Genomic DNA, 144,179 nt, shown 5'->3' with positions numbered 1-144,179 from the left:
AAACTGAAATTAGTTACAGACTCTTTTTTTATAGGAGGGGTGGAAGGGAAGACTGGAAGAGATAAGAACTACAGTCCATATTTGAATACAAAAGCTCCGATTAATCAAGGGAAAAAACATTCCCTCAACCAAAAAAAAAAAAAAAAAACTATTGGTACTAGTAGTAATCTTAAAGTCATTAAGAAATGGACTTGTTTATAAATTATAAGTAGGTGATGATAGATAATTAAGTTTTGTTGTTTGTGTATATATTTACGTTTCTATAATTCTTCGCAGCTTATATAGGCCTAAGCTGTGCAGTGAAGAGTTGACAGTTGTCACTGTTATTATTTTTGACTTAATTAAAGATTTATGATAACTAATGGGAGTTGGATTAAACTAAACCATATGCCTTAAGGTTTTTTTTTTGTTACACACACTTGAGTTTTTATAACTGAAAATGTAATTTAAAGTCATGTTTTTATTTTATAAAAATACACAATGTGTGTAACATTGTGTGAAATAAGCACCCCAAAAGGGTAAAACTTATGTAACATTCACTAAGTGTTGTATCACAAGTTCTTCAATCAAATTCAACTATCTGGTTATATGGAAAATTATTTGTTATTCCAAGAGTACAACAACATGGTACTCTATCATCTCATATGAATAGTTCATGCTATCATAATTTATTGTGCAAGACTTACTATTATGTGAGAAGATGAGGTATTACTTTGCTATTCTTCTACAATAGTGAAAATTATGTTGGTTGCATTGACTAATAAACCACATTATTAAATTTAGTTGTTTTTGGGAAAACCTAAATTATGACTTCTAAGGAATTGTATCTTAAAAAAACACGCAAAGGGTCAACATCATAGAAATGGGTAGGAAGGCTATATCAAAGCTAATCATGTTGTGAGCATCTCTTTCTTATAAGTGCTTGATTTCATTTAATTCTTATTTAGAATTGTGTTAAACGTTTGTGTTTGATTATATGTAATCTTTGTTATGTGCCTCATAAAATGAAATAAAATAAAAATTTCTGTTTGGATTTCTTTAGTTGCATCTGAAGGAAGTAAAGCGTGAATCCAAGGAAATTTTGGGGGAAGTTTTTAAGACTCATAATGCTATACAGTAAGTTATGCTTATGCTTATTTATTTATCTTGATTACCTTATGTCTTATTCTGAGCTTGGTTCAGAAGTATTCTGAATGCAACACTTAACATAGTTTGTTGAATGTAGGACATTAGACAAGACTATTTCAAGTTTAGAGATGGAATTATCTGCCGCCAGGGCAGCTCAGGAGTCTATACGAAGTGGCTCTCCATTGTCACAAGATATAGAGAAGAATGAATCACCTGGGAAAAGAAAGTATCTAATGGTCATAGGAATAAATACTGCTTTCAGCAGCCGGAAAAGACGAGATTCAGTTCGTGCAACATGGATGCCACAAGGTTCATATATTTATTTCTTGCTTTCTCCCTCTTAGATTTTTTCTGGATTATTCTTATGCTATTTTGGTTTTTTATTTGGATTTAGTTTATGATGTTCTTTGCTTTTGAAAACATGGAAAATAGGTGAAAAGAGAAAGAAGCTGGAGGAAGAGAAGGGCATTATTGTTCGGTTTGTCATTGGTCATAGGTGGGCATTTAATTTTCTTTTGATGCTAATATTCTATAAGTTGACATGATTTTGATCTTGCATAACTTTATCTTAAACTGCTGAGCCTTTTGTCTATTAATACTGCAAGCAAAGCTGACCTTTTTGGTTGTTTGGGGGGAGGGGGGGGGGGGGGGGNAGGAAGGCTATATCAAAGCTAATCATGTTTGCGTTATTTCTTAGCAAAACGTTTGAGATTTGCTAAGAGCATAATTATGCAGCGTTATTTCTTAATTAGCAAAACGTTTGAGATTTGCTAAGAGCATAATCATGCACATTATTAGGCCACATTCCCAATCCCCATCAACCTATAAACGCATATTAAATTCATCCCAGTGGCAAATTTAAGTCAACTATTTAAACTCATAACTCATGAGTCTATATAGAAATGCTTTACTCTGAGGACTTAGGAGCCAGAGCCAGGTCATGTTAAAGTCGCACTAATATGGAAAAACAAAACTTATCCTTTTCACGAGACGTGTTATACTTATATTATATGCTTGCTCACTTCCTTGTCATCTTTCTTCCACAGTCCACTGCTTCCCTGTTTTTGTCCCACTTTATAATGAAGTGCTAATTATGTAAACACGAATGCTTGTTCTTGTTTTGCCATTTGGTTTTTGTGTGGAGGAATATATTGATGCTTGTTTTTTATGATCATAAGAAGGCAAATGGCAGTTTTTGTGAAGAAACTCTATTATAACTGAAAAATAATCGAATATTGATGATTAAATTGAAATAATTAAAACACTACCTAGCCAAGAAGAAAAAAAATATTTGCTAGGTAGTGTTGCAATCATGCATGTACAATTATCCTTGTTTAGTTTTTAGGATAAAATACAAAAACCAGGTTAATACCATTTACTATCAAGATTTTTAAAAATATCATATTTGCTCTTTAAGCACAACTAACACTTAACACCGTTTAAAAGTTCCTTATAACTCCAAGTCCTCTACTTTCTTTTGGCAGCTTATCTTGATTGTACAGGTCTCATAGTGACTATATTATGACAACTATATGTAGGAATGTATATCGGTCTACTTTGGAGGGGGGAGGGGTTTCAGGCTTTTAGCCAAATAGTGGAGGTCAGTTTGCCTAGAACTGGTACCAATTTGCATCGTTGAAGGTTGAAATTTCGGTCTAAATTGGTCGATTCTTATATGGGCTCAGTTTAGCCAGTTCTCTTAGTTTGAGACAAAGAAAAAACAATGACTTAGTAGACCTTAAAAGAAGTGGCAGAACTTGATGAATTGACAATGGTAGGGTTAGTGAGTGAATTTGGGGTGAAAATGAGAGAGAGAGAGAGAGAGAGTTCACATTTTTTATTAAGGTTAGGGAAAAAACAGCGTTGCTTTGTTTATATAATTATTATATATTTTCTTAAAGAACTAAACATCGTCATTTTATTTTAATATAATTTTTAACTAATTTTATACACTATATATGTATGTGAGTGTGTGTTGACTAGTTTGGTATCGTCAAAAATCTAGTTTCACGATTGACAATTGTACCAACTAACATTAGAAAATCAAGAACTTCTCCGATAGTCACCCTAGTCACCATCAAAATCTCTCCTTAGTGATTCAATTGGTGCAGAACTTGTTCAATGGTTTAGTTTGGATCGGTTAACGATCACCCCTAATTATATGAGAGAGGGAGTATTTGGATTGTCAACGGTAGATAAATAGTAGTTAGAGATAGAGAGTGAAGCTAGAGGAGTAGGGAAATTTTCAACAATATTAAATGACGTTTCAACTTAGGAAGCAAATTTGATATTTTGAAAATTTTGATAGTACATTGCAATGGCTTATATTAGCCCAAGCCTCGAGGGTAAGTTTATTATTTTACCCTAGCTTTTAATGTCCGAACCAAAATAATTAATAGAACTTAAAGTTTGGTTGGCTCATGATTAAGCATTGAGTTGGGTAGAATGAAAAATTGAGTAAATGAAACGACCATCAACCCAATAAATGACATAAAATAAAGAAAATCATGTGCACTGCAAGTATCATGATTAAAGCCCATGATGTATATATTATCCCTGACCAGTATCCCGTAACAAGAACATGTTCCTGTAAAATTTATTCAAAAATAATAATACTTAGTAATATAATAATGAAAAGAAAAACCAGTCCTAAGGGCATTAATGTCACTGCCGTAAGAGTTTCTGGGGTCCGAGGTCATTACGAAGAAAGGAAGCTCTGACATGGACTGTTTGGTAATTGGAACATAGCGGTTAGTGAGTCCTCTCGCTTCTGTTCAACTTCAACCTCCCTTGCCTGCAAAGAAGTGTTTAGAGAGAGAGAGAGAGAGAGAGAGAGAGAGAGCAAAGCAAAGGATAAAGAAAAGAACAAACTGAGAAGTTAAAAAACAGAGCAACTTCTCTGTTCTGATACTTTCCTTCTGTCTCTCTCTCTCTCTCCAGACTCTTGCTCTGTCTCAAATCTTGTTTCAGAGCTCACTTTGAATTTCAAATTTGATTATAAGCTACTTTGGGCTTGGTCTGCTTCTGGGTCTTATTGATTTTGTTGCCACTCTCTGTATTGTATATGGGTTTTGCTTAAGAAAGTCATTGGTTTTGGAAATATAGGAGAATCTTGCAATAAAAATGTCTTGGAAAAGCAAAGGAGAGCATTCTTCTAGAAGTGTTATATCACAAAAATGGTCCCTCTTTCTTTGTTTGAGCAGTTTCTGTGCTGGAATGCTCTTCACCAATAGGTATGGATATGTTGTATTCTATTATGCTTTCTTGGAATTCTCAGTTCCTGCAACTTTTTCAAAGATAATTGTTCAATTATGCTTCTTTTTTTTCCCCCTGAAGTGGGTTCAACTTCAATCCCTTTTTATTGGTTTGTAACCGTGAAGATTAATTAATCTCTAAACTATTTTTATGAGATCTGAATTATACTTTACATGTTTTGTTAACATCTTTAGAATTTTTAAATTAATGATTTCTGTGTTCTCTTCAGCTGGGTAGTTCTGAGTTTTTATGATTTTCAATGTTTTGATGGCATTGAAAGGTACTTTTCATTTTCATTTCGTTGTTTCATGGCATATAACATCTGGGTCTTCTTTGAAATTCGTGCCAATAATATATTTACTTGACCCATTTGATTGTAAAAGTTGGATAGATCTAAATTGAGTTTATATTATGGTTGCAAGCTATATTAGTTTTCTGTTTAAGAAGCCACTCCTCCATATGTATAAATTTGTGTATTTAATACTATATAGGACTTGTCAATTCTAGACTGAACAACTCTGCACCAATTTGTGTCAATTCCATTGTCATTTATAGATGGTTCAGTTTTTGTTTCTGTTTGTATGTGGAAATTTATTTTTGGGATGAGATATAGATGCTCTGCTTGTATGTCAGTTTTGTGGTCCCTGAAGAATGCTTTCGACTTCTCCTTTTCTTCCATTTTCATTAAAGAACAGAAGGCATTTGATGTCTCCTAGTCAATACCATACTCTTAATTTTACCTCTGGCTGAGGTAACTGGAAGTTCTTGATTTTGTTGTTACTAGCCACCCAAAACCTCCCACAAGTCCACAAAACTACAAAAGTACTTTTAGAAGTCTTTTTGGTTTATCTTGTAGTTCATTGATCAATTTGCAGCTTATTAGTTGATGTTTTAATTTTATATGGTCCCCACCTGTTACTATGGTGGGTAAAATCATAACTGAACCATTGAATTGTTAACAAAGAAGATTTCATATTTGCAAAAAATTCCAGTCATCTTATTTGCTTATGTTCTTTAATGTTGTCAAATTTCTGTTTTAATTAGTATTAACAAATAGTTATATATACATTCGTATAAATAATTTTTCTCATTTTATAAACAACAATCATATAAAATATATCTGAATTTTTGACAAGAATACTTGTTTCTGAAATTTTGTAACATTTTAATGAGAAAAGTAAACTGGTACAGGATGTGGACCGTTCCTGAGCCTAAAGGTATCACACGGACAACGGCAATGGAAGCTGAAAGATTCGGGGGGGGGGGGGAGGGTGTTACGGTTTTGGTATGTCTTTAGAACAACAATTTAGTTGCAACCACTTTTGAATGCTAGGTAGCAAATCAGTGGAATCCTTAAGTCTCTAATTAAGAATCCATCATTTCCTTGTTCTATGATAGCTCCATAATTCAATCTCTTGCGGTCAAAAGTTTGATCTCCTAAATCAATCTTTTCTCAATTCTATTTCAGGCACACTGTTTCTGTATGCATTTCTTGGGTTAATTTTGAAATTCCATATTAGAATACATGTGGGCAATCCTAACTAATCTGTTGACAATTCATAGCCAACCCCAAAATTTTGGGACTAAGGCTTTGTTACTGTTGAAATCCCATATGAGGTTGCACCCAGGAACTTTCACCTGCATATTCCCTTGTCTTTCCAACAACTGATGGTCATTTTAAATTCCTGAGAATATAGACATAATGGATGATTAATTCAACATTTCTTGTCATTATTTAGTGCCACATCAGGGGGTATTCTAGACAGAGCTGTTGAAGCTGAGGACAGAAAGCATGGAGATTTGCTAAGGCTGGTAATAATTTCATATTTTGTTCTTCCATTGTTGCCTACTCTTTCCTGCTGTATGTATTATTGATTCAAAATACGTTTTCACTGTATTGATTCATTAAATAGAAAATACCATTTGAATTTACATCTGTGTTACATGTGAGCAGGATCATGTTGAAGGTTACCTGGAATTGTCTGCCAAGACAAAGATATATTTTGCTACTGCTGTTGCTTTGTGGGATGCAGATTTCTATATTAAAGTTGATGATGACGTACATGTAAATATAGGTGAGTAAAATTTTTTTCCTTTACGGTGAATACTCCATAAAACGTTATTTAGTTTTTAATTATGTATCTTTCTTATTGAGAATAATAACTCAGTATGACATTTACAATCATTAATGCAAGTCGAAGCTCTAAATTTGTCATAGAAGTTTAACCTTCTAGTTTCTTATATCGTCAAGTATTTCTTCAGTTTGTTTTTATATGTTATTCTTGTTACATTGATTCTAACTAATTTCAAATTTCTACAGCAACACTTGGAGAAACTCTAGTTAGACATCGATCAAAACCACGGGTATATATTGGATGCATGAAATCTGGTCCTGTCCTTAATCAAAAGTAAGCATTTTTTATCTCCTTCCTTTTTAAAATGATTTTATCTTTTTCTGATGAATTTTGACCAAGTAATTAACTTCTAGTTTCTTAATTGTCCATTTCATCATACAGGGGAGTGAGATACCATGAACCTGAGTACTGGAAATTCGGTGAGGCTGGGAACAAGTATTTCCGTCATGCTACAGGACAGCTCTATGCTATTTCCAAAGATCTGGCAACTTATATATCAATAAACCAGTAAGTGCACTTATTGTTACCCAAAATAAATTATGGATGCTAATGTGTGGATCTACAAGTTGTTGGCTTGTTTCTTGCACTAATGATGGTTGTTGCATAATTATTTCAGGCATGTTCTACACAAGTATGCTAATGAAGATGTCTCACTGGGATCTTGGTTTATTGGACTTGATGTGGAGCATATCGATGATCGGAGACTATGTTGTGGCACTCCACCTGGTAAAGTCCTGCTTTCCTGAGAACTTGTAAATTGTCATGACAATATGGGTTTTTTTTTTTTTTTTTTTTAAGGGAAAAGGCTGTTTGAGCAACAAATGTTTAGATACTTTGTAAAGAAAATATAATACAAATAGATTCAGTCAAATAAACTGAAAAGATCAAAATATAAATCCAGTCTATTAAATTGAAATGACTCCTACCTGAATGACAGTAGAGCATTAATTCACACGTTTTGCTCAAGTGAGGGGAAAGTCCATCATTCCAATTGTTCTTCCAGAAGAGAGATACTTCACACCAGAAATTGAATTGACTAAATGATAGCAACAATGTGATTTTTATTTTTCATCTTTCTGAAAGGTAAGAAGAACTTATCTTGTAGAGTCCTGAGAAAGTATATACTGTACAACCAATAAAGATAATTTGTGCTGGACCCCAGATGGTGAGAGTATTTAATATTGAATGGCAGATATAAAAAAACCCGTTGTTTTCTGTGATGGTTACAACCATACTGGTTACCATATTCACCATTAAGTGAGATTTACCTTGATCTTATTTAATTGACTCTCGTACTCCTTAATTTCTACCTTTTCTTGTAATGACTATAATATCTACAATGTCTTCTTATTTACAAATGGTCTGCAAGAGAGAGAAGAGGAAAAAGAGGGGGGGGGGGGGTCCTCTTATCTTATGTTCAAATAGTCTCTAACTTAGAATGTTATGCATCTTGAGTTTGAAAGTGGATTAAATGTATTGTATATAGTGATTATAAAGGTGGACACATGGCTTGTTGACTTCTTCCCCCTCACCTGGACTACCATTTTCATGTACCTTTGGTCTGTGGTATGGGGTTGCAGCAAAATGCTGAGAACACTAGCTTTTGTTTGGTTTGTTTACACACTTTGAGGATGGGTTTGTGTCGCTATATTATATATAGTTTAAATTTCTGATGTAACTTATTGATGCAGATTGTGAGTGGAAGGCTCAGGCAGGCAATGTCTGTGTAGCTTCGTTTGATTGGACCTGCAGTGGGATTTGCAGGTCTGCTGATAGGATTAAGGAAGTTCATCGGCGGTGTGGGGAAGGTGAAAATGCTTTGTGGAGTGCTTCTTTCTGAGACGCAGTGGCTTGGACTTCTTCCAAACTCAGGAGGATGATAAGCAAGAGTAGTTAAGTAACCGTGCTTTTTTTTTTGCCCTGTATTTTGTGTGAGTATAGGGAGTATATCATCTTACACTAAGAGAGAGAGAGAGAGAGAGAGAGAGAGAGAGAAGAGGGGCCTTGCTACAAGGACATTCTTTATTTTAAGAGAGGAGATTGCCCATAGTAGCAGCCAGAAAAGGAAGCAAGAGATAGTCAACACCCATTCTTTGATGCTTGGAAGGCCAATTTGTAAGTTACAGTTCCATGGCTATCAAGCTTTTAATAAAATATAAATATCTGGTGGCTTTTGGCACCCTTCCTTACTGTTTTCAAGTATTAATTTGAAGAAATGCTCTCTTGATGATCTCTTTCCTAAATTCTGTCTTGTGACTCCAATTTTTTTTTTTTTTTTGGTTGTAAATTCCATGTCTTAGATCTCCATATTTGCATTCTTTTGGATACAATAATTATATAAATAAGAGTTTGGATGGACCTCGGGAACCATATAGCATTAAAAACCCTGCAGTTTTTTGGCATTATAATAAATGAATTTCAATAGAATTGACGCCGGGTTACCAGGGAATCTGGATGTTTGATGGATTACTAATTTGGCTAAATCAATTGGTTAAATATTTACAGATTCATAATGTTAGAAAAGATGAAAGATATACAAAATATTGATGTAGATTATAGAGAGAAGCCAAGCCAAGAATAGGTTAACGTGGTTCGGTTTGCCATACACGGGAGAAAGCTTAAGTGGCTATATTTTTACTGTGTTCAATTGTTTATACAATAAAACTTAAACAAGGGTATATAGAGGAGCTAGCTAGGTTAAAATCCTAGTTGGGCATACAATATATTTAGTCACCATTACATAAATTCACAATATTTTTAACACATAACATAGATGGATTTAAGAAAAGATTGACGTCCATGACATATCTCAAGAAGCAGTATCAAACTATCAATACATTTTAATGTGAAGACCAGTTCTCCAAGCTCTCTTGGTAAACTTTGCCAAGATATTGAAAGTCATGCGCAAAGTTAAAAACAGATCAATTATATAAATATATATATATATAATATTATTAATGCAACTTGATTAATAAGTGATATCAGAACAATGATAGAAAGTTTCCTCCCACTAAGCTCTTTGCAGCTTTGCAAGATATGGTCATTTAGTGATCAGTCATTACTCTTAAGGTAGAAAAAATTGGACCTTACTTTGAAATTGACATTTTAGAATTGATAGATATGACAATTGAAAAAAAGGAAGATTGAGGACTAGGAGGATCAAATTTCCTTTCGGCGCAGTTTCGTCGTATAAAAAGTCAGCTGAAGATTATTTCTTTGCAATGGAAATCATTTTCAGGCCACGATTTTGCTGAAGATGGTTAATTTTTCCAAAAGGTTTCAAGTTCTATTTCTTCAATGGAAAATCCTTACTAAGACTACGTGTACACTGGGGATTGAGCCAGAAATTTATCTTTGGAGACTAAATTAAAATTTGATGATGATTTATTTATTTTTATACAATAATATAGAAAAAAAAAAAAAATAAAACTTTAGAGGTTGGTCTAGTAGCATTCAAGCATCATGAGATCTATGAAACCTTGGGTAGTTAGGTTTATAACTCCGAATACTTATGTAGTGAGTGTGAGAGACATGAGATCACATGCATGCACTTAAGAAAATATTTAGGTGCTCAAAAGCTTTGAAAACTCATGTTAGCCAGAACAAAAAAGTTGGTTAAAAAATAATAAACACGTTCAACATGAAAATGAAGTATTTTTTAAAGATGTACAAAAAAAAAGTGTAAATCAAACTTCATAAATAATAAATATGTTCTGAGATTAACAAAATTATCACACTTTTCTCGTGTCTTCGACCCAAAACAAAAATGTAAAAGAAAAAATGAACTAGTTTATCTTAATCTTCTAAGAATAGCATAAAAGAATAATGTGGATTTATTCAACGTTTTGGTTAAGTCGTGAGAGAATAATGCCATTTTCGTCTTCCTTTATTTTATTTTAATATTTAATTAGTTGGAAAGTTAAAAGTTAGAGCAAGTTGTGAGCTACAAACATTATAGAAGAAGGTTTATTAAAGTGATAATTTGAGATATTGTGAATTACAAATACTAAAAATTATCTTTGAACGCACACATACATATAAATTTTGAAGGATTCATGCATGAAGCTTTGGCTTTTAAGAATGCAGTTTTCATCTTCCGTCCCCAGAAAAGGTTTACTGATATCCAGCCAAATGCATATAAAGAGCTTTTTGGGTCTAAGAAGCTCTTTTTGCCTCCCAAATGGACCTTAAGAATATCATATTATTATAAAATCTTGTAATAATAAACGAGGAGCATTATGTTTCAAAAACCAGAATACTTAGTTCATATCTTAGCAAAATATGAATGTGTTTGCTGAGGTGTTCTCTTATGGCCAAACTTTAAGCCGTCGGCCAAAGTTCCTACTCTCAACGTGAGTTTTTAACCTACTAATAATAGTACTTCTTTATGCAAACTATTGTTCTTTTTTTTCTTTTTTAAACGCAAGCTGTTGTTTTAGATTCGAAAGGAAACATACATTAAAATTGTTCTTGCCGCCTCAGATTCACTACAACAAACTTCATACTTGTTAAATTTCTCTTCACTTTCCATATGCTGGCGCTAAATTTGCAGCAAAAACGATTTGCTCAGTTAATATTCAAAGAGAAATGAGCAGAAGTGTCAAATTTTAGCAATGAGTTGTGCTTGAAAGACCCATTAATGAAGCAAAAAATAGAAGCAATGGTACATGCTCTAACCTTTCTCTTACACAAAAAAAGCAAGTAAAACAAAGGAAATAAAAAAGACCATCTTACACAAAAAAAGCAAGTGAAGCAAAGAAAATAAAAAAGACTATCAAAGTTTATTTTCAACATTGCTCCATGAGTCTTCTTCTTGTGAACGAGTCTATCATAGAACCATATCATCATGACAAAGAGCTTGGGTTGAACAAACTGCACAAGGAGACTTTTAATTAATTACCTCAATTCATGAACATCAATGCAAAAAAATTAGAAAAAGAAAAGAAAAGTTAACTGTTGAGTTAAAAAGATAAAACGGAAAAAGAAAAGAAAGAATGCACCAGGACTTACCTTCCATGCCCTGGGGTTTCAGGCTATGAAAGAAAGAAATTATCTTTGATCCTTTGATGGAACAATACGAGGATTTGGGAGCAGTGGAACGTGATATTGGCACGGCTCAATCAAAAAGCAGGGCCCATAACATTTTGAACGCTGATTTCTTATTGAACCGGACCAATATCCCGTTAAACTGATCCATCTCTCCCATCACCACGTTTGATCTTAGCTTAGCTAGCAACAAATCTGCAAATAAAACAAAACCTACGTAAGAGAAAAAGCAATTCATAACACCAATAAATAAAAAATATTGAAAGAAGTAGCATATATTCACAAGAAGACATAATATATATGAAGGAAAATGCAATTATTTGGTAGAAGTGAGAGTGATGCAATTCATAGCTAGCACCTCAAACTAAATGACTTAAAAGAGTTTATTAAGAAAGGAACTGGAAGAGATAATGAGTGAGGGACAAGGCAGTGTGGGGGTTGGAGATCATGTATATACTCCTACTAAAGAGAGAAGAGACTCTCTATCTCTTAAAGTAGTGCCCAATATGCAACAAAAATAGATGGGTAGTAATGGTAGCATTGAAGAAGTTGCATTTAAATTTCCAACTACCCAACAACAAAGGAAGTTGGAATTAATATTAATTTAAGAAGGTACAGGAATCGTGAAAAAGCTCACGGACACAAATCTGGAGCTTTTAATGTAGCATTTATGGATGATGGAGTAGGGGGAGAAGGATGTTGGCTTTGTTCAATCAGCATTTATGTATCAAACGGCAAGAACCTTTGCTTTTGGATTTGGCTGGTGTTTTTGGTACTCAACCTCCGATGAGGCACTTCGTAGGTTCAGTTGTTCAATCACTTTTGCAACTAATGCATAGTATTTAACTTTCTTATTGTGTCGTCTGCCTGCAATCTTTTTGGAAAGTATTACAATATGCTAAATCGTGTGTGTATATGGTCATCTATAATAAGCATGAGAGCGAGATTATGTTTCAATAAAAGTAGGCTAAGTAGCTGAAAATTGAATTCAGATGAACCTATAAATCTATAATAGTAGCAAGTCATTTTCCATGCCAAGATTTCAAATCTTCAAGTTTATCGACCTTTCCGATTGTTCAAGCAAACTAGTTGCTATCTAGTACTGTAAAAATAGGATTACTTTGTTAGACTAATTGTCTACAGCTTACATTTGTATGGCTCCAATCGTAATCGTTGTTCCTTTTCATTCAAGCTCCTCGTTGTGGTGTACGAGACATGTCTCATCACTTTCCCCCTACTTTTTCAGAACCATTTCTCTATTATTATTCTCATCAACTGATAAAAGAGATTTTGATATCACAAAAGATGAATAGGAACATCTCAAGATCTAATTAATGGATGCAGTAGAGAATTATTATTATTCTTATTATTTTTTTTTTGCAGGCAATAAGGTAAGTAATTCAATCGTGGTAAGCATTTTAGAACTTTCAATAATGCTGATCTTCCCTATCAACAAGAAAAGCTAATTCAACCTTAAATTGATTCATAGACTTAAAGTGACGAACTTTGATAATCTAATTAATCTTCCATGAACATCGAGAAATATAAAGATTGCACATGTTAACTTTGAAACAAATTACATAGTGACAGCGCTACAAGTTTTAAGTATTGTTGGCGATCGATGGTCTTATAACTACATAAGCTATCCGAGAATTAGAATTATCCTTTAAAATAAGCGTGAGATTTTCACCGAATCACCTATAAGGCTATAACTATAAGGCCTTGTCTACTCCTCTCCTTTAAATTAATTAACAAAAAAAGAAAAAAAAAACAATTGATGAGTCTACGTGGACAAAGTCTCACATTGCCAATGAGGGGGAGATATAATGTGTGTCTAAAATGGTAAGGTTGGAATAGTAAATGACGGTAGAGAAGAGGAAAGTGGAGTTATTAGAATAGAATATCTTAAGACTTAAGAGTGTGTTTGGGGGTATCTTACAATCTTACCCTCCAAACCCCTCATTTTTGGGGAGGGGATGCAATAAGAGAGGAGTTCCATTTATATTAAAAATAAATAAATTGTTAATTTATTTCTATAATATATATCTTTTTTTTTTTTAGTAAAACATAGTCATAATTGTTAATTTATATGACTATTTTCCTTTTCTCTTCTTTCCTTACTTAATAGAAATGGCAACAAAACGGGCTTGGGACGAATATCATATTTTCCACCCCCACCCTTGCATTAGAGGGAATTTGTTGCCCCCATCCTCACCCCAATGGGCACCCATTGGACCCCACCTCATCTTGTGTTGCCACAATGGAAACCCAAAGAGAGAGAGAGAGAGAGTTGGTTCTCAAATCGACAATGGGTTTGAGACGAAGCACAATGGTCGTTGGAGAGGGAGAGATAAATATTTAATACAAATCTATATATAATCTACACAAGTATGGTGTTGGTTGGAGGATGCATCTCTAGTCCCCCATCATGGACCTGCTACTGGTGGACATCTTAATACCCTCCCCCATCCCATTGAGTACACGGGTTGGATACAAATTGTCATCTTTTTACTTAATTTTTAAAACATTTAAATAAAGGGGTATATGTATATATATATATATATATTAACATTGTATATTGTATAATTTTGCAAATAAATATACAACATTTGTCACTTTTTGTATATCTACATTTTACAATGTAAATTTATATTGCAAGTACAATGTAAAACATATAAAAATCATTTTTAAAATTTCCAAATAAGAGGAAGGGGTACCACTTCCCTATCCTCTCCTCTCCTTTCCCCTAAGTTCCTAACCCTTTACTTCCCTTTCCCTTCAAACTTTCTAACACACTATAGAGTCGTTGTTCTGCATTTGAGTTAGGCTGGGGACTTACGTAATTTTCAAGTTCATGCATGTTCACTAAATTTTGATGCTTTATATATAGTGCTCTACACTAATTAAATATTTATTTGTGAAACTAAAATAGTTTTTATGGTAAATTTGAAAGTATTTGATAGCCTAGTGCTATGTAAATATGAATTGATAAGGTGAGAATCCGAGGGTCCCAAAATTCAATTTAATACGCATAAAAGTAAGGAAATGACATGTCGAGAGATTGATGCCAGATGAATTGGCTTTGTCAAAAACCTGCATTTGATTTTACACCTTAAATTGATGTTGGCTGTCGCATTCTAGAGCGCCATTCTTGCAAGACAAGGGGAAAAATAATCTTCATTGAAACATAATGGCACCTCATGGAGACTGGATTCATGATAATAAGTTTTCGTTTGTTTCACGACACGTGCTTAGTTTATCTAGGCATAAAAACATAAATATAATATATATATATATATCATATTATATTATATTATATATAATAAAAGTTGGGCTTAGACGCCGTGATTGCGCCATGTGACTTCACCAAATTGCAGAAATTTTATTAAATTTTTAGATTTTTAAAGAACTAAAAAAGAATAGTATACTACTAGGACTTTAATGTATTCTTATCATTAAATAAAATTAGATTTACGACTACCAGTACTCTAATTTATTCTTATCATTAAATATAATTAGATTAACATTATTATTTTTATTTGTTAGGTCAATATACGGAATGGATATTAGAATGAACAAAAATGTTAAATAATGTAAATAAAAATTGATATTAACCTTTTGTTTTCTTCACTTTTTTATTCTATCTTATAACTTCTTCTCTCTTTCTTTTTTATTTTTTCTTTTTTATTTTTATGTTTTGTCACCATAGATCCCCGGATGATCTTAATTTTCCAAGTGTATAAATTCTAGATGATGTTAATCTTCTCTTTTTTTCACACAATCTTAATCTTCCGAGGAGAAAGGAAGAGGATAGATTAAGTTTGGAGTCCAAAAAAGAGAAACTACTTGATTCCCTATAAAAAGGAATTATACTTCTTCTCCACTAATTGGATAACAAATATCCAATATTTCAATCCTATACTCTACTTTAATTTGGAAGATTATAAATTGTAGTTTAGATATTCTAAACACATATTGAGCAATTCAACTAAAAAGCATTTAAAAAAAAAAAAAAAAACTACGAAACCTTAAGATCCAGCCCTAAAGACATTTTTATAGTTCAATTGTGTTTCTCCGTACCTTGAGAATTCTATATATGTTGTCTGTTGAAAGTCCTACTCCATATTATCATTAGTATTTCATCAGTTATCTTCATCCTTCTCTTTTTTCTTCCTCCCTAAACCTCATGTGTAGACTACATGATTTTTTTAATATTATTTTTAAGTAATTGTTTTGTTTTATCTGCTAATTTATTTACTTTTTTTTTTTTTTGAGAAACTGCTAATTTATTTACTTAGAATTCAATCTACTAATTTTTTTGTTTTTGTTTTTACATTATGATTACAAAAGATTGTGGAGAAAAATCATCGAATGCGATTGAGGAAGAAGACAGGCTTCCCTTACAAGCATAACATCAGCAATTTTGTAGCAATACTCACACTCAAAACAGCCTCAAACTTATCCGGTAAACAAAAACCATTAAATGGGTTTTCAAATATTAATCTCTCTTTGTCTCTATATTTAATCTCAAAATAAGTATTGAACACACCCAAGAAAATATTATTTGCACACAACAAGGTTATCAAAGTTTATACTTTATAATGCTTAAACTATCACAATTTTTTTCTCTTTCACAAGGTACAACTTTAATTTCTTTAACCTTATTAAGATAATATGATATACTTTTTTCAGGTATAGCCTAATTCTAGATTTAATCACATCATTGTGATTTTTGAATATATATATATATATATATTATTCATTTACTCAATATTTCTCAAATTAATTATATGGTATATAAGCTGATGAGTAAACGCACGGGACTTTAACTAATCATATACTATATAATAAAGTTGGGTTTAGAAGTCGTAGTTGTACTAAGTGGTCGCACAAAATTGAAGAAAAATCAAAGAATTTTTTAAAATAAAAATAAAAATTAAATATTATGTATATCACTATATCCTATTATAATTAGGATTTCTAATTAACGTGTTTGTTGTTATCCCATGAAAAAAATGGAATAAAAAAGGTCATATTTTTATGGATAGAATGAAAAAAAATGTTGATATCAACATAATGTAAAAAAAAAAAAAAAAAAAAACGTGATTGATATGTAAGGAAATAGATTATGATTTTTTTTTATTAAAACCTAATTATCAATCGTAGAAATTTAAAAAAAAAAAAAAAATACACAATGAACAAAACTAATTTATCCTAAGAAGTGATAAAACAATAGAAGAAAGGTTGATAAGAACAAATAATATGTTATATTTATCTAAAAAATCATTGTAATTAAAATACAATAAAAACCCACAAAGAAGAAGAAGTTGTTATCAACATAACTTTATCCAAAGAAGTTATAAAGCAACTAAAGAAAAGTACAACTAATTTGTAATAATCTTTTGCAAAAAAATTGTACGGGTTCTCTCTTTTAAAATTCTATACCAATCATCACAAAAGGTAGGTAAAATCTAGATACAATTTGTAACATTAAGATGGAAAGGTAAGGAAATTTGTGTTATTAATATGTACGATCTATCATCCTATCATAATCTCAGTCCAACAACAAACAACAAAGGTTAGTGATTCTCATACTTATTTTTTTTAATAGGAATTGAAAGCTAATTCTTAGTACTTTTGAAATAGTGTTTTTTTTAAATCAATATTTAACATCAAAATATATTTTTTAATTTATATATGATTTTTTACCAAACATTTAATTTACATATGATTTTTTTATTAAGCTATGCATCGCATGGACATAATACTAGTATATATATATATATATTAATACATTTCTTGTCGTAAGCCCTCATAACATCACCATGAACACTTGCTCAAAAGATATACACCCCTAAAAATTAAACATATAATAATTTTAATTGGTGTAATTATATAAAATTGGTATTACACTTGAACTTCCTGCTTAATAAATAGCTTAAAATACAAAGTACCTAACAAAATAAAATTAAAAATTAAACCATCTAATTATACTTCCCATACTTGTGCCAGCATAGTAACATGACCACACACCTTCTCAGTATGTAAAACCTTGCCTTTTGCTCCTTTGCCATGACCACAAACCTCTTTCTAAAGTTTTTTTGCTCCTCCAAATGCTGGTTTTCCACAAAATGAAACTGTGCCATGTCTTGCTCCTATTTTGCTTCTTATGTGTACAAGTCTTGGCTCTTTAACTAGGAAGTAGGAACCTCGAGAAGGAGAGCTGTGCAAAAAAATAATGAAACAAGTGGGCCTTTTTAAGGCTTAAGCAAAAAAAAAACAAGGATGTGTGACTATGGGGTCTACCAATTTTGATACTTTAATAATAGTTGCTAGAGAAAAAAGAAAATGAAAATGTAAAACGTGGAAGCTTAATGAATAGGGCCCAATGGGCCAAATGATGGGTCGCAGTTGGACAAGTGACTGAACATGAAGAAACCCACCACTTGGATTCAAAAAAGCTGAGAGTAGTTGTTTACAGGGGCTTCCCGTTTTCGCTTATGGGCCCATTGTGTTATGTTTTCTTCTTCTGGGCCCAGTGGTGCAGCGGTTGTTTTAGACTTTAGCAGTGGACAAAATTTTGAGATCAATAAAGTGACTACAAATGTGACACAGTAAAATGTACTCTTATACAGAACTGCTATTGTTTTTTTCTTTATGATTTTTGATGCTGCCGAGTCAAAATCTGTTTATTTAGTTAAAATTGAAATTTTTTTATTGAAAATATTAGAGATAAAAGTAAAAGTTAATTGAAATAGTATAATAAAATTCATAAATAATATTAAAAAGTATAATGAAATTCATAAATAATAAAATAAACTGCATTTTTAATTTGAAACCAAACACACACAATATGCACAATAGGACATCCTACAAATATGTTCAACTTCAGACTTCAGTCGACACTCGTACAAAATAAAAAAGATTTGGAATCTGGCATGACAGCTAAGTTTACAGGTTGAACCAAACACGCCTGATCGACTAGTTTAAATCAAACTTGCTGTATACGCAAACTTAAGCTCTTAATGTCTCTGACAAATTACGTTCCTTATAACAGTTGCTATTTCAGCTGCATTCTACCATTGCAATCATGCGCATGGTTAAATTACTATTTTTCAATATCTTAAATGTTGAGAGAATAACACATTAACACCCCCTAAAAGCAATTAGCATTAGGGCGTAAAAATCCCACAATTGCTATTTTAGCAACTAAGACACTAAAATAGAGCATTAAACTGGATATGGGTATGTAAATTTTTTTAGCATCTGTGAATACTAATTAAGGTTGTATATATACAATTCTACTGTTTGTGGGTTGTAAGAATAAAAAATAATATTTTAATGGGGTGAGAGAGGAAGAGAGGAAAAGAGGGAAGAGAAAGATGGCGGAGAAGAGAGAGAATTGATTTGTTTATATTATTTGTTAGTATAGTTTATATTATTTTAATGAGTTGTATGTAAAAATAGAAACTGAGATATTTGGTGAGTTGTATAATGAGATGGTAAAATAGATAAAATAGGTTTTGAAGATATATAATAGATACTTTTTGCTAATTCTCTTAGTCATTTAACATGGTCGGAGCATGAGGGCAATCTTTATCTCTTTTACTCAATCTTTTATTTAAAATCTTACGTCTTAGACCTCAACTATGAAAAGAAAATTTAAGTTCACATATGAAGGAGAGTATTAAAAATATATGATTAAATAATAAAATTTATAATTTTTCAATAACTTAATCATTTGAAAGAATTGGTAATTTAACAAACTAAACATGACTTTTTGAACAACAGTATTAACATTCTCCGACACCATTTTGTTTTTGCACACTAACTCTAATCACCCCTACTAGTCCCTTTAGCCTTTGTTTGGTAGGGTGAAAAAAAAGAAAATGAAGAAATTAATATTTTCAATTATAATAAGTGTTTGGTGGGATGACGGAATCTCTTAAGAGGACCAAAAAAAAAGTTTCACTGCTTGGATGGTCTCTCTATGAGGTTCGAGACTAGTTTTGCCGGTCGAGAGTAATTACTCTTTCAATGATGAAAGAATTTTAGAAGGGATATATGCAAGAGTTTCTCATCGACATAGAAGAAGAACACGACAATTGTGTTTGACAAAGAGATACGTGTATTGACAAAATTATTGATTCCAAAATCTTTTAACGTGTAGGCGATGGAGACTACTCTCAAAATACTGTAGAGGCCTCTACAGGAGGGAATCGACACCAAAGATTATTGTTTGGATTCACTTCCCAAAGTACAACGTTCACTTCATTGTGAGCCCAAGCTCATTTATCTTAACTCAAGCCCATCTAATCCCTTATGCCCAAAGCTTAAAGTCTGGCTCATCCTTCTTTGAGGCATAACCCAAATCCAAAGCCCAATAGCCCACGTTCTTTTACAATTAATGGTCACATTCCCATCTTACTAAAAGATTCACAGACCCTTTCTCAGTCGCTTTCTTTGTCTGGTAGGAAAACCCTCAGCCTCGATACTTTCTACACCCTCCCATCTCAAAATCCTCCTGTGAAAAATACTGTGGTTAACTTGGGTTGGACTCCTCCCCCTACGGGTTTCTTCAAACTCAACACTAATGGATTTGCCTATGGTAGCCCCGGTATGGCCTCGGCAGGAGGCTTGATTAGAGACTCCAAGGGTGCATGGGTTGCTAGCTTTAACAGGGGCATTGGCCTCACCCATGCTCTTACCGCTGAACTTTGGGGCCTTTGGGACGGCCTGGCACTTGCCAAAAATCTCAACATTAAATATCTTCTTGTTGAAATTGACGCACAAGCTGTGGTGAACATTATCAATTCCCACAGTGACACTACCACCTCATATCATCCTCACATTGCTCTCATTTCTGATTGCAGGTCCCTCCTCCAATATTTTGAAGAAGTTCGCATCTCCCACATTCACCGCGAGAGGAATCATTGCGCAAATATTTTGGCTAAAGAAGGGCTTAAATTGTCAAACATGCTTATATTACATTCTACTACACCTTCTTGTATTTTGTATCAGCTTCTAGCAGACACTTGGGGTGTTGTTTACCCTGCTCTTATATTTCCTTTTAGTTTTTGTTTAATGAAATTCTAGTTCACCAAAAAAAAAAAAAAAAAGTTTGGTATGACAAATAAAAATTTTCAAGTAAATTACCAAATTGGTGGCTTAGCCACTAAAGTCATTGGTGCCAAAGATTTGGACTGCTGGCGACCACCACCGGAGCGATGTCTTTGGTGATTGAATTGTCAACACCAATCGTTAGAACGGTAGTTCTGGCCGCCAAACAAACTATTAATAACTATCATAATTTTTTATTAATAGCTATCAAAATTATCAAATTTCATATTTAGTAAAAAATAAAAGTCTATTAATACCTAATTATAATTTATTAAACTTTCTCATGAATGCAAATTAACATTGTAGGGTCACAATTTGTAGCCCAAATCCTAAAGATATGGGATATAGGCCCAATGAGCCAAGTACAATAAATTTGTAGAGAGTGGGAGAAAGAGCTGGGCCTTTTGTGGATTGGACAACGGCTAATAGGGATTTAAAAGATGAACAAGCAAGAAATACACGTAAAACTTCATGAAATGATTGTCCAAGGAGATGGATTATGAATTAAATCAATGAGACTGAATGTTAATACAGTTTTTAGTGCTACAGTAATTCCTTTCCTCTTTTTTTCTTTTTTTTTTTCTCTTCTTTTTCTGATCCCTCCCTCATGGGACATTTTTTCCCTTATGTAGTTCTTTTCAGACCATCTTGATCCTACACCTGTTAATCATCTAGGCCTTCACTTGAGTGTATGTCCCATCAGACATCCTTTTTAGCTTTTGGTGAGTGGTGATAACTGAGACTATACTGTTCAGGGGTCTTCTCTACATAAATGCGGCCAGGAAAGTTGTTGCAATACATTTAATACGGGGGTAGAAGCTTTTCCTTTAGATATTTTTGAGTTCCTATCGCCTTTGTACGTGCCTGGATCTCATCCTTATCGTCGAAACTTTCTGGAAGGTCACCTAAATCGCTCAAATACAAAATTGATCAATATTCATCGTATTCGAGAAGGGAATCCTCCTCGAATTATATTCCTCCATTCTTTCCTCATGTAATTGTATACTTCGATGCCCTTCCCAATCATTTAATCCTCCTTGGACATATCCCTACTCTCAGATAAGGCCCAAGGCTCAATATACGAATTTGGGCCCTTACTCCCAGAATAGCCCCTCAAAATTCTGGTTTTTCCCTAGCATCCGAGGAGAAAAAGTGGGATTTTGATTTGTTTCAAAATGAAGGGATAATAGGATCAAAATTTTTGAGCTTACACATGTAGGAGTATAGTTTTGTGCGTGTCATCATTGCTACTGACGTTTTGGAATCCGCGAAGCACCATTAATTGCTCCAGGCGGCATTATGTTCCTTGCATCTAATGGTGAGGCCTTAATCTGACAGTCGATATTTTTCATTAAGGTTTGGGCGGGATAACTCCCACCCATTATTTGCCCTCTATATAAAGTCTTGCAGGAAATCGTTTTTCCCTTACTTTACAATCTCTCAAACTCTCCAGCGAACTCGAGCATTCAAATTCACAAGACTTGTTAAATCATCGAACTCTTATTTCTTTAGAGATCTTTGAGAGTTCTTCTAAAGATTTCAATGATCAACACTCACCTTTTTCTGCGTAAGTTTTGATTTCTTCGAACCCTTCTTTTTCTCCACGGCCTTTAAATTCTCATTTTCCCCAGTTGTCATTTCTAGTGTTTTTCCTTTTTATTTGTCCGAAATTGGTAGATTTAAGTATTTAGTGGACAGCCTTGCAAATATAAAGATTTTTAAGAGAGAATATCACATACTGTAGGAGGTTGCCCTGCGGTACTGTTCCCCAAAAGAAATAGCAACTAACCAAGAAATGGGAGAAGTCATAATCCCTATGATAGCTTTCATAGAAGGGGGAATGACTCTCCCCATGGGTGATATTACAAGGGACTATCTCTGTAACCATAGAATTTGTTCTCACCAGTGCGCACCCAACCTTTTTAGGATCCTAGGTAGTATCGATGCTCTGAACCAGCATTTAGGCTTGGGGCTTACTAGGCACGACGTGGTCTATATGTACGAGTGTCATAAACAAAAAGGGGCAGGATTTTACCTTAAATCTCGATCTGATATTGTCAGGCTCATCTCCTGTCTCCCCAAATCTAACAAGGGGATGAAAGACGACTACTTGATTGCTTCGGGAGCATGGCATGACAGTTTTCATTGCCCAACCTAAGCGGTAGAGCCAGGTAGGATATCTTAAATTTAGGTCTCCTAACAATAGATTTAGGCTTTTTGTCATCGACCTTGTTTTACTTCTTTTTGTCTTATTGTTTTGTTGTTTGTTTGTTTGTTGTTGTTGTTGTTTTTTAAACAGTGGACTTTAAGTTTCTGACTATGCTTAGTTCTTTTTTGGCATTAACAGTTAGAAGGCATGTAGCTCCTCAGATCAGCTTGACTAACGTTGCAGCCCTCAACTACCTGCTGAAATCCCAAATTTTTGTAAGTGAAGATGGGCAACTTTGTGCTGTCCATCTAATTTTGAACTTCAAACCTATTTCAGAAAAATTTCAAGAAGTCGGCAACGCTATAAGAGCAAGTGACCAGCGGATAACTCGAATCAACGTATCTTAGCCTAATTTTTTGGCTCCGTATGATCTTCCACCAGTAGCACATCCGGTCCCACAGGGTGTTCCCCTACTCGCCCACCCAGTTCAGTAGGTTCCCTTTGACATAGCAGCGTCTGGAGAAGGGGTTGCCTCTTCTAGTTCCTCGTTCGAAGAGGAAATTGATAAATTTCAATTCGGAGAAGAGGAAACATAGGGATTACAAGTGATTTTAGTATCAGAGGCCGAAAAATAGCCGGACAGACACTCAAGTGTTCACGCCCCAGCTCCTGTGGTCACCTATTTGGAAGGCACTTCAGACGAAGAGGAAGAAGAAATGGCCTTGAAAGCGGATAGTAAAAGTCTAAGGGACCTTATGAAGGCGAGAAACAAAGTATCTGCATCAAAAGAAATCAATAAGTCCCAGCCTTCGGCTAACCTTCCTCCTCCCCCTCTCAGCTTCCCATTAACCTCGGACTGAAGCCAATCCCCGAGCTAAAGAAGAAAAGGCCAAATGAGGTTCTCGAGGAAGGTGAGGTAGGTCCCTCAAAGGGAAATAAACAACAAAAGGTGGTCAAAGACCAGCGAGGCAGAATGTCCTCTTCTGTTGAGAGCCGAGAGGACCCTCTCGGGGCTGATGTGCGCCGACCACCGCGCACGTGGTCACCCAAGTTGGAGATAGAGAGTGCCCCTATTGCTTGGGACGCCTCAGTTCGAAATTTTCAAGGAAGGCAAGCGGGTTACATTGCTGAGGCCTTGGAGCAGCCACTTCTTCTGCCAAGAGATATGGATGCTTACAGGCGCTTCAAGCAGCCCGAGCTTTTCCTATCCCTTAAGAGGGATTTAGCTATGGTGAGTGACTTGACCCACCCCTATAAGTAAATTCTCAGTCACTCTTATTCATCCTTTTTCTTTGTCTTATGTGGAATCTTCCTATTTCTGTTATGCAGATTACTCAACAGGTTTATGTGGCCGAGGAATGGGTTAAGGATGCCCACAACGAGGCAAAGGTAGAGGCCTAATATTGGTCTGAGATTAAGAAGACTTTAGGGGCTCTTAGGAAGGATTAAGCTAAACTGTCCGAGAAGTTGAAAAAAGCTATCCAGGCTAGGGACAGTGCTGAGGCAGGCCTTAAGACTACTAAAAAGTAGGCTGAGGACTAATGCCAGAAGCTTCATCTGACCGAAATAGATTTGGCCACAGAGAGACAAATAGTGAAAGATCTTAGGGCAGAGTTGCATAGGACTAGGGAGGCAGTCCAATTGGCTAAGAAGTCTATTAAAGTAGAAAAACTAGCATCTTACAAACTCAGTGTTGAAGAAACTCAGGTGAGACTTGCCGAGGAGCTCTCTGCTGTTTACAAGGACTATTATGACATATTGTGGGGTAAGGCCCTGGACGCCACAAGAGTTCTTGCAGATTTCGAACTGAGGCAACCTGGTAGTATTTATTACCATCTTGAGATCTGTGAACTCCCAAGTTCTGACTCCTCCGCCCCTGAGCACGCCTTATAGTTATCTGAACAGCCCATTGTCAGCCAAACTGTTCTCCCTTACCCTGAAGCTTCAAAGGGATTAGGCTAGGCAGATGATCAGGTTAAGGAAACTGAAGAGGTCCAAGGCAAGGAGAAGAAGAAAGCTCCTTCTGAGGCTGAGGACAAAGAAGCTGCATCCAAAGCCAAACTTACAGAGGCTAAAGGTAACAAAGCTGACCCCAAAGCCAAGGATGCTGCTATCTCCAAACCCAACCAAAAAGACGATCACCTAGGCTCCAAGACTTAGGCCCTATTTTCTTTTTTTTATTTATTTATATTTAAGTGTCATTTTTTCATTTTGTTTACTGTACTATTCCTTTGCAATCAATGAATAGACTTCCTTTTCTGTTTCCCATATATTTTCTTTATTTGTTTTCAGACTCACTGTTATTGCAAAGAATCCTTAACTGTTGTCACTTTAGCTTTAATAAAAGTTAATAGTAGTACCAATAAGAACCAATAATAATAATACCCCGTTACCAGGGCAAGTAATTTTGACTAGATATCAATGAAGAACGGACTTAATAAAGATGAATAGTGAACTTTGTAAAGAATAAAAAAGGAATCATACTCGCCTTAAGTTCTGTGTAAACACTTACAAAGATGCCATGAAGTGTTAATTTCATCCAAGTATGTGGTCCGAGAGACCTAACATGACTTAGGGTCTGTTTAAACTTTTATAAAGTATGTCAGTGTATTAATTTCTCCAAAGCATCTGGTCTGAGGACTTCAGACATGACCAAGGTTAAGTTTAAACACTTACATAAATTGTAGTGGAGTGTTAACCAACTCATATCATCTAGTCCAAGGACTTCAAGCATGATTGAGTTTAAGTTTAAACATTTATATAAGTTGAAGTGACAGAAAATATACAACCTTTATGTAACAAATAAACATATTGATCAAGGAAAAACTCGTTAATAATAATACATTTTAAGGTTTTTTACATTCCATGGGCATGGTATTACATGATCATCTAAATCTTCTAGAAAATATGCTCTGATACCAGCCCCTGAGGTAATACGGTATGGTCCTTCCCAATTGGGTCCTAATTTTTCCCATGTTGGGTTCTTTGCAGCGCCCACAACTTTCCTTAACACTAGATGAATAGGTGTTAATGGTCTCATCTTCACGATGGCATTATAACCCTGTTTAAGCTTATGTTGGTAATATGCTAATTGGACCATTGCATTTTCCCTGCTCTCTTCAATCAGGTCCAAATTCTTCCTTAGCTGCTCATTATTATTACTCAGACTGAATGAATGAGTTCTCAACATTGGGAAACCAGTCTCCAAAGGGATAACAGCTTCAGTCCCATAAGTCATTGAAAAGGGGGTTTCCTCAATAAATCTATAAGGCGTAGTCTTATACGTCCAGAGAACATGTGGCAGTTCTTCCACCCATTTACCCTTCGCATCATCTAGCCTTTTCTTTAATCTATTTACTATAACTTTGTTAACAGCCTCCGCTTGTCCATTCCCTTGGGGATAAGTAGGGGTAGAATATTTATTCGTGATTCTCAATTCACAACAATAACTTCTAAACGCTTTGCTATTAAACTGAAGGCCATTGTCCGAGATAATGGTATGAGGAATCACAAACCAAGTGACAATGTTTCTCCAGACAAATCTCTTGGCATCCACATTTTTGATGTTTGCTAGGGGTTTAGTTTCGACCCATTTGGTGAAATAGTCTGTGCCGACCAACAGGTATCTCTTATTTCCTACTGCTTTGGGGAATGGACCCATAATGTCTAAGCCCTATTGAGCGAATGGCCACGGGCTGGATAGTAGAATAAGGATTCCCCCCAATTGGTGTATGTTTGGGGCGAACCGTTGGCACTGATCACATTTTTTCACATATTCGTGGGCCTCCCTTTGCAATTTGGCTACCAATAGCCTTGGGTGATGGCTCTATGTGCTAAGAATCTACATCCAGTATGGCTTCTGCAAATTCCTTCATGTAGCTCCTCGAGGAGTAATTCAGTTGTCTCAGGATGTACACACAACAAATATGGTCCTGAAAAGGAACGTTTGTAGAATTTCTGGTTCTCGGACAGCCAGAATCGAGTTGCCTTTCTCCGTACTTTGTCAGCTTCTTACTTTTCTTTAGGCAGAGTATCTTCCTTCAAGAATAGAACTATAAGGTCCATCCAATTAGGCACTGCTTTGATCTGGTGGACTCGAATTGTCTCTCTTCTCATCTCTGCGAGTTTGTACAAATCCTCTACTAGGATAACCCGAGGCAGATTCTGTGTCGAAGAGGTCGCAAGTGTGACTAGGGAATTAGCATATGAGTTTCCGCTTCTAGGGATGTGTAGCAAGTTGAAAGATTCGAACTCTGATTGCAGGTGTCTAACTTGACTCAAGTACCCCTGCATTCTTTCATCTTTCGCTTTGAATTCTCCTTTTACTTGGTCGACGACTAACCTTGAGTCCTAGAACATCTCCTCTGCCTTTCCGCCCATTTTTTGAACCATGGTCATTCCCATCAGTAGAGCTTCATATTCGGCCTCATTATTTGTAGCCGAGAAGTCTAGCTTCAATGACTTTTCAATGGTGATTTTCTCAGGGGATACCAACACTAACCCCACTCCGGAGCCCTTATGATTCGCTGCATCATCCACGTACACTTCCTAAGATAAGGGACCTCGTTGGGAGATCATGCCAACTGATTTTTCATCCATGATCTGTGTCGTCGTTATTTCCTCTAGATAGGGTTCAGTAAACTTGGCCACTAGATTCGCAAGGATCTGGCCCTTGATGGAAGTGTGCGGCATGTATTTGATGTCAAAAGCTCCTAAAACCGTGCCCCATTTAGCGATTCTTCCAGTGTAATTAGCACTTCGTAATATGGCTTTAAATGAAAGTTGGGTGAGGATGACGATTGTATGTGCTTGAAAATAATGGGGCAATTTTCGTGTGGCATGTACTATCGTTAAGATGGCTTTCTCTAGTGGAAGATAACGAACCTCGACCTCATGCAGCGACTTGCTCACATAATAAACTGACCGTTGCATACTACGATTAACTCATATCAATACCAAACTTACAGTATAAGGGGCCACAGTGATGTAAGTGAATAGGACTTCATCTGATTCAGGACTGGACATGATAGGTGGCCGAGTGAGATATTCTTTAAGTTATTGGAAAGCTAAGGCACATTCTTCAGTCCATTTAAACCCTTTCCACTTGTTAATCAACAAAAAGAAAAGTCTACATCTATCTGTTGACCGAGAGATAAATCGGTTTAAGGTAGCGGCCATTCCGGTCAATTTTTGAACTTCTTTAGGATTTTGAGGTGGTTGCAAACTGCTAATAGCCTTTATTTGGTCAGGGTTGACCTCAATCCCCCTGTGAGTTACCATATAGCCCAAGAATTTGCCTGATCCCACGCTGAACGAGTACTTGGAAGCATTTAGACGCAACTTATATTTTCTAAGAACTTCAAAGATGTTTCCAAGGTCCCCCACATGCTCAGAAGCTACCTTGCTTTTCACTACCATTTCATTGATGTAGACTTCAATATTCTTATCGAACTGTGGCTTAAATATCCTCGTCATCATTCTTTGGTAGGTAGATCCCGCATTTTCAAACCAAATGATATCACATTATAGTGGTAGTTTCCAATGGGGGTGACAAAAGCAGTCTTCTCCTGATCATCCAAGGCTAATGGTATTTGGTGATACCCTTAAAAGGCATCCAAGAAGCTCATCTGAGGATGGCCTATAGTTGCATCCACTAACTAATCTATTTTAGGCATAGGGAATGGATCTTTCGGGTAAGCCTTATTCAGGTCTATGAAATTTATGCACACTCGCCACTTCCCCCTCTTCTTTTTCACCACCACAGTATTAGCTAACCATTCAGGATAAAAAAAAACTTCCTTAATAGCTCTAGCTTGCTTGAGCTTCGTTACTTCCTCTCGTACTGCGTTAAAGTGTTTCTTAGATGGGCGTTGAGGAGGTTATTTCTTAGGGGTGGCCAATGGGTTGACATTCAAATGGTGACAGATGAATTCTAGATCCACCCCTGGGGCTTCGTAAGCATTCCAAGCAAACATGTCTATATTTCTCTTAAGAAATTCTAGTAACACCTCTCTCTCTTGAATGGGTAATTGAGACCCAACTTGAAATAACTTCTCAGGATCATCGCCAATAACAATTTTTACTAAATCTTCTCATTTCACCCTCTTGGCTGAGTCATCGATAGGCAACTCCGAAGATTTTAACTGCTATAAATCCTCTCCAGTAGAGGCCGAGGACTCAGTCTTAGGTTTATGTTGGATGGCGGCCACTAAGCACTATCTGGCCACAGATTAATCTCCCAAAACCTCCTTAACTTGGCATTCGGATATATATTTAACCTTCTGGTGTAGAGTAGAAAAAACAACCCCTAGTGTATGAAGTCAGGGTCTGGCTACAATCACGGTATAGGGTGAGTATGCATCCATAATAATGAAATCAACATCTACTACTTCTGGACCAGTTTGCACAGGTAATTGGATTTGGCCCTTTGGGATGACGACCTTCCTATCGAAACTCACCAAGGAAGAAATGTAGGGCGTTAAGTTATCGGGTTTTAAATTTAGCCCTTTGTATAAGTCAGGATACATTATCTCAGCCCCACTGCCTTGGTCCACCATCACCCTCTTCACATCATATCCCCCAATCCTGAGGGTAACCACTAGGGCATCATTGTGGGCCTGTATGGTTTCGATTTTATCCTCATCCGAGAAGCCTAAAACAGGTTGAATTTCCATTCTACTTCTCTTCATATCTTGGTTAGCGTCCTCTGCGGATAGCCGAGCCACAGACATTACCCTAGACGGACAGAATCCAGTTCTCCCTGGTGCAAGGAAGATGACATTTATTATTCCCGGGAGGGGGGGGGGAGGTTTGGAAGAATCATCTCTATGAGATTCTGAGCTTGCCCGGCCGCTCAGACCACTAGAATGGTGTAAAAGTTGTTTTAATTTACCTTCACGAAAAGCTGGACTAGGTGATCCCACAGACTCCTACAATCTTCTGTGGTGTGTCCATGATCTTAATGGTATTGGCAATATAGGTTGTGATTGCACCTTTCAGGGTTTCCCACCATTTTACTTGGCTGATTAAAGAATGGCTCATTCTTGATCTTCTCCAGAACTTGATGCGCCGGCTCTCGGAGCACAGCGTTGACTGCTTGAAGGTTTGCTGATCCTAATTGCCTACCAAAATTCCTACGTGGTTTGTTATTGCTGTACCGATTCGACCTGAAATCCCTTCTCTCCTGAGGGATAACCATATCCTTTCCTTTCCCTTGCCCTTGATCTTCTTCAACTCTTTTATACTCATCAATCCGATCTATGAGCTGATGCATGTTAGTAACGGGCTTACGAGTCAAGGATTTTCTTAAACCGTGTTCGACTGGAAGGTCGAGCTTAAAAGTATTGATGGCCACGTCATCGAAATTACCTTCATTCTCATTGAACATCTCCTAATATCTATCAAAGTATGTTTTAAGATTCTCCCCCTCCTGCACACTCAAGGATAGGAGGGAAGCCAACAACCAAGGAACTCTCCTACAAGTCATGAACCGAAAGCCAAATCCTTGAATGAGCTCATGAAAGGAGTTTATAGACTTTGCCTTTAGGCCATCGAACCATCTCATCGCAATAGGTCCAGACTAGATGGAAAGACTTTGCACATCAAGGTCTCGTCCTTAGAATGGACAGCCATTCTCTGGTTGAAATGGCTCACATGTTTAATAGGATTTGTTCGTTCGTTGTAAATGGTGAATGTTAGCTAATGAAAATGCCACGAAAGTCTTGCCCCTTCAATCTTACGCGTGAAGGGCGACTTGGAGATTTGGTTTAAGGCTCTGCTCATAGTATCGTTTCCTACACTTCTATGTGATGGGTTTCTAAACCGCCACTTATTATGGTATTCCTCTTCATAGGAGAAGGATTCACTGGGCGGAGTTTGAGACCTCCGCCTATAACTAACGTCTTTTTCGTCATCAGAAGAAACGTCACTGTAAGAGGAAGCTCACCTCCTCTTTGCATGGCGCAATTCCCTCTTCAACTGGTCAATCTCCAGCTGCATGCCCCTATTACTCTTCGCATGGGAGATATGGCTTCCCCCTTGAGGTTGGTTCCTGTCAGTATGTGTAGTATGCACACTTCCTTCACAGTTACCTCTCTGTTCAAGGTTGAAAAAAAGGTCTTCATGTTGGGATCCCCTCGATTCTGCTTGTCGTGGAGCTGGATCGGCCATAATTGATTGTTGCCTTCACTATAACACAAGCTCTTCCCACAGACGGTGCCAATTGTAAGGTCACAATTTGTAACCCAAGCCCTAAAGATATGGGATATAGGCCCAATGAGTCAAGTACAATAAATTTGTAGAGAGTGGGAGAAAGAGCTGGGCCTTTTGTGGATTGGACAACGGCTAATAGGGATTTAAAAGATGAACAAGCAAGAAACACACGTAAAACTTCATGAAATGATTGTCTGAGGAGATGGATTATGAATTAAATCGATAGGACTGAATGTTAATACAGTTCTTAGTGTTATAGTAATTCTTTTTTTTTTTCTTTTTTTTTTCTTTTCTTTTTCTGATCCCCCTTCATGGGACATTTTTTCCCTTATGTAGTTCTTTTCAGACTATCTTGATCCTACACTTATTAATCATCTAGGCCTTCACTTGAGTGCATGTCCCATCAGACATCCTTTTTATCTTTTGGTGAGTGGTGATAACTGAGACTACACTATTCAGGGGTCTTCTCCACATAAAACGGCCAGGAAAGTTGCTGTAGTGCATTTAATCCTCCATTCTTTCCTCATGCAATTCTATACTTCGATGCCCCTCCCAATCATTTAATACTCCTTGGACATATCCCTACCCTCAGATAAGTCCCAAGGCCTAATATACAAATTTGGGCCCTTACTCTCACAAACATCGTGATTCAAATAATTATGGTACAAGCTTGCAAAAGTTGATAAGAAGTTTAATCATTTAAAAATTAAAGAAACAACATTTTTTATTTTTTTATTTATTTATGGTTACAAATTGTAATATCAATTAGTTGTCATATTTTGATATTATCCAATGAGACATTTAAGGTTTTAAATTATCCCTCATCGATTCTCATGGCCATAGCACTGAAGGAGGGGGTTTTTCATACAAAGAAACACTGGTAGGTGAGCTACTTGGTGCCTTTGAACAAGCTTTTGACTTCAATCATGAGTTGGACTTCAATGCCACATCTGATGACGAGTTTGAGAACCTATCGCTAGGGGAAGTTGCTGTCAAGCTCTCCGGAGAAAGCAAAAATAAAATCAAAGCCTCATGGTCTAGAGCTTTGATTGTTAAAGTTTTTGGTAAGTCTGTGGGTTTTCATTTCCTGCTTTCAAGACTAACTAGCATGTGGAAACCTTCAGGGAAGATGGACGGTATCGATCTTGGATATAGTTTTTTCCTTATCAAATTCTCTGTCAAGGAGGATCATGCTAGAGTCTTTAAGGGTGGTCCTTGGTTCATGGGAGGTCACTACCTATCCATTAGAGGGTGGGAACCAAACTTTAGGCCAGAGAATGCAAATCTCTCTTCTGTTGCTATATAGGTTCATTTGCCAGGCTTGCCATTGAGTACTATTGAGTTATCGGTCTTAAGGGATATTGGGAAAGTGATTGGGCCAGTTTTGTGCATTGACACACATATCGCTTCGGAGACCAGAGGCCGTTTTGCATGGCTCTATGTTCAAGTAAATTTTGATGAACCCATAGTTAAGCTTGTTAAGGTTGGTGGTATTGATCAACCCGTGCAGTATAAGGGCATCAGTTCTCTTTGTTTTTCTTGTGGTCGAGTTGGACACAAGATAGAAGGACGTCCTTACACAACAAGAATACCAGAGAAACCTGCCACGGAGGAGAACAAGGATGAAAGTCAGACGAGCCAGGTAACACAGGGAAAAAAAAAGATGCTAAATCAAGTGCTTTTGGGCCCTGGGTATTGGTTACACGAAAAAGGAATTAGAACAGGCATGCGGTAAAAGTAAACCAATTTGAAGCGACTTTGGGACTGCCTTCCCAAAGCCCAACAAAGCCCAATAGGGCTTTGAGCCCACCAAGCCGAGTAGTGTACGCTGAAGGTGACCCTTTTGCTGTGCTTACACGCAACAACAACATGGCTAGTGGTAGTGTGATATATGCAGATTGCACTATCAACGTACCTTTAGGGTCTGATGCAAAGTCTACACAAGCTTTCTCTAAGGAGTTGAAACTGAAGTATATGCCTAAAGGAAAAAAGGTTATGGCTCAATCTGGGAAGAGTGTGACTAAAAAGGAAAAATCGTTAGAGTGGAAGATCATAAAAAATATGGAATTGGAAACCACGAAGCAGAAAAGTGATCGGGGTAGTTTTAGCTTCAACGAAGCGAGTATGGAGATTAAAGAATTCAAAGCTGGAGGTTCAGCTGAGCTTAGAGGTGCTTGTCTCAATCCCAATCCTCCTCAATTGAGTACTGATTCGGAGAAGGGAGCAGCGTTGGGAGAAGTGGTTATGATCAAGGACTCTGGGTATGGCTTTAAGGCTGACGGCAACAATAACATGGTTGTCACGCCTCAGGAGGCGGGCAGACCACCGCTTGTGGAAATTTCAACAAACAAGCACGAGGCGGGCGTCAATCATCAATCATCTTCGGATGGTGCGATGCGAAATATTTCCAAAGCAAATTTGAAGCGAATTGATCCTAAGATTCATTCTAAAAATGCAGATAGAGATGGTGAGGCTTTGCTTTTTGACATGTGTGATGCTGTGGATCCTGGGATTTCTTCCAATCATCAGGGGGTTGATCTAACCTAGTTAGATGGGGATATGCAGGTGGACAAAGAAGGTGATGTGTCTAATCATCCCCTATAATTTTTCCTTTTGTTATTAAATTATATTAATTATGAATATGCTTATTTGGAATTGTAGGGTTGCTAACAACCCCAACTTTTGTAATAATGTTAGTGATATGATTCGTAGGCATTGTCCTGCTATTATGATCATTAGTGAAACTAAGCTGTGTGGTATAAAAGCTCAACAAATTATATACAGGCTTCCTTTGGATGGAGTAATTGTTGCTAATTCTTTTGGGCAATCTAGCAGATTGTGACTTCTCTGGGATTCTAATCAAGTGGAATTATCTGAGTTGTCATCTACTGAGCAAGATTCACACACTGGTCTCGTCTATAGTAAATCCTCCCTGGCTACTCTCTGCCATATACGCTAGTCCTAGATTGGTTGAGCGAAGACTGCTTTGGGATAATTTAGAAAATGTGGCTGGCCTTCATTCCCTGCCTTGGGTCATTGCAAGTGACTTCAACGAGGTTCTAATGAGTGAAGATAAATTTGGAGGAAATGCTGTCAAAATAAGCAGAGCGCTTCGGTTCCAGGATTGTTTGAATGTGTGTAATATGATTAATATGGGTTTTGCAGGGCCTCGTTTCACCTGGTCTAATCACAGACCATTGACTCAACTTGTCAAAGAACGTATAGACAAAGTATTTGTTAACCTTTTGTGGAATAACCTTCACCCTGAAGTGGCTGTTCTTCATTTGGAGAAAACACACTATGACCACTGCCCAATTCAGTTATTGTTTAATAGGCCCCAAGACACCCGTGCTCCTAGGCCTTTTAGATTTCAACCCATGTGGCTGTCTCACCCTTCTTTCCCGGGTGTTGTCCGCGATGCTTGGAGCAGCCTTTCAACCCTGCAACAGGCAGTTCAATCCTTCTCTGAGAAAGCAAGGATTTGGAATAGATCCCATTTTGGCAATTTTTTTCAGAGAAAGAATAGAGTGCTTGCAAGGCTAAAGGGCATCCAAGCAAGTCTGGCAGCTAGTCCGAGTACTTATCTTATCAACTTAGAGAAGATGTTAAGAAGTGAATTTGCGGAGGTTGCCAAACTTGAAGAAGAATTTTGGGTGATGAAATCCCAGATCCTCTGGCTTGTGGAGGGGGACAGGAATACTTCTTTTTACCACACTACAACTCTGGTTCGAAGGAAAAGAAACTGCATTATGTGTATGAAAGACAGAATGGGAAATTGGATTAATAGGGAAAGAGAAATCTCAGAATTCATTAGAGAAGGCTTTTATGACCTCTTTACCTCTGGCCTCACTGTGTCTTCCTTGGCTGATTGGCAACCCCCCTACTGGCACACCTGTATTAAAGAGGCAGATATCACAAATATTGACAGACCGGTTACGGATGCTAAAATTAAAGCCAGTTTGTGGGCGCTTAAACCTTTTAAAGCGCCTAGTCCGAATGGTCTTCACGCGGGTTTTTTTCAAAGATTTTGGCTTCTAGTTGGAGAATCGGTTAAAAAAGAAATCAAGCTCATCTTCATAACAAGGGATGTTCCAGATTATCTTAACAAGACCCTCATCACTCTTATCCCTAAAAACAAGAACCCGGAGACTTTGAATAACTATCGCCCCATTAGCCTCTGTAACACCATTTACAAGATGGTGACCAAGATTATTGTGGCTCGGATCAGACCCTTGCTGCCAGATTTAATATCTCCTCTTCAGTCAGCTTTTGTTTTGGGGGAGGGAAGGGGTAGATAATGCAATTTTAGTCCAAGAGTTGATCCATTCCATGGAAAGGAAAAAAGGTCGAGGTGGAGTAATGACAATAAAGCTGGATTTAGAGAAAACTTATGACCGGTTGGAGTGGAGCTTCATTAGGGATACTCTGCACCTCTACAAATTCCCAAGCCGCCTTATTTCCTTGATTATGAGTTGCGTGTCTTCGTCTTCTATTTCTATCCTTGTCAATGGGGGAGCTTTAGAGCCTTTTTACCCTCCTCGAGGAATCCGACAAGGAGATCTCCTTTCCCTGTATCTCTTTATTTTATGCATGGAAGTCCTTGGGGCCCTAATAGAGGAGAAATGCAAAGCTAAACTCTAGAATACTGTCAAAGCATCTCAGGGTGGTCTGGATTTCTCTCATGTCTTCTTTGCAGATGATCTCATGCTTTTTGCCATAGCTGATAGGAAGAATTGCATGGCTATTAGGGAGGTGCTTGACTCCTTTTGTGAGCTATTGGGGCAGAAAATCAATAATGAAAAATCTCAGGTATATTTTTCTCCGAATGTTGATCCTGATAAGAGAACTGAGTTGTGTGAGATCTTGGGTTTCCGCTCCACTCCCACTCTTGGGAAATACTTGAGCTTTCCCATAAAGCATTCAAGTACTCCCCAGGATTTTTGGCATATTCTGGATCGTATTAAGAGCAAGTTGGTTGGTTGGAAAGCAAACCTTTTATCTCTTACTGGCAGAGTTGTCCTGACGCAATCGATGACTTTGACAATTCCTAATTATACTATGCAATGTGTGGCTCTCCCTTCCAAAGTTCTCCAAGGAATTGACAGGCTTAGCCGTAACTTCTTATGGGGTTCTTCAGAAAACAAGAGAAAGCTCCACCTTATTAGTTGGGAGAAGATTGCAAAGTCTAAGGAAGAAGGGGGTCTCGGAATTCAAGTGGCGAAATCGAAAAACACGGCTCTTTTAGCTAAGCCAAACTGGAGGTTTAATGCTGAAAAGTCGTCCCTTTGGGTTAGAGTCCTCTCCAAGAAATATCACAAGTAGAGACGGGTTTTTAGAACCCAAGCTAGACCTTCCTCGTGTTCCCCAACCTGGATAGCGATTAAGAAAGGAAAGGAGATTTTCAACAAAGGCCCTAAGTGGGTCCCTGGAAGGGATAGTAGCTTGTCCCTTTGGTTCGACAAATGGATGGACAAAGGTACTTTCTGAGGTCTTATATCGGGCCCTCTGAATAAGGATGAGGAGTACATAAAACTTAAGGATGTTATTGGGTATGTTGGCTGGAATTTGGAGCATATATCCTTCTCTTTCCCGACTGCCATTCTTCTGGAGATGAAGGCAACTCCTATCTCTTTCTCTTGCCAAAAAGAGGATAGACTTACCTGGCACTATTCTTCAAATGGTGAGTTCAAACTGAAAGGAGCATATCAGTTGGCAATTAATAACAATGAGGTTTGGAGTAGTAATTCTGCCTCAGGTGCTTGGGTGTGGAAAATCTTAGCCCTTCCAAAAGTCAAGCTTTTCCTTTGGCAATGTTGTCATCATAGCATTGTTGTGAAAGCAATTCTTAATGAGAGGGGGTTAGGAATTCCTCCAGATTGTCTTGTGTGTAACACTGAGCCTGAAACCATTATTCATGCCTTAAGAGATTGCCCCAAAGCCAAGTGTTTTTGGAATTCTTTGCTGCCTCCCTTTCCTCTGAATATCTTTTATGGAATGCCTCTTGTTGAGTGGCTGAAAATCAACAATAGAAGCTCTCGTATTAGTGCTTTGTCTGAGATGGAGTGGGGTACTATTTTTCCTATGGCTATGTGGATTCTTTGGCTCCACTGAAATAGAATTGCTTTTGGTAATACAGGGTTACAAAGATGCCTTTTAGATGAAACTTTGGCTAGAGCAGTAGAGATAGCCTATTTGGTTAGTAATGGGAATCAAACCACAATTAGAAACAAAATCCAAGTGAGGTGGCTGAATCCCCCAAGTAATTGGTTCAAGTTAAATTCTGATGGTTCAGCAAGGGGAAATCTAGGTTTGGCTGGCGGTGGAGGGCTAATTCGTAATGAGAAAGGTGAGTGGGTGAAAGGGTATGCTCGAGCCATTGGTATCATGACTAGTGTTGTTGCGGAGCTTTGGGCTTTACGGGATGGTATTCGTCTTTGCATTGCTCTCAAGCTTCCAGTCGTGGAGATAGAGTTGGATGCCAAGGTGGTAATTGATTTAGTGAGGAAAGAGTCCAAAAATCTAAATAACCTTGATGCACTTGTGGTTGATTGCAAAGAGGGGCTGAAGAAGATTCTGAATGTTAGACTTTTGCACTGCTTCAGAGAAGCTAATAAGTGTGCATACAACTTGGCTAGGCGAGGTACTTTGTTGGATCAAGATTTTACTGTTTTTATCCATCCTCCTTCAGAGGTGGATCTGCTTATTAGATTAGATGCCTTGAGTACTTTGTATGACCAGTTTGTAACCTCTTTTAAGGCTTTTTAGTTTGTTAATGAATTTCATTTTTACCAAAAAAAAAAATTATCCCTCGCCCAACTATGGAATTATAATAATATATAGTTCATTATTTACCGATTTGGCCAATAATAATTCGATAAAATAAAAATTAAAAATTCACTAGCCATTTGTGGCTAAAGGAAAAAAAAAAAAAAAAAAAAAAAAAAAAAACTTATATTAAAAAATCAAAACGACAAAGTTTAAGAGCCCTTCTATAAACGAACCGTATATATTTAAGGAATTCCCTTCGCTTCCAGTTCGGGTCAATTTGTCCTTTTCTCGTTTTTTTGCCCCTCTTTTTGGGATCTCAACTCAATCAATCTCTCTCTCTCTCTCTCTCTCTCTCTCTCTCCCCAATTTGGTACAAAATTATTTATTTTATTTTTTCTTTGGCTTTTTAAAATCTGATTTGATCGATTGCTTCATTGAAAATTTGATATCAAACTGACAAACCCTAATTTACAATTTTTTTTTGGTTGCAGAATTTGTCGCCATGGCCAAGAGTTCCTTTAAGATGGAACACCCACTTGGTTCGTGCTTTTTTGTATTGATTTTTTATTAGAGATAATTGCGTTTGATCATGTTGAGGAACCCTAGATTGTTAATATTTTGGGCTAGATTTTCGGCGGTAGGTTCACTGATTTAGATTCCTAGAAAATTTTCATATTTTCTCTCTCTTCCTTAAAAGGCAATTCTCAAATTTGGGTCACGCTTTGTTAGGTTCAGAATTTTTTTATTTTGATTAGCTTCTTTGCCAACCCTAACGGGGATTTTGGAATTTTCTATTTTTGGTCTAAGTTTTTTATTTTTTTTATAATTTATTTAATTTAATTTTTTTTAAATTTTTTGGTTAATATAAATGGGTTTGGTAAATATGATGTTCTATTGTACTTTTATGTAAGTTTTCTTGTATAATTGCTTATTTTGCAATTGGGAAATTATTGTATAGGTATTTAGCCGTCTAATTATGCCTACTGTAATCAATCGGTGTGTTAAGAACCTTAGGCATATACACTTAATATATATTTACACACACACGTTGTGTTTATATTTAGTTGCATTGTGTGTTTCTGTATATAGGCTTATGTAGATAATTCTACTATGGTCTATGTGTTAATGTTTGTGTTCTTCTATATGTCAGAGAGGAGGCAAGCTGAAGCTTTACGCATCAGAGAGAAGTACCCAGATAGAATTCCAGTATGATTGTTGTTTTGTGTGTGTGTGTCTCTGTTTTAGTTTTAGTTTTGATTCTAACATAAATGGTTGCCTGGTGTAGGTGATTGTAGAGAGGGCTGAAAAGAGTGATGTGCCTGACATCGATAAGAAGAAGTCAGTTCTTCTATGCCATTGTTTTACAAATTCCATATATTTGTAATGTTTTGATATGTTGTGGAATCATAAAATGCTTTCATTTTGAAATATTATGTTATGTTTGATTGCAATTTTTGCCTTTTGATATGATTCCTTTTTGGACTGTATGTAACCTATGGATTCATTTGCCGAGTTCTGTTTTGGACACTAGAAGAAATTAAAGCAATTTATTGTTATTATTATTTGTTTTAATAGAACATCTTGAAGAATCACTTTGTTATCGAAGTTGGAATTTTTGAATTAAAAACTTGTAACAGCTACTAGGTTTACAAAAACCAAGTTAAATTTGCTTTTTGTTGATGCTATTATCTGCTTGCATCTCTGAGTTTTATTAGTTGTTAAATGAGTATTTGTGTATTTGTTCTCTCTCTCTCTCTCTCTCTCTCTCTCTCTCTCTCTCTCATTTATTATATATATATATATATATCATGTACTTGTGATATGTTACACAGTGCCAATTCTTTTATCACAAATTGTCCATGATGCATTCTCAAGAAATATTGACATGTTTTTAATATGTTTTAAGAGTTTCCTAGAGTAGTCACATGTAACCATTTCATAGTTTAGGCCAATGATCTCCCCTCCTAAGAAATGGTGAAGGGTAAGGTCATGGGTTTAATTTAAAAAAAAAAAAAAAAAAAAACCATTTCCTAGTTCGCAGGTTAGTTCTCATTTATCACTGAGTGGATTTGGAAGGTTATGTTCATATATTGTGTGTTCATTCTCCAGGCTTTTCCATTCTTTTTACTGGATCTGAAATTAAATGTGCTCCGTTGGGATGAATGTAGGTATCTGGTTCCTGCTGATTTGACTGTTGGCCAGTTTGTGTATGTGGTTCGGAAGAGGATCAAGTTAAGTCCTGAGAAGGCTATATTCATTTTTGTCAAGAACATTCTACCACCCACTGGTAAGATAGTCACTATTTTTTGTTTCCAAATTTGCACTCCCTTCCTTTTCACTTTTATGATTTGGGGTATTGGTTTTTTATTGCAGCGGCTATGATGTCTGCAATTTATGAGGAAAATAAGGAAGAAGATGGTTTCCTTTATATGACCTACAGTGGCGAGAACACCTTTGGGATTTGCTGAATTGTGATTAAGTTGCATCTATGTGAATAGGAGTTGCAAATAAAACTAAGAAAATGATGGAATTAGATTAGATGTAAATTCACTGCAGTTCGTTAGATTGATGTTCTAGGCAGTACACTATGGTTTGGATCAATGACTATATTTTTTTAGTTCATCAACTTTTTAGTATTATGTTCTTTTTAAATTCCAGATGGTTTAGATCAATGTCTACTTTTGCCGAGTCTTTTGGCTAAATATTGCCAAAATTAAAACATTTTTGCATTATAGGTACTGTTTGAAGTTTTTTGGCAAAATGAGGAGAGAGGTTGAATTTCGGCAACAGTGTTGCCGAAATTCAAGAAAAAAGGAGAGAGAATGAGAAAATTGGAGGAGAGAGAAAAACTCGAATTACGGCAATGGTATTGCCGTAATTCCTTTGCCCAATCTGCCCGGGTTTGTGCGTGTGAGGAGTGCAATGTGTGAGTGCCAAAAAAAAAAAAAAAACCCACAATTTCGGCAATACCATTGCCGAAATTGTGGGGAATTTTTTTTTTTTTTTTTAATTTGTGGCAATGGTATTTCGGCAATACCATTGCCACAATTGTGGGGAAATTTTTTTTTTTTTTTTAATTTGTGGCAATGGTATTTCGGCAATACCATTGCCACAATTGTGGGGAATTTTTTTTTTTTTTTTATTAATTTGTGGCAATGGTATTTCGGCAATACCATTGCCACAATTGTGGGGAAATTTTTTTTTTTTTTAAAATTTGTGGCAATGGTATTTCGGCAATACCATTGCCACAATTGTGGGGAATTTTTTTTTTTTTTTTTTAAATTGTGGGTTTCTTTTTTTCAATTGTGGCAATCGCATTGCCGAAATTGTTTCAATTGCCACAATTGAAAAAAAAAATAAAAAATTTTTTTTTTTTCCAAACGGTATTAGGAATTTTTTTTTTTTTTTTTTTTCAAATGGAACAATGACATTGTCAAAAGAAAAACTTATCTTTTCCTATTGCCGAAATTCCGCAACACCATTGCCACAATTAGTAAAAAAAAAAAAAAAAAACCCAACCAATTTCGGAAATACCATTGACGAAATTGTGGGAAAAATTTTCCCACAATTTCGGCAATGGTATTGCCACAATTGAGGAAATTTTTGTTTTTTTGTTTTTTTTTTTTTTTCCAATTGTGGGTTTTTATTTTTTTTTTTTCCAATTGTGGGTTTTTTTTTTTTTTTTCCAATTGTGGCAATCGCATTGCCGAAATTGTTTCAATTGCAGAAATACCATTGCACAAATTAAAAAAAAAAAAAAAAATTTCCCCACAATTGTGGCAATGGTATTGCCGAAATACCATTGCCATAAATAAAATAAAATAAAATAAAAATTCCCCACAATTTCGGCAATGGTATTGCCGAAATTGTGGGATTTTTTTTTTTTGGGACACTCACACATTGCACTCCTCACACGCACAAACCCGGGCAGATTGGGCAGAGGAATTACGGCAATACCATTGCCGTAATTCGAGTTTTTCTCTCTCCTCCAATTTTCTCATTCTCTCTCCTCATTTTTCTTGAATTTCGGCAACGCTGTTGCCGAAATTCAACCTCTCTCCTCATTTTGCCAAAAAACTTCAAACAGTATCTATAATGCAAAAATATTTTAACTTTGGCAATATTTAGCCAAAAGACTCGCCAGTTTGACTACCTCCTTTATGATTTAGGGTGAATGACTTCTTTTTTTTTTTTTTTAGAGAAACATGAATGACTATTTTAAGTAAAGGAATTGTTTGTGCAGCTCTATGGATGTGTGTGCGCTTGACTTTGTATTTTAGAGTGCTGGGGTTGGCATAAGCTCAACACGTGGGAAAAAAAAGGGGAGGGCGGAGGAGGTGGTATTGAATCAATTGATAGAAGTGGAGGGTTGAAAGCAGAACAGGAATAATGGCACTTCTTGAGCGCCACGGGTAAAGGATGGCCTCCATCTAGTCGTCCAGTTTGAGATAATAGTTTTAGAAGTTGGACCTGGTGCAGAAATTGTTATTGGCGTCGTTAATAAATAATGGCACATCTAATGATAAAATTTTACAAGCTGTGGTTAGTGACTAGTCTGCCTATCGACACACCCACCTCCCAACTTCACAATACGCTTTAGTGTTATCCTGGGATTGGATTTTAAGCAATTATACATGAGACCACCGTGAGTACTTGCTGAATAAAAAAAATTAAGTACATCAATTACAACTTCACACTTAAACATGTGTTTTTGCATGTCTACTTGGAGGTGATATTAATATATGTATTAACACTTTCACGTGCGGAGAGTGTGGAGTTCACTTCCATGTGAGAGAGTAAATACATGTATTTGATACATGATAAATTTTTTTACGTATTTGAATGTGTGCCAAGACTTACTCGGTCGATAAAGGTTGGTCTTTTGCATAATTGGTTTGCGTGGGAAGTAGATAGATGTGCAAATGTATTTCTCGTGAACTAGGATGTGTCCCTAGACTTACTTGGCCGGTGAAGGCCTGATCCTTTGCATAATTGGCTTGCGTGGTAAGCAGCTTTGCGTGAGAAGCACATGTACTTGTCAAGCGTGGTTGTTTTACTATTGCAAAATTTGTCTTCACATTTGCGTGAGAAGCAAATGTAGTTGCTTGACTATTACAAAATCTGTCTTCGCAGACCCCCTGGAGGATTTGAGAACAATTCTTAGTTTAGTGATTGTATGGTGTTTTAGACATGGGCGTCTTTAGGTACAGTCTAGCCATTGAGCTGGGCTATAATTTTTTTTTTGATCTTCTTAAAATAAAATTTTAAACCCTGAACCGTTTTTTTTTTTTTTTTTTTTTTTTTTTTTTTTTTTTTTTTTTTTTTTTTTTTTTTTTTTAAGTTCAAATGAAATAAACTTGAATATGATCATTTTGACAATATCTTGGTATTTTTTAACACACAAAAAACTCATAACAAACCAATTTGATCTAAAATATGGGAGAAAAAAATAGTAAGCCTAACAACAAAAGTATAAATTTGTTCAGCTTAAATCTTGAAAAAAAAAAAAAAAACCATACAGATCTTGCTAGGAGTTCACTTAACAACAATAATTATAAGGTTTATTGTATTTAAAAATAATAGATGATTTCAAAGATTGAGCCTGTTTGATAATGTTGTTCTAGTAACGTTATTTGTATTTTTTGAAAATACGTATGGGTGAAAAGTGTGTGAAAATACGTATAATGTTATTTAAAAATTGAAAACATATGTTTAAACACATGTACCATCTAGACCCTTCTTAGTAATAATAATTAGTATGTTCATTGTATTAAAAAACAATATGTAATGAACTTATAGTTTATCTTATATGAGAAACGCTATGTTCACAATATTTTCACAACAAATTTTAAGTGACAGATTATTATTGATAGACAAAAAGTATTGTAAAAATTTTGTGAACACAACACTTCAAATCTTTTATTCTCTTGCTAATACCTACAATGGACAAATTTATGATAAGAAAATCGCATGGACCACAAGATTCATTTTTTATCCAAAATGCATCTTCTTACTGACACCCCCAAAAAAATATATCCCGGATCCATCACTGGTTTTAGAGGTGTTGTAATGTGTATTGTCTTCTATTTTTCTATGGTTTAATGGTAACCCTCACTATTAAAAACTAAAAAGTGTTTTCCTGTGAGATTATTACGAAAAGTTCAACAAATTTATAGACTCGGCTGTTATACAGACCATTCTGGAAGACAGAAATAGTCATCTGCGATTGAAATTTTGAGTCGAAACTGAGATCATAGTCTTAATGCTGCCATCGCTATCCTGTGGGAGCTATCTGCTACTATGGTAGAGCTTGCTAGCACTGCCATGGCATTATGTCACTAAAAGGATTTTACACAATCTTCTTAGTGTACATCACAAAGCACAACAATATTAATATAATATATAGAGGGTGAGGAACAGCAAAACTAAATCAAATTGTCCATCTTCGGGCTTGGGGTAAGAAAAGTGAGCAACTGACTAGTGACTACCAAGCCAACAAAGAGAGCTGTTCACATTGTCCACCTAGTATGTATAAAGTTTCATGTAAAAATGTTCTTGGTTATTTTTTTGGAAGAAATACAAGTTTTCATTCATCCAATCAAAGGAGCAAATCTTTGTTCATTTAGAGACCTTTTTCTGGTATTGAGTCTTGACCCATTTGATTCCCACCGAGGTTCCGCTCTTAACCTTTTGGGCGCTCACTGATGCAGCTGCCTTGGCCTTGCCGAGTCCTGCCGATGCTGCTGCTTTCACATCTCCCATCTTGCTGCCACTGCTGTTTCCTACCTTGTTCATGAGCCTGTCATCATCATCATTCCCACCATAACCTTCTGCGCTCCATTGCTCACCCCAGCTTGGTGCCTTACTTCCCATGGTATCTGAATTTTGTTCAAAGACACAGACCCATTTAGATTTTATATATGAAAACCATTATTCAATTAACCATGTATAGTAGGTATGAACTCTTGGATGGACGATGCCTAACCTATGGATCAGAGAGCAAGATCTTGACTAAATAATTAAAAAGAAAGCCCCCAGATCAAGCATAGAAACAAAGAATAGAGATTAATCAAATCAAGTGGGAGTCACATTCCAATCAGAGTTGGGGGTTTATAATAACAATCCATTTGAGAAACTATGTGCCTAAATCATGTACGATATACGAAATTCACCAGGCAAGCAATGCTTTGTTTTCCCACTATTTTGACAAATCAAATAATCTGTGCAGAGAATTAAATTAAAGAAATACGACTACTTTCTTATATTATTGTAACAATCAATTTCGCATAAAACGGATTTATTAGGCTCCTGATAATCAATTTCAAGATTTTCTCCCTAACACATACACAAAAACACATAAGTACCTCGTAGCTAGAGAGGAAGAGAATTGAGTACCTTGATGTTGAAGACTAGTGAGAGGGCCTAGAGAAATTTGAGACAGAGAGAGTGGGTGCTTGCAGTTGGAACTTGTGATAGTAATAACGTCCAAAGAGGATTAGAGGGAGGTTTTTATTTATATTTATATTTATTTATTATTATTGCTAAGGAGCATTGAAGTTAACTGAAGGTGGCTCAGGTGGCGTGAGCAGATGTAGCCTAGATTGGTTTCCTAGCTGTACTACTTTCCTTTTTACCTTCTTACCCTCGTACCAAAATTGACAACAAATTTTACATTGATCACAAGTTATTAACAGTATATAATAAAAAGTAGTGTTAATGATATCAAATCAATAATAGCTAACAGACGTGTAATCTGTTATGAAAATTATTGTGCCAGGTAACTTCACTCTTTTAAATTTTAACTCTGCAAGGTAACGTGAATCTGTGCTATTTTCAAATTTTCATACCATTTTAGGCATGAAGTTCTTGCACTTTCCCACATTGTAAGCCATTTATGGTACTTTTCTTCCATACCAAACTTGCATTATTATTTTATTTTATTTTATTTTTGGTTGCATGAATGATATGTTTACAGCACAAGCCGAGTAAAAATTGTCAAAGCCCATAATAATATCTCCACGTATTAGAGGAGCACCAAAGTCTGTCATCTTAAATATTTGCAACAAAGCAAACTGCGGATGAATATTATTTGTCCTATATTCCCTCGGCGTAGATGACGTAGTTGCCGTGGATACGACTCTACGAATCATATGAATGTGAATCAGGCGACTCTCTATATTCCCTTGATTACAATTTAATTATTTATATAATTTAAACAAATAAAGAAGTAACAAAGCTGGAATAGCTCAGTTGGTTAGAGCGTGTGGCTGTTAACCACAAGGTCGGAGGTTCAAGCCCTCCTTCTAGCGATATTTTTCATTGCTTTCCCTTTTATTTATATTTTGCTCTCCTGTACGTTGCTCTCTCTTTTATCTTTTCTTCCTCTTGATAACATCTAAAGTGTACATTCATTTATAACTTAGGCTTTTTTTTTTTTTTTTTTTTTTTTTCCTCGTTAGTTATTTTTAAAATGAGAACATCTAAGGTTAAAAGTGTACATTCATTCATAACTTTAATTTTTTAGAATCTCAACTTTAGCTTAAAAAAAAAAAAAAAAAAAAAACCATCTAAGCCTTCTACATTAAAGATTAAAAAAAAACATTAAAGATAAAACCTCTTTCTACTTTCTACAGTAAACTCCCTTCTTCTCCTTCCAACCCCATTTCTAAATGTTTTTAAAAATGAAAAGTGATGTTTGCCATATTTTTTAATTTTCCTTTTGCTTTTAAACATGTTTCTAAATTTTGTTAAAATTGGGAAGTTATTGTTGCTTTAGTTTTCCAATTGTGTTGTTGTTTCTTTATTTCTTCCAACCTTTTTCTTTTCAATTTAGAATTGTAGTTTTTCAAAATAAGAACATCTTTTTTTTAAGAAGCAAAATAAGAACATCTAAGAGTACATTATGGGGGGAGAGAGAGGAAGGAGGGGAAAGATGGTCTTACTTTGAATGAATAACTTGTTCAAATTTTGNTTTTTTTTTTTTTTTTTTTTTTGATTTATTCAAATATGTGTTGTGGTTCAATACATAAATACGTAGTTAGACTTGGGTCACCCTTTAGTTGTTATCAGTGTGCTTCCCCTTTAGCTACAAATTAATGTGTTTAGTAAGTAAAATAATGTAAACATGATAATATATAATTTTAGCTTTTTTTAATATCCATTTTATCTTTATATATATATATATATATATATAACCGTACACTAAAGAGGAAAAAAAAAATTCTAGAGTAATTCTTCTTCTTCTTTCAAACCCCATTTCTAAATTTTGAACATCTAAATTGTAGGGTTAGGATTTGTGGCCCAAACCCAAAACAATGAATTTGTAGAGTATGGGTGAAAGAGCTAGTTTGATTATGGGATCAACAACAACTAATCACAACCCTCAAGCACAAACCAACATGAATTTTCACGTAAAGAATGGATATCCGAAGAGCTATATTATTGATTATGTGGTGAATACAGATCTTACGGTTACAGTCAAGCTCCTATTCTTTTCTTCTCCCCTCTTTCGTTAGGAGCTTATTTCCTTTATATAACCTCCCTTCTCCTCATCTCCATTGTCCACTTGTACCTCATCCGTGAGTCTACTTGAGTATATGTCATGTCAAGCATCTCCTTTGCCTCTGTGTGAGTGGCGGTAGGTGAGGATACACTGTTCGAGGGTCTTCTCCACATAAATGCGGCCAGAAAAGTTGCTGCAGAGCATTAAATACGGTGGTAGCAGCTTTCTTTTTAGATATTTCTTCATCCTTATCGTCTCCAAGTGTACTCAGAGCTTATCTTGATCAGGAGGAGTCCTCGGAAGATCATCTTGACCTTTTATACGTTCAATTGATCCATACTATTCGCATCAGAGGAATATAACCTCTTCGGACAGAAGGCGACCTCTTCGGATCGTAATCACTTTTCTCTCTGGGGGTCCCTCTTCCAGATGGGCCTTGCCCTTACCATCTTCTTCTTCTCGGACGCACAGTAATCCTCATATGGGCTCTTGACCCACTATGTTAGATTGAACCTTTTTCCCCCCACAATAGCCCCTCAAAATTTTAATTTTTCCCTCGCATCCGAGGAGAAAAAAAATAAGATTTTGACCTGTCACGTAAGGAAAAAGAAATAAAAATAAAGAAATTTAAAAGAGGGAAATCGTAAATACCCCAGTTTACACGCGCACGAGCATAGAGACAAGCGCTTCATTATTGCCGCTGTCAGTTCCGTATTCCCAAAGCGTTGTATTAATTACTCCAGGCGGCGTTTTGTCTTTTGTATCTAACGGTGGGTTGTTGATCCAACGGACATGGTTCTTCTTCGGGATTTGGACGGGATGAATTACACCCTTTCACCTGTCCTCGTATATAAACCTTCAAATGAGGTTATTTTTCTTTACTTTACGCATCCTCAGAATACCAGAGAGCTCTTTCATTCAAAACCCTTCAAGCTTCTTCGATTTTCTGTGTTCTTTTCTTCCAGGATCCACCAAGAGTCCATTTCGAGTCCAGGGATTATCCTCCACTCTTGTCTGTGTAAGTTTCAGCGCCTTTTGGTCCTTTATTTTCTTCTCGGCTAGTATTTTCTACCTTCGAAACCCATTTCCTGTCCACTGCTTCAATCATTCTCTAAGAATGGGTAAATTCCAACATCTTGTTGATAGTCCGGTGTTGATAGAGGAATTTAAGCGAAATTATGGTATACCGCAGGGGGTGAATCTGAGATATTGCCCTCCAAAGCGGATATAACAGCCCGAAGAGAGGGAGAGGTCGTAATCCCAATGATAGCCTTCATTGAAGAGGGAATGACCCTCCCAATGGGTTCCATCACCTTGAACTACCTTCGCAACCACATGCTCTCTCCTGAGCAGTGCGCGCCCAACACCTTTAGGATACTAGAAGCTATCGATGCCTTGAACCAATAGTTAGGATTAGGGCTGACCTGGCATATACGTATGAATGTCATAGCCAAAAAGGGGCGGGATACTACCTTAAATCCCGATCCGATATCGTTAGATTATTCTCCTGCCTTCCCAAATCAAATAAAGGGATGAAAGACGACTATTTAATCGTCTCGGGCGCATGGCATGACGGTCTACACTGTCCGACCGAACCAGGAGAGCCAGGTGTGACTTCCTAGGCTTAGGATTTCTAACAATAGTCTTAAGATCTTCATTCTTCATAACCTGTTTTTTATGCCATCATATTTCAATCTTCTGACCGGATCTGTTTGTTTGTTTACAAATAAGGCATATACTGCTCCTCGGTTTAGTCTTATCAACGCCCCCGCCCTTAATTATTTACTACGCTCGGAGATATTCGTGAGTGAAGACAGATAGCTCCGGTCCATCCCACTTATACTCGGCTATACACCCAAGAAAGCAGACATCCAGCCCGCTGGCAACGCCATTACACAAGGTGATCACTGGCTTCGGCGAATAGACGTCGCTCGGTGACACTTTTTAGCGCCATACGACCTTGAGCCCGTTCCACACCCCAACCTATAGGGCATTCCATTGCTAATCCGACCAGTTCAACAAGTTCCCCTCGAGCCGGTGGTCGTAGGAGAAAGGGTCGGCTCTTCATCCTTTTCGCTAGAGGAACAGATAGACAAGTTTAGATTTGAAGGGGAAGTTTCAGGAGGGGTACAGGTAATACCCTCTACAGATTCCGAGGAGGAGGCCGACAGGCAATCCAGTGTCCGCCAACCACTTCTGCTAACTACGCTCCTTGAGGACTCTTCAGAGGAAGAAGAGATGTCTGACTTAAAACTTCTGCTGAAGAAAAGGGGTAATAAGGCTGAGTCCAAAGGGACGAGGACTTCTCGGCCAGTGGTGAATTTACCTCCACCTCCACCCCCACCTTAGGTTCCTGATCCGGCCTTGAAACTGATACCGGACCTAAAGAAAAAGAGGCCTCTCGAGCCTAAGGAGCGGGAGGTTATATAAAGGAAATAAGCTCCTAACAAAAGAGGGGAGAAGAAAAGAATAGGAGCTTGACTGTAACCCTAAGATCTGTATTCACCACATAATCAATAATATAGCTCTTCGGATATCTATTCTTTACGTGAAAATTCATGTTGGTTTGTGCTTGAGGGTTGTGATTAGTTGTTGTTGATCCCATAATCAACCTAGCTCTTTCACCCATACTCTACAAATTCATTGTTTTAGGCTTGGGTCACAAATCCTAACCCTACAATTGGCGTCGTCTGTGGGAAGAGCTTGAGTGTAAGGGAAAGCAGCAGCAGTTGGTCATGGCTGAACCAGGGCAACAACCGGCAGAATCTGGGGCATCCCAACATATAGACCCTTTTCTCAATTTGGAGCGGAGATAAGACCGTGAAGGCAGTGTGCATACTACACACATTGAACGAACTCAACCTCGTGGCGGAAGTCATGTTTCTCATGCAGAGAAGAATAACATGCAAATAGAGATTGAAAGGTTAAGAAAGGAGATGCTTGACATGACATATACTCAAGTAGACTCACGGATGAGGTACAAGTGGACGATAGAGATGAGGAGAAGGGAGGTTATATAAAGGAAATAAGCTCCTAACGAAAGAGGGGAGAAGAAAAGAATAGGAGCCTGACTGTAACCCTAAGATCTGTATTCACCACATAATCAATAATATAGCTCTTCGGATATCCATTCTTTACGTGAAAATTCATGTTGGTTTGTGCTTGAGGGTTGTGATTAGTTGTTGTTGATCCCATAATCTACTTAGCTCTTTCACCCGTACTCTACAAATTCATTGTTTTGGGCTTGGGCCACAAATCCTAACCCTACATAAACATACATTAAATTAAATAAACTCCTCCTGGTTTCAATTGTTCTTTCTTTTAAACCCGTTTCTAAATTTTGTTAAAATTGAAAAAATATTGTTACTTTAATTTTCTAATTGTGTTGTTGCTTTTGTGTCCCCACCTTTTCCTTTTTAATTTAGAATAGTCGCTTTTTCAAATAGGAACATCTAAAAGACTAAAACCATGTGTCAATGATAATTATAATTGAGTTTGTTAGAGTAGTTGAGTCCAAAATTGATGCCAATGGGTCATCCATCAATTGGTACCATTGTGCTTCCCCTTCAACAATAAATTAGTGTGATTAGTATGTAAATTAAGATAAAACATGATATAGACATGAAAATTTGCAATAGAGAGAGAAATAGTTTTCCCTTGATCATGGGGTAGGTAGATCATAGAGCATACATCAATGATAAGGATAGTTATGAGGTGCTTTAGCAGTGTCAAAAGGTATCCAACAGCACCATATATATGAGATAAGAAGTAGTTCAGAAAAGAGTATCCAACAGCGACACCGCAAGGCACGCAACAACACTGATGTTAATTAGTTGAGACATACTAAAGTGATGTCTAAGTAAAGCCAAACAACTTCTAATAGTAATACAATTACAAATGTGAAATATCCAGTGATAATTAAAGACATCTAGTGGTGATATTATGAGTTGTTTTGTAGTAATAAAAAGGTTGCAAAATAGTCTAACAATAGTGAAACTCATAGGGCAGAGATGCACAATGGTAACAAGTTAGGTCTACTAGTGTTTGCTTCTAGCAGTGCAACAATACAGGAGTGATATTCAGTGAGATCATGAAACACTCAACAAGGTTAAAATAACATGTTCGACTAAATATTATAATGCATCCAATAAAGTTAGGATAATGTGTTTTGTGAAGTCATGATTTGTGTGCATTTAGAGATATCGAAATAATATTTCAGATAGACTAAGATAAAAGCATTCAGCAATGGTAACCAAATGTGTCTAGTGAGTGAAATTGGTCTTAAGACTTGAGAGCCCAGTAATGCTAAAGTTGAGAATCCAAAAGGCTCAAGTTGACTAGATTCAGCAAGTGCAACATGTTGAAATAAACATGTGCAAAAAGACAACACAAAGGTCTAACAATTCTATACAAATGAATCCAACAAATTAGTCGGGGAGAGTTTAGCAAACTCAAGTATACATGTTCAATGATGACAAAATCAAGTATCTATCAAAATTAAATAAGAAGAGTCCGGCAAGGTGAAGCAGAAGAGTTAGCAAATTAAGTAATATAAACTTTACCAGTAAAACTCTATAAACACATGATTAATAATAAATCCAAGCTAATGAGTTCAAACAAAGTAGTAAGATAGAGAGAAAAGTGAATTAGAGATGGGGAGGACATGAGATTTGGTGGCGCATTCAACAAAAATTAAGTAGCTTTCTCTTTTGTCTTGTTGGATGTATTTTTGGTTCTGCTATACTTGTGAATGGTAACCATGGAGGCCAATTAATTAATAAAACGATTATTAGTGAACTTTGGTTGTTGTGCCTTTGCTAAATGTGAAATTCTAGTCTTACTGGAAGTTTAAGCAATGTTCTCTCACATGGGGGTTATTTAGCAAAGATGAATTTAATGAAGATGGTGGTGACAATGGTATATATGAGTGAGAAGCAATGTCTGGGATTTGGTTCATGACTAAATTCCCTTTTCATCACTTTGATAGAAGGATTTTTGGCGGTGGATAAAGGGATTTGATAATATATAATTAAAAAATTTCAAAAAAAAAAAAAAATAGTGAAAAAGTTCCAGTGAAGCCCATGAAAATAAAATGGTTAGGAGAAGAGAATAAAAAGTTTCCTATTTGAGATTTTATTTATTGGACCCAAATTAGGTTTCCTTGATTTCAAATCATGGGTGCTTTTTGCTTTTATAAAAGTGAAAATTTGGTTAAGCTGGAAGGTCAGGTTACATGTGTGAGTGGATGATCAGAATCATCAGATAACTTTGATTTTATTAGAACACTACCACCTCTTAGAAGTGTGACTCGTGTGTTTGGGTTCCTGAAAAGTTTGGTATCTCCATGAGCTGTTGGATTCAGTCAAAAGACTAAGGAGTTTGAGTGGTTTTGCTAGGAGGTTTATTTAGACCCGAAAGGCTGTGTGAATTTGGTTAGTCACAAAATATGAGTTGATTTTTTGAAAGTGGGTTGGGCTGTGTTGGAGAGGCCTAACACACTTTTACTATAGTGTATACCTAATGGGCATTTATTGTCTTAGAGGCCTGTATAGGTTACTTTTGTCCATTAAGCTAGTTGGGATTAGAGGCCCATCCACAATATAACGAAAAAAAAAAAAAAAAAATTTCTCGAAACCGTTTTAATATAAAATTGTAACTTTTTTAAAAGTAAGAAATTCTAAGAGTACATGCAAGAAAAAGCACTAATATATGTATGATTTATTTTAAAAATTGTGTAGCCTTTTCATTCCTCGCCCCCTCTTAGTAAATATAGATTCAAAAAAAACGAGCATCTAAGTGTGTTTTTGATTTTCTTACTTTCTTGAAGTTTATTTAGCTTATTTTCTTTTATATGTATACTAGCGTTGGTTGCATGTGCACGACACGTTCTGTCCCAGTAGTGAGAAAATTAATATAGATTTTGTGTGTGAAACCGTGAATTTTGGCTCACCTAATTTGATTATATTAAAAAAGAAGTCTAAGAATACAACAAAATATCACAATATTTTCACAATATCTTCATTTTTAAGATCCGAATAGATATTTTTTTATTTTATTTGAGAGAAATGCTACATTCATAATATTTTTAGAACAAATTCAAAATGACAAGTTATTATTGGTTTTAAGCTGATAACATTGTTCTAGTTATTCTCAAAACATTTATTTTCAATTGTGGTTGGTCATAGTCTTATATTTTATTATTTTATTTCGACTTGTAAGAAATTGATATTTCGATATTTGTAAAAATATTGTAAAATTTGTTGTATCGGTATAACAATATATGTGCCAACTTACACAAATATTTAAAAAAAAAAAACCGATTATTGGAAAAAAAAAACTTTAGGCACGGTAGAAATTAATGTTAAAATGTTGTGGACTTAAACATTTTTTTTATTTGATCTATAAGAAACTGAGACCTCAACAATTGTGAAAATATTATGATAATAATAAGTGTAGAGGCTGGGTTTGAGCAGCTCTACTGTTGGATGAGTGAACTCAAGCCCAACTAGCCCAATATAATGAATTTGTAGAGGATGGGTTTAAGAACTAGGCCTTAGTGAGGATTACAGCGGCTAATATGATGGTCCATACTATTATACATAGAGGAATTGAGATTTTCTAAGAAGGTTTGTCCTCGGTACAGTTCGAGGAGTTTTTTGGTCGTTCTTCCATGAGCCCCCCTCTCTTGATCTGTTTTTCCCTATTATATAGTCATTCTCTCATAATCTCTTTCTTTCACTTGTTGATCATCCATGCCCCCCTTTGATTGCCTGTCTCATCAGCCACTTTACCAGCACTCCTGTGAGTTGCAGCAACTAAGGCAGCACTGTACAGAGGTCACATCTTTATTAATGCGGCCTGAGAGTTAGGTGTGCGCACTTAATATGGAGATGACAGATTCTCCTTGAACTGTTCCCCCACCATACTTCTCTAACTGACACTTTGTATTTGCTGTTTCCCCTGGGATGCTCTGGGAGGTTACTTTCGATGGGCCGCTGCTTCCTCCTCTCATGGTCTTGATTGGCTGAGGACAGGATTGTCCTCGGCAACGTCCTTGGGCAATTTCTACTTTTCTCACTTTGTCCTCGGGCATTTCCTCCTTCTCGGCGTGGGCCTTGCGCTTAGTACGAAGTGGACTGGGGTCACCAGATTCTTAGGCCCCACAATAAGTGTTGTAACATTTTCTCAAAACATTTATTTTCAATTGTAGTTAGTCACAGTCTTATATTTTATTATTTTATTTCGACTTGTAAGAAATTGGCACGTTAATAATTGTGAAATTTGTTGTGTCAGTATAACAATATATATGCCAGCTTACATAAATATTTCAAAGAAATAAAAAACACAAACCGATTACTGGAGGAAAAAAAAAAAAAAAAACCTTTAGGCATTGTAGCTACAGTGCCAGTTGAATAAACCAAAAGCACTGTAGCTCCAGTGCTATCCATCAATAATAGCTTACCTATAATTTGTTGTGAAATTAATGTTAAAATGTTGTGAATTTAGCATTTTTTTTATTTAATATATAAAAAACTGAGATTTCAACAATTATAAAAATATTGTGATAATAATAAGTGTTGTAACAATTTTTTAAAAATATTTATTTTCAGTTGTGGTTGGCTACAGTCTCCTATTTTATTATTTCATTTCGACTGGTAAGAAATTGACACGTCAATAATTGTGAAAATATTGTGAAATTTGTTGTGTCAGTATAACAATATAAATGTCAGCTTACATCATATTTAAAAGAAAAAAAAAAAAACACAAACCGATTACCAAAAAAGAAAAAAAAAAAAAATATATATATATATATATATAACTTTTTAAAAGTCCAAACCTTCTAAGTATAACTGTATTTTTACCTATTTTCAACAAATAACCTAATAAGTCCTATAAAAAAGAAAAAGAAAATTTAAATAAGTTAATACAATCGAGAGAAAAATAATAATAATAATAATAATAGTAATAATTGTGGGTTACTTTTTTGTTGTCCTAGGGAAACTATTTGCGTACTTTTTGGGAAACTGATGGTACACTATTTCTTCGGCTCACACTTATAAAGCAGCAAGTGGAGGGAGTTGTCTTCGATGTGGGATTGCAAAAGTTTCCTAGGAGTATGCAAATAGTTTCTCTGGAACAACAAAAAAGTAGCCCACAATAATAATAATAATAAGGCCAGCTTTTTTTTTTTTTTTTGGGAGAAGCAAAATAAGGCTATCCTTTTGAGTTGATTTTGGTAAATTCATACAAAAATACAAAATAAGTTTTCCTTTCGATTTCTAAGCATTTTTAACAAATGAACAAATAGCAACGCCCATCAAAACACACTTTAAAAAAGTGTATATCTAGAAGAAGCAGTCCTCCAATCATATTCTTTATTTAATTTTTTCCCCTTACCTCATTTCTAAATTTTGTTAAAATTTAAAAGTTAGCACTCCTTCTAGCGTGTTCTTTCTTTCTTTGTTTCTTTCATTTTTTTTTTTTTTTTGTCAATTCCATGTCTAATTTTTATTAAAATATAGAAGTGTTATGATGGAAATCAAAATTAAATAATTGAGAACTTGAACTAGAATTGCCTTAGAATTAATAATTAAAGCTGGAATTACAGAGAAAAATTGGAGAAATAGATTTTCTGTCTTGGTTTGAAACTAAGTTAAAGTTACATAAAAAAAATTGATTATACTTTTACATAACAAGTCTATTATAATCTGTAACTACTAAAAAATAAACTAGCTAATAGTAACAGCTAGACATGCTATCACAACATAAGTTAAAATTGAAATTAATGAGAACAAATTACGGATCTTATAAGTCAAAATAAGGAGTTGATTGGCTGCCCTAAGATGTTAGAAAGGGTGGCAGGTTGTTTTGGCTTAAGAGTTGAGAGTGGTTGGTTATTAATCTTAAGAGTAGGGAGAGTTGGTTGGCTGGCCTAGAGGTATAGGGTGGCTACATCATGTTATTGCTTCCTCTCCTTTAATTCTTATATGGAGCTTTTTAAAAATAAAAGCAATGCATAATGTTTTCATTTTTTTAAAAAAATTTTTTTTGCCCCATCTCTTAACTTATTATAATTGTTGCTTTAATTAAACACATTTGAACATCATTTTTTTTTTAAATTTTTTAATTTTTTTTTTAGAAACAAATGTGCACACGCATAAGGGGGTGAGAATGAGTTATAACTTATAACCAAGGGAGTCAATACCGTACCGAAAACTGTACCGATTTGGCTAGCAGTACGATATATTTCGGATATTGGTCAATACCGGTGTACCGTTTCGGGTTTACCGCTATTTTTTATATTTATAAATAATATATATATATATATATTATAATAAATATAAAAGTTTATCATAAAACATTTCTTCAATTTAGAACTAATTATTCATGGTTTTAGACTTTAGTATTAATTAAAAGAAAAAAAACACAATATAAAAAATAGAAAGCTTAAAGTTACCATTGCATACTAAGAAAACAAATAATATTAATAAGTTAATGCAAATAAGTTACCATTCTGCTCTAACAAAAATTCAAAAATTACAAAACTTAAAAAAAAAAAAAACTTTTTCCTATACCGACCAATTTTACCCGAAATTGGCCAGTACGGCCGATATTTTTTCCAGTACGAAACATGGGGTTATATGTACCAGTTTGTTTGCCGGTACGGTACAGAATCAACTTCCTTGCTTATTACGCAAAGACATACTACAAACTCCACTTAAAAAACGTAGTAACTTTTAAAAAATAATGAGAAAAAGAGAGTTAATTACGTAATTTTCTCCTTTCATTTATTTTCCTTATTTTGTACGTATTTTTAATGAATTCAACTGAAAAAGAGTTGTTAAAACTAGTTAATCTACTAATTTAATGGAAAAGGAAACAATAATGATTCATTTATTGTATTCACTTTTCAAGGGAAGCTACTATAGGAAGTAAGAACCTCACTGACGCAAACTGGAAAAACTTACAAGAGAGAAGATCAAGAATGTTGAAAATTTTGGACTTAAGCAGTTGGGACTATTTATGAAGAATTGAAAAGGAAGCCGTGCTAATTGACAATTTACTAATAATACTAGTAATATCATATTTTTATAAATAAATTTTACAATTATTAAAGTTAATTATAGATACTGTTAAAAATAAACCATATTTTATTCTCTACCAACTCGAATCTTTTTCATCATCCATAAGTTTGTTTGACAGCCTATATGTTTAGGAAAAAGGCACGCTTAGTATATCTGTTTAAAAATTAAAAATTATTATTTAAAAATTTTTATAAAAATATGTATGGATGATAAAATTTGTAAAAATACATAAAATATTATTTAAAAATTAAAAATTATTGATTAAAAACACCCACCAAACACCCTTTAGCCATAAAATAAGAACAATTATTTTCATATCCTAATGACTCTATGGGCCACCCTGCACTAATACAACTTTTTCCACCGTACCATCGGTCACTACTGTACAAGACCACATCTCAAGAGTCAGTCAGGTCCAATCTCCACCGAAAAAGTAGTTCACAACACTAGGTGGTTATTAACTCTTCCTTCACACAGACACAAACATTTTCATACACAAAAGCTAGGGACAAAACAATGGCAGGGGTGGTTGAGAGCAGAGAGTGGCAGTTGGCTGCATATGCACCCGAAGGTGTTCCAACGTCTGATCATCTCAAACTCCGTACAGTCACTTTATCACTCGATGTCGATTCAATTCCGGACCACCATCTCATTGTTCAGAACATCTTCATCTCCGTCGATCCATATCAACGTACCCTGATGTCTGGCCTTGAAGATGGCCTTTACTTTCCTCAGTCCAAACTTAACGAGGTACTTCAAAAACTTTAAATAAACACCACCCCATTCCATTTTTACAACTTTTCTAGCATATACTTTGATATCAACGTATGTGTATGTTTTAGTTCTTCGGTTCTTCGTAGATTATATATATGGTTTTTTCGGGAAAAAAATACATTTTTTTTAACCGGATCTTACTTCTGTGGAATCAATTTATTCAAAGTTTCATCTCTTTTGGCAGAATGGTTTTGTGGGTTCAAGACCAATCCACATACCCAAAAAATCATCGGATCTAAATTTATAGAACTAAAATTGGGATCCATCATCCGTGTTTGTTATATGTCTGTTTTTTTTTTTTTTTTTTTTTGCTTAAAATATGTTTCTTATATCTCTATGTAATTTTTGGCAAAAGACAATATCCAATCCAAAACCTCATATAATGGTGGAGCTATCAGCCGTGTTTGGTGCGGCCATGCCCTCTTACAAACTCATTAAAATTTTAATTTTTTGAGCTTTGAGTTTGATTCTAAAAAAATATGAGCTCCCCTCTCAAAAGAATGGGAGTTATATATATTTTTTTTCAAATTCAAATATTAAAAGGTTTTTCAGTTTTTGAGCATTTAAGAAAGTAAAAATTATTTTTTAAATGAGTATAAAGTAATAAGTATTTTAGAAAATTAAGTCTTTAAAAAATTTCTCCATATTGCATGATTTTTCATTGAGATTTATACATTTATTTTTATGCAAAGATGATGTCTAATTAAAACTCATAATGTTAATAGTTCAAAAGAGAAATGAAATGAATAATTTTGGAATGTTATTAGTCTACTATTTCTCATAAAACATGAATTTTTTAATTGATATATCTTTTTCTTAAAAAAAAAAAAAAAAAGACCTCGCCCCTGTCATAGATGTATGTACTTTTTTTTGATAGAATAGATAATTCAAATGCTAAATGGTAATGTAGGTGGTAAGCGCAACTACAATTGCAAGGGTGATTCGGTCAAAGGACAGTAGTTACAGGGAAGGTGATATTATCCTCAATCCTTTTGGTCCTGTTGCCGAATATTGTGTTATACCATCCGCGTTGCATTTAAGGAAGGTTGACCCAGCATCTGAGCTTCCATTGCAAGAGTATCTCAGTTCTCTTGGTACTACTTCTTGTTCATGGAACTTTTTTTTCTTTTTCTTGGATAGGTACAATAGAATTTCAACATATATAAAGTTCATTTCAAAATAACTGTTATTTATCATTAAGCCAAAACACCAATTTGGTTTTGGTGTAAACAGGGTTCGAACCCCATTTGATGATAAAAGTTTACCAGTTGAACTAATTGAATTCATATTCTTGAGACTTTTTTCTTTTCTTTTCTCCTGGAGCTTCTTCTTTTTATACATTAATTAATTTTTTTCATAGATTTTATCCTTTAAATATAGTATATTTAAAAAAAAAAAATGAAAGATTAGATGACATATAAATGTATTGCAGGGCTACCAGGGTTTGCAGCATGGGTGGGAATAGAGGTACTAGGAGACCCAAAGCCAGGGTCAAATGTGTTTGTTTCGGCTGCGGCTGGAGGTGTTGGAATGTTTGCAGGGCAATTGGCTAAACTCAAAGGTTGCAGGGTTATTGGCAGCACTGGATCAGATGAGAAGGTATGTATAGCAACCATAAAAATATATGATAAAGGTGGTTTAGAAGCATTGTTAATATTAAATAAACTAATTAATAATATTAATAACTCAATAGCTAGGAGGGTTTAATATTTTAAACCTATTTGCACAATTTTCTTATATGCTAGACTGTGATTGATTGCTGTCACTCTTACATGAATTTGTCATTTTTTTTTCACCACTAATAGTCAGTCATGTAGAATTTTTATTAGTTTGTTGAATTGAGAGCAGGTATTCCATCTAAAGTTTAGGTGGGCTGTTCACGTAATACTTTCTTTGTTCTTCCCTTTAATGTGTAGTTGCCTAGTTGGAATGTGATTCCAATTATTCTCAAGTAATTACTTTTTTATATAAAAAAGGGGAAATGAAATCATGAAAATTTAGGATAAAAATATACTATTGGTGGATGAGGTGGTTTAGAAGTAATGATAATATTGTTTTTTGCTAAAAAGAAGTTATGATATATTAAATTAAAATAAAATTAGGTGGGCAAGTATTTAACAAAAAAGTCAGCATGTATAGTTTGTCTAATTGATATAAGTTCTTCCATCTAAATTTCAGGTTGGATGTCCTCATAATACTTTCTTTGCTTTGTTGCAATTGAAATGTGATTCCAATTCACTACTAATTATCTTTTTAAGTTTAAAAATAGAAAAGAAAAAAAAAGGTGTTTTTCATGTGTCGAATTTATTTTAGTGTTAACCTGTAACTCAATTGATTATTTTTAGCTAGAACTTTTTCACCTATTACTAATTAAGCTGTTGGTTGAAGCTAAAGCTGCTAAACGCACGTTACGCAGCCCCTTTTTTGGGTGAGTGATCAAATTTTGGTCAAGGGTGTATTCTAGGCTTAAAGGCCGCAGATTTGGGGGAAGGGTCACTTATGAGGAAGCGGTAATTTTAATTCAAAGAGGGAAAGGGCAAAGATAATTTTAAATGCAAAATTATTTTGAAAATTATTATTTTTTATTAATTAAGTATTATATATATATATATTTATATTTTCATATGTCAATTTAAGGAGAAATTATAGAGTCCTCTGGTGGACCACGTTACTTGTCCACGATTCTATTAAAAAATTTCCACTTGTTTAAAATTGCTGAGTTAGTAATTAATTTTTGTTTAAAAAATTTTTTTAATTAACAATTTTAAACAGGTGACAGTTTTTTAGTGAAATGGTGAACCACATCACTTGTCTACAATGTGGATCTTATAATTTCTCCAATTCAAGAGCAATAATGGATAAGAACATTCATAATTTTCTATTAATTAACTATTAAATATAAATATAAATATATATATATATATATATATATTTTCATATGTCATTTAAGAGCAATAATGGATAAGAACATTCACATTGGTGGTGTTAAAATTGCTAAAAAAGCTATTTTAGCATCACAAACAACACACTGCATGCTACATTGATGGTACCATATCTAAAACAAATTGACAACTTGCTATAGTGAATTGGTACTAGTACCAGTTCACTATAGCAAGTTGCTACTTGTTTATATATATATATATATATATTTATTTCTTCCATTCCTCTCTCTCTCTCTCTCTCTCTCTCTCTCTCTCTCTCCCTCCACTTTGATTGGCTTATGGCAGTTGGGTTAGGGTTTCGATTGGGCTGTGGTTTGTTTGCGTTGCGGTAGTGGTGGGTCATTGATTGGGTTGTGGTGGCTGGGTTGGTGGGTCACACTGTGGGTTGTTATGGATCGTTGATCGGTTTGTGGTGGTTCGGTTGGTGGGTCACGCCATAGGGGGTTATGGATGTGGTGGGTCACTAATCGGGTTTTGGTGTGGTTGGGTTTCGGAGGAGTTGTGGTTTGTGGGGCGGTTTTTGGCTGGTTTGGGTCTCTAGGTTGTGATGTGGTTGGTGATAGTGTGGTTTTGGTATGGTTGATGGTTGTGAAAGTGGTGGTGTGGCTGTGGAATGGTTGGTGGTTTGTTGTGAAATGGGTGTTTGGCTGTGGGTATGGCTCTTTATGGGTGTTCTATGGTTGTGGGTTTGGGTGTTTGGCCTTGGGTATGTCGGTGTTCTATGGTTGTGAAATGGTGTTTGTGGGTGTTTCTAGTTTTTGTGTGATTTTTTATTTTATTTATTTAATAGGTATAAATTGTTTATATTATTTTATTGGGTTGTCTGCTAAAATAAGAGATGAGATGTAGGGCACATTAAAAAGTGAGGTGGTAAAATAAATAAAGAAAATAGCTTTTTGAGGTGCTAAAAACAGAGAGGAATGCTACAGACACAAACTATTTTACAACATTTTTACAAACTGCTGATGTGATTTTAGTAATTTTCAAATAATCATTGATAAATATAAATGTGATGTTAGTGGTGGACCCATATTAGAACTAATCAGAATTTGCTACATCAATAGTTTGTAAAAATGTTGTAAAATAGTTTGTAGCTGTAGCATTACTCAAAAACAAAGTGATGGTAATTAAATGATAATTAATATATAAACTAAGCACTAAAAGAGTAAATTAAAGATAACTAGATAAGTATTCAACATTTAAACAAATATATAAAAAGTATAAATAAAAATCCTCACAATTTTAGGCTATCTCTCACTCTTGGGGGGATTGGATAACGATGGATATTATCGGTTTGAGTAGAAATGAAGTATTAGTGCTTTTTCGATAGGCCAACTTACATAAGGCCAATGTAGAAAGGCTTGCTATTTTCAAACTGTCTTACATGTATTTTAAATGAATTTGATTACCTAACAAAAACAAAAAAATATTTTTATAACTCTCTTTTTCCTTTGTGACCAAGGAGAAGGTATTTGGTATTAAATGATACCATTTCAGCGGTATCAAAATCTAATAAGTGTGAGACATGTCTGTAAAAAATAACTGCCTTACTAACAAATGGAATGCTTGTTAGTGGGCAGTTATTTTTGGACATATGTCTCTTGTTTATTGGATTTTAATACGGATGACGTGGTATGAGAAGAGCCATGTAACTTAGTTGGATTATGCATCTCTCCAAAAAATTATTAAAAAAAGAAGAAGAAGTTGCGTATACGCCTTTCGGACCCGTTTGCATGTCAGTCAGGAACCTTAAAAATCAATTTTATTGCCATGGGTGGGGTCTGCTGGGAACAACATTATAAACCCCATATTATTTGGTATACCACTCTGCCAATTATAGAGATGGTGGGTGAGGATTTTGGGACCCATTATAAACCCCATATTATTTGGTGTACCACTTTGTCAATTCTAGAGATGGTGGGTGGGTCTTTTGGGACCTATTATGCAAAATTCATTTGGTAGTTTCAGTTAGTGGACCTCATGATGAGCCTTTTGAAAAGTATTGACTACAAAAACTCCCTGGGAATTTCCACTATGTTGGCCTATGAATCTATCTCCCCCGTGTTGGTTTATATATAATAGATTAATAGGATCTCTAGCCCAAGCCTTGAGTGTGGTCACTTATACAGCCTTTTTTCGTTTTGGTCTATGGGCCGAAAGAGGGAACCCATCCCCTGTCTTTTATTATTATTATTCTTTTTTTGGCTTGAATGCCAAGGTAAAGCTTCTTCTAAAAAATTTCTCCAATTTGGCTTTCCAACATTGAGCTTAAGTTACATAAATAATTTGAAACATACAAATGCATCTATATATAGCTTTCGTTCTTGTTTTAAAGGAAATTGCTGCAGTTCAGCTAGTTAATTTGATTTTAAGTTTGTCTAATATAATTTCCTCAAAAAAAGAAAAAAGAAAAAAGAAAAAAAAAGAAGTGTGTCTTATATAAAGGATAGAGGCCATAAATAACATGGTGGATTAGTACCACTTATAGCAACACTTAAGTTGAAAGTAAGTACAATTATCATATCACAGAGAACTTATTCCAGTCTGCATATGATTTATATAAAGTGAAGTGCTGCCAATTTTATTATTGTTAGATACTTTGACTACTGTAACCAAATTAGGAAACAAGAGGGACTCTTATATTTGGCAGTTTGAATTAACTGTTTTTCAAGTAGTTTAGTAGTTTATATTGGTTAAACTAGGTTCTGTATCCAAGTAGCAATTGTGGATTGGAGGTTAGATACATTGCTTTCAGTGTGTGTGTGAAAACAAAGGTTATTAAAATCAAAGAATAGAAAGGTGTTTCTACCAGCATTTAAGGATGTTTCCCATATTATTGATTCTTATGGAGAAAGATATAGTAAAAAAATAAGTATAGATCGCCAAACTTTAGGAAGAAAAAAATAATTGAAGTTTGGATTAAACGATCTTGACAAGGTAAGGAAATCTAGTAAATCTGCTAGTGTAATCCAATAATAGTGTCGAACACAACAAATTATCAGAACAACAACAAATTTGTTAACAATGCGACAAAGTTCAATCATTTTTAATGTTTTTAAAGTACTTTTTATGCGCAACAATTTACAGTCATTTTTATTGTTTTTAATTTCGAAAAATACTCACGTTTGATTTCTCTATTGGAACTATTATGTTTAGTGTATTTGCAAATGTTCCTGATGTTCAGTATTTTATATTTTCAGCCTACATTATGAAGAATTGATGCATTATGCATCACCTTCCAACATATACATCAATTTTGTTATGCATGCTAAATTTAACAATACCGTTATGTTCATGTGCATTGTTACTAAGGAAGAGCTACCAATAAAAAAAAAGATGGTGGAAGACTGGGGATTAAAAGTGATATAAAATTTGGAATCTAACAATGATTGACTGGCGTGTGGTTTTAGAGGTTGGAATTGGTGGCATGTTTAGATACCAGATTGTTGAAAGTTGGGGATATAGGGTCCGTTTGGATAGCACTTATTGTTGCTGAAAGTTGCTAAAAACTGATTGTTGCTGAAAACACTGTAGCAAAATAATTTTTAAATGTGTAAATAGTGTTGTGGGACCCACTTTTAATATTAAATATTGCGTGAACAGTGCATAAACAGTGCGTGAACAGTATATGCACAGTATATGCACAGTAAATTTTGTCTCCAAAGTCAAAAAAGCCGGCAGAAAAAAAAAAAAAAAAAAAAAGCAGAAAACGTGAATCATAAAACGTGCCACAACTTTAAGTGCAATCCAAACGCAGGCATAAGAGATCAATGGATAAAGCATGATGCATATATCATATTTTTACTTTTTTGTATCAGACATTCTCACCAATTTCTCATTCTGATTTTATGTTATTTGTGATTCTTAGGTAAAGCTCATAAAGGAGGAATTTGGATATGATGATGCATTCAACTACAAAACAGAAACAGACTTAGATGCTGCATTAAGCAAGTAATTATTATTTAAGGTTTCATCTTTATGTAATTGATAATTTGTTTATAAGTTGAAATATCTCTTTATGAAGTTTAACTTGCATTTGGATATCTTATTATATGTTATGATTATCACAAGCATTTAATCTAGTGGAGGAGGCATACTTATTTGATCTTGAACGTTATAGGTATTTCCCCAATGGCATTGATATTTATTTTGACAATGTTGGTGGTGAGATGCTTGAGGCTGTCCTCAACCATGTTAACAGGCATGCACGAATCCCAGTTTGTGGCATGATATCTCAATATAAGAAGGTGACCCATATGACTACACCATTTCTGTCATCATATTCCTTTACATTTTCATTTCAGCAAACACACACACACAGCTACATAACAAGTAACAAAAATATATTTAAGTTTCCAACTTGTTTGTTTGATGCAGATCTGGACAGAGAGACAAGGGGTAAGAAATCTGCTTAATATGGTAGGTAAGGAGGTAAGGATGGAAGGGTTTTTGGTGGGTTCACATTTGAATCGTTTTGGGGATTTTGCAAAGGAAATGGAGAGCTACATAAAAGAAGGCAAGATTAGTTCCAAGCTCAAAATCTACCATGGAATTGAGAGCTACTTGGAGAGCTTAGGCTCCCTCTTCACAAGTTCTAATTTTGGAAAAGTTATAATTGAAGTTAAGAAATAATTTGGAATTACCAACTCCATGCTCTCCTGGTTTGAATAAGCAAATGCTGGGACTGCACTAGCGGTCATTGGATTTCTGACCCATGTTAAGTGATTTGTATAAGTAAAACTCTGCATATTCTTATTAAAGTAATGCAGCCTTTTTTTTTTTTGCTTTAATTTCATTAAATATGGAACTGCTTCTATTCATAGGAGCAATTGAAAGAAAAATCATTAAATAAATTTGCATATAAAAAAAAACATTTAGAATATTCTTTTTTAGAATAGGCCATCTTGTATTGTACAATGGTTAAATGAATATCTTCAATTGAATGCAATGCATGTTTAATGGAAGATTATATTGAATTGCATCTTCTTCTCAAAAAAAAATATATATATATATATATATATATTGAATTGCATTCAATTTTTAGGAGTGATATTTTGACAAGGTGATAATAAATTTCCTGCATACTAGACAGACTAAAAAATAGGTATGATGGATATTTTAGCGGGGAAAAAAAATCTATGGAAGGAAATGATTACTAACATAGAGAATGTGCAACTATATTGATTTAAGGAAGCAGAGTCTACTCTCTAGCGAGTAGGAAAAGCAATGAGGAAGTCTTTTTTGACGTGAAGGAAAACAAGACCAAAAACCATGATTTGAGAATATGAGAGGTACACAAGGTGTTTTTTGTTGGGGGGGTGGGTGTTGTTGGTATGAGGAATCAATGGCTTGAAATTGGGTAGTGTGAGGAGTACCTTGGTCAGTGCATGAAGTGCATGGACAAGTATGAATCCACCCTTGTACTCATGCCATCTCTGTGCTCCCTTCAAAAATCCCATGAGGAGACACCAACGCAAAGTGCAATTTACCCATACGTTTGGGCACCTGCCTACTTTTAAGATCTAATGAAAATCTAGGAACATAAGCTCACCATCTTATGGTATTGGGATGCATGATTATGTTATTTAGTATTCATTTCACTTCTTAGACATAAATTCAGGCTTAACCCTTACGTTACTATAGTCTATATGCATTTCACAAGCTCACTTTATTATACTCTCAATTTAAAGAGTCTATAATTTTAATTTTTTATATAATTTTATAATTTGATAATTAGAAGGAAGGATTTGAGTATTGGACATTTCAGTTGAAAATACTAGGAAATTTCAGTAGAGCTATAATGTTCTTGGCAATTTTTATATTTAAAAGGGTATATGATGTCATATTATTTAAAATTTGAATTGAGGTGGTACTAGATACGCCTTTAAATTTGTAATATTTAACTTAAAACATAATATAGATCCATTTTAAATAGAGAAGATTTTAATTTGTATAAGTTAGAAGTCTTAAGCTTATGTTTAAATTGCGGAAGATGTGGGAGGGAGTCCTACCTAAACTTAAAAGGTTATTATTTTTAATTTCAATTAACAGTGCTCACCAATCACCAAAGATGTTATTGTTTTAAAATGCCTAAACCATTGACCTCTTCTAATTCCCTTAATCGTTTTTTGCGAAACTTAATTGCCTTGATCCAAATGGTCAGAAGAAGAACAACCGACTAGTCCATTTACTATGTTTCATCGCTTTATCTTTGTTAATACAAGAAACAAAAACATTTGAGCATGTTTATAGATATTAACCCCATGCCTTGTCTCAAAAAGAGTAATTTAGTCTTATTTTGGGCATAACCCCCTATCAAATGAGGAATGAATTCAATTTTGAAAGGGCGACCCAAAGGAAAATAAATTGAAATGTTCAAGTGAATATGAATAAATCAGCTTTTTATTTAGTAAAATTTTGAGGCTTTGAAGCAAAGCGTGTGACATATAAACCTCAAGATTGGCGAATAGATTTATTTACTTTAGATTAGAGTTGTTGAACCTGAAGGGAATTGCAAAATGAGGATGGAATGAGAGAAACATGTTGTCTGAGTGACCCATAATCCAAGCAGCTCCTACCTTTGTCTCACATTTATGAATTGGAAAGAATTAGAGGAAAGTGGGCGATGATTAGGGAAAGATGGTATGCGTGATGCTTTTTCTTCTTACTTAAAATAGAGATGTTTCTTGAGTCATAAACAAGAATTAAAGCCAACCCAAGTTGAAGAAATGGCACATCAAGGCATGGGTAAACTTATCAGGTTAGCAAAGTTTTTTTTTTTAATATTTTTTTTTCCTAAAAAAAGAAGTTAGCAAGTTTTGCTGCTATATTTAGCAAGATTCCTGAATTAATATGGTGAATTTATGGCGAATTGGGTATGTCATGTCTCGTCCCTCGCTTTAGGATATTAGGATATCACATGAAAGAAAATGAGCAATCGTGTATTACAAATATAGTCAATATATATTTTTAGATAAATAAGATAGAATTTTAACTTATGGTGTTCTAAGTCTTTACTAACATTAGTAAGCATCTAAGGCCACATTTAGAACTTCAGATTCCGAAAAGTACTTTATTTCATAAAGGAGAAAAATAGGAAAAGAAAAAGAAGCTTTAGGTAATACCAAATACTTGAGGCTAATGTAAAAACTACTTCATTGACAATATATACAACAAAAACATAAGATAAGCCTTCTTTTGGTTATATGCACACGGCACTCTCATTAAACATTGAACTACAACAGAAGAAAAGGTTCATGAGGCCTAATTTAAAGCTAAACATATATTACGACAACATTAAACTCTAGTTTCTTAACCGCATGGACAATATTCTCTTCTCCTTAATCCATATGGACACAACTCTCTACTCTTTGGACCATATGGACACTACCAGACTACCCTATTACTGTTGTAGGAAACACAAACGCTTGTAAGAAGCGCTTTAGCATATGCCAGGCAAGTTCTTCCAGTAGCAAGGGCTTAGGCCCCATTCGAGCTCTGGTTCGGTAGTGTTGGTGACCGGGGCTGGTGAAGCACTTTGTTGAGTGTCAAGCCTCACATTGTCACTATCCACACTGGATGATTGCCCATTAGATAGGTGACGACCTCCACGGTACCACTCAGGTATTGGCATTGCTGATGGGAAGTTTGTGAGCAGGCTAGCTAAGTCATCATCCATGGAATTCATCTCCTCCAGTGGATCTTCAGCTGGTTTCATACCTGTGTGAAACAACATAAGACCATTGAAGATAGCAAACAATAAAAGTTGTAACGCATTAATGGCATAAGCCCATAATGTTAAATAAAAAATAAAACAAAACAGATGTGGTTTTCACATTTTTACTTATTTTCATGGTTAATGTTACAACGTATATGGCATTAATAAAAGAGTATGTCCTTAACATAGTTGAAATTTGAAACAATTCTATTAACTCAGTGAAAATTAAAAGGAATGTGATACCGCCAAGCTGAATCATAATTGATCAAAACTATTATAAGCTAAGAAAATCCAATATGAAAAATTCTTACTTAAAAATTTATCAAACATATTAAACAAGAAGGAATAGTAACTTACCAATTGATGATTGAGATTGAGATTGAGAAGATCATCCCAGTGGTTCTCAGCACTAGTCTCACCACTAGTTTTGAAAACAGAATCAACATTTATTGAATCTTCCTCCTCGGTTGATGCTTCCACCATCACGCCTTTCCCTTTATCAGAGGCGACTGCAGACAAAACTTCTTTTCCCTTGGACTTCTCACCTAGAGTTTGAGACTCCACCAATAAAGCATCCAACAATCCACTATTGTCAAGAGACTGAGACAATGGATTCTCGATTTCATAGTCATTAACACTGCTTGAAGCTCCCAGTGGGTTCTCATCACCACTGATATTGGATGAAGTACGAGTTGCGGAGTTCAGTGGTGTTTGGTTTGAAGGGGTGGCAAAATCAACCCAAACCCATTTGCCCGCCCAAACCCACCTACTTAAAATAGACCAAAACCCACCGAATTATTAGTTGGGTAAAATGGGTATTAACCCAATTAACACTAATGTTTATTGGGTTTTAATTGGTTACCCAATTACCTAACTCCAAAACTACTAAAATTACCAAAATACCCCCATCAACTTAAAAAATGACCAAAATAACACCAAAACCTACAAAATGACCAAAATACCCTCAAAACCCAAAAAATGACCAAAATGGTCTCGAAACCCAAAAAATGACCAAAATACCCACGAAACCCCAAAAAATGATCAAAATATCCCTGAAACAAAAAATATGACCAAAATACCCTCGAAACCCAAAAATGACCAAAATACCCCTGAAATCCAAAAAATGACCAAAATACCCCTGAAACCAAAAAAATGACCAAAATACCCCTAAAACCTAAAAAAGACCACAATACCCCTGAAATCCAAAAAATGACAAAAATATCTCTAAAACCTAAAAATTACCAAAATACCTCTGAAACCTAAAAAATGGCCAAAATAACCATGTAGCCTAGAAAATAACCAAAATAACCCTAAAACCTAAAAAATGACCAAAATACCCTCGAAATCTTAAAAATGAGTAAAATACCCTCAAAACCTAAAAAATGGCAAAAATAACCCCGAAGTCTAAAAATTGATCAAAATAACTCGGAAACCTAAAAATGACCAAAATAACCTTGGAACCTAAAAATGACCAAAATAACCCCGAAGTCTAAAAATTGACAAAAATAACTCCGAAATCTAAAAATGACCAAAATACCCCTTAAACCTAAAAATGACCAAAATACCCTCAAACCTCTAAAGTGACGAAAATACCCCTAAACCTTTGAAATGACCCAAATAAACCCAAAACCGCTAAAATGGACATAAACAACATGAAAACCTCTAAAATTACCAAAAATACCCTGAAACGTCTAAAACGACCAAAATACCACTAAACCTATAAAACGACCAACATACCCCTCAAAATATCTAAAATGACCAACATACAACTAATCCTATAAAAAGACCAAAATACCTCTAAAATTACCAAAATAGGGGTTTGGGGTATCTTAGTCATTTTTTAGGTTTATGGGTATTTTGGTCATTTTTTATGTTTAGGGAGTATTTTGGTCATTTTTTAGTTTTACGGGGGATTTTGGTAATTTTTTAGGTTTAGGGTGTATTTTTATCGACTTACAGGTTTAAGAGGCTTTTTTGTCATTTTATAGGTTTCGGAGAATTTTGGTCATTTTTTTGGTTTCGAGGATATTTTGGTCATTGCAAGGTTTATGGGTTATTTTTGTCATATTTAGGTTTCAATGGTATTTTGGTCAATTTTTAGGTTTCAGAGGGTATTTCAGTTAATTTTTAGGTTTCGAAAGTATATCGATCATTTTTTAGGTCTAGGGGGTATTTTGGTCATTTTTAGGTTTCTAGGTTATTTTGGTCAATTTTTAGACTTCATGGTTATTTTTGCCATTTTTGAGGTTTTGGAAGTATTTTGGTCATTTTTAGTTTTTAGGGTTATTTTGGTCAATTTTTAGGCTTTGAGGTTATTTTGGCCATTTTTTAGGTTTTGGAGGTATTTTGGACATTTTTTGGGTTTAGGGGGTATTTTGGTCATTTTTAGGTTTCGGGGGTATTTTAGTAATTTTTAGGTTTCAAGGATATTTTGGTCATTTTCTAGGTTCCAGGGGTATTTTGGTCATTTTGTAGGTTTTGAGATTATTTTGGTAATTTTTAGGTTTTGGGGGTATTTTGGTCATTTTTTATGTTTCAGGGGTATTTTGGTAATTTTTAGGTTCAGGGGTTTTTTGGTCATTTTTTGGGTTCCAGGGGTATTTTGGTCATTTTATAGGTTTCAAGATTATTTTGGTAATTTTTAAGTTTCGGGGGTATTTTGGTAATTTTCTTTATATTTCGATAGTATTTTGGTCATTTTTTGGGTTCTAGGGGTATTTTGGTCATTTTGTAGGTTTTGAGATTATTTTGGTAATTTTTAGGTTTCGGGGGTATTTTGGTTATTTTTTAGGTTCAGGGGTATTTTGGTCATTTTCTATATTTCGAGAGTATTTTGGTCATTTTTTGGGTTCCAAGAGTATTTTGGTCATTTTGTGGGTTTTGAGATTATTTTGATAATTTTTAGGTTTCGAGGGTATTTTGGTCATTTTTTGGGTTTCAAGAGTATTTTGGTCATTTTTTATGTTTCAGGTGTATTTTGGTCAATTTTTGAGTTTCGAGGGTATTTTGGTCATTTTTGGGTTTTAGGGGTATTTTGATCATTTTTTTTTTTTGGGTTTTGGAGGGTATTTTGGTAATTTTAAGGTTTTGGGGTATTTTGGTCTTTTTTGGGTTTTAAGGGTTTTTTTGGTAATTTTTAGGTTTTAGGGTATTTTGGTCATTTTGTAGGTTTCATGGTAATTTTGGTAATTTTAAGGTTTTGGGGTATTTTGGTCATTTTCGAAGATTTTAGAGTACTTTGGTCATTTACATTTTAGGGGCATTTTGATAATTGGGTAATTGGATGGATTGGGGTTTACCCATAATAATTGTATTGGGTTGGGTTTGGGTTAGAAGCAATTAGTTAAATGAGTTTTAATGGGTAAATGAGTTTTATATATCCAACCCAATTATGCCCACACCAAACCCACCCCCCTAGTTTGAAGGGAGTTCTGTTTCTATTCCTTGAACTAAACCAAATGGTTCATATGGAGCTGGGCCCATAACCACAGGGCCGCGATTGTATTGGCCACTACCAAAACTATCAGAGTTGTACTCAACAAACGGAGCTGAAAAAGGTTGGGGTGCAATGTTTTGATTAAAAATAGGGGATGGTGATGACCCAAAAGGAGAAACAGGGGATAGAGGTAGAGCACAGGCAGGATTATTGTTATTGTTTTCACTAAAAAACTTGAATTAGTTGTTGGGGTTGGAGTAAAAGCCAGGAGTGACTTGGTTCTTAATTGGATTTGTGGGTGAGGAGAAATTCATGGTGTTGAAGACGGAAAGAGAGGGATTGTAGTTGAGCTTTCGAGGCTGAGAGGAGAAGAGGAAAGCTGAGAATGGAATAGAGAAGAGTGAGGCTACTTTTGGTGGTGTTGTTGTTGTAGGAGGTGAAACACTGCAGCTTCTTGTTGAACTTCTTGAGGATAAAGAGGTAACCTGGCTCTCTGTCGTCTTTTCATTTGAGTATTCCAGTAGTTCTTTATTTCATTGTCAGTTCGCCCAGGTAACTGAAAGGAGAAAGAAGAGGAATCAAAGTTAGAACAGAGAAGGTCATTGAAACAAAAAGTCAAAAAATCATGTGGTTAGTTTCACAAAAACCATAAAATAGGGGGGTCTAAACAAAAATTGAGTGAGTGAGGGACTCAGAAACAAAAGTTGAGGTCAGCATCCTAGATGCAAATGATGCAATGTATTTGTTTATTAAGAAAATAGGAACCAGAAAGGAGATCATGGAATAAAAAATGGGAAAAAAACAGAAATGAGAAATTCAAATGGAATCCAAAAACTAAGTGAGGACCTTGTTTTAGGGGCAAATCGAACGAGGTTTATTTTAACATTTAAAGATGATGTAAGCGAAGATGGTTAAAGGAGAGTAAGACCACCAAAATGCATGTAGACCATCTTAGACATACACATAGCAAGTGAGTGAGATAAAGAGAGAGAGAGAGGGGAAACACAGGTGGGATCATAAATCTTCTTTTTTGGGCAGGGGTGGAGATGGGTCACAATCAACACCAAAGACTAAATCAGATTTGAAAAATGAGACTAGTCATAATATATATATTGTTTTACTTAAAAAGGTCCAACCTTTATGTTTGGATGAAGAGAAGTCTAAGAGAGGAGACCATAGGAGAATAGAATCTGATTGGAATATACTAAATTTTAATATATTCAGACCAATTTCTACTTTATTTTCTCTCTTTTTATTCTTTCTCCTTCTGTTCCAAACATATCATAAAAAGATGATGTTACATCGACTATCAAAGAAAAAGAAAATAATCAAAGATAAACCAACACACAAAAATTCCATAATTAAAACCAGAGAAATAAATAGAATAAAGGCCCAAAAATTGAAAACAATGAACATAAAATATATATGACCAACCTAGATCAAGAAGAATAGTTACGGATGCTTGAATGCATGTGGCATATTAGACCATGTAAATATGAACGAAATGCATACAAACCTGAGCAGCCATATGAGCCCATTTGTTGCCAAGCTTAGCATGAATTTCAATGATAATCCTCTCCTCCTCACCAGAAAATGAGCCCTTCTTTAGATTAGGCCTCTTGTGGAATCAACAAATCACCCTTTCGTTGTCCACACACCTATCCTGAAGGGCCCTCATTTGCACCATTGCCTGAAATGAAAGAACGATGGTTAGAATCAAGAGATAGAAAATATGGAGTAATAAGATTGAGGGATACATACCCTAGACAAGTCATAAAGGCCAGAAGCCCCCAAGTCCTCTGTGGTGTGCTCACCATATGCGTCCATATTTGTCTCCTTGATGATCGAGTTGACCATCTTGATAGCGTAGCCTTTGTGGGTGACCAGCCTTTAGACAGAGCCGAGGATGATGGGGCCTTTCCCCGTCATTAGACCCTTTCCAACTCCGCGATGGGGAGGCGGAGATTTTTGTTGCTGATCCCCACGGTCAGCTCCAACAGATGGGCTCGTTGCCTTCTTAAGCGGACGGTTATCCTTCACATTGTTTTTCTTTTGGGGGCCACTTTGGAGGTTACCTTGGAAGTTGGCGCTGACATCTTCTCCTGCTGCTTGCACGCAGCTGTCGAATTTCTCACCATTGCCCTCTATTGGCCAGCATCCATCTCTACAAAAGGCGATGGACAAAATTAAATAAAGAGGAACAAAATAATGGTAATTGGCCAAAAGATATACAGACGGAGAGGGATCCTACATTGGCATGAAAAAGAGTCTAGTCGTTGGGCTTCGGGTGTCAGCACTGGACCTTTGCAGAAAGTGTGGAAGGTATCAAGGGTCACAAGGTCCTTCCATTTCCTTTGATCGAGAGAGATTGCCTAAACTCATCAGAGGAAACTCTCTTGCTCGTCGGTTATCTATGGACTGACTTGAGCTGAAAAGCAAAGGGCAGAAAGTTGGATACATAAACTAATGAGGTAATAAGAGATAAATACTGACGACTTACTAGACTCCTTGACAACACCCTAAGTATTATTAAACCCGTTGGACATGCTATCCCACTCCAAGAGTCTGCACACCCAGTTTGTCTCGTTGGAAAAAAAGTACTTGTTCTTCCAATTCCTATTGGAGTAAGGCATATTAGACACCAATCTAAGAGACAAAAATCTGGCTAGGAAGTGGTAGATACCTTTCGACGAGGAAATCTGCAGAGGCTTGTAACAATAAAAAAACTCGTCGAGGGTAAGCCGATAGTTTCCACCACTTAATTGACCCCATATCATCTCAGCACCAATAAAAATTCTCCACGCGTTGGGGGCAAGTTGGTTGATGAACAAGCCTAAATAGTTGGAAAGCTGACTGTGAAGCTCCATTAGTGGCAGCCTTAGTTCCGCGGTGAATATGGCATCATACATGCCGACGTCTGTCATTTTCCTTGAGTAGCACCTCTCAAAATTCCTTGGCTACTGAAAATGGATATGTTCAGGGATTTGATAATGGCCGTGAAGGGTGTTGAATACTGTGTGCACTCGGAGTGGACTAAAAAGGCCAATTCACTCTTGGGCTCACAATATATTTGTAACGTGGGCTTTGGATTTCCTACTATGGGTGAGGTTCTTGGCACAGAAACTCAATGAAGCTCTCTCTCTCTTTCTATCTCTCGCTCTCTCACTTTCTGTTTCTTTCAGAACCTTTCAACAACCCCCTTTCTTCCCTCAACTTCTCATATTTATAGCTCTAAGTTAGTGGAGAGGCTATGATTATTTCTATGGTTAGTGCAATGAGAGGTCCAATATCATTGATCATAGGTGGGTGTTTAGGTGGGAGTGGAGTGTGGTTTGGAACTTGGTTCCCACTCTCGCAGATATTCTCAGCAGCGATGTTCCCTAAGGCGCTGTCGAGCATGTAAGGGACGGCGTGTTTGAATGTCATTCTCTCTTCACTGCTCAGGAAAGTATTGCCAAGCAAGGATGAGGTGGCAAAACTTGGGCCCGCAGCTTGTGTGGGTTCGGGATGGGCTTCTGGGTAGAAAGAGAACAGGTTTATGGGCCGTATCTTCATATTAGAGTCCCAGGCCCAAATGGGTTCGGGTACAGGGTGCCGTACAAATACCTTATGAGACATGGTAAGGTAGAAATTGTTCACTGTCCATATCAGCAGAAGGATAAACTTTCTATGGCCATTACCATTTGCCTGGGCTACATCTCCGTCGCCCTCCACGTGGCCTTCCTCACCACCATCCCCTTTTTCCTTTTCCTCTTCCTCCTCAGCAAAGGAGTGAGTGGACGGTTCCTTATCTGGGGACCAAGTTAAATCCACCAAGGGCTCACACCCTGATAGATAGATTTCGTCGTAGCCCGCACCCTCACGAACTGACGACAACTGTTCACTCGTCGCTTCTCTACCACCTGACATATATTCACCTACGAGCAACGGGGGCATTTTAAGAACTTATTCGACGGGTCTCTAAAAAGTAAAAAGAGAAGAACGACGACCAAATTGGCAAAGCAATAAAACGGAGTAAGGGAGAAGAGACTTACGGAAAGAGTCGACGGTTGCTTAAGCCGACGGGTTAATCGCTGATAAAGAGTGACAACCGACAGAATAACACAACAGCAAGGTGGCTTTGGATCACGATTCCTTAAGAAAGTGAAAATGAAATATGAGGAACTAAGAATTATTTATAGAGCATAAGGGCGCGATATACGAAGCGAAGCTTTTAATTAGAAACGAGGCCAACCAATGAGTACCACGCATCAACTAGCATTCATTCTCAAGGTGACCTATGCCATAAATGACACACTCTTCAATGGGGCATTTAATGCTTTTTAAAAAAAAACACTTAATTACTCCAAGACCTGTCCAACATAGCCGACGGGGCTACAGAGTAGGGGCAGCTGATGGGGTTTTTTTGGGTGAAAATATCAAGGCATAACAGGAAAAGCTGACGGGTTCTGTGGAATTGTCAACATTGCTAAAACTGACGGTTTCCCTATAAAACCGACGACCTTGAAGATAGACAAGCAATGAAGCTGATGGGCACGTCACCCCCACAAACTGACAAAAGACCATTAGCTGACGAAAAGCACACCGACGAACCTTATGTGGCCTTACTTGATCCTTATGCATACTCATATATGTAAACATCTTACGTACCACGCACAAAGACCCTACTACGCACCCATATCTTCATCGTATGGAAAGATACCCTAAAATCTTGGAAACCCTAATACCAAATCTTCCCTACAAGGAAAAATCCCAACTTCCAAGGGATCTTGGTTCACTACTCACCACTATATAAGCACCAGACCTTCTCTTTTCTCAGGTACGCAGAAAATCCCTAGCTATCTCATTATAGAGTTCTTAGAGATTTCTCATTCATTAACTTGACTTTTGGAGGGTCTTTGGCTGGTACTACGTCGGTGCCTTCTGTTTAGTCCTTGTGCTTTTGTTCTGTAGGTGCCCATTAGCATGATTTGGAGCCAGCAGCTCACTGATGATTTTCGTGCGTCATCAATTATTAATCCTAAGAGTAAGGGGGGTTGCTTGGCTGGCCTAAAGGTAGAGGGTGGCTACATCATGTTATTGCTTCCCCTCCTTTAATTCTTATATGGAGCTTTTTAAAAATAAAATCAATGCATAATGTTTTCATTTTTTAATTTTTGCCCCCATCTCTTAACTTATTATAATTGTTGCTTCAATAAAACACATTTGAACATCTTTCTGCTTCTTTTTTATTTATTTATTTATTTATTTATTTTTTATTTTAAACAAACACACACACACACACACATAAGGGAGTGAGAATGAGTTATAACTTATAATACAAAGACACACTACAAATTTCACTTGAAAAACATGATAACTTTTAAGAAAGGATGAAAAAAAGAGAGTTAGGGTCTGTTTGGATAGAACTTATTTTGTTGAAACTGAAAACACTGTAACAAAATAATTTTTAAATGTGTGAATAGTATCGTGGGACCCATTTTTAATGAAAAAGTTGCTGAAAAGTGAGATTTGTGGGTCTCGTGAATAGTGCACGAGACCCATTGATGTGCTGAAAAGTCAAATATTACGGTTACTGTTCATGAACAGTAGCCGTAACAGTGTTATTCGCTCTTGAAACGCATGCAAAAAAAAAAAGAGAGTAAAGTACGCAAATGCGCAAACGTGGACGCAGAAACATGTATCCAAATGGATACTTAATCACATAATTTTCTTTTCTCATCTATTTTCCTTATTTTGTACGTATTTTTAATGAATTCAATTGAAAAAGAGTTGTTAAAACTAGTTAATCTACTAATTTAATGGAAAAGGAAACAATAATGATTCATTTATTGTATTTACATTTCAAGGGAAGCTTCTATAGGAAGTAAGAACCTCATTGACGAAAACTGGAAAAACTTACAAGAGAGAAGATCAAGAAAGTTGAAAATTTTGGTCTTAAGCAGTTGGGACTATTTATGAAGAATTGAAAAGGGAGCTCTCTCCCCACTCTATTGTAGTATATTGTTTCCCTCTACCGTGAGGATGAGCTGTCCCCTCTAGTTCTGCATCTACTAGTAGGGGTGTGTAAGTCTATCATTTTGTCTTGTTTGTTGTACTGTGTTTTTGGTTGCAGGGATGGAGGACTTAACACGTAACTGGCAGAAGTTATCCCTTTCAAACAAAGAAGGGGTGAATGTGGATCTCACAGAGAACAAAAGACTGAATAGCTTTGCTCTCGCTGCAAAGTTTTTTTCTCGGAGATCCCTGAATGTTGACGCGGTGGTTAGGACTTTTAAGCCGTTGTGGCGCACCAAGGGGAGTTTTCAAGCAAGTGATGCAAAGAAGAATTTCATGGTGTTTACTTTCGATTTGGAAGAGGATGTGGATAAAGTGCTTATGGGTGAACCATGGTCTTTTGATAGACATCTGGTGGTTTTTTGCAAGTATGATGGGGCAACTTCGGTTCAAGAACTCAGTTTTGATAGGGTCACATTCTGGGTACAGATTCACCATCTTCCTTTCTCTTTGCTTACTGAGGAGGTGGCTTTCAAGTTGGGTGATACACTAGGTACTGTCATAAGGACTGGGGACTCATCGGAAATGCGAGGAGGAACGTTCATGAGAGTAAGGGTGTCATTGAATATCCTAGATCCGATCTGCCGTGGTCGTCGCATTACTCTTGGGCAGAATGCAGATGGGTGGGCTTCTTTCTCTTACGAACGCCTACCAAATATCTGTTATTGGTGTGGTAGGTTTACACATGAAGATAAGGAGTGTTCTCTGTGGTTACAAAGCAAAGGATCTTTGACAATGGAGGATCAGCAGTTCGGAGCTTGGCTTCGGGCCCCTCAATTCAACCTGGCTCGTCGATCGTTCATGGAGGTTAAGGGTTTTGAAAAGGCAGTAGAGAAGTCCGATTTGGAAGTGGTAGCACCGGTGAAGAGCTGGACGGCGAAGTTGGGAGGCAACAAGATGGGTATGGAAAACCCAAATAATCTGGAAAGTATTGATGGCACAAAATCTTCAGCGGATTTTGCGGCAACTCTCCAGGAAATTGATGATGAAATTCAGAGATTTTCAAATTCAAAATCCTCTGAAATTATGTGTATTGAAGGCACAGCTAAGTCAGTCACAGAAATCAGGGAGATTGATCGAGCATCGGAAATTCCGGAGCAAGCCATTAATGTCACGGAAATTGATAGAGAATTGATTGTGGAAGGTAAGGTTTCTGACTTTAATTCTTTGGAATTGAGGGAGATGAGTTTTGATATGGGCTGGGCCAGTAAAAGTCAAGGGAAGAAATGAGGCCCACCAAAAACTCATGTGAAGGAAAAAACCAAGTGCGATGGGCCTGGTTCACTTCCTGTCACTATTGGGCAAAAAACTAAGAGTGGTGGGCTTGGTTTATTTCCTGTCACTGTTGGGCTTGATCAGGATTTTTGCATGCAGTATGGGTCTAAACGTAAGGGAGAGGTTCTGGACGTGGTCATTATGGAATGTGGGGAGAAGGAAAAAAGGGTGAAGAGAGAGCAGGGGGTGTCTGCTACTTCTTTTTCTATGGGATCGGCGGAGGCTGCTGAGCAGCCCCGCCGGGTCCAATGAGTCTAATCAGCTGGAACTGTCGAGGGCTTGGGAACCCTCGGACAGTTAAAGCCTTGCAAAAGGTTATCCAGCGTGAAGAGCCCATATTAGTCTTTCTTATGGAGACTAAGCTGAATAAAGAGAAAACAGAGAAGGTACGGGATCAGTGTAATTTTCGGTGTAGTTGGGTGGTTCCTAGTGTGGGGAAAAGTGGAGGTTTAGCTCTTTTTTGGAAGGAGGATCTTTCAGTGGAAATTCTTGATTCAGACCAGTCACACATTGATTCGGTTGTTAAGGGAGGTGTTTTTTCGGATTGGTGGCATTTGACTGGTTTTTATGGTTCACCGGATACTTCGAGAAGGGATGAGTCCTGGGGTTTGTTAAAAAGGATCCGGGATAGGTCGGAGTTACCGTGGTTGTGTATTGGTGATTTCAATGAGATTGTTTGTGAGTCTGAGAAGGAGGGCGGGAATTCTAGAATGAGGCGTCAAATGAAGAATTTTTCTGATACCATTAATTGGTGTGGTTTGAGGGATTTGGGATATGTTGGACCGAATTTCACTTGGCTGTACCAGAGAGCTGATGGATTCCAGATTAGAGAACGACTGGACCGTGCTTTGGCTTCGTTAGACTGGGTGGGGAGATTTCAAGATGCAAAGTTATACCATCTTACCTGTTCGGCGTCTGATCATTCTTCGCTGGCATTACATTTTTTCAGGAAGCCGCGAAAACAGAGAGGTAAAAAAATTTTCAGATTTGAATCCATGTGGTTAAAGGATCCGAAGTGTGAAGAGGTAGTTAATTCGGCTTGGGTGGATGGTTGCATTGCTAGTGGGGGTTTTCCGATATCTCGGTGTTTGGAGTTGTGTCGGAGCAGGTTGGAAGCTTGGAATAAGAGTGATTTTGGGCATGTGGGACGGAAAATTTCAGAACTTCAAAGTAAGCTGGAATGGTTAGAACACCAACCAGCTTCGCCTTCCATTATTAGTGCAACTCGGGATACAAGAATAGAGCTGAATTGTTGGTTGGACAGAGAAGCAACTATGTGGTATCAACGGTCTCGACTAAATTGGTTTCAGTCGGGTGATCAGAATACAAGGTATTTCCATGCAAGAGCATCTTCCCGTCTCAAGAAAAATTTTATAACTGGTTTGTTGGATTCTCAAGGAGTATGGTGTGAAGAAGAACATGTGATTGGGGAGATTGTAGTCAGCCATTATGCTGATCTCTTTTGTTCAAACCAGCCAACGGAGTTTTCTGAGCTTCTTAATGCAGTGCAGCCAAAAGTTTCGGATGACATGAACAGAAGGCTTGATATGCCATTTCAAGATTCGGAAGTCTACTCAGCCCTCAAACAAATGTATCCTCTGAAATCCCCGGGCCCGGATGGGATGCCACCACTCTTCTTTCAGCATTTCTGGCCCACCATTGGTAATACTGTGACTAAAACGGTATTAGACTTTCTAAACTTTGGCTCTGCCCCTCCTAAGTTCAATGATACTCATGTAGTTTTGATTCCTAAAAATAAAGATCCCAAAAATATTTCTGATTATCGCCCTATTAGTTTATGTAATGTGATTTTTAAAATTGCTTCTAAAGTGATTGCTAACAGGCTCAAGAAAATTCTGCCCTCCATTATTAGTGACACCCAAAGTGCATTCGTGCATGGAAGGTTGATCACTGATAATATTCTAGTGGCGTTTGAGGCGATGCACCATATAAGTCAGAAGAAAGCAGGTAGAAAGGGGACAATGGCTCTGAAATTAGATATGAGCAAGGCGTATGATCGTGTAGAGTGGGTTTGTCTTGAAAAAATCATGGAGAAACTTGGGTTTAATCTGAGTTGGAGGAGGTTGATTATGAGATGCGTGACCACGGTTTCCTACTCCTTCAGAATTAATGGGAAGGTTTATGGGTCTGTTCAACCTTCAAGGGGAATCCGACAAGGTGATCCTTTATCACCGTACCTCTTTCTCATTGTGGCAGAAGGTCTCTCTTCCTTGATCAGAAAATCAGTGGAAGTAGGTGCTTTAGAAGGGGTAGCAGTGTGTCGTGGTGGCCCTAAACTATCTCATTTGTTCTTTGCGGACGATAGCCTCATTTTCTGCAAAGCTACCATTGCTGATTGTGAGACTTTGCAACGGATTTTTCAGGTATATGAGAATGCTTCTGGACAACAATTAAACCGTGCTAAAACCTCTTTGTTTTTTAGCACTAATACATCCAGGGAGGTTCAAGAGGAGATTCGGGAGAGGTTTGGAGCTCAGGTGATAAAACAACATGAAAAGTATTTGGGTTTGCCATCGCTTGTGGGTAGAAATAAAAGAGCTAGCTTCAGTGCTATTAAAGATAAACTATCCAAGAAGTTGGCAGGTTGGAAAGGAAAGCTACTCTCTAAAGCGGGTAAAGAGGTCTTGATTAAAGCAGTGGCGCAAGCAATACCCACCTATACCATGAGCTGCTTCAAGATACCTGATTCTTTATGTGAGGAACTCACTAGTATGATTCGACAATTTTGGTGGAGCCAAAGAGGGGTGGGATGGGTTTCAAACGCCTCCAACAATTTAATTTAGCTTTATTGGCTAAGCAAGGTTGGCGTCTTCAAACTTGTCAAAATTCCCTTCTTTATCGTGTTCTCAAAGCCAAATATTTTCCATCATGTGATTTCCTTCATGCCACTGCTGGAAATAACCCATCCTACACATGGCGTAGCATTTTGGCAGCAAAATCCATTGTAGAAAAGGGTTGTCGGTGGAGAGTCGGGAATGGTTCAAACATTAAAGTTTGGGGAGATAAATGGCTTCCAAGGGCTGCAAGTTACGAAGTTATTTCTCCGCGGCTTTTTCTTCATCAGGAAACTAAGGTTAGCGAATTTATCTGCCAAGAGAGATGTTGCTGGAAGGAGGAAATCATCCGACAGATTTTCTTTCCTGTGGATGTGGAAGTAATTTTGGGTATTCCCTTAAGTACCAGATTCCCTAAGGATCGAGTGATCTGGGCTGAGACTAGTAATGGAGGTTTTTCTGTTCGTAGTGCTTATAGAGTTGCTATGGGTCTATACCAAGCCGAGAATGTAGCTTCAGCTTCTTCAAACAGCCAACTACGGTCCTTTTGGAAGAAGTTATGGCATTTACCTGTCCCACATAAGGTACGCCATTTTGCTTGGCGTGCATGCCGTGATATTCTTCCTACAAAAGAAAACCTATGTAAACGCCATATACTGTTGGATAGTCTTTGTGAAGAGTGTGGTTTAGCTTCCGAATCTTCAGGCCATTTGTTTTGGTCTTGTCCAAGGGCTCAAAAGATTTGGGGATGCACGAAGCTACCAACTTCCTTCAGATCAGGTCAGTTTCACTCGTTCTTTGATTTACTTTGGTTTCTGTTGATGGTTGAGTCATTCGATGAAGAGAAGATTATTTTGGTTGTGACTGTTACCTGGGCATTTTGGTGCAACCGAACTGAAATCAGACATGGGGCAGAAAAGAAGAGTCCGGAAGCTATAGTTCAATGGGTTAATCGTTACTTGTTGGAATATTCAGCGACAACAGAGTCGGTACCAGCTGTGAGGGAAGAAGTGAGTGTCACGTGGAATCCTCCTCCACCTTCCATATTAAAAGTTAACGTGGACGGTGCCACTACAAAGAATCTGAATTTTGTTGGTGTGGGGGCTGTTGTCAGAGATGAGCAGGGTCGTGTGGTAGCAGCTATGAGCCGAAAAATTCCAGCGCCCTTGGGTCCGTTAGAAGTGGAGGCAAAAGCTTTTGAAGCTGGTCTTCAGTTGGCTAAGGACATGGGTTATCAAAATATTATTCTGGAAGGTGACTCACTGATCATTGTTCATGCATTATGTGGTATTTCCTCTTCTCCCTCTACAATTGATTCAATGATTGTAGGGATGCAACTCCTTTGTTCAGATTTTTGCACTGTTTATGTCTCTCATGTTAAGAGGCAGGGGAACAAACCTGCCCATGTTTTAGCTAAATATGCTCTTAGCATAAATGATTCTGTTGTATGGATTGTGGAGACTCCTTGTTGTATTCAACAAGCCCTCAACCAAGATTTTGTATCTGTTTCTGCTATTTGAATAAAACTTGACAGTTTCACATCAAAAAAAAAAGAAAAAAAAAGAAAAGGGAGCCGTGCAAATTGACAATTTACTAATAATACTAATAAATTCTACAATTGTTAAAGTTAATTATAGATGCAGTTAAAAATAACCCATATTTTTTTCTCTACCAACTCAAATCTCTTTTATCATCCAATAAGTTTGTTTGACAACCTATATATTTAGGAAAAAGTTGTGCATGCTCAAGAAAATTTAGCCATAAAATAAGAACAATTATTTTCATATCTTAATGACTCTGGACCACCCTGCATCAATACGACTTTTTCCACAGTACTATCGATCACTACTGTACAAGACCGCATCTTAAGAGTCAATCAGGTCCAATCTCCACCTAAAAAGTAGTATAGGAAGTAAGAACCTCTTTGACGCAAACTGGATAAACTTACAAGAGAGAAGATCAAGAATGTTGAAAATTTTGGTCTTTAGCAGTTGGGACTATTTATGAAGAATTGAAAAAGGAGCCGTGCTAATTGACAATTCACTAATAATACTAATAAATTCCACAATTGTTAAAGTTAATTATAGATACAGTTAAAAATAACCCATATTTTATTCTCTACCAACTCAAATCTCTTTTATCATCCAATAAGTTTGTTTGACAACATATATATTTAGGAAAAAGTTGCGTATGCTCAAGAAAATTTAGCCATAAAATAAAAAACAATTATTTTCATATCTTAATGACTCTATGGGCCACCCTGCGCCAATACAACCTTTTTTACAGTATTACTGGTCACTATTGTACAAGAGTCTAAATTTTTTGTCTCATTTTTTTTTTTCTACTCTATATTTTATCAATAAATATTTATCCTGTGTTTAGTTAATTAATTAAATATTATTATTAATTAATAATTATAATATTAATAAATTAATAATAATAATATTTAATTAATTAAATAATTATTTAATAAATATTTATTAGTGAAATATAGAATGCAACAGCAAAATTGATAAGAAGATTTGGAGTCAGACCGATTCCAAAGCTCAAGAGTCAATCAAATCTCCACCTAAAAGTAGTCAATCAGGGGGTTTATTAACTCTCCTTCACACAGCACACGGACATTTTCATACATAAAAGCTAGAGACAAAACAATGGCAGGGGTGGTTGAGAGCAGAGAATGGCACTTGGCTGCATATGCACCCGAAGGTGTTCCAACGTCTGATCATCTCAAACTCCGTACAGTCACTTTATCTCTCGATGTTGATTCAATTCCGGACCACCATCTCATTGTTCAGAACATCTTCATCTCCGTCGATCCATATCAACGTACCCTGATGTCTGGCCTTGAAGATGGCCTTTACTTTCCTCAGATCAAACTTAACGAGGTACTTCAAAAAGTTTAAATAAACACCACCCCATTCCATTTTTACAACTATTCTAGCCTATACATTGATATCAACATATGTATATGTTTTAGTTCTTCGGTTCTTCGTAGATTAAAATATGTTTCTTATATCTCTATGTAATTTTTGGCAAAAGACAATGTGCAATCCAAAACCTCATATAATGGTGGAGCTATCAGCCGTGGTTGGTGCGGCCATGGCCTCTTACATACTCATTAAAATTTTAATTTTTTGAGCTTTGAGTTTGATTCTAAAAAAAATATGAGATCCCCTCTCAAAAGCATGGTTTTCAGATCCGGACCGTTCATTGAACCGTAAAAGAGAGAGGTTCAAGGTTTTTAAGGTCGAACCGAGGTCGAACCGGGGTCGAACCGTGATGACGTCATAATTACTTTAATAATTATTTTAAATATATATAAAAACATTAAATTAATAAAAAAATAGAAAAATTAACTAAAATAATCCAAAACAAATATAGATAGTATTTTTTATAACATAACTTTCATAATACAAATAAAAATTATAAAATTCTAAAAAGCAATAGCTATTGAGTTTCTAAATTATTTTTAAGTCATGATAAAGCATAGTTTAGTACACAATAATTTTTATTTTTTATGCAACCCAATAAAATAGTTAAGAGACAAATGAGTTTATTTGCACATGGCCAAGCCCATTTGATTGCCCATCATTTTTTTTCCTAAGTCTATTTGAATAGTCATTGTTCACCATTTATTATGAATTTATTAAAAAAAAAAAAAAAAAATCAAAACCCAAGAAGGAAGTGCTTGACAGCAAGCAAGCACTTAGTAGTTGACAATGACATTAAAGCACGCAGCAACAAAGAAGTCTCTGAAAGCAGTGAAGAAGTCTATAATATTTTTAGCAATACTTTCACAACAAAATTTATGTGAAAAATTGTTACTAATTTTAATTTGAACCCACTATTAAAATTAATTTTTTTACTCACTAATATTAACTAATAACAATTTATTACTTAAAACTTATTGTAAAATATTGTAAAAATATTGTAGTAACATTTAATTGTGACTCTATTCTTTTTATTCTTTTTCCTTCCGTTGCTTGCATCCATACGTTTCTTATCCTTTTATTTTCTTTTTCTTTTTTCTTGCTTTTTTCTCCTCCACACACATATCCCCATCCCACTAGTCTAATCTCGGTTTTATTTTTCTAGAGTCTTCCTCCAGAGTCCAGAGAGCGTGTCTTGCTTTTTCTAATCTCTGTTTTTATTTTTCTTTCAGCTTTGTCTTTCTCATTCTCTTTCTCTCGTGCTCTCACCTGGTCACACACACATTACCAGCGGAGAACAAAGCCAAAATTTAAAACTTGCTTCACCCAAGAGTTTACTTCACAGTTATCACTTATCCTTCTCACATATTCACATCAGGCTTTCTCAAAAAAAAAAAAAAGAACATATTCACATCAGAGAAAAGAGAAGAAAGAGAGAGAGAGAGAAGAATCTGAAGCGGCGCTGGTGGAGATCGTGGAGATCGAAGGCCTCGTCCGCCGCCCCACCGCCGTTCGTCCTCCTCCCCACCACCAGATTGGGTCAGATCGGATTGTTCTTCCTTTTTTTTTTTTTTTCATATTTGCTTGTTCTGATTCAACTTTATTGTAAGAATTGGATTTTTTTTGTGTTTGGATTATGTGAGACAATTTTTTGAAAGTGAAGCAAAGAGATTGAATCAAAGATGAGACGTTTTCTGGGTCAGATCAGACGTTTTCTTTTTCTTTTGCTTTTCTGTTTTTTTTTTTTTTTTTTTAAGGTTCAGATTCAAAGGGAACCGTGAAAAGCGGGCTGAATCCGGTTCTCAGAACCGTGCGGTTCAACCGCGGTTTGAACGGTTTCCTGCTTTTTTGGCATAGGCCGGTTCTTATGCCTAAAAGAATCGTAATTGTGAGAGGTTCACGGTTTTTCCGGTCGGACCGTACGGTCCGGTCCGGGTTTCAAAATCATGTGTTTGAATGGAAAAAGTAATAAGGTGGGGCAAATGTGACAATTTTTAAACCACAGATAGACAATTTAAATTCATGTCAAACCACATATGAGTTAGGCCTATTAGATATATACCACTGTAAGTTTCTTTAAAATACCTTCTCCCCTCTCCTCGTGTGTATGTTAAAAATATTTAGTATTCTAAAAAAAAAAAAAAAGTAATCTGTAATTTGCCCAAAAGAAAATAATCTGACCATGTCACTCTATGTCTTAACAAATAATTTATCCTTTGTTGCATTTTTGGTACGAGTAGCTGACTTTGGACTTTAAAGCTAAAAGGAAAATAAAAGTTCATTTTGTATAATTAGGAAATTTCAGTAACCTTCTTTAAAATAATTTTAAAATTTAAATAATTTCAAACATATTATACAAGAATAGGAAAATATAAGATAATATAGTTAATCCTTAAAATACTACAAGATAAATTTTTTTTTTTTTTAATTTAAAAATATCTCTTCTTCTACTGGCGGAGCCAGGGGGAGCCATGGCCCCCTAGCTTTTTAAAATTTTCCTTAGAGTAGGTAAAAACACTTGTAGCTTTAGAAGAAAATTTGCATACTGCCCCCCTTGAAATTTTCGAATTTTGCCTCTCAGAAGGTAAAATTTAGATCAAGAGATTAATTGTCTTCTAAAAAAAAAAAAAAAATCATAAGATTACTTTAGCTCTTGAAATTTTTAATCAGTCCAGAAAACCCAAAGAACTAAGTTGGTACCAAAAAAATAAAATAAAATTAGTGCAAATAAGTACTATCCATATAATGGCCCATTCACCCTGGGCCTCTCTCTGTCTAAAACACTAACAAGTAACAAAACCTAAATTACTCCTTTAATATATTCCAAATCACCAGAGGAAAAAAAAAAAAAAACCCAAAACAAATCTGTCTAGTTACTGTGTTTGTAGTGGACCTGCTCCTTTCCGTCGCCAATCAAATAACCGTGAATCCGTGAGTCTTTGTTCTTCTGGGCTCCGGCTCCAGTGCAAGCCGGCGGCCACCATCGCCAGTACGGCGGTACATATCTCTTGCACTCTCCCTCTCTCCCTCTCTCGCTATCTCTCACTCTTGCTCTGTTTATAGTGTACTGCCTACAGACCTTTTATTATTATTTATAATCTACTGCTACAGAGCATAGACTAATGATAAAAAAGTTTATGCATTTGGAGTAACAAAAGGGATGGTATCAAAAAAAAAAAAAAAAAAAAAAGGGATGGTATCAACTATATATCAAGACTTGAATAATTCACATTGATGAAATTAGTGACGGTGTATCAGACTACATTATGCAGGCTGTGAGGCTGTTACTAGATTCTGGTGTTGATATAAATGCCAAGAATTTAATGGGTGACACGGCAGGGGACATCTTGGTAAAACGACAAGGAGTAGAGTACAGCAGAAGCAGCATGGAGATCAGTGAAATGTTACAGCGTGCTGAAGTTACTAAATGTGCACGTTACCTACGATCCATAGTGTTATCTCTCGAGGAGAGACGATTACTCCAGGTTGATAGATGGGCGAAAATATCGGACGACAGGCGCAATGTGCTTTTGGTGGTTGCTACGTTGCTTATGACAGTGACTTATCAAGGACTACTGAGCCCTCCAGGGGGACTTTGGCAAGATGACTACAATCCAGGAAGCGATCTGCCCAATGCTACAAAACCAGATTACAGACGTATCAATGAAACTGATTATCTTCAAAACATTGCAGGGACAGTCATTGGCGGTAGATGTTTATTTTTTTATGTATTCCTGATAACAAATACTTTGACGTTTATGCTCTAATACACAGTAGTTCTTCTCGTCATTCCATCCGGGTATATTATACTCTGCGCAGCCCTTGGCTCCCTCTCTCTCTGCTATATTGCTTCGATGGCAGTCATATTCCCGTCTCATTTTACACATACCTATGCTTTAATCCTTATGATTCTGTTTTCTGTTATTTGCGCACTATCTTTATCTGCAATACGATCTGCGCTGCATGTCTCTGTGCTGATTCGTTCATGGAAGAAGAATTGATGGGAAAATGAAAATAAAGCCAAGCTTGGACCTGAATGCAATTGAAAATGTGTGCGTCAAGGTTGATTTTTACTTTATAGGTGTAAAATAAAGCTTTTGTTTCTAAGGGCATAATTGAGGTACGGGTACGACCCAATGTAATCCTCGAATGTTATTTATATTTCAATAAAGTTGTCTAATTGCCATCGGATTATTTATATAAGTTATGAATTTGTTATCAAATTTTTAATCTAAATGTTGTTACATTTATGGCTTTAATTAGCATAGCAAAGTAGTCTTTTTGCACGTGATTAAATAATTCCAGTAATTGTCATTGATTGTTCTTATATTCCAAATCCCCTTTGGCCCTTTAAAGAATAAACTTTTTATTTTATTATTATTATTATTTTTTGAGAAACAAATACACATACATAAAGGTGAGGGAAAATATTTTTTTTTTTTTTTTTTTTTTTTTTTTTTTTTTTTTTTTTTTTTTTTTCAAGGTTCAGATTCAAAGGGAACCGTGAAAAGCGGTCTGAATCCGGTTCTCAGAACCGTGCGGTTCAACCGCGGTTTGAACGGTTTCCTGCTTTTTTGGCATAGGCCGGTTCTTATGCCTAAAAGAACCGTAATTGTGAGAGGTTCACGGTTTTTCCGGTCGGACCGTACGGTCCGGTCCGGGTTTCAAAACCATGCTCAAAAGAATGGGAGTTATATTTTTTTTCAAATTCAAATATTAACAGGTTTTTCAGTTTTTGAACATTTAAGAAAGTAAAAATTATTTTTTAAATGAGAATAAAGTAATAATTATTTTAGAAAGTTAAGTCTTTAAAAAATTTCTCAATATTGCATGATTTTTCATTGAGATTAATACAATTATATATGCAAAGATGATGTCTAATTAAAACTCATAATGATAAAAGTTCAAAAGAGAAATTACATGAATAATTTTGGAATGGTATTAGTCTACTATTTCTCATAAAACATGAATTTTTTAATTGATATATCTTTTTCTTAAAAAAAAATAAAAAAAATTTGACTTCGCTCCTGTCATAGGTGTATGTACTTTTTTATTTATTTATTTATTTATTTTTAATTTTTAGAATAGATAATTCAAATGCTAAATGGTAACGTAGGTGGTAAGCGCACCTACAATTGCAAGGGTGATTCGGTCAAAGGACAGTAGTTACAGGGAAGGTGATTTTATCCTCAATCCTTCTTCTGGTCCTATTGCCGAATATTGTGTTATACCATCCGCGTTGCATTTAAGGAAGGTTGACCTAGCATCTGAGCTTCCATTGCAAGAGTATCTCAGTTCTCTTGGTACTACTTCTTGTTCATGGAACTTTTTTTTTCTTTTTCTTGGATAAGTACAATAGAATTTCAAAATATATAAAGATCATTTCAAAATAACTGTCATTTATCATTAAGCTAAAACACCAATTTGGTTTTGGTGTAAACGGGGTTCAAACCCCATTTGATGATAAAAATTTACCATTGAACTAATTGAATCCATATTCTTGAGACCTTTTTCTTTTCTCTTCTCCTGGAGTTTCTTCTTTTTATACATTATTTTTTTATTTTTTATTTTTTTTTATAGATTTTATCCTTTAAATATAGTATATTTAAAAAAAAAAAATGAAAGATTAGATGACATATAAATGTATTGCAGGGCTACCAGGGTTTGCAGCATGGGTGGGAATAGAGGTACTAGGAGACCCAAAGCCAGGGTCAAATGTGTTTGTTTCGGCTGCGGCTGGAGGTGTTGGAATGTTTGCAGGGCAATTGGCTAAACTCAAAGGTTGCAGGGTTATTGGCAGCACTGGATCAGATGAGAAGGTATGTATTGCAACCATAAAAATATATGATAAAGGTGGTTTAGAGCATTGCTAATATTAAATAAACTAATTAATAATATTAATAACTCGATAGCTAGGAAGGTTTAATATTTTAAACTTATTTGCACAATTATCTTATATGCTAGATTGTGATTGATTACTGTCACTTTCACATGAATTCGTCAATTTTTTTTTCACCACTAATAGTCAGTCATGTAGAATTTTTATTAGTTTGTTGAATTGAGAGAAGGTATTCCATCTAAAGTTTAGGTGGGCTGTTCTCGTAATACTTTCTTTGTTCTTCCCTTTAATGTGTAGTTGCCTAGTTGGAATGTGATTCCAATTATTCTCAAGTAATTACTTTTTTATATAAAAAAAGGGGAAATGAAATCATGAAAATTTAGGATAAAATATACTATTGGTGGATGAGGTGGTTTGGAAGTAATGATAATATTGTTTTTTGCTAAAATGAAGTTATGATATATTAAATTAAAATAAAATTAGGTGGGCAAGTATTTAACAAAAAAAGTCAGCATGTATAGTTTGTCGAATTGATATAAGTTCTTCCATCTAAATTTCAGGTTGGATGTCCTCATAATACTTTCTTTGCTTTGTTGCGATTGAAATGTGATTCCAGTTTGCTACTAATTATCTTTTTAAGTTTAAAAATAGAAAAGAAAAAAGAAAGGTGTTTTTCATGTGTTGAATTTATTTTAGTGTTAACCTGTAACTCAATCAATTATTTTTTGGCTAGAACTTTTTCACCTATTACTAATTAAGCTGTTGGTTGAAGCTAAAGCTGCTAAACGCACGTTACGCAGCCCATTTTTTGGTTGAGTGATCAAATTTTGGTCAAGGGTGTATTCTAGGCTTAAAGGCCGCAGATTTGGGGGGAAGGGTCACTTATGAGGAAGCGGTAATTTTAATCCAAAGAGGGAAAGGGCAAAGATAATTTTAAATGCAAAATTATTTTGAAAATTATTATTTTTTATTAATTAACTATTAAATATATATATTTATATTTTCAAAAAAAAAAAAATGAAAGATTAGATGACATATAAATGTATTGCAGGGCTACCAGGGTTTGCAGCATGGGTGGGAATAGAGGTACTAGGAGACCCAAAGCCAGGGTCAAATGTGTTTGTTTCGGCTGCGGCTGGAGGTGTTGGAATGTTTGCAGGGCAATTGGCTAAACTCAAAGGTTGCAGGGTTATTGGCAGCACTGGATCAGATGAGAAGGTATGTATTGCAACCATAAAAATATATGATAAAGGTGGTTTAGAGCATTGCTAATATTAAATAAACTAATTAATAATATTAATAACTCGATAGCTAGGAAGGTTTAATATTTTAAACTTATTTGCACAATTATCTTATATGCTAGATTGTGATTGATTACTGTCACTTTCACATGAATTCGTCAATTTTTTTTTCACCACTAATAGTCAGTCATGTAGAATTTTTATTAGTTTGTTGAATTGAGAGAAGGTATTCCATCTAAAGTTTAGGTGGGCTGTTCTCGTAATACTTTCTTTGTTCTTCCCTTTAATGTGTAGTTGCCTAGTTGGAATGTGATTCCAATTATTCTCAAGTAATTACTTTTTTATATAAAAAAAGGGGAAATGAAATCATGAAAATTTAGGATAAAATATACTATTGGTGGATGAGGTGGTTTGGAAGTAATGATAATATTGTTTTTTGCTAAAATGAAGTTATGATATATTAAATTAAAATAAAATTAGGTGGGCAAGTATTTAACAAAAAAAGTCAGCATGTATAGTTTGTCGAATTGATATAAGTTCTTCCATCTAAATTTCAGGTTGGATGTCCTCATAATACTTTCTTTGCTTTGTTGCGATTGAAATGTGATTCCAGTTTGCTACTAATTATCTTTTTAAGTTTAAAAATAGAAAAGAAAAAAGAAAGGTGTTTTTCATGTGTTGAATTTATTTTAGTGTTAACCTGTAACTCAATCAATTATTTTTTGGCTAGAACTTTTTCACCTATTACTAATTAAGCTGTTGGTTGAAGCTAAAGCTGCTAAACGCACGTTACGCAGCCCATTTTTTGGTTGAGTGATCAAATTTTGGTCAAGGGTGTATTCTAGGCTTAAAGGCCGCAGATTTGGGGGGAAGGGTCACTTATGAGGAAGCGGTAATTTTAATCCAAAGAGGGAAAGGGCAAAGATAATTTTAAATGCAAAATTATTTTGAAAATTATTATTTTTTATTAATTAACTATTAAATATATATATTTATATTTTCATATGTCAATTTAAGAGCAATAATGGATAGAACATTCACATTGGTGGTGTTAAAATTGCTAAAAAAGCTATTTTAGCATCACAAACAACAAAATACATGCTACATTGGTGGTACCATATCTAAAAAAAATTGACAACTTGCGAATTGGTACTAGTACCAGTTCACTGTAGCAAGTTGCTACTTGTTTATATATATATATATATATATTTTATTCCACTTCTCACTCATTCAATCCCTCTCTCTCTCTCTCTCTCTCTCTCTCCACTTTGATTGGCTTATGGCAGTTGGGTTAGGGTTTCGATTGGGCTGTGGGTTGTTGCGGTAGTGGTGGGTCATTGATTGGGTTGTAGTGGCGGGTTGGTGGGTCACGCTGTGGGTTGTTATGGATTGTTGATTGGGTTGTGGTGGTTCGGTTGGTAGGTCACGCCGTGGGGGGTCACTAATCGGGTTTTGGTGTGGTTGGGTTTCTGTGGAGTTGTGGTTTGTGGGGCGGTTTTTGGCTGGTTTGGGTCTCTAGGTTGTGATGTGGTTGGTGATAGTGTGGTTGTGATATGGTTGGTGGTTGTGAAAGTGGTGGTGTGGCTGTGGAATGGTTGGTGGTTTGTTGTGAAATGGGTGTTTGGCTGTGGGTATGGCTCTTTATGGGTGTTCTGTGGTTGTGGGTTTGGGTGTTTGGCCTTGGGTATGTTGGTGATCTATGGTTGTGAAAAATGGTGTTTGTGGGTGTTTCTAGTTTTTTTGTGATTTTTTTATTTTATTTATTTAATGGGTATAAATTGTTTATATTATTTTATTGGGTTTTATGCTAAAATAAGAGATGAGATGTAGGGTATATTAAAAAGTGAGGTGGTAAAATAAATAAAGAAAATAGTTTTTTGAGGTGCTAAAAACAAAGAGAAATGCTATAAATACAAACTATTTTACAACATTTTTACAAACTGTTAATGTGGTTTTAGTAATTTTCAAATAATCATTGATAAACATAAATGTGATTTTAGTGGTGGACCCATATTAGAACTAATCAGAATTTGCCACATCAATAGTTTGTAAAAATGTTGTAAAATAGTTTGTGACTGTAGTATTACTAAAAAAACAAAATGTTTTAGTACTACTGATGTGAATGCTCTAATAAAGTGAATTCATGGTAATTAAATGATAATTAATATATAAACTAAGCACTAAAAGAGTAAATTAAAGATAACTAGATTAGTATTCAACATTTAAACAAATATATAAAAAGTATAAATAAAAATCCTCACAATTTTAGGCTATCTCTCACTCTTGGGGGGATTGGATAACGATGGATATTATCGGTTTGCACAGAAATGAAGTATTAGTGCTTTTTCGATAGGCCAACTTACATAAGGCCAATGTAGAAAGGCTTGCTATTTTCGAACGGTCTTACATGTATTTTAAATGAATTTGATTACCTAACAAAAACAAAAAGATATTTTTATAACTCTCTTTTTCTTTTGTGACCAAAGAGAAGGTATTTGGTATCAAATGATACATGTCAGCAGTATCAAAATCTAATAAGTGTAAAACATGTCCGCAAAAAATAACTACTTTACCAGCAAATGAAAGGCTTGTTAGTGGGTAGTTACTTTTGCACATATGTCTCTTGTCTATTGAATTTTAATATGGATAACGTGATATAATAATAGCAGCCATGTAACTTTGTTGGATTATGCATCTCTCCAAAAAATTAAAAAAAAAAAAAAATGATGTTGCGTATACGCCTTTGCATGTCAGTCAGAACCTTAAAAATCAATTTTATTGCCATGGGTGGGGTCTGCTGGTAACAACATTATAAACCCCATATTATTTGGTGTACCACTGTGCCAATTATGGGGATGGTGGGTGGGAACTTTTGGGACCCATTATAAACCCCATATTATTTGGTGTACCACTTTGTCAATTATAGAGATGGTGGGTGGGTCTTTTGGGACCCATTATGCAAAATTCATTTGGTAGTTTTAATTAGTGGACCTCATGATGAGCCTTTCGAAAAGTATTGACTACAAAAACTCCCTGGGAATTTCCACTATGTTGGCCTATGAATCCATCTCCCCTGTGTTGGTTTATATATAATAGATTAATACGATCTCTAGCCCAAGCCTTGAGCGTGGTCACTTATACAGCCTTTTTTGGTTTTGGTCTATGGGCCAGAAAAGGGAACCCATCCCCTGTCTTTTATTATTATTCTTTTTTTGGCTTTGAAGGTAAAGCTTCTTCTCAAATGCATCTGCATATAGCTTTCGTTCTTGTTTTAAAGGAAATTGCTGCAGTTCAGCTAGTTAATTTGATTTTAAGTTATTCTAATATAATTTCCTCAAAAAAAAAAAAAAAGTGGGTCTAATATAAAGGATAGAGGCCATAAATAACATGGTGGATTAGTACCACTCATAGCAACACTTTTTTTTTAAAGAATTTCAACCCATGTAGGTCCGCTTATTGTATGATAGAGAACTTATTCTAGTCTGCATATGATTAGACTAAGATACCAATTAGTTTTTTGGTGTATGCGGGGGATTGAACCTTAGATCTCTTATACAACTATCAGAGACTTTACCAGTTGAGCTAACTGGAACCCACAAGTAAGTACAATTATTATATCACAGAGAACTTATTCTAGTCTGCATATGATTAGACCAAGACATCAATCAGTTTTTTGGTGTAGGTGGGGGATAGAACCCCAGATCTCTTATACAACTATCAGAGACTTTACCAGTTGAGTTAACTGGAACCCACAAGTAAGTACAATTATTATATCATAGAGAACTTATTCTAGTCTGCATATGATTAGACTAAGACACCAATCAGTTTTTTGGTGTATGCGGGGGATTGAACCTCAGATCTCTTATACAACTATCAGAGACTTTACCAGTTGAGCTAACTGGAACCCACAAGTAAGTACAATTATTATATCACAGAGAACTTATTCTAGTCTGCATATGATTTATATAAAGTGAAGTGCTGTCAATGTCAATTTTATTATTGTTAGATACTTTTGACTACTGTAACCAAATTAGGAAACAAGAGGGACTCTTATATTTGGCAGTTTGAATTAACTGTTTTTCAAGTAGTTTAGTAGTTTATATTGGTGAAACTAGGTTCTGTATCCAAGTAGCAAATGTGGATTGGAGTTTAGATACATTGCTTTCAGTGTGTGTGTGAAAACAAAGGTTATTAAAATCAAAGAATAGAAAGGTGTTTCTACCAGCATTTGAGGATGTTTCCCATATTCTTGATTCTTATGGAGAAAGATATAGTAAAAAACATAAGTATAGATCGCCGAACTTTAGGAAGAAAAAAATAATTGAAGTTTGGATTAAACGATCTCAACAAGGTAAGGAAATCTAATAAATCTGCTAGCGTAATCCAATAATAGTGTCAAACACAACAAATTATCAGAACAACAACAAATTTGTTAACAATGTGACAAAGTTCAATCATTTTTAATGTTTTTAAAGTACTTTTTATGCGCGACAAACTACAATCATTTTTATTGTTTTTAATTTCGAAAAGTACTTATGTTTGAGTTCTCTATTGGAACTATTATGTTTAGTGTATTTGCAAATGTTCCTGATGTTCAGTATTTTATATTTTCAGCCTACATTATGAAGAATTGATGCATTATGCATCACCTTCCAGCATATACATCAATTTTGTTATGCATGCTAAATTTAACAATACCATTATGTTTATGTGCATTGTTACTAAGGAAGAGCTACCAATAATAAAAAAAAAAGGCGGTGGAAGACTGGGGATTAAAAGTGATATAAAATTTGGAATCTAACAATGATTGACTGGCGTGTGGTTTTAGAGGTTGGATTGGTGGCATGTTTAGATACCAGATTGTTGAAAGTTGGGGATATTAGAGATCAAGGGATAAAGCATGATGCGTATATCATATTTTTACTTTTTTGTATCAGACAGTCTCGCCAATTTCTCATTCTGATTTTATGTTATTTGCGATTCTTAGGTAAAGCTCATAAAGGAGGAATTTGGATATGATGATGCATTCAACTACAAAACAGAAACAGACTTAGATGCTGCATTAAGCAAGTAATTAGTATTTAAGGTTTCATCTTTATGTAATTGATAATTTGTTTATAAGTTGAAATATCTCTTTATGAAGTTTAACTTGCATTTGGATATCTTATTATATGTTATGATTATCACAAGCATATAATCTAGTGGAGAAGGCATACTTATTTGATCTTGAATGTTATAGGTACTTCCCTAATGGCATTGATATTTATTTTGACAATGTTGGTGGTGAGATGCTTGAGGCTGTCCACAACCATGTTAACAGGCATGCAAGAATCCCAGTTTGTGGCATGATATCTCAATATAAGAAGGTGACTCATATGACTACACCATTTCTGTCATCATATTCCTTTACATTTTCATTTCAGCAAACACACACACACAGCTACATAACAAGTAACCAAAATATATTAAAGTTTCCAACTTGTTTGTTTGATAAAGATCTGGACAGAGAGACAAGGGGTAAGAAATCTGCTTAATATGGTAGGTAAGGAGGTAAGGATGGAAGGGTTTTTGATGAGTTCACATTTGAATCGTTTTGGGGATTTTGCAAAGGAAATAGAGAGCTACATAAAAGAAGGCAAGATTAGTTCCAAGCTCAAAATCTACCATGGAATTGAGAGCTACTTGGAGAGCTTAGGCTCCCTCTTCACAAGTTCTAATTTTGGAAAAGTTATAATTGAAGTTCAGAAATAATTTGGAATTACCAACTCTATGCTCTCCTGGCTTGAATAAGCAAATGCTGAGACTGCACTAGCAGTCATTGGATTTCTGAGCCATGTTAAGTGATTTGTATAAATAAAACTCTGCATATTCTTATTGGAGTAATGCAGCCTTTTTTTTTTGCTTTAATTTCATTAAATATGGAACTGCTTCTATTCATAGGAACAATTGAAAGAAAAATCATTAAATAAATTTGCATATAAAAAAAACATTTAGGTAGCGTTTGGATTGCGTTTTCTGTGCATTGCATTTGCGTTTTCCTTCTTTTTTATTTATTTATTTATTGAGAAGCACGTGAACGTGGGACACAGACTTGCCAGTGGGTCCTGTGCACTGTGCACGGGACCCACTACCTCTTTGAACGTCCAAATTTTGCACTGAAATGTGGCATACCAGTGGGTCCCATGCACTGTTTATGGAACCTGCAAACCTTTTTTTTCAGCAATTTTTTCATTCAAAATGGATCACACGACATTATTTACACATTTAAAAATTATTTTGTTACAATGTTTTCAATTTTCAGCAAAATAAGCGGTATTCAAACAGACTTTTAGAATATTCTTTTTTAGAATAGGCCATCTTGTATTGTATAATGGTTAATTGAATATCTTCAATTGAATACATTATGTACGTTTTTAGACCCCTTAAAACACAACCAAATTAACTTAGTTAATTAGCCATGTGATTACTTAGTCAAATTATCAGATCTAGGTTAACACAAATATATCATATCAATGTGAAGTGTAGAAAATAAAGAACACAAAGATATAATGACCTAGGACAACCAAATCGGTAAAAAACCTGGGGAGGATTTAACCTAACTATCCTCAAGGTAAACTGAATTCACTATGAAAGAATTGAAGTTTATATAATAGCGACTTAAACCACTAACATACTATTACTATCTCGAGTAGGAAACTTACTACTACGACCACGTAACAGCTTCGAGTCTACAGACTACTTCTTTCTTGAATTCTCAGCAAGTACAAGCACTTCTGCTTGTATATCTTTAAGCTCTTGAATTTGCAACTGAATAATCACCAAGTTCTTGACATAGTCTTGATTCTTGATAACCCTAAGTATGTGTAAAGACAAATACTTCTAGATCTCATAAAAGATTCACACATACAGCATAAACAGCATCTTCAAAATATGGTTAGGATTTTCCCTTTTATACTTAAGACAAAACATAAAACCCTACACGTCAAACGGGCTTGGGTTAAGTTGGAAAATTCTACAGAAAAATAATTTGCATGACTTTCGATCAATCGAGCTTATTTTTGATCAATTGAGCTAAGCAAATTTACATAATAAATCCTGTAGTAACTCGATTCCAACTTTACGTAGAAACTTATACTTTGAGCAAGTCTAAATAAGGCTAAAAACGTTTTGATCATAATTTACCAACATTACAAATTGAAGTTTTAATACATTAGTTTCTAATTCCTTAGAACCTAACACATTGCATGTTTAATGGAAGATTATATTGAATTGCATTTTCTTCTAAAAAAAAAAATAAAATATTGAATTGCATTCAATTTTTAGGAGTGATATTTTGACAAGGTGATAATAAATTTCCTGCATACTAGACAGACTAAAAAATAGTTATGATCTGCTCAGATGGATATTTTAGCGGGGAAAAAAAAAAGATCTATGGAAGGAAATGATTACTAACATAGAGAATGCGCAACTATATTGATTTAAGGAAGAAGAGTCTCTACTCTCTAGCGAGTAGGAAAAGCAATGAGGAAGTCTTTTTTGACGTGAGAAAAACAAGACCAAAAACCATGATTTGAGAATGTGAGGATAGGTACACAAGGTGTTGGGGGTGGGGGGTGAGGAATCAATGGCTTGAAATGGGGTAGTGTGAGGAGTACCTTGGTCAGTGCATGACGTGCATGGGCAAGTATGAATCCAGCCTTGTATTCATGCCATCTCTGTGCTTCCTTTAAAAATCCCATGAGGAGACACTAAAGCGAAGTGCAATGCACACATACGTTTGGGCACCTGCCTACTTTTAAGATCTAATGAAAATCTGGGAACATAAGCTCACCACCTTATGGTATTGGGATGCATGATTATGTTATTTACTATTCATTTCACTTCATAGACATAAATTCAGGCTTAACCCTTGTGTTACTATAGTCTATATGCATATCACAAGCTCACTTTATTATACTCTCAATTTAAAGAGTATAATTTTAATTTTTATATAATTTGATAATTAGAAGAGAAAGGATTTGGGTATTGGACATTTCGGTTGAAAATACTAAGAAATTTAAGTAGAGCTATAATGTTCTTGGCAATTTTTATATTTAATAGGGTATATGATGCCATATTATTTAAAAATTGAATTGATGTGGTACTAGATACACCTTTAAATTTGTAATATTTAACTTAAAACATAATATAGATCCATTTTAAATAGAGAGGAAATTTAATTCGTATAAGTTAGAAATCTTAAGCTTATGTTTAAATTGCAGAAGATGTGGGAGGGAGTCTCTCTAAAACTAATAAAAAGGGTATAATTTTTAATTTCAATTAACAGTGCTCACCAATCACCTCAGATTTTATCATTTCAAAATGCCTAAACCATTGACCTCTTCTGATTGCCTTAATCATTTTTTGAGAAACTTAATTGCCTTAATCCAAATGGTCAGAAGAAGAACAACCGACTAGTCCATTTACTATGTTTCATTTCTTTATCTTTGTTAATACAAGAAATAAAAACATTTGAGCATGTTTAGAGATATTAACCCTGTGCCTCGTCTCAAAAAGAGTTATTTAGTCTTATTTTGGGCATAACCCCCTATCAAATGAGGAATGGATTCAATTTTGAAAGGGCGACCCAAAGGAAAATAAATTGAAATCTTCAAGTGAATACGAATAAAGTAGCTTTTAATTTAGTAAAATTTTGAGCCTTTGAAGCAAAGCGTGTGACATATAAACCTCAAGATTGTCGAATAGATTTATTTACTTTAGATTAGAGTTGCTGAACTTGAAGGGAATTGCAAAATGAGGATGGAATGAGAGAAACATGTTGTCTGAGTGACCCATAATCCAAGCAGCTCCTACCTTTGTCTCACATTTATGAATTGGAAACATTTAGAGGAAAGTGGGCGATGATTAGGGAAAGATGGTATGCATGAAGCTTTTTCTTCTTACTTAAAATAGAGACGTTTCTTGAGTCATAAACAAGAATTAAAGCCAACCCAAGTTGAAGAAATGGCACATCAAGGCATGGGTAAACTTATCAGGTTGGCAAAGCTTTTTTATTTTTTTTTCCTAAAAAAAAGTTAGCAAATTTTGCTGTTATATTTAGTGAGATTCCTGAATTAATATGGTGAATTTATGGCAAATTGGGTATGTCATGCCTCGTCCCTTACTTTAGGATATTAGGATATCACATGAAAGAAAATGAGCAATCGTGTATTATAAATATAGTCAATATATTTTTTTGGATAAATAAGATAGAATTTTAACTTATGGTGTTCTAAGTCTTTACTAACATTAGGAAGGCATCTGAGGCCACATTTAGAACTTCAGATTCCGAAAAGTACTTCATTTCACAAAGGGGAAAAATAGTAAAAGAAAAAGAAGCTTTAGGTAATACCAAATACTTGAGGCTAATGTAAAAACTACTTCATTGACTATATATACAACAAAAACATAAGATAAGCCTTCTTTTGGTTATATGCACACGGCACTCTCATTAAACATTGAACTACAACAGAAGAAAAGGTTCATAAGGCCTACTTTAAAGCTAAACATATATTACAACAACATTAAACTCTAGTTTTTTAACCGCATGGACAATATTCTCTTCTCCTTAATCCATATGGACAACTCTCTACTCTTTGGACCATATGGACACTACCAGACTACCCTATTACTATTGTAGGAAACACAAACGCTTGTAAGTAGCGCTTTAGCATATGCCAGGCAAGTTCTTCCAGTAGCAAGGGCTTAGACCCCATTCGAGCTCTGGTTCGGTAGTGTTGGTGACCGGGGCTGGTGAAGCACTTTGTTGAGTGTCAAGCCTCACATTGTCACTTTCCACACCGGATGATTGCCCATTAGATAGGTGACGACCTCCACGGTACCACTCAGGAGTTGGCATTGCTGATGGGAAGTTTGTGAGCAGGCTAGCCAAGTCATCATCCATGGAATTCATCTCCTCCAGTGGATCTTCAGCTGGTTTCATACCTGTGTGAAACAACATAAGACCATTGATGATAGCAAACAATAAAAGTTGTAACGCATTAATGTTAAATAAAAAATAAAATAAAACAGATGTGGTTTTCACTTTTTTACTTATTTTCATGGTTAATGTTACAATGTATATGACATTAATAAAAGAGTATGTCCTTAATATAGTTGAAATTTGAAACAATTCTATTAACTCAGTGAAAATTAAATGAAATGTGATACCGCCAAGCTGAATCATAATTGATCAAAACTATTATAAGCTAAGAAAATCCAATATGAAAAATTCTTACTTAAAAATTTATCAAACATATTAAACAAGAAGGAATAGTAACTTACCAATTGATGATTGAGATTGAGATTGAGAAGAGCTCAAATCATCCCAGTGGTTCTCAGCACTAGTCTCACCACCAGTTTTGAAAACAGAATCCACATTCATTGGATCTTCCTCCTCCGTTGATGCTTCCACCATCACGCCTTTCCCTTTATCAGAGGCGACTGTAGACGAAACTTCTTTTCCCTTGGACTTCTCACATAGAGTTTGAGACTCCACCAACAAAGCATCCAACAATCCACTATTGTCAGGAGACTGAGACAATGGATTCTCAATTTCATAGTCATTAGCACTGCTTGAAGCTCCCAGTGGGTTCTCATCACCACTGCTATTGGATGAAGTATGAGTTGCGGAGTTCAGTGGTGTTTGGTTTGAAGGGAGTTCTGTTTCTAGTCCTTGAACTAAACCAAACGGTTCATATGGAGCTGGGCCCATAACCACAGGGCTGCGATTGTATTGGCTACTGCCAAAACTATCAGAGTTGTACTCAACAAATGGAGCTGAAAGAGGTTGGGGTGCAATGTTTTGATTAAAAATAGGGGATGGTGATGACCCAAAAGGAGAAACGGGGGATAGAGGCAGAGCATAGGCAGGATTGTTGTTGTTTTCACTAAAAAACTTGAATTGGTTGCTGGGGTTGGAGTAAATGCCAGGAGTGACTTGGTTTTGAATTGGGTTTGTGGGTGAGGAGAAATTCATGGTGTTGAAGACGGAAAGAGAGGGATTGTAGTTGAGCTTCCGAGGCTGAGAGGAGGAGAGGAAAGCTGAGAATGGAACAGAGGAAGAGTGAGGCTGCTTTTGGTGGTGTTGTTGTTGTAGGAGGTGAAACACTGCAGCTTCTTGCTGAACTTCTTGAGGATAAAGAGGTAACCCGGCTCTTTGTCGTCTTTTCATCCGAGTATTCCAGTAGTTCTTTATCTCATTGTCAGTCCGCCCAGGTAACTGAAAGGAGAAAGAAGAGGAATCAAAGTTAGAACAGAGAAGGTCATGGAAACAAAAAGTCAAAAAATCATGTGGTTAGTTTCACAAAAACCATAAAATAGGGGGGTCCAAACAAAAATTGAGTGAGTGAGGGACTCAGAAACAAAAGTTGAGGTCAGCATCCTAGATGCAAATGATGCAATGTATTTGTTTATTAAGAAAATAGGAACCAGAAAGGAGATCATGGAATAAAAAATGAGGGAAAAAAAAAAAAGAAATGAGAAATTCAAATGGAATCCAAAAACTAAGTGGGGACCTTGTTTTAGGGGCAAATCGAAAGAGGTTTATTTTAACAATTAAAGATGATGTAAGCTAAGATGGTCAAAGAAGGAAAGTAAGACCACCAAAATGCATGTAGACCATCTTAGACATACACATAGCGAGTGAGATAGAGAGAGAGAGAGGGGAAACACAGGTGGGATCATAAATCTTCTTTTTTGGGCAGGGGTGGAGATGGGTCACAATCAACACCCAAGACTAAATCAGATTTGAAAAACGAGACTAGTCATTATATATATATATATATATATACATATATATATATATGTTGTTTTACTTAAAAAGGTTCAACCTTTATGTTTGGATGAAGAGAAGTCTAAGAGAGGAGACCATAGGAGAATAGAAGCTGATTGGAATATACTAAATTTTAATATATTTAGACCAGTTTCAACTTTATTTTCTCTCCTTTTATTCTATCTCCTTTTGTTCCAAACATATCATAAAAAGATGATCTTACATCGACTATCAAAGAAAAAGAAAATAATCAAAGATAAACCAACACACAAAAATTTCATAATCAAAACCAGAGAAATAAACAGAATAAAGGCCCAAAAATTGAAAACAACGAACATAAAATATACATGACCAGCCTAGATCAAGAAGAACAGTTACGGATGCATGAATGCATGTGGCATATTATACCATGTAAATATGAACGAAATGCATACAAACCTGAGCGGCCATACGAGCCCATTTGTTGCCAAGCTTAGCATGAAGTTCAATGATAATCCTCTCCTCCTCACCAGAAAACGAGCCCTTCTTTAGATTAGGCCTCAAATGGTTAGCCCACCTGAGCCTGCAGCTCTTGCCACACCTCATCAACCCGCAATTCTTCTGCACCGCGTTCCAGTTCCCTTCACCAAACTTCTTCACGTACTCCATCAAGATCGAGTCCTCAGCAGCAGTCCATGGACCCTTCTTGAGCCCCGCCCGGCTCGACTCGGCTCCACCTTTTGCTGCTGCCATGGCTTCCTGGTTCTGTGCTCCTTCACCGCTTTTGCTGATCATCCTGGGCTTTGATAGAAAATTAAGCAAGCTAGAAACCGCACAAAACCTTGCACAAACTCTGCTGCTCTCCTTTCTGAGTTGGGAGTTGTGGTTGGTATGAGAGAAAGTGAGAAAAGGTTCGGTGCTTATGTAATGCTACAAGTTTTGGTGAGTATTATTATAATGAGATGGGATTTTGTACGTACTATAGGAAGGAGAGGAAAGGGGTAGGTTTGGAAAAAGAGTTCTCTCCTCTCTCTAAAAGTTGAGAGAGAAATGTAAGAAAGAGAGGAGAGAGAGAGAGAGAGAGAGAAAGAAATAAGTTCTTGTCCTCTCTAGAATTTCTTCTTTTTTGTTCTTTGGATTTAGACAGAGACGCTGAATTTAAAAAAAATAATAATAATAAAGAAAGTGAAATTATGTAGAGAGAGATAGGAAGAGACGGAGAGAGAGGTGGGTTTCTTAGACAAAGAGAGAGATGGGTTTCAGAGAGAGAGAGAGAGAGAGCGGGACTAATGTTTGGGGTTTGGATTGTGGGTTAGAAGTGAGAGAGACCCCTCTGGGGGGCTTAGAGTGGGATTTATTTAGAGGTCTGAGCTTTCATTTCGGTCCGGGTTGCATGCTAAGTGGTACGTCCATGTACGCGTTTTCTAACTTCACCTTGTTGTGTAAACACCACACTTCAATGACCCTTTATCTCTAGAACACCACTTTGGTCATTTCACCTTTTCTATTTCCTACTATTAAATATTCATTCAACATATAAAATAAAGTTTATTGCAAACAAAAAGGTTTAGAGGTACACCCCTGGGATCCTCAATTACGTAAGAGAAATGTAATGCACCTAATATATGAAACAATTTCACGAAGTGAAGAGATAGATTGGGGATTAATTCTAGGTGATTGAGATGAAACTCTTTTTGAGATGTTCCATACTAATTGTAAAAAAAAAAAAAATTTATCTAAACTTTTATCTTATTTGTTTCACTCTATATAATTTGAAGATATCCGGCATTGAATTTTATGTTCTATAATAAAAAAAAATATTCTTACTATTTAGGGTCTGTTTGGAATCTACTTATTTTGCTGAAACTAAAAAATTTTTGTTGAAAGTACTGTAAATAAAAGTAAATGTTAATTGAAATAGTACAGTGTGACTCATGAATAGTAGCAAAAATAAGTTAAATAGTAAAATAAGTTAGCAAAAAATAAGCTAGCCAAACAGACACTTAATATTGAAAATTCAACATTTTAAAAAACTAGATAACTATTAAGTTTTAATATTTGAATTTGATTTGATATTTATATATATTTTTTCTTTTTACTCTAATAAATTGAGGGTAACATATTCTTGGGATTCAAATTTGGGCTCTCCTAGTGGGGAAAGACAAAAATGCCATTAAATTAAGTCTCTTTGATTAATTATAAATATCTTCACATGCATCATGAAGTTAGTCATGTTTAGGTTTAATGTGGAATCAATCTCTAATAAATGTATTTTCTTGGTAATTATATAATTTTGTCGTTTAGGGTTTAGGGTTTGGCAAAAAATAAGCTAGCTAAACAGACACTCAATATTGAAAATTCAACATTTTAAAAAGCTAGATGACTTTTAAGTTTTAATATTTGATTTTGATTTGATATTTACATTTTTTTTTCTTTTTACTCTAATAAATTAAGGGTAACTTATTCTTGGGATTCAAATTTGGGCTCTCCTAGTGGGGAAAGATGAAAATGCCATTGAATTAAGTCTCTTTGATTAATTATAAATATGGTTAATAAAGTTACCTTGACACGTGCGCATCTTCACATGCATCATGAAGTCAGTCATGTTTCAGTTTAATGTGGAATTAATCTCTAATAAATGTATTTTCCTGGTAATTATATAATTTTGTCGTTTACTGCGGTTCAGTAATTGTGTTTTGGCAAGTTATCAACTAAATGCCCTTCCTTAAAATTTGATATTTAATTTTGAATGTATTAATTACAATTTAATTTAATATATGTATATTAATATTCAGGTAGTCAAATGATTCACGACAGGAAAAATATTAATGAGTCTGAGTTAAGCAATGTGTTGCTTAAACTTGATCAAAAAAAAAAATATATATATATATATATATATTTTACAATTCAATAGTTAAGTAACGAAAGATTTGAACCTTGGACGACTTTTTTGGAAACACCCAAAGATGTCACCACATACATGTTTGGCTCCCCAAAAATTTTTGAAGTCTATTATACTATATATATATATATATATATATTGAGGAAATATTATACTATATATAATTAAGAGGTGCTACATCCATATATTTTCATAATATTTTCACAACAAATCCTAAGTGGTAAATTGTTACTTGTTCTAATTTTAACTCACCATTGAAATTACTTTTTTGCTCACCAATAACAACCTGCCACTTAGGATTTGTTGTGAAAGTGTTGTAAAAATATTGTGAACATAAACATTTCTCTATCCAATTATCATATACTTCAAAGATTAATTGGCTTATAAAATAAGAGTTAGCCCTCTTAAATATTAATAATTTGATATTTATTTTTACTGTACTAATTACAATTTAATTTAATATATGTATTAATATTTAGGTAGTCAAATGATTCACGACAAGGCAAAATATTAATGAGTTTGAACTTGATTAAGTAACATTTTTTATTTATTTAACAATTCAATAGTTTGGGGATGAGGGATTTGAACTCTGGATGTCATCGTTGAAAACACCTATGGACATAGCTACATACTTGTTCCCCCCCCCCCCCCCAATATGAAATCTATTATATTATATATAATTATGAAATAATTCAAATATTTTCTTATAAAATAGGAGTTGGTCCCCCTAAATATTAATAAATCGATATTTATTTTTGACTTTATTAATTACAATTTAATTTAATATATGTATATTAATATTTAGGTAGTCAAAGGATTCATAGCAGGGCAAATATTAATGAGTATGAGTTAAGCAATATATTTCTTAAACTTGATTATATATATATATATATTGTGGTCCCCAATCCTACCAAGAGTATGATTCTGACTGAAGGATTTGGGCCCCAATTTATTTATTCGTGGGCTTTCTTACAATCCTATGGGTTGGGCTTCAAGCTATCACTACATTGCCTAAATTGTGCTTTTCTGTAAACCCTCTAGTCTCCAAGCCTCACCCTTTGTTAGATTTTCCTCCTCCCTCTTTTCCCATACTCCACTCTTTCTTTGAGTTTTTTGCTCCTCACTCAGTGTCTTTTCTCTCTCCTTTTTCCTAGTGTTTTCCCAATCTGTTTTCACTTACCCCTTCTCATGTGCATTCCTACTCCTTATATAGCCTCTCCTTAATGGGGCACTAATCAATAGAGTCTCACCAATTTTCATGCATTTCCACTAATTCGTTAGAATTCCAAGGAATCATCATTCCTTCTAAGAATTCTCTTGAAACTTGTTCCAGACGCCAAATAATGTTCGGCACTGAGTTCCCCAAAGGCACTATCAATTCTCGGCTATCGACCTTATCGTACTCAATTCTTATCCAGTTTCCCTTATCAATCGGTGTTAAACTGATCACTAAAGGATTATCCTCGAGCGATTATATCTTTGACCCTACAAACATGTTTTTGGGCTAAGCCTACTCTGATAGGGCTTGAGGCCTACTTCCTTCTTATGGGCTGGGTTTGGCTACTCAAATTGACCTTGGGCCTTAGTAGGATGGGTCAGCAAGGATTTTCTAGGCCCAATCCCCCCTATATATATATTTATTTATTTATTTACAATTCAATAGTTATGGGATAAGGAATTTGAATCTTGGACATATCCGTTAAAAACACCTAGGGGAGTAGCCACACACATGGCTTCCTCTCCCCCCCCCCCCCCCCCAATTTTTTTTTTTTTTTTAAAATCTATTATACTCTATATAATTATCAAATACTAAGAAGATTTTACTTATAGAATAGGAATTGGCCCTTCCAATCATTTGAGTTACCCCTACCCTCAAAATAGTTTTTTTTTTTTTTTGAGTTTGTCCAATGGTGCTCCCATAAAAAAAAAAAAAAAAAAAAAAAAAATGGAATTTTCTAGTTGATCTATTAAATATAAAGACAAGATATATATATATATATATATATTATTTTCTTTCTAAATTTCATTTATATTTATTAAAGTTTTGGATTAGTTTGTCTTTAAAGACTTTTATGATTTCATTGAATTCATTTATTATCTTTGGTAAAAGTTTTTTTTTTAATAATTAAAATGAAAATTTTAAGAATTTCACTATAACGATGGTAAAAGATGATTTTTTTTCTCGGAAAGATCCTCATTGAGTATAAATTTTATAAGAGATACTAAGTTTTTGTTGTTGATATTTTTACATATTTAATATCAAACCAAACAACTTTTGTTATTGGAGTTCAAAAGATTATTAGTTCATAGTTTATAATTTTGTATACAATATGAGTTATGACTTACTCTAGTACTAAAATATTAAAGTTTATATGCATGTGTGGGGGGGGGGGGGGGGGGGAGTTTTTCTTGACTAATATATAATTAAGTACCACAATACCCCCCAAACAAAAAATCCTAGCCATGTCTCGGAAAACACCAAAAAGTGTTGGTTAAGATACAAGCCCTTGGTGATTAAATAAAACTATACCCTTGTTTAGGATGAGTGATAGGATCCTAATTGAAATCAATCATATTACCACACAATCTCTTTCTTTCAACTTTTCCCTTTTCCTCATGCATGTGAATCAACTACAAACCCCTAAAATATAACAAATAAATTTAACTAAAAAAAATCACAAATGAACTAAAGCTTCATTGTTGATGCTTGAAAAGGATGTAAAAGTAGAAGGGGATGTCATCGTTGATAGATACTAATTTGAATATATCTCAATATTGATGTCGAAGAAGCCCATGATCCACACTTGTATAAATAGATGGAAATGTTGACATTGATAGAAGGTCACTGATTTGAACATATCTTAATTATTGATGGGTGGCGCTAAACCTAAAAAGGGGTGCCATGTTGAAGAGGCCTAAGATCGACGCTCAACTTTTCTTGCCAATACATTTATTGTCTTTGACGAGAGAGAGAGAGAGAGAGAGAGAGAGAGAGAGAGTAGTAGCAAATGAATGAAAACTTCATAAAAGTTCACCCTAATTGTACCCCTAAAAATCATTGTAAATGCTTGATTTTGGCTATAAGTTCTCGGTTTGGTAACACATGTTATGAAATTTTGCTCTGTGCAAATTTGAGGGCAATACTTGGTTAGTTGTGATGAAATGGTTTAAATACGTTGTCACAAATTACTATGATTTTATGGTGGGATTGGGTAACTATACCTATTTGATTTTAGCATTAAACCTAGGTCAAAGGGAGGTATTGAGGTCTCCTAATCTAATTACAATCAAAGTATTGTCTCAAACTTGAAATGAGCTTAGGAGTTCGATTAAAACATCAGTAGCTTAGGATTTTAGATATCAGTTTAAAAACTGAAGGGTGATTACAAGTTAGCATTGTATGTACTTGGAATTCCAATACAAACTGTAAGGACCATTTGTCTAGTTCACCATTTGGATCTTATTGCCCCTATTAGATTAGGAGTGATGTGATATGTTGGTTGATGAGGGGAAGAGTCTTAAAAAACACAAGCAAAAATGGCATTGTGTACGTTGCTTCACTAATGAAAAACTAATAGTAGAAATTCCTATTGTATTTTCATAGTGAAAATTTGATAGTATTTTGCTTGATTTTATATAATCATTTCCAAATGCAGTCTTGCTTAATTATCAATATGGTTAGCTTGGTGGCATTTTTTGTTCTCTTCTATGAGGAGAACGAAGGTTCAAATTCCCCTTCCCCTATTGTTGTGATATATACATATGACGTATTTTATCCGTTCTTGATTTGCGTGTTGGACCCCAAAATCATTTTCTTAGTAGGGGATTGTGGGAACATTTGGATTATCGTGATTTAATTCATTTGGGCATTGGAGTGCTCAAAGTGCTATTTTAGGTAAAAATGATCAAAACGTCCCTAGTCAACTGGGAGTTGACCGAAAGTCAAAATTGATCAAAACTTCTCCAAAATATTATTTTCCATGTTTCTACTTCAAATCCAAGGTTATTGGAACCTTTTATCAACTTTGACCTAAGGTTGACTTTTTTAGATGATTGAGAGTTGACTTTTGATCCAACCATCCGATCGGGATAAAACCAATGGCATTGCAAATAATATCTAATTACCTTTAAAACAAAGGCTTATGGGTTGAAATAGAAGTTAAGACAGTTGAGATATCATGAAAGTAGTGCCAAGCGTGTCAGCTTGCTTCTCAAGCCCATAACTTTTTATCCGACCATTCGATTTTCAAGAAGTCAGATGATCTAGAAACTAGACATCCATATAATTCTAGTACCATTAGAATCAGGTCAATTGGAGCCTGAGAATACCTTCAAACAAGTGACCGAAGTTAGAATAAAAAAAAACTAGGAAAAAGACAAGATTGCTGACATTAACAAGTTGAATTGGTGCACATTAAGTACGTGCCGGAAGCGGAAATGTCACAAATTGATTATATATAACCCCTAGCTCCCAGGTTACAGGAAAAAAAATTGATTTTTGGAGTCCTAGAGTAATTTTCTAGAGCATTTCTCTCTCTCTCTCTCTCTCTCTCTCTCTCTCTCTCTCTCTCTCTGCCTAAATTCTCTCCCAAACACACACACAAAAATCTTTGATTCTCTTATCCTGCATACATCAAGAGGTATTTTTATTACTTCAATCTCCTCTTGCTTGGTCCTTCTTCTTTGGTTTTGAGGGTGTAGATGTAGCTTTTTAACTACAATCTACACCAATTTAAGTTCCATCACTTTATTGTTTTATTTCAATTTATTAGCATGTTTTATTACTTTATTTATTTGTAGACACTGCATTTTGTACCCCTTATGACTTGGGCCCCCGTTCCACAATGATGTTGGGATTCTAAAGCCCAAGGTTGGTTTAGGGCTTGATCAGATTGAAATTGACTTGAGGAAGGTGTTTTTGGAAAAATAGAACTTTTTTATGAACTAAATAAATCTATTTTTGGAAAATTAAGGCCAAGAAACCTTAGGGCATGTGTATGTATACACGCATATGCGCACGCATGTCCCCAAGCTGCATACGCAGGTCTTATGCATGCGTATGCATACACAAGCCTGCACATGCATGCTAGGGTTCCAAAAACTATGAAAGACAAGTTTTTCAGCATTAAATATGAGGTTTGGAAGAATCCCACATCGTTTGGGAGCCATTCCAAACCCCTATTTTTTAAGTATATAGAGCTATACGTAGTAGCTTTTCAAAACACACAAAAAAATCCTACGGGAAAACACAAGATTCACTATAAATAGTGAATCAAAGAGGGAGTTTTTCACAAAACATCCTTAAGTCAATATTGTTCTGATTGAGGCCTTTTTTGGCCTTGATCTTGGAGTCCGAAGATTACTAATCACTTTCTTATTTGTTTGTGATAGATTTGACTGAGGGGAACGGTCAAAATCAAGCCAAGGAGGTTTTGTTTTTGAGGTATAAGTTCTAAACTAGGTGCTGACTCCAATATCTTTTCTCTGCCTCGGTCTACTCGGCCGAGGCGTACTCCCCTTTATGCATTGCACTCACATTATCTCTCTAGAATGTGTTTATTACTTTGATGATGTTGGACTAGCCTTCTTGGGTTAGGATATGCCTAAATTGCTTGTTTGTGCTCTTTATGCCATATTTGCATGTTTAGATGCTTTACTTAAGTGCCTTTTGCTTTAGTTAAATTGTTTATGCCTTGATTTTGTGTCTTGTGTCATGGGTAAGGCATAGATCTTGATTCATTGGTCAAGGTTTACATCCAAATGCCCAAGTTCAATGAAGGGTTTGAATTAGAGTCTTAATTGCTTGTTTGGCTACTTACATGCTCTTACTTGCTTTTATTCCTAGATCTTTTATCTTGTGATGCCATGTTTGGATACTCCATGCTTAAATCCATGTTTCTCTTTAGGTCCATTCTTGTATGCTTAGATCTAGCTTCTTCCATCTTTAACATGCTTTGCATGTTGGCACGTGTGTTGTTCGTAATTCAATCCAATGGATCTACGGACACTAAATCCAAAAATACATTTTTCCTTTGTAGATATTCTTTCTCTTTGTTTGTTTGATAGCATGCTTCATTTCTTTGCTTGTTTGCTTATTTATGTGTTTTTATCTCTTTGCTTGTTTCTTTGCTATGTGCTTGCTTGTGTATTGGCTTTGTTGCTTTCTGTTTGTTACATGTGATGGATGGAGCACGTGCGCAACTTTTAAAAGCAAGCAAAAGGGAATTGATATGTAGATTAGGGGCTTAGCCCTTTCGTGAGGTTCATTCTTTCCTAGCCTTTCCTTTAGAACCATGTCTAGTCACTTTCCTAGATTAAGGTTCTTTTCTTGTATCTTGCTTGAGCCACACCCTCTGGATGTGGATATGTCTACTTTTCCACTGTGTGTTGATATATTGTGCAAGTTATATATTGTAAAGGTAGTCATGCACTTCGGATGATGGACATCTGTGATTAGGAAGGCAACCCTTCCCTAATCATGGATGCTCTTAACCTTAGAGTATGGATATGTATTCAAGGCTTGTGCCATAGATGCATATTCGTACTTCATTGGGTGCATGATCTACTACGCGTGTGATTGCTACTATTTATGTTAGCTAGTGACATCGGTTTCCCCATGTATACAATACGCATTACGTGTTCGGTGCTTTGGTAAGCCTTGGCATGTCTTAGTCTAAGCATATTGATGCATGTTGTATACATAGGCATGAAACTTTGTCGGTGCATCGTGGCGCACCCAACGTGAAGTTCTGCTAGATTTTCGTTGTGAAAATGTGGCATCTTCTTGCTTTATTCTCATCGTGAAAGCTTGGTGAGGATAATGTTATGCGTGCCACAACGCACTTGACCTGAAGTGTTGCTAGATTTTTGCTATGAAAATAATTCAAAATGCTATTGGATTTTCGTCGTGGATGGAAATTTGGTAGTAATTCCAATATGCTAGCAAAAAATTGATGAGGCCACACACCCTTCCCAAATCCATCCTCAAAGCCTAATTTTTTTAAAGCCCTGAAATTAATACAAATAACTTGTTTTTATCTGCCAATGACCAAAAATTAAGAGTTTTTCAAAACAAAGGACTGTCCCATGACAGACGTTGTGGGATGCTTAACATCTTCCCACATGTAACCAGACTTCTGAATTCAAGAATCAAGATTTTTTTTATTATCCATTTAGATTAGAAAAAACTGACTTTTCTTAACCTAAGATTTGTAATAAAATTCAAGGTTTTCAAACCCGGACCGTTCAAAGAACCGGAGAAGGGAGAGGTTCAAGGTTTTTAAGGTCGGACCGAGGTCCAACTGAGGTCGAACCGTGATGATGTCAAAATTAATTTAATATTAATTAAAATACAAATAAATGTATTAAATGTGTAAAAATATGAAAATTTACCCTTAAAAAAAATATTAAGCAATTAAAACAACTTTCAAATGTATTTTCGTTATTTTTATAAAGTGAATAGAAAATAATAAATATAAACAAGCTTTAAAAAATTTTATTTATTATTCTTTCAAATAAAAAATGCATTTTAATTTAAAATAACATCATTTTTAACATAAATTTACAATTTTCATATTCATATTTATTGATGTGAAAGAATAATTCTTGAACCAAAAAAGAAAAAGAAAATACTATTAAGTAAATAGTGACAAAATTAAATCCAAAACTATTAATCTTGTAGAATTAAAATAAATAAAATATAAGTTTCAAGAAGAACACAAGGAAGATTATTTTTATAAAGTGAATAGAAAATAATAAATATAAACAAGCTTTAAAAAATTTTATTTATTATTCTTTCAAATAAAAAATGCATTTTAATTTAAAATAACATCATTTTTAACATAAATTTACAATTTTCATATTCATATTTATTGATGTGAAAGAATAATTCTTGAACCAAAAAAGAAAAAGAAAATACTATTAAGTAAATAGTGACAAAATTAAATCCAAAACTATTAATCTTGTAGAATTAAAATAAATAAAATATAAGTTTCAAGAAGAACACAAGGAAGTCTAGTGGTTCAGTGGTTAGCGTGTTGGACAAAGGTCCAAAAATCCTGGGAGGTCGCTCGTTCTATTCCTAGAGCACGCGTTTTACCTCATTAACTTCAGAGCATGCATCGCTGCCAGGGGTGGTTGAAGGCTACGAGGCATCGACAATATATATAAAATGCAGTTACTTTTGACGCAATGCATATCTTCATATGCCTTATGATGTTAGCTGTGTTAGGTAGTGGAATTATCTCTCTAATAAATTTCTTTTTCCTTTTTATTCTATAATTTTGTCTTTTATCATTCATCAGTAATTTCGGTTTGGTAAATTATAATCTAAATGTCCTTCCTTTTAACTTGATACTCATGATGACTATATTAATTACAATTTAATGTAATTTATGTATATTAATATTTAAGTAGTCAAATGATTCACGACAGGGCAAAAAATTAATGAACCTGAGTTAAGTAATATGCTGCTCAAGCTTGATTAAATAACATGATTTAAGCTTAGAATAAGTTGTTTAAAGTGCCCGTTTGATGCAACTTGTAGACACTCCAATTTATTCTCTCTATGACTTAAGTCTCTCGTTCCTTAATGACAACAATACAAAGGCCCGAATTTTGAAAGTTTAGCCAAATTGAATTCAAGACCCAGATGATTTTAAAAACTAATCAAACAGTGCATGCACAAGTTGTAATTCTTGCGTATGCGGCCTTCAGACTTCATAGACAATGTGCGGTTGGTAGAGTTTTTTAGGAGGATTCCAATAAGGATAGAGAGTCAGACTCCAGGTATTTAATAGCCATACTTTGGTATGGCCTTTCTCAAGACTAGGCCACACTACACTTGATACTATAGGCAGCTCCTTTTACAGCCTTCGTTTCAGCTCATTTTATGGGCAAAACTGTCATTTCATGACAACATGGTTTGATCTTTTTTTTTTTTTTTTGTTGAGAAAAGATGGTTTGATTTGATCTTCTTTCGTTTTTGAGAAACGGTTTGATTTGATCTTCTAATGCTTCATTGAAAACAAATCAAGAAGTTTCAAAAATCAAAACTATATATTATTCGCTTTCATCGGACCAAAGGATTAAAAGATTCAACAATTAATATGAATCTGTATAATATGGTTAATTTATTACGATTGGTCTTTTAAAGAATTAATTATGATTAATGAGGTGTCATAATCTCATTGGTCTAGGCTTAGGACAAGGGGTGCACCATCATACAGATTGTTTAATTCTAATTGGATAAGTTACGGATTGTTTAATTCTAATTGGATAAGTAGCCATAGTTTCATATTTTAATTAAATCTCTTCGAATAAGTGTTTAATTTAACTATTTAAGTAAGTAACTTCCTAAATATCCATTAGCATTATCTGTTCACAAAATGGCTAATTTTTAGATACCAAAGTAATATGGAACTGAAAAGCTTATCAGAAAGATGTTAAATTGCAAAAAAATCAAAAACAATTTTAGACATACTGTGGGATGATTTTGGCATAGTAAATTTATGAGTTAGGAAGGGATGATTTTGGCATAGTAAATTTATGAATTAGGAAAAGCCTATTTTAGCGAAAGTTGGTACACTTTGAATTATTTTTTGAATTCTACTAATTTCACCTCAATTCGACGTGTGAGTAAAAAGTTAAGTTCAAACCTCAAAACACTGTGACATGTTGATCCGAAATTCAGCCTTTTGACTCTAGGGTCCCAAGTGTCGTTCAAAAGTTGGATTTTCCCTCTAAGTTCTGTTTGACACTTGGTTTCCTCAGCCCTCAATTTCTCAGCCATTTTCAAAATTTGTTTTTTCCTAATTCCAACTCTTATGAAGTCAATTTTTTAGATAAACTTCAGCATTTATCAGTTTTAGAGAGTTGTAACTTGTAAACTCATCCAAGCGTATCACAAGGCCCTCCCTTCCCTTTATAAATAGAGGGGAGATTCAAAACTCAAAAGGAAAATTTCCTATTGATCTAGAGAAAGTTTCCGATCGAAGAAGGTTATTATATTAGCAGTTGATGATCCTTCATATTTGAGGTTATTATAGAAGTCAATCATAAACTAGTGCATAAGTGAGGCCCAGTAATTGCACTCCACCATCAAGACCCAGCCGACAACTATGTCATTGGTATTCTAGCTAGCCCACTCACCGTGGGGATCAAGATCATCTGGTGGGCTTTCAAAATGATATTAACATTAGAAGACCATGCCGCTAGGCGCTAGTAAAAGACAGAGTCGAGGCGTGTCCCGTATTGAACGATTGAGGATGTATTTTGTTCTATACTGCAGTGCAGGCTGCAGCAATAGCATCATCGTATTAATGAATTTGCTTCAATGGTTTATGATCAGATGACAGAGCGGTTCTATACCCAGAAGCTCACACCATTTGAGACTAATATGGTTCTAGAGGAAGTTCGTTTTGTACCTATCATGAAGAGGGGCTGGAAAGTGTCGGAGGAAATTAATTAGGAAAGCATTTGATGAGCAAGATCTAAAGTATTACATCCCCAGATACGGATTTATTGTGTTCGAATTTGGGAATGAATCAACTTATTAGAAAACAGGTTTGGGTAGGCAGACCAAATAAAATGGCTTCGGGTTGTTGGGTGCTGACATGGGATCAATAACTCTGATTTTTTTTTTTTTTTTTTAAATTTATTTATAAATTTTAGGGACTAATAACTTTCCTTTTTGAAAGTTAAGGAACTAAAAGCGCTCCATTGGTACGGAATAGTCCACCAAAACTTTAGTTTCTACTTTGAAGATTCACACTTTCATATTACCATGTTCCCTTAGCCGCTCTGTCACTATACTTTATTACTTTTATGACTTTCTCATCACTAATATAGTAATATCTCACCGAATTTATCAAAATTAGCTATGTATATTAGGTCAAATAAAGGTTATGCAAACATTAACATTCATACTGAGCGCAATGGGGGCTCTCGTTGTAGTATCCCCTTATTATATATCTCTATTAAACATTTGAGGAAAACATCAAAAACCATCTGTGTAAATTGAGGAATTCGCCAGTAATGAACTTGATTATATCAACCGCCCACAAGCTACTAGTGTGTGTTGCAAATCCAAGTTGTATGTATTTGAAACTTTTATGCAATGAAGTGGAGGTGGAAAATATAGTTTTTGCGAAAGCTTCTACTTCCTTTTCTAGTAATGTTGCTAAAATCAATTATAATTCCAAGAAGTAATTAAAATACAGCATCTTCTAAAGCTTCTATCATCATGATGTATACCTCCAGACTGATATTTAGGTTACAGTCAATACTTTGCCATTTCAACTATCTGGAATGGTATCGTTAACATTTTGATTTTCTTAAAATATGGACAAGCCAATGAGAGGAGGTCATATGATCCTTGAATCCTTTACCTGAGGTGTGTGTGTATCACATTGAGCCAGAAGTTGCAGACTACATACATGTCATTGTATATTATAAAACATAACAATATGCAAGGATGTTTTAACTGATAAATCTTTGGTAACAAACAATCAATATGTAAGAGGCATAAATAAGAACCAAGAAGTTGGACAAGAACACGTGCAAAGAAGCTTAGCAAAATATGTTTATTCCATCTTTGGGTAATGTATTTTAACATATCCAGAGTTATAAATAAAAAAATCATTTGCAAAATGCAAAAGTTTTTCTAGCAAAAATTTGAAACTTTTTAGAATGAACTATCAAGAAAGGAGTTACTACCTACATTATTGAGTTGAATGTTGGAGTACAAGCAACAAAAGACCATCCAAAGAACTTACAATGGCACCCAACAGATCTCAATTCCAAGTATCAAATAGAAGAGAATGTAACTATTATAGAAATCTTCATGGATTTTCACAGAGGAAAAGAAGATATTTAAGTTCACAACACGTTATGTTGCCAATAAAAATTATAATCTACAGGACCATAAAAAGGATCCAGTACTGGATGAAAGATAATGAGAACAATTGAAATAAGTACCTTCCGTGTAATGTTTTGGGAAGAAGAAACCACATTATGTCAAGTATTTCCAATGATCTCAGTTTGCCCCCTCTGTGAGACTCTGCAGGCAAGCACTCTGATCCAACAACAGCATCACGTATGTTTCCCAAGCCAAATCATCTTCAAACTTCCAAAACCTTGGAAGCAATCACAACAAATCTTTTACGAAATCAAGATTGAGTGTGTCCCGGATAATAAGGAATAGCCCTAGGAGTATAACAAGCATAATCCCAGATGACATAATCCTCTGCTCTAGTTCTCGAGGAAGCTTTCTCCCACCCCTAGCCGCCTCAATGAGGACCAAAGCCAAGGAACCACCATCTAAAGCAGGTAATGGAAGAAGGTTTATTACTGCAAGGTTAAGATTTAGAACTGCAGCAAATTGGTAAAGCCCATCAATATTTGACCTTGCTACTTCTGCACCAACAGCAATAATAGCCACCGGACCTGAAACCTTACTAGCAGTTTGAGAGAAGTTAAGAAAAGTTTGTTTTAAGCTATCCAAAACAGTATATGTGAGACCCCAAAACTCTTTCCCAGCATAACTAAAAGCCTCGAATAAATTCTTCGGTATAATCTTTGAAAGCTTTAGATTTAGTGATAATTGAACACCAATTTTACCAGTTCCATCAAAATTCTCATCTGGGGTAACCCCAACATCAAAGTCCTCCTTCCCCCTTGCAACCTTGAACAACACATTTCTTTTTGGATTTTTCTTAATTACATCAACAAGCTCAGAAACTGCATTAGGCCCTACTTTTGGAAATTCATTTCCGTTAACTGCAATTATTACATCGCCTGGAAGCAACCCACCCCGGGAAGCGGCTGAAAAGGATTGAACCTCGGGCACCAGCACCCCAGGAAAGACCTCTTTTACAGGCAAACCAACTGACAAGACTTGAATAAAGATGATCACATATGCAAAGATTATATTGGCAACAACACCAGCTGAAATAACAATTACCCTATCCAATACTGGCCTATTTTTAAGCAGATTTTCATCATCAACTGGAATGTCACTATCTGGATCATTATCAGGAAAACCCACAAAGCCACCTAGAGGAAAAGCTCTGACAGAGTATTCAACATTGTTTGCATTGAATTTAGCTAAAATTGGACCAAAACCAACAGCAAATTTACTTACATGGATCCCTTGGAGATAAGCAGCGAGGAAGTGACCACTCTCATGGACAATGATAATGGCTGTTAACACTGCAGCTGCTTCCAAAACAGACTGAGCACTCTCAAAGTTCCCAAAATCAAACCCAGAAATTGCCCAATACCTGAAATCAAATCTTTTCCCACATGGGTTTCTACTCCTTTCAGATAAAAATTGGTTCTTGAAACCGAGGGGTGATGAAGAGATTGAATAGAATTCAGAAGAAAAAGGAGATTTTGAGAAGTGGGTTTTGTGCTTCAGTGAAAATTCTGAGATGGGTGACTTTGAATTGGTTAATTTGAGGAGGGAATAGGAGGAAGATGGTGGAGAGAATGAGAGGTTAATAACCATGGCTTCTTGGTTCTTTGAATGGGTATTAAGGAGCAACAAGTTTGGGCTAACGGGAGAAGAGTGGATGGCATAGAAAGAGGGAATGGATAATTCATATTTTTTGGGTCTGTGGAGGGGAAAGTCAGAGAGGTGTGTGATTTGTCTCCCTCTTATTTTACACGAGTTGGATTTCACTTCTGAAAGTGGCATTTTCCATTTCGAGGTTTTTTTTTTTTTTTTTTTTTTTTTTTTTTTTTTTTTTTTATTATTTATTTTTTAGCAATATATAGTCGTCCAGTTATATTACATTTACTTGTTTCCAATCTAAATGTCACTATTCCCAAAAAAAAAAAAAAATCTAAATATTACTAACATTTTTTAAGGAATAAATTTTCCATTAATCCATATATGGGTTGTTAAAATTGAGAATCAATTTAATATATATTATTATTATTCCTATGTCAATGTCAACAAGAAAAAAAGATTGATATGTCAAAATTATTATTTTTTGACAACAATTTTTTTTTTTAAAAAAAAAAATCCATTTAGCTAACTAGAACTCAGGTTATATCAAAATTATACAGATAATTGTCTTTATATAAGTGTGAGTGCAGCGGCTTCCTCCTTAGGAAAGGGGGAGTATGCCTCGGCTGAGTAGACCGGGGTGAAGAAAAGATTAGAGTCGCCACCTAGATTAGGTCTAGGAACCATTTATTAGCGCCCTTATGTGGAAGGACTAAGTCTTACTATGAGAGTCTGGATTCAGAATTTAGGTACGATTTTGGGAAGATGTTAGGTACCTAAAACCGCCCGACCCGTGGGTTGACTACTAGTCATTATGTCTTAAGTCTTAATCCTATTAAAGGCATATTTAACATTGTCATTCTAACTCACACACACTAGCATACATCTAAGCATACAACATGGCATCAATCATCCCAAAACCCTAATATGCATCTATCATGGCATCATATCATCATAAACCCTAGCATGTTCCTATCTCATTACATTCAAGGTAGCAAACAAATCATGGCAGAAACCAAACATGGCAGAAACCAAACATGGTAGCAAGATATATAAACAAGAATGTAATGTTATTCAAGCATATCATCCAACATATCATGTTCATATTCATCATTAAATATATATCCAATGCATTTTCATGTGAATGCATGACTTACTTTACTTACCTTATTGCATTTCAGCACCTATGCACCAATGAACAGACATGTGAATGCATGTTCATGGTATTAATGCAAGAAAAGAAAAGAAACCCCTAATTTAGCATGTCAAAGGCAAACAAACAATTAAATAGAGGAACAGAGACTCAAAAATATAAGAAAAGGTCAAAATAGAGGCATATGATGTAAAAGAAACCAAGAAATAGAAGCAGGAAAACTCGGATTAGGGTTTCTAGGCTAAAGTATGCGTGCGCATACATAAGCCTGCGTATGTGGGCTAGTTGTATATGTACGCATACTTCGAGCCTGCATGTGCATATGGAATTATGCATGCGCAGACATGCCCTAAGAACCCTAACCAATTTAAGACAGAAAACAGAGTAGAATTAAAAACGAAAGAAACTAACAACCTAACATGCTTTAAAACATAGAAACTACTAAATCCTAGGCTAAACAAACATATTAAGATATAAACAAAGCAAGAAAATAGATTAAAACAAAATTAAAATGAAGAAAAGAAAAGAAAATCTTAGAACTCAATACCTTTAAACAAAAGCTCATATTTTGATAGTTCCTCTCAGTCAAATCTATTCACAATTAAACAAGGAAGTTGTACGGCACGAGACTCCCTCGGGCCTATTTGGGCCTTGCGCCTTGAATCCCAGCTTTACGGCATGGCCCATGGGCCCAACCTACTTGTCTAAAACCAGGCCTTATGTCATTATGCTTGGCCTAAAAACTATCAAGCAAGTCATTATAATACATGTACGTCATCGTTTATCGCTTGGGAATTGCCCGGTAAAGTACACCTCGGGTGGAAACATGATTGCTCGGAGACATTATACCTCGATTATCTATCACTGCGTTGCCGAACATCTCTCCTGAAGTGGGGAACCAGTTCCAATGCCATTCTCACCATACCCTACTCCTAACTAAAATATCCACTTCGTAATAATAACATTGGACCTCTTATACCACTAATCACAAGAGTAATCATGACTCTCCACTAATTAAAGCTATAAATAAGAGAAGAGAAGTAGGAAAATGGGTTGTTGAAAGGGCTCTGAAGAAAGTTGAGAGTTGAGAACAATAGAGCCATAAGAGTGAAAGGGGAACAATACAGAGGTTTGAGAGATATCATTGGGTCTCTAGGCTAGAATCACCCAAAGTAGGAAATCCAAAGCCCACATTATAAATATATTGTGAGCCCAAGAGTGAGCTAGCCCTTTAAGCTTGTTCTGGGTGCGCACAATTGGTGCCGTCTGTGGGAATATCCTATAAATATGTGATTCGGTCGAGACTCACGCCTAGAAGATGTTCGGGAAACGTTTAGAAGGTTCTGCTGAAAGTGGTTCAGTAGGATGATCTCGAGGATTCACGTGGCGAAAGCGAAGGAAAAAAAGGCATGAAGATAGGGAGCATGAACATGAGGAAGAACAGTCTCGCCTTGGAGAGGGGTCATAACAAACAAACTGGACAATATCGGATGCTTTAGGGCACAGGCAATTGGATGAGAGAGACGAGGAGCTTGAATGGTTAAGTAGACTAGTAAGAGATTTGGAGTTGGAGGCAGGGGGTAAACACTAGAGAAGGGACCGAGATAACCAAGCAAGGGGATTTGTGAGTAGAGGGGATCACTATGATGCCAGGTCCAATCGGTCCGGTCCTCATCGACATCGAGACCGTTCACACTCATGGAAGTCCCGCAGATGCCGGGACCGTTCACATTCACGAGAGTCCTGTCGGCGTTGGGAACGCTCACGTTCATGGGAGTATGCAGATCGGGGTTCGTATTCCCTAGAGGAGCGAGGGCCCCATAATGCCACCATGGATGTTATGAGCTATGCCTTACGAAGAGCTGCTCAATCGCCATTCTCAAATGACATTAAACGGGCCCCAATGCTGAACAGGTTTACTCGACCACCATTTAATTCCAATGATGGGAAAACGGACCTGGTGGAGCATGTCAGCCATTATATCCAAATGATGTCTCTGCACACTCACAATGACACGCTGATATGTAAGGTTTTTCCTTCAAACCTTAGGCCCACAGCGTTGAGATGGTTTAATGGGTTACGGAAATATTCCATTCACAGTTTTGCCGAGTTGATCCAAGAATTCGGTGTCCAATTTGTAACCTGTAGCCGGGTACCACAACCTGTGGACGCATTATTTTCTATGAAAATGAGGGTTGGGGAAACCTTTTGCAGTTATGCCAGTAGGTATTAGGAGCTTTACAATGAGATAGGTGGAGGCAATAAAAAGATTGCGACGAGCACCTTTAGGATGGGGCTCCCCGAGGACTCTGAGCTACGGGAATCATTGACAAAGATTCCTTCCAAAGGTATGAGGCAGCTTATGAGGCGCATTGAAGAGTATAAACGTCTCGAGGATGATTGGCTACAAAGTAAGGGTAAGGCCTCACTAGTGAATCGCCCTCGGCAGCCCGGTTTTCAGCCTCGACCCTGAAAGGATCTAAGAATACAAGAGCTGGAGGTACAAATGGGAAAGGTGAATGTGATATTCAAAGAGCCGGTGCACAAGATCGTAGACCAGATTAAGCACGAGCCATATTTCAGATGGCCGAACAAGATGGGGGGTGACTCGTCTCGGAGGAACCAAAGCTTGTATTGTACGTATCACAAGGATAAAGGGCATACCACCGAGCAATGTGGGGTGTTGAAAGATCATCTAGGGAAGCTAGTGAAGGTAGGATATCTAAAGGAATTTGTGGTGGATTCCAGAAACCGGGGTATTGGCCAGGGTGCTTAACAAAGGGGAAATCCACTCCCATCACCATTGGGAGTGATTGAAGTCATCCACGCTGCCCCGAGGGGGATGACTATAGCTAGAAGAGAAGTGCTGACCGTAGTACCCATGGGAAACTGCGCGGGAGAGTAATCACCCAAGAAGAAGATGAAGAATGGTCAAGAGCCCATCGCTTTTGACGATGATGATTTAGAAGGAAAAATCCAACCACACGATGACGCATTGGTAGTCATGGCCCAGATAAGCAGTTTCTTAGTCAAAAGAGTGATGGTAGCCAAGGAAGCGGTGCCGACGTGATGTATCCGAACCTATTTAGAGGGCTCGGGTTAAAGAACCAGGACCTATTGAAGTATGATACACCGTTGGTCGGGTTTGATGGCAGGGTGGTCATTCCCGAGGGTCAAATTTCCCTTCTCGTAAGTATGGAAGGTAATGAGGTGATGGTGGCATTCATAGTGGTCAATTCGTTTTCTTCAAACATGGCGATTCTGGGTAGGCCGTGGATCCACGCAATGGGGGCTATTTTGTTCAACTTGTATGTAAAGGTTAAATTTCCCATCGAATAGGGTGTTGCCATAGTAAGGGGGAGCCAGCAAGTGGCTAGGAAATGCCTAGTGGCCGCGGTTAATCGGAAGAATGAGCAGGCTGAGCAAAAGGAAACTGCTGAGAAAGCCTCTTCATAGCAATTACAGAATCCCTGGGAGGGAGTAGGGGCTAGTTGTGCTGAGCAATTAATCAGAGTAAAGACACTATTGGATGCTGATCGGTATTTTCAAATATGGGCAAGTATGAAGGATGAAGATAAGGTTGGAACATTGTTATTTTTGATACCGAATGTAGATGTGTTCGCATGGAGCCTATATGAGGTGCTCGGGGTTGATCTCGAGTTCATTGTTTACAAGCTCAATATAGACCCATCATTTCCTACAAAGAAGCAGAAGTCGAGAAGGTCAGCCAAGGAACACCTCAAGGCAGTAAGGTAGGAGGCCGGGAAGTTAAAAGAGGCCGAGGAAATAAGGAAAATCTTCTTCCCAGAATGGCTGGCAAATACCGTGGTAGTTAGAAAGAAGAATGGAAAATGAAAAGTCTGTGTAGATTTCACAGATTTGAATCAAGCATGCCCAAAGGACCCATTCCCTATGCTGAAGATAGATCAATTGGTAAACGCTACCTATAGGCACCTGAGGATGAGTTTTCTGGATGCCTTTCAGGGCTATCATTAGATCGCCTTAGCTGCCGAGGATCAGGAGAAGACGACATTCATCTCCCCGGACGCAAACTGCCATTACACTGTGATGCCCTTTGGGTTGAAGAATGTCGGGGCAGCATATTAACGAATGATGACTAGAATGTTTTGGGACAAGATTGGGCGTACGGTCGAAGTATATATCAACGACATGGGGGTGAAAAGTAAGTAGAAGGCACGACATATAGAGGATCTTCAAGGGGTATTTGAAGTGCTTCGGCAACATAAGCTGTGCCTAAATGCGGACAAGCGTGCCTTCAGGGTAGGAGCGGGCAAGTTCCTCTATTACCTAATCACTTGTTGTGGGATAGAGGTCAACCTCAATCAGATCGATGCTGTGTAGCACCTTAAGCTGTCGAGCAATCCAAAAGAGATACAGATCTTAACTGGAATGTTAGCTGCCTTTAACCAGTTCATTTATAAGTTTGTTGATTGATGCCGTCCATTCTATCAACTTCTGAAGAAATGGAGGGGATTTCAATGGAGTAAAGAGTGTGAAAGAGCTTTCCAAGACTTAAAAAGGAATATTTGATGCAGGCGCCCATGTTAGCAGCCACAGAACCTGGGGAAGACTTGTTTATGTACCTCTCGGTGTCTGATCATGCCGTGAGTGCCATGCTTATAAGGGACTAGGGGATGCAGCAACCTGTGTACTACATTAGCAAGACTATGGTTGATGTCGAGACGAGATACTTACCCCTAGAGAAGTTGGTGTTAGCATTAGTGCATGCTACGAGGAAGTTGCCTTACTATTTTCAAGCCCATACTATCTATGTTCTGACTGAGTATCCTTTGTAGTCATTATTGAAGAGATTCAACTTCACGGGCCAAATAGCTAAATGAGGGACTCGGCTAAGGTTCTTTGATATAAGGTACATGCCAAGGAATTTGGTGAAGGGCCAAGTTCTTGCTAACTTTGTTGCAGAGTTTTCACTAAAGAATAAAGGGGAAGTGCTTTGTCACGTAGAATGTCGCCCGTGGAAGGTATTTATGGATGGTGCATCAAGTGCTATAGGGGCTGGTGCCGGGATTGTCATTATCACCTCGAAAGGTGTACGATTGGAGCATTTTTTTAAGTTGGGTTTTAGGGCCTCTAACAATGAAGCTGAGTACGAGGCCTTGCTCGTTGGATTGAGAACCATTTTAGATATGGGTGCCTGGGATGTGGAGATTTATTCAGATTCTTGGCTTGTTGTTGGCCAGGTACAGGGCAGTGTTGAAGCCCAGGATTCTCGAATGAAAGAGTACTTACAGGTAGCAAAGCAAGTCATGAGTAAGTTTTGCACGGCAAAGGTAGCTCAAGTCCTTAGGAGACAGAATAGACATGCTGACTCTTTAGCCACGTTGGCATCATCAATGATGGAGGACATTCCTTGGTTAATCAAGGTGGAGCTCATAAAGGAATGGAGCATTAATACACGGTTAGTGTTGGTGTTGCGGTGATTTCGTTGGCCGAACAATGTTGGATGGACTCGATTATTGACTTCTTAGCCGAGGATTGAGTCCCGAATGATGAGAAGGAAGCTAATAGGGTTTGCCAAAAAGCTGCTTGGTACTGGTTATCGGCAGATCGTAGGCTGTATCGGAGGTCCTTTGGGGGTTATACCTTTTGTGCCTACACCTTGAGAAAGTTAATGAACTCTTGGCCGAGATACATGATGGGGTGTGTAGCAGTCACGTGGGGGGACGTTCTTTGGCACATCAAGCAATGACTCAAGGGTTTTGGTGGCCTTAAATGCAAAAGGAAGCTACCTAGTATGTGCGAAAATGTGAATAATACAAGAAGCATGCCCCCCTGATCCACCAACTAGCAGGCTATCTGAACCCGGTCAGCACTGCTTAGCCTTTTGCATGGTGGGAGCTGGATATTCTCGGCCCATTTCCCCGGGCCACGGCCAATAGGAGGTTCGTGTTAGTAGCTGTTGGCTACTTCACCAAATGGGCGAAGGCAGAGGCGCTATCCAATATTAGGGACGTAGACGTTAAAAATTTTGTGTAGAGGAACATAGTCATGAGATTTGGGGTGCCGAACTCTTTTATATCTAACAACGGATTGCAGTTTGACAGCAAGGCCTTTTGCAAGTTTTGTAGTAATCTTGGCATTAAGAATAGGTACTCCACCCTGGCATATCCTCAAAGCAATGGACAAGCTAAAGCCATTAACAAGGCAATTGTGAATGGATTGAAGAAAAGGCTGGACGGTGCAAAGGGCAGGTGGGCCGAGGAGCTGCCCAGCGTTCTTTGGGCATACTGAACAACCCCCGAAGATCAACAGGAGAAACCCTGCTCTCCTTGACACATGAGGCAGAAGCCATGATATCGGCCGAGGTAAACCTGTGTAGTGCACGGGTCGAAGGATTTGCTTTGGCCCGGAATGATGTGTTGATGGTGGAGCGTTTGGACTTATTAGAAGAGTACCGAGAAGCGGAGACCATACGGCTAGTCGAGTACCAACAGAAACTCGCCCGACGCTATAACCGATGTGTATGAGCAAGGAAGTTCAGTGCTAGTGACCTAGTGCTACAGAAAGAAATGGGGAACATGCGGGATGCGAATGATGGGAAATTGGCCCCTACCTGGGAAGGGCCTTACAGGGTTACTACTATCACGGGAGTGGGAGCTTATTACTTTGAGGATCTAGATGAAAGACCGCTTCCCCGACCATGGAATGTCCACAACTTGAAGAAGTTCTACCATTGATTAGCTACACACGGGGGCGTAAATTGAATGAAACATTGTATATATGCTTTATCAAGTAATGTTAAGATGGTGTTTACTTGTGTAGGTGCATTTAAATTCCATTATTATTGATTTGTTAGCACTGGCCAATGAATACGGAAAAAGTTAAGGAGACTAAGGCAACGTGTTTTATGCTAAGGGCAGAAACCTGTCCCCGGTTCGATTCTTGTCACTGGGTAGGCGAAAACCTTTGTTAGGACATATATGTTTTAACTTGATTAAGAACATATGTCACTTAGTTATGTAAATTGGCTAATCATTTGACAAAACGCACTCTACTTGTAATTGGGTAGTTCTAGGTGTTTTTAATACTTCATGAAACAATGTTTCAAGGTCAAGTGTTGAAGTCATCAAGTCTGTCCAAGAGAAAGCAAGCTGAAGTGCAAGGTTTTTAAATCTCGACACCTGCTCGATAGATACCTCGACACCTGCTATCTGTCGAGATTTAAAAATTCAGATTTCCAATCTGATTTTCTTGGGATCCGTGAATATGTTTTTGGGCCTTCTTTTCTTCTAACCCTAAACATATAAAAGAATTATTTTAAGAGCCGTCTAGGGGGACACAAGTTGCATTATCATTGAGCAATCTTTGTTCAAGCAAATTGTGATCAAAAGACGAAGTTCTTGACCTAGTTCATCTTCCATCAAGAAGTTGCTGTGTATTTGCACCATAGGGTTTTGTAACCAAGCATCTTCCTGCTATTCATCATAAAGGATGAACTGAAGAACTTTGCAGCCAACCATTCTTTCTCAGTTGGTGTTCTGAAGTCGCGTACTTGGATCCGCGCATTGGTTAGTCACGTACTTGGGAGCCGTGCATCAAAGGTGGAGACTGTCACTACAGATCAAGTCCAATTGGGTATTGGGGTAAGGGTTCAACTGTAGGTTGGTGAGGTACTTGGGATTCCTTTACTTGTAACCGCTTGATTTGATAATAGTGGAGTTTCGGGAGTGGTGACCTGAAAATCACCCGGTGGGGTTTTTACTGTTAGGGTTTTCCCCATTCGTAAACAAATCACCGTGTTATTTATTTTCCGCTGCATATTTAGTTGTTGGTGATTTGTTTGTGCTTCCATAAAATTGCATGATTAATTGATTAATTAATTACTTGGCTAAATTAATTAATTAGGGTTAATCACTAGGGGCCATTCAAATTGTGACCTATCAACCTTAAAACTTCTTAAGGGCAGAAACTTGTCCCCAATTTGATTCCCATCACCGGATAGGTGGAAATCTTAATCTGAATTACTTAAGGACAGAAAATTGTCTTCGGTTCGATTCCTATCACCGGACAGGTGGAAACCTCAATCTGAATTACCTAAGGACAGAAACTTGTCCTCGATTTGATTTCGATCACCGGACAGGTGGAAACCTTAATCTGAATTACCTAAGGATAGAAACTTGTCCCCGATTCGATTCCTATCACCGGATAGGTGGAAACTTTATTCAAAATTTCGTAAGGATAGAAACCTATCCCCGGTTCGATTTCTATCACCAGACAGGTGGAAACCTTAATTTGAATTACCTAGGGGCAGAAACAACATAGTGGAAGGCTTCATGCCAAGCAATTATTTCGGGCCCATCCCAAACCATTACAAAGGTACCCTCCCCTAAATCACCTGGCCAGAAGGCAAAAATAATCACCTGGACGTGCTAAAACAAAGCCTAGCAACTTTAGGACAACCATTCACAGTGCTCAGTGTCCAAAGCCAAGAAACAAAGCAGTTAAGAGCAGACAGAAGTAAATAAAGTCAAATCATTGTTCGGTCATCGCAGCTCGGTGACCATAGGAAAATAAGCCCGAAAATAAATAAAATTGAAGTTAAAGCTACTATTCGGTCACCACATCCCACTGACCCTGGGAAAACCATGAAAAGAAAAAATAAAGGAAAAGAAAAAATAGATAAAACAATTAGTTAAACGTAAATGTTAAACGACTGGTAAGGGTTGGGTTGCTTCATCGGCTGGTTGACTGGGAATGTCCTCGGTCCGTGGCTGCTGGGCTTGTTCATTACCTGCAGCATGGAGGTTGCTAGAAACCTCAAGAACAACGTGGGCATCAATCGCTTGGACTAGCTCCCTCATGTTGGTGGTTTCTTCCTTATTCGTAGCATCGGCCTGACTTTGGGAGGGGGGTGGGAGTGCCGGGTAGGGGATTTGGCCTAGGTCTTTCAAAGGGGATTGCTTGGCCACTCCTATCACCTGGAGGGCCACTAGCCATCCCTCCCCGAACCCATGGAGCCGGGCTTGGTGGACAACAGGCTCTATAGATTTCTCGACGTCTGCGAAGCCCTCGTCATACCATTTGTTTTCGCAGGCTTCAAGAGCCGCTTTGAGGTCAGCTATTTGATTAGCCTGGGCTAAATTGAGACTGGCTGCCTCTGCTAATTTAAGCTCGATGTCCTCCAACTGACCTTCCACCTCGGCTACTTTCTCCTCTACCAATAGTTGGGCTTTCTCCGAGGATTGAGCTTTCTTCTCCACAAACTTAGTAACCTTGCTCTTTTCCTTGGCTGTAGCATTGGTGACATCCTTCAACACATTCTCCCGATCAACGTCCTTGGCGAGTTCTTTCAGTTTTTAGCCAAATACATGTGTCATTTGCGTGGATTGGTATCGCAATGACAGTAAAGGTTAGAGGATAACTCAAGTATCAAAGCAAACATGTAAAGAAAGGAAAGGAAATTTATTGCCACGGTGTGCCATTGTAACCGGCGTACTAGTGATTCCTCATCCCCCTTCATGAAGAACTGCACATCCTTGGGCAGCAGGAGGCCGTGCATTAAACTTTGGGCCACCCTTCCTCTGTGGCCCTTATCTCATGCTATTATGCTCTTTGTGGATGGCAGGGGCCCATCACTAAACTTGAAGTTAGGCTGCCAGATGTTCTCGGGCCGGGATGAAGATGCCACATCCTTATGGCCCTTGGCAGGTGGTTGGGAATCGCCCACTGGTTCTTGGATTGTAATCTCCCCCCTAAGGGGGTCTTTGTGGGAACATAATTGGGGACCTTAGTGGGAGGGTCACCAACCTTCTGTTTCTTCTTGGGATGGTTGATAGTAAGGGGGCGGGGGAGCATGGGCCTCGCCTTGAGGCTAGGTTAAGGATTGTGTGATGGGTATGAACTGACCAACGGTCATTTTCCTTCTGGTTACCATGGCTTTGTCTTGAATAGTCTCGGCTTTTCCTCACTCGGCTTCTTGGACTTGGGCTGCTTGGGCTTGGCCTTCGTTTCATTCGACAGGAATGTATTCCTACTCCCTGAGAGCCTAAGAAACTTTTTTGGCTGACTCATCCTTGATTGGGGTAAGTTCTTCAGCAGTTGTGTAGTAAGGGCCGATATCTCGGGCTTTGCCGATGGTCAATGAGGGGGGGAGGAAATTGGCATGCCGAACGTCGATGTGAGACAACAGCAGGCTGTCTACTGTAAGGGCTTGGTTGAAGGGTTGTCAAGTCTTGTACACGGGGGTGCAACCAAGTATGAGGTGCGATGCTCGGAGCTACCTGTCCATATGAACAAATATTTCAGACCTGAGTACAAAATTCAGGTCCCTTATGTGCACTACTCTAATATCTGGGGTAAATACTCTACCGTCTGCCACACAAGAATACAATGAGTTAGCATTTAGATAAGCAAAACAATCATTCGCAAAAAGAAAAGCAAGTTAATGATCGAGTAGGCATGAAATTAGCGGTACCCGTATATCTCTGACTTTCAAGTAATAATTGGTGTTCTTATTCCCACAGAGACTGTGCATGTAGTTTATATCATGATGATTCAATTGCAAACCGTAGATCTGATTCAGTTTACTAACACACTAACTACCCGGTAAAAATTGGGAGGAAGTTGGTCCGAACACAAACCATAAAACCTAAGGGTATTGAGTAGGAGGGGATCCACGGGAAATCTAATACCACCCTCCAAAATTGCCATCAAAGGGAAAAAAGCAATATTAGACCCTCTGTGGAAAGAAATCTAGCTTTCGTGGCAGCATGACACATTCACATCCTCAGGGATGTTGAATGTGTGCCTAAAGGTGGCTAAGGACACCTCATTGTTTAGAAGGTGTGCATAACTCATCCTAAACTCTAAAAATTGAAGAAGGAAACTTGAAGGAAGAAACTAAAATAAAATAAAGAGGAAGAGGACTTACTTTGGGCTCTAGGAAAGAGGGGTATTTTGGGCTGAAGGATAAGTGCACAGATGAAGGCATGGTAGAGAGTAAATTCAGAGAGCGAAGAATGTAAAAGTGAAAGAATGACTCAGAGTGAACTATTTATAGGAGCTAGAAGGGAGGGAATAAATGCTATTTAATAAATGAGGAGCAGGAAACCCTGCAAATCCTCACCTCAATTGCCACAGCGTGCTGCCTCGGTTCATGAACTGTCAGGCAATGATGACAGTTGAGCCGACAGTCTGGTACAACGCATCTTTTTAGGATGCATTAAAGAGGCCCTTAACTGTCTGGTATCAACCCATTGAGCTTCCTGGGGTAGTTACCATCCCTCGGCTTCCTTGATTCATTCCCAGAGGTCGGGCACGAATCAAGGGGGGGCTAATGTACGGCATGAGACTCCCCTGAGCCCATTTAGGCCTTGTACCTTGAATCCTAGCTTTATGGCATGGCCCATGGGCCCAACCTACTCATCTAAAACTAGGCCTCATGTCATTATGCTCAGCCTAAAACCTATCAAGCAAGTCATTGTAATACATGTATGTCATCATTCATCACCTGGGAATTGCCTGGCAAAGTACACCTCGGGTGGAAACATGATTGCTCGGAGACATTGTAACCTGGTTATCCGACACTGTGTTGCTGAACATCTCTCCTGAAGTGGGGAACCAGTTCCAATGCCACTCTCACCACACCCCACTCCCAACTAAAATATCCACTTCGCAATAATAACATTGGACCTCTTATACCACTAATCACAAGAGTAATCATGACTCCCCACTAATTATAAGGGTATAAATAAGAGAAGAGAAGCAGGAAAATGGGTTGTTGAAAAGGCTCTGAATAAAATTAAGAGCTGAGAACAATAGAGCCATAAGAGTGAGAGGGGAACAATACAGAGGTTTGAGAGATATCTTTGGGTCTCTAGGCTAGAAACACCCAAAGTAGGAAATCCAAAGCTCACATTATAAATATATTGTGAGCCCAAGAGTGAGCTAGCCCTCTAAGCTCATTCTGGGTGCACACAGAAGTAATTAGTAATTTTAAAATCAAGGCTAGAAAAGGCCATATTTAGAAAATATTGACTTGAGAGGATGTTTTGTGAAAAACTCCCTTTTTGATTCGCTATTTCTAGTGAATCTTGTGTTTTCCCTTAAGCTTTTCTCTGTCTCCCCTTGAAGTATACCATGTAAGGCTTTATATAGTTGAAAAATGAGGGTTTGGAACGGCTCCCAGATGATGTGGGATTTTTTCCAAAGCTCAGCTTTAATGCAAAAAACTTGCCTTTCATAGCTTTTTGGAACCTTAGTTTTTACGCAAGTTGAGGGTTTCCTTGGCTTTTATTTTCCAAAAATATATTTATTTGCTCATAAAAATTTATATTTTTCATTTTAACATTTCTCAAGTCAATTTAGAATCTGATTGGGCCCTAAACCAACCTTGGGCCTTAGAATTTCAGTATCATTGGGGAACATAGGCTCGAGTCGTAAGGGGTACAAAATGTGGTGTCTACAATAAGGAGTTGTAGGATGATCGTAAAAGTAATATATGTGCAGTACAAGTAACATAGAGTACAATGAGCCTAAAGTTCGTTGGGCTTGTTGTAGACACCACATTTTGTACCCCTTATGACTTAGGCCCCCATTCCCCAATGATGCTGAATTCTAAGACACAAGGTTGGTTTTGGGCCCAATTAGAAGTTAAATTGACTTGAGTGTTAAAATGAAAAATATAACTTTTTAGGAGCAAATAAATCAATTTTTGAAAAATAAGACCAAAGGAAACACTTGCTATGCATATGCATGAATTAGGCTACGTAAGAGGCTTTCTGCATGTGTACACAAGCTTGATCTTGCGCACACATAGCGATTTCCAGAAACCTAAACAAGACAAGTTTTCTACATTTATGTTGAGGTTTGGAACGAATTCCATATCGTCTGGTAATCATTCCAAACCCCTTTTTTCACACTATAAGAAGCCTTACATGGTATATTTTCAAAAGACACAGAAATCCCATTGGAAAACACTAAGATTCACTAGAAATAGTGAATCAAAAGGGAGTTTTTCACAAAATACCATCAAGTCAATTTTCTTTTGATTAGGGCCTTTTCTAATCTTGATCTTTGAGTTTAATCTTTACTAATCACTTCTTGTAAATAGACTTGACTGAGAGAAACGGTCAAAATCAAGCTTGAAGAGCTTTTCTTTGAGGTATCTAGACTAAACTTTCTCTTTTTCCTTCCTTTCATTTTTTTCTTTTAAATATTTCTGTTTGTCTTGTTTTTATATGCTTTAACTTGTTTTTCTAGCTTAGGTTTATATGTTTGTGTGTATTAAATGCATGTTAGGTTGTTAGAATTCCTGTTTTGAGGTTTTGCCCTATTTTTGTGTTTTTAGGGTTTATGGGTAAGAACCTGTGTAAGCATAATCTTGCCTGTGTATGTAGGCTTGATTATGCATACGCAGGCTTGTTCTTGCTTACGAAAGCCGCTATCTAGAAACCCTAATTATTTTGTTTTTGTTTGTTTTGTTTGGCTTTTTTTTTTTTTTTTTAAATGTTTTTATGCTCTTGATGTCTATTTTTCACATGTTTAATTGCTTGTTTGCTATCATATGTTAGAATTAGGGTTTATTTTGTGTTTTTATTGTTTTGATGACATGATTATTCATTCATATGCTCATGCGTGATGCCATAGGTGCTGAATTGCAGTAAGGTAAGTGAAAGATAAGTCATGCATTTGTAATTTTCATGCATTTGATGTGATCTTGCTTAGGTTTAATGAAAATTGTGATCTTGATGCCTTGGATGATGACATGCTCTGGTTTGGCTTTGTTCCTCCTTTTTGATCTTTTATGTTACATGTTGTTGCCTTGAATATGATATGATGCCATGCTAGATGCATGATTAGGATGATGTGATGCGATGCAAAGGTATGCTATGATATGATGAAACATGCTAGATGTATGTTAGGAGATGCCATGATTAGATGAATGCTGGGGTCTATGATGATATGATATGCATGATTAGATGTATGGCAGGCTTTGCTTGTGAGCATTATAGATGTATGGTTAGGGATGTTTAATGCCATGTTGATTGCTAGATGTATGTTTAGTGTGTGTGTCTAAGTTAGATGCAAGTATTGAGTATGCCTTTAATAGGGTTAAGACATAAGACACAATGATAGGAAGCCAACCTTAGGGTTGGACAGTTTTGGGTGCTTGACACCTTCCTAAGACCGTACCTTAACTCCGAACCCATATATTTGGTAGTAAGATCAAAATGTCCTTTCTCAAAAGGACACTATATATATTGTTCCTAGACCATTGCAAAAAGTAGGTGGCGACTCCATTTCGACCCCACTTGCATCCACAGTGGTGACTCCACTGGGGATATTAAGTGTAATTCCTATGTGTCCTATGTCTTAAACTTAATAAAGGCTTAGTCAATATTTGTTGCACACACATCACATGGTTCTTTTGTCCCTTAACCTCGGTTGGTGCTGAGTGGGAAGATGGAAGGCTCCATTCTGGCCTAAGTCTTTCGAAATTCATCTCACTAACTCACAATGTGTTCCATTGCCTATAATGGGCTTTGTATACGTTAACGGTTTGCCACCAATCCACAAAGGTCCACTCGGGCCCTCGGTTGGAATCATGGCCCACCTAGTTGTGAGTGATCTACTTATCTATCCCTTTAGCCTTAGGGAAGCCTACCCACACTTAGAGAGATCCCAGATCCTATCAAAGGAGGGTATCCTTTATATATCTCTTGTTTGTTCAACCATATCTGTGATCACCTAATTCTAAAGGACAAATAAAAGATGTAAAAATGGAAGGATGACCTTAAAGTTATGTCATACCCTAAGATAATGGGGATGAAAGAAAAAAAAAGTTCTCACATATAAGAGGCTTATCCCTAAATCCAAAGGTATGTCTTAACTTGAAAGATTCATAAGACCATAGTCTAATTCCTATCATAAGCTCAAATCAAAAGACCCTTTTGAAAAATAGGACTTTGGGGCTAAGATAACAAGTATACTATGGACTTAGCATCCAAGATCCTACAAATTCAATATGAACTTCCTTAATTTTAAGCATCTTTGTTGTATGCCTAGACCCAAAATGATGAGAATTTCATGGCCCTTGAGAGAAAGGCTACAACATATTCTAGCTAATGGGCCACTTCAACCAAAAAAAAAAAGAAAAAAAAAAAAAGAAAAAAAGAAAATGAATAATGAAATGAAAAGAGAAGTGCCCAAAGGTGATGAATATGTTGTAAGCCTATATTTGAGACAAAAGGTTGGAAATCTCTAAGTACATTCTAATGAAAGCCCATAAGAGTAAGATGAGAGCATTGTTGTAAATGGACCAAAGCCCAATGAAATAAGAGGCAAGGGTCATGGGAGGAAAGGGAGTGATTTTGTAATTGGGCCTTCATTAAAATAGACTTAAAGAGTTTCCAAGAACACCTAAAAACAAAAGAAACCTTTTAATTGGGACATGGACTTAATAAAATGGGATTTCTTTTCAGGCATTGAGAAAATGCAACTAGCCTTTTGTAAGGCCCAAGGGATGGATGGTTGTCTCTATAATAAGGGGGGCATAAGCTCCAAAACTCCCATTGCACTACCTCTAAAGTTAAAGATTTCTAATGTGAAAAAGTTTGATGGAACTGTAGATTCAAAGCAACATGTTAGGAGGTACCTAAGCATTGCCAAAATGAAAGGGTTGGATGAGAAGCAAACTTTGCATGCATTTCCTCTCTCACTTATGCGAGGTGCATCAAGATGATACTATAGTTTGGACCCTAGCAAGACTAAAGTGTGGAATGAACTAGTAGAGTTGTTTGTGGATCAATTCATCTTCAATACCATGATTGATGTAACTTTGAGAGATTTGGAGACCACTATGCAAGGGGTAGGGGAGACATGACAAGATGGAAGGGAAAGACATTTAGGATGGTTAATAGGCCAAATGAGAAAGATCAAATTAAAACGATTATCAAGAATTTGCTTCTAGCATATAATAGTAGGCTCTTGTCATCGCCTATTAGTTCTTTTGGAGAGTTATGTGATTGCGGAACTTGGATAGAGGATGCCATCAATAATGGATGTTAGTGATGGAAATAAGCATGTACGCAGCGAAAAATTAACGAATCTACTTCAATCTCAATCTATAACATGCACTATGTAAATTTCAGAATTCAAGTATAAGAGAGTGTACCTTGAAGCGGTGAATTTCAAAAAAAAGATCGAAGCACTTAAGAATACTTTAATCTTCACTCCAATTCCACTAACGCCCAAGAAGTGTGGACTCTCAATCAGTTACAAAAGGAGAATTAAAGAGTGACTCACACTCACATACACACTATTTTACAATGATTTTTTTTTCTAAAAATTCTGTACGTTTTTCCTTTTGTATCTAACCAATTATCTAATTAAGCTGGCCTTTTGGGCCTTTCCAATTGGGTTTAAGTGTGTGGCTTGGATTGGGACCAAAATGGACCAATAAGACACTAGCTCCAATGGGTCTTGGGCTTTTCTGTTAACTCTTGACAAGTCCAAAGTTACAATTAACTATATTTAATACCACTATATAAATATAGTTGCACTCTAGGTCTTATCTACAAATTATATCCCAAGACTTTATTGTACATGCAAACCACTTCATAAAATATTCGTAGTAATACAAAGTTATAATTGTGGACTGCCACTTTGTAGATTACTACATCTTAATCCCTAAGTACCCGATTTAATCCTTTTAAGTTATTCATCATATATTTATGAAATCCAATTTCATAAATATATAGTACATTCTTACCAAAGTGGTTAGGCCTAACTCTCTGAATAACAAACCCATTAAACTTATCTCAAGGGAATATTTTATGTCTCTGTTAAGAGACTATGAATTCTATCTTGAGAATATATGTTCCATTAACACTAAATGTAGCTGCCCAACATACTGAGGTTTTGACCGTTACTTTAGATCTCACTCCTAATATATCAAAGCAACTTACACTTCATGATCAAGTCCATTATTCTCTCAGGATTAAGAGTTCATGCAATATAAGTCATGAGATTTATTATTCATTTGACAGTCCTTAGGAGAATAATAAATCTCACAGCAGTCCAATTCAATATGTCTTAACTCTTAAAACATATCAACACATCAACTAGAAGTCTTCACTTCTATGATCAAGATAAATCATCGTAGTTGATATGTTATAGTCTTTGCAGATGAAATGCCTAATTTTATCATTGACTACGAACTATAGTTCTGAGTTTATAAAAAACTTGTAACTTATATCTTCTATGACTAAATCACATAAATCACATATTATGCATCTCATGGACTATGTGATAATGTCAGAATATTCATGTCACAATTATGTTAGATAATAATAATAATAAAACAACTTTATTTAACACAATATTAAGTCATACATAATGTCATACACAATGTCACACTTAATATCATACATAGCATTATACAATAGGATTTAAGGGCACTAATCCTAACAGTTAGGATATATGTGGTTCATTTGTTAAGAACATATGTCATTCTTTTATGTAGTTAGCTAATCATTTGACAAAACACACTTTACTTGTAATTGGGTAGTTCTAGGTGTTTTTAATACTTCAAGAAACAAGGTTTCAAGATAAAGTGTTGAAGTCATCAAGTCTGTCCAAGAAACAAGCTGAGAAAGTGCAAGTTCATTAAAGCTCGACAGCTATCATGTGTCGAGGTTTAGAAAGCTGTTCAGCCCATGTGCTCGACACCTGCTCGACAGCTCCTATCTGTCGAGGTTTATGAAATTCAGAATTCTAATATGATTTTCTTGGAATCCGTGAATGTGTCTTTGGGCCTTCTTTTTTCCTAACCTTAGACATATAAAAGGATTTTTTTAAGGGCCGTTAAAGATTTCACAAGTTGCACAAGCATTGAGTAAATTCCGTTCAAGCAAATTGTGACCGGAGACTAAGTTTTGCCCTAGTTCATCTCTTCTGAAGGAGTTGCTGTGTATGTGCACTATAGGGTTTTGTGACCAAGCATTTTCTTGATCTTCATAATGGATGAGCTGAAGAACTTTGCAGCCAACAACCTTCTCTAGTTGGTGATTGAAGTCGCGTACTGGGATTCACACAATTGGTTAGTTATGTACTTGGAACCCATGCATCAAATGGAGAAATTGTCGCTACAGAACACGTCCAATTGGGTATTGGGGTAAGTGCTCAACTGTAGGTTAGTATAAGGTACTGGGATTCATTTACTTGTAATCACTTGTTGTGATAATAGTGAAATTTCAGGAATGGTGACCTGAAAATCACCCAGTGGGGTTTTTGCCGTGTAGGTTTTCCCCATTTGTAAATAAATCACTGTGTAAATTTATTTTCCACTGAATATTTAGTTATTGGTGATTTGTTTGTGCTACCACACATTTTGCATGTTAATTTGATTAGTTAATAACTTGGCTAATTAATCAATTAATCTAAATCACAAGCGGTCAATACGTGTTTGGCCTATCAAGTGGTATCAGAGCAGGCACACTTTGATTAGGTTTAATCTTTGCTGTGTTGATCCATTGACCCCTGTTTGTCATGGATAGAGATCAGTTGTTAATTATACCTCCTTTATTTGATGACACTAACTATGCATACTAGAAAGTATGCATGAGAGTTTTCTTACAGTCTTTAGATGAGAAGGTGTGGCAAGCTATAGAGATTGGTTGGATTAAGCCAAAAGAAGCGTCGGCCGATTGGGAAGATGCCAAGATCAAAGTGGCAAACTTTAACAGCAGGGCATTGAATGCTTTATTTAGTGCGGTCACTAATGAGAAGTTCAAAAAGATATCCTCTACTAAAACTGTTAAGGAAGCATAGGCCATCCTCTAGACAACCTATAAGGGTACAAAGGCTGTCAAGGATTCAAAGTTTCAGAGGCTCACTACATGCTTTGAAGAGATAAAGATGGAGGAGGATGAGTCGTTTGATGAGTTCTATGCCAAGCTCAAAGACATAGTGAACTTAGCCTTCACTCTTGGGGAAACCATTCCTATACCTAAGATTGTGAGGAAAGTTCTTAGATCTCTACCTGAGAGATTCCATGCCAAGATTACGAAAATAGAGGAATCAAAGGATATTGACAAGATTCCTTTGACAGAGATGGTTGGTAATCTTACAAGCTAGGGTTATTAAGGATTGGCAAGTCGGGTAAAGACAAGAGCATGGCTTTGAAGGTCAAGAGCAGTGATACTGATGAGTCTTTAGATGATGAGGATTCTAAGATGAAATCCTACATTACAAGGCAGTTCAAGAAGTTTATGAAGAATTCCAATGGAAGGGCTTTGACAAGGACTGTTGGCAATCCAGTTCTTCTTAGTTCAAGAGCCAAGACAAAGGGAAGAAGGATGCAAGGAATGACGGTTAGTACACTGTCCCCGCAGGACCTAAGTGCTTTAGGTGTCATGGTTTCGGACATATGAAACAGGAGTGTCCTACATATCTCAAGAGCATTGGGAAGAGCAAGGCACTTGCTGCAACCTTGAGTGACACTGAGCCTTAGGATGATTCCGACAATAAGGATGACAAAATCTTGAATGCCTTCACTGCCACAGTCAATCCTACTGAAGGGATTGTTGAAGGCGTGGATGAAAAAGAAGATTTGGTGGATTCTAAGTGTGAGAAGATGGATGATCAAGATGATATCCATACAGCCTATGAAAAACTGTACAAGCTTTCTGAGAAGCATGAGAAACTGTATAGGCTAGCCACCAAGATACTTAGTGATGTGGAACTTGAAGAGTTGTCCACAAAGTTTGATGAGGCTAATCAGACTATTAGGGCATTGAGGTTTGAGAACAATTTCTTGGCTAAGAAGACCAAGAAGCTTGAAATGGAGCTGTTTCAAGTTAGAGCTCAATTAGAGTGGACTTCAAGAGCAAAGCTTGATGAGATGCTCAGCATTTAGAAATTTGCTTTGGATCGAGCAGGTTTAGGGTATGGTATTTCTTCCTCTAATAATGGTTCTACAAGTGCTACTGTTTTTGTTCCTCCTACTAATAATGCTGAAATTGAGAACAATGATGTTAAAACTGAATTAGCTAGTGAGAACTTAGACAAGGGCAAATCTATCTTAGGAGCACCCCCTAAGCAAGATAAGAAAGATGTTAAAAACCCCAGGGCTAAAAAGGCTAACTCTCAAAAGCCTAAATAGAAGAAGCAGTATTTTTGTTATCATTGTGGAGCTGCCGGTCATATTCGACCAAATTGCTATAAGTGGTTAGCCACTCAACAGAGCAACGACATGATAGCATCTGGAAGCCAGAATCAGCTTCAATCCTCTCTTGCTCCTCTTGGAGATCTTCTCAAAGCCCTCATGTTTCTTTCAAACTTGAACGGTTTCAATTGTTCTCCCTCACTGCCGGTTCAAGGGTTTAATCAAAGGAAAGGTTCTTCCAAGGCGTGGAAGGAAAATGGCTCCAAGTGATTCTATCACCTTCTTCTATCTTCTTGTTTTTGTTTGTTGCATTCTTGTGTGTTTTGCTTTATTGTTTTTGAGTCAGTCTAGTTTTATGCTTTGCTTTGCTTAACATGTTTTTGTTTGTTTATTTTTAGTTTTCCTTATTTTTTTTTTCATATAAAAATACAAGAAATTGAAAAATCAGAAAAATACAAAAACAGTGTGTGTTTTGTATACATTGATACTTGTGTACCATGGATGGCCATTGAAACAATTTTTTCTAAACTTTGTATCTTTTGTAGCTTAGATGAGTATCTTCATGCACAACTAAGCAAGTGAACTTTGTGGATCTTGTTTGTGATAAGTAAGATTAAGTTATATCTTAGACTTAACACTCGTATCACTCTTTTTGACGGGAAGGATCAGAAAATCCTAAGAGAAAGGCATAAATAACCATCTCACTACTGTTTCCCACCAATTATGAAAGACATCTGTATGCTTCGGCATAGCAAAAGTGTGATGTCAATGACATTTGTGTGCTTCAACATAGCAAAATTGGAATGTCAAATATCAATAGGTTTTTCTTTTCTCTCTCTCTTTTATGCCCATGCATGATATGTTTAAAAAGAAAAATGCAAAGAAAATAAAAAGCAAAAAGATCAAAAATGCTTTTAAATATGATTGCAAGCGTGTATTTTAGGAGATGTGGGAGTTATAGGATGTACCTTGAAAGTGATAGTCCCCATCAAACAGTTATGATTGTGTGTAAGTTAAAGTGATTTTCTCATATCTCAAATTATCATAACATGTATACACTTATGCAATCTTGCAATGTTTTTTACACACAACACACAATATTCTTTGCTACTCTTGATACATGTGCACGTACAATGTGATTTGACCATCACAAGGTTTTACATGTGTTAATGTATGCTCTCTAAACTGTCTTAACTTGTTTTTGAAATATAAAATTGATTAGGCTTGTTGTGTGTGTGTGTGTGTGTGTGTGTGTTTTTGGGATCCATGTGCTTAAAATTTTGTTGAGAGATGATTTTGAGAGCTTAATATGTTGATTGGATCATTGGTTGAGTTGCATGTTGGATTGCATTCATGACTGTGTTTTTCACTTCTTGAAAAATTGTTTCTAAAAGATAGCTCAACACCTCCTCGATCTAGCTATTTGTCGAGCTTCTTAAGCTTTTTTTTATCACAATTTTGATAGCTTCTCGACACCTGGTGTATCGATCGAGAAAGTTCCTGCCTCCTCGATAGCTTTTCGACAGCTGGGTCGATCGATCGAGCTTTTGTTCTTGGTTTTGGTGGTTTGTTCCTCGACACCTTCTCGACACCTACTTCTGTCGATGACCAATTTCTTAACACCTTCCTCGACAAATGTCTCGACACCTTCTTCTATGGAGCTTTACTGAGGTTCTATTTAAACTTCCTCGTGCGATCCGAACCTCATTTCTCTCGATCTCTCTCTCGATTGCTCTATTTTTTTTCTCCCCCAAACTCGCTCATCTCACTCCAATCTTGTTCCTCAAGGTTTCTTCGAGCTTTTTCAAGTTTTTCTTCACTTGGTAAGCTTCTAATCTCTCATTCTTCATGCATTTCATGTTTTCAAACCTAGGTTTTGGGGTTTTTGAAAAATTTTTGTGGTTTTTCAAAATTGATAAGTGTTGTTGCATTTTTGGGTTGGGTTATGCTAATATGATCTTAAAATTTCATGCATTGCATCACATATGCATTATAACAGTATTTTCATACACTTAGATGTGTGCAATCTGTTTGTGTGCTAGTAGGATTGGATTGGGCTGAGCCCATGATAAATTTACTTTGCATGTCACATGTTCATGCATTTCCTATGCATAAGTACTCTCTATTCAATATACTTGTTATATTTGAATTGTTGTTGGATCTTTTCTGATTGTCTCTCTCTCCCTTCCTCTCTTTCTATTTACGTTAGTCGTGTCCATGGCACCTAAGCGTAAATCTGCTCTGTCTCGAAACCCTCTTCGTTCTT

The 144,179-nt window shown here is 36.2% G+C and overlaps 8 protein-coding genes, 3 long non-coding RNA genes, 1 other non-coding gene and 1 pseudogene across 12 annotated transcripts; 8 read left to right on the top strand and 5 right to left on the bottom strand.

Moving 5' to 3' along the window:
• Positions 1–1,042: 1,042 nt before the first annotated feature.
• Positions 1,043–8,761, top strand: LOC112034861 (probable beta-1,3-galactosyltransferase 2; the record flags this gene model as incomplete). Its single annotated transcript, XM_065776513.1, is given in 9 exon segments — positions 1,043–1,116; positions 1,226–1,437; positions 1,561–1,624; positions 6,123–6,195; positions 6,338–6,458; positions 6,704–6,791; positions 6,900–7,025; positions 7,135–7,244; positions 8,210–8,761. Coding segments are annotated over 9 exon segments (1,017 nt in total), but the record flags the coding sequence as incomplete, so codon positions are not given.
• LOC136068803 (uncharacterized) lies at positions 3,747–5,635 on the top strand. The gene is made up of 2 exons (XR_010630133.1): positions 3,747–4,361; positions 5,575–5,635. It is a non-coding gene; the product is annotated as an uncharacterized LOC136068803 (long non-coding RNA).
• Positions 8,762–29,153: 20,392 nt separating the features above from the next.
• Positions 29,154–29,564, bottom strand: LOC112034852 (uncharacterized). The gene has a single exon (XM_024067664.1). It carries the CDS (start codon positions 29,562–29,564, stop codon positions 29,154–29,156), a length of 411 nt encoding a protein of 136 aa, XP_023923432.1.
• Positions 29,565–38,051: 8,487 nt separating this feature from the next.
• Positions 38,052–40,438, top strand: LOC112034862 (autophagy-related protein 8C-like). The gene is made up of 6 exons (XM_024067672.2): positions 38,052–38,182; positions 38,304–38,351; positions 38,963–39,018; positions 39,098–39,150; positions 39,981–40,099; positions 40,186–40,438. The coding sequence occupies exons 2-6, from the start codon at positions 38,315–38,317 to the stop codon at positions 40,278–40,280; spliced, it is 360 nt and encodes a 119-aa protein (XP_023923440.1). The 5' UTR covers positions 38,052–38,182; positions 38,304–38,314; the 3' UTR covers positions 40,281–40,438.
• A 3,656-nt stretch (positions 40,439–44,094) lies between these two features.
• LOC112034867 (uncharacterized) lies at positions 44,095–45,378 on the bottom strand. Its single transcript, XR_002885415.2, has 2 exons — positions 45,208–45,378; positions 44,095–44,690 (listed from the first exon to the last, which is right to left on the bottom strand). It is a non-coding gene; the product is annotated as an uncharacterized LOC112034867 (long non-coding RNA).
• A 669-nt stretch (positions 45,379–46,047) lies between these two features.
• On the top strand, positions 46,048–46,121 carry TRNAN-GUU (transfer RNA asparagine (anticodon GUU)). Its single transcript has one exon. It is a non-coding gene; the product is annotated as a tRNA-Asn (tRNA).
• Positions 46,122–57,704: 11,583 nt separating this feature from the next.
• Positions 57,705–65,898, top strand: LOC112034865 (2-alkenal reductase (NADP(+)-dependent)). The gene is made up of 6 exons (XM_024067676.2): positions 57,705–58,149; positions 59,084–59,267; positions 59,606–59,772; positions 64,984–65,066; positions 65,236–65,362; positions 65,493–65,898. Exons 1-6 carry the CDS (start codon positions 57,916–57,918, stop codon positions 65,745–65,747), a joined length of 1,050 nt encoding a protein of 349 aa, XP_023923444.1. The 5' UTR covers positions 57,705–57,915; the 3' UTR covers positions 65,748–65,898.
• A 2,355-nt stretch (positions 65,899–68,253) lies between these two features.
• Positions 68,254–74,125, bottom strand: LOC112034851 (transcription factor MYB101-like; annotated as a pseudogene).
• A 4,260-nt stretch (positions 74,126–78,385) lies between these two features.
• On the top strand, positions 78,386–79,555 carry LOC112034850 (uncharacterized). Its single transcript, XM_024067663.1, has one exon. It carries the CDS (start codon positions 78,386–78,388, stop codon positions 79,553–79,555), a length of 1,170 nt encoding a protein of 389 aa, XP_023923431.1.
• A 5,468-nt stretch (positions 79,556–85,023) lies between these two features.
• On the top strand, positions 85,024–98,315 carry LOC111998973 (2-alkenal reductase (NADP(+)-dependent)). Its single transcript, XM_065776512.1, has 6 exons — positions 85,024–85,283; positions 90,445–90,631; positions 90,981–91,147; positions 97,396–97,478; positions 97,648–97,774; positions 97,905–98,315. The coding sequence occupies exons 1-6, from the start codon at positions 85,050–85,052 to the stop codon at positions 98,157–98,159; spliced, it is 1,053 nt and encodes a 350-aa protein (XP_065632584.1). The 5' UTR covers positions 85,024–85,049; the 3' UTR covers positions 98,160–98,315.
• LOC136068802 (uncharacterized) lies at positions 86,106–89,564 on the top strand. Its single transcript, XR_010630131.1, has 2 exons — positions 86,106–86,867; positions 88,601–89,564. It is a non-coding gene; the product is annotated as an uncharacterized LOC136068802 (long non-coding RNA).
• Positions 98,316–101,818: 3,503 nt separating the features above from the next.
• Positions 101,819–105,515, bottom strand: LOC111998963 (transcription factor MYB101). Its single transcript, XM_024031091.2, has 3 exons — positions 104,659–105,515; positions 102,732–103,668; positions 101,819–102,392 (listed from the first exon to the last, which is right to left on the bottom strand). The coding sequence occupies exons 1-3, from the start codon at positions 104,992–104,994 to the stop codon at positions 102,115–102,117; spliced, it is 1,551 nt and encodes a 516-aa protein (XP_023886859.1). The 5' UTR covers positions 104,995–105,515; the 3' UTR covers positions 101,819–102,114.
• Positions 105,516–118,908: 13,393 nt separating this feature from the next.
• On the bottom strand, positions 118,909–120,749 carry LOC112031721 (membrane metalloprotease ARASP, chloroplastic). The gene has a single exon (XM_024064434.2). It carries the CDS (start codon positions 120,606–120,608, stop codon positions 119,247–119,249), a length of 1,362 nt encoding a protein of 453 aa, XP_023920202.2. The 5' UTR covers positions 120,609–120,749; the 3' UTR covers positions 118,909–119,246.
• Between the last annotated feature and the right edge of the window lie 23,430 nt (positions 120,750–144,179).

The sequence above is a fragment of the Quercus suber genome, unplaced genomic scaffold, assembly GCF_002906115.3.
Source record: "Quercus suber isolate HL8 unplaced genomic scaffold, Cork oak 2.0 scaffold_135, whole genome shotgun sequence".
NCBI classification, from domain to species: domain Eukaryota; kingdom Viridiplantae; phylum Streptophyta; class Magnoliopsida; order Fagales; family Fagaceae; genus Quercus; species Quercus suber.
The sequence above is the reverse complement of the archived record's forward strand: the minus strand, read 5'-3'. Positions and strand labels throughout refer to the sequence as shown.

Coding starts and splice junctions, on each gene's coding strand:
- LOC112034852 (XM_024067664.1), bottom strand. CDS start 29,564: ATGTCTGTGGCTCGGCTATCCGCAGAGGACGCTAACCAAGATATGAAG.
- LOC112034862 (XM_024067672.2), top strand. CDS start 38,315: ATGGCCAAGAGTTCCTTTAAGATGGAACACCCACTTG. Junction 38,352..38,962: donor TAAGATGGAACACCCACTTG/GTTCGTGCTTTT, acceptor TCTATATGTCAG/AGAGGAGGCAAGCTGAAGCT. Junction 39,019..39,097: donor AGTACCCAGATAGAATTCCA/GTATGATTGTTG, acceptor TGCCTGGTGTAG/GTGATTGTAGAGAGGGCTGA.
- LOC112034865 (XM_024067676.2), top strand. CDS start 57,916: ATGGCAGGGGTGGTTGAGAGCAGAGAGTGGCAGTTGGCTGCATATGCA. Junction 65,067..65,235: donor TTAGATGCTGCATTAAGCAA/GTAATTATTATT, acceptor TGAACGTTATAG/GTATTTCCCCAATGGCATTG. Junction 65,363..65,492: donor TGATATCTCAATATAAGAAG/GTGACCCATATG, acceptor TGTTTGATGCAG/ATCTGGACAGAGAGACAAGG.
- LOC112034850 (XM_024067663.1), top strand. CDS start 78,386: ATGGAGGACTTAACACGTAACTGGCAGAAGTTATCCCTTTCAAACAAA.
- LOC111998973 (XM_065776512.1), top strand. CDS start 85,050: ATGGCAGGGGTGGTTGAGAGCAGAGAATGGCACTTGGCTGCATATGCA. Junction 85,284..90,444: donor CTCAGATCAAACTTAACGAG/GTACTTCAAAAA, acceptor ATGGTAACGTAG/GTGGTAAGCGCACCTACAAT. Junction 97,479..97,647: donor TTAGATGCTGCATTAAGCAA/GTAATTAGTATT, acceptor TGAATGTTATAG/GTACTTCCCTAATGGCATTG.
- LOC111998963 (XM_024031091.2), bottom strand. CDS start 104,994: ATGATCAGCAAAAGCGGTGAAGGAGCACAGAACCAGGAAGCCATGGCA. Junction 103,669..104,658: donor GGGCTCGTATGGCCGCTCAG/GTTTGTATGCAT, acceptor TTCTCCTTTCAG/TTACCTGGGCGGACTGACAA. Junction 102,393..102,731: donor TCAATCTCAATCATCAATTG/GTAAGTTACTAT, acceptor TGTTTCACACAG/GTATGAAACCAGCTGAAGAT.
- LOC112031721 (XM_024064434.2), bottom strand. CDS start 120,608: ATGGTTATTAACCTCTCATTCTCTCCACCATCTTCCTCCTATTCCCTC.